This window comes from Anticarsia gemmatalis, chromosome 1 (genome assembly GCF_050436995.1).
Source record: "Anticarsia gemmatalis isolate Benzon Research Colony breed Stoneville strain chromosome 1, ilAntGemm2 primary, whole genome shotgun sequence".
Lineage (NCBI taxonomy): Eukaryota > Metazoa > Arthropoda > Insecta > Lepidoptera > Erebidae > Anticarsia > Anticarsia gemmatalis.
This window is the reverse complement of record NC_134745.1, coordinates 7,384,113-7,500,104: the sequence shown is the minus strand read 5'-3', so window position 1 is coordinate 7,500,104 and position 115,992 is coordinate 7,384,113. Positions and strand designations below refer to the sequence as shown.

The 115,992-nt window shown below is 34.5% G+C and overlaps 7 protein-coding genes, 1 long non-coding RNA gene and 4 other non-coding genes across 12 annotated transcripts; 7 read left to right on the top strand and 5 right to left on the bottom strand.

Moving 5' to 3' along the window:
* The first annotated feature begins 7,198 nt into the window (after nt 1-7,198).
* LOC142973785 (circadian clock-controlled protein daywake-like) lies at nt 7,199-19,115 on the top strand. Its single transcript, XM_076115790.1, has 6 exons — nt 7,199-7,386; nt 10,827-10,996; nt 14,203-14,273; nt 17,172-17,311; nt 18,045-18,194; nt 18,507-19,115. Exons 1-6 carry the CDS (start codon nt 7,317-7,319, stop codon nt 18,662-18,664), a joined length of 759 nt encoding a protein of 252 aa, XP_075971905.1. The 5' UTR covers nt 7,199-7,316; the 3' UTR covers nt 18,665-19,115.
* Nucleotides 19,116-19,728: 613 nt separating this feature from the next.
* Nucleotides 19,729-22,916, top strand: PIG-U (phosphatidylinositol glycan anchor biosynthesis class U). Its single transcript, XM_076115779.1, has 3 exons — nt 19,729-20,581; nt 21,133-21,404; nt 21,779-22,916. The coding sequence occupies exons 1-3, from the start codon at nt 19,818-19,820 to the stop codon at nt 22,030-22,032; spliced, it is 1,290 nt and encodes a 429-aa protein (XP_075971894.1). The 5' UTR covers nt 19,729-19,817; the 3' UTR covers nt 22,033-22,916.
* A 90-nt stretch (nt 22,917-23,006) lies between these two features.
* Nucleotides 23,007-35,146, top strand: LOC142973766 (uncharacterized). The gene is made up of 12 exons (XM_076115766.1): nt 23,007-23,161; nt 23,289-23,463; nt 23,879-24,169; nt 25,260-25,546; nt 25,915-26,100; nt 26,517-26,807; nt 29,143-29,260; nt 30,087-30,226; nt 32,719-33,008; nt 33,453-33,665; nt 34,079-34,268; nt 34,984-35,146. The coding sequence occupies exons 1-12, from the start codon at nt 23,125-23,127 to the stop codon at nt 35,133-35,135; spliced, it is 2,370 nt and encodes a 789-aa protein (XP_075971881.1). The 5' UTR covers nt 23,007-23,124; the 3' UTR covers nt 35,136-35,146.
* TRNAT-AGU (transfer RNA threonine (anticodon AGU)) lies at nt 34,356-34,429 on the bottom strand. The gene has a single exon. It is a non-coding gene; the product is annotated as a tRNA-Thr (tRNA).
* Nucleotides 35,147-35,164: 18 nt separating the features above from the next.
* On the bottom strand, nt 35,165-35,237 carry TRNAR-CCU (transfer RNA arginine (anticodon CCU)). The gene has a single exon. It is a non-coding gene; the product is annotated as a tRNA-Arg (tRNA).
* Nucleotides 35,238-36,006: 769 nt separating this feature from the next.
* Nucleotides 36,007-36,078, top strand: TRNAW-CCA (transfer RNA tryptophan (anticodon CCA)). The gene has a single exon. It is a non-coding gene; the product is annotated as a tRNA-Trp (tRNA).
* A 17,034-nt stretch (nt 36,079-53,112) lies between these two features.
* On the bottom strand, nt 53,113-89,192 carry Roc2 (Regulator of cullins 2). Its single transcript, XM_076115720.1, has 2 exons — nt 88,945-89,192; nt 53,113-53,350 (listed from the first exon to the last, which is right to left on the bottom strand). Exons 1-2 carry the CDS (start codon nt 89,096-89,098, stop codon nt 53,169-53,171), a joined length of 336 nt encoding a protein of 111 aa, XP_075971835.1. The 5' UTR covers nt 89,099-89,192; the 3' UTR covers nt 53,113-53,168.
* LOC142983177 (uncharacterized) lies at nt 63,801-64,753 on the top strand. The gene is made up of 3 exons (XR_012960039.1): nt 63,801-63,908; nt 64,325-64,442; nt 64,683-64,753. It is a non-coding gene; the product is annotated as an uncharacterized LOC142983177 (long non-coding RNA).
* On the top strand, nt 72,115-78,585 carry LOC142973758 (facilitated trehalose transporter Tret1-like). Its single transcript, XM_076115755.1, has 4 exons — nt 72,115-72,597; nt 75,310-75,768; nt 76,486-76,608; nt 77,146-78,585. The coding sequence occupies exons 1-4, from the start codon at nt 72,523-72,525 to the stop codon at nt 78,397-78,399; spliced, it is 1,911 nt and encodes a 636-aa protein (XP_075971870.1). The 5' UTR covers nt 72,115-72,522; the 3' UTR covers nt 78,400-78,585.
* Nucleotides 82,770-88,037, top strand: LOC142973748 (facilitated trehalose transporter Tret1-like). The gene is made up of 3 exons (XM_076115743.1): nt 82,770-82,964; nt 85,741-85,860; nt 85,946-88,037. Exons 1-3 carry the CDS (start codon nt 82,881-82,883, stop codon nt 87,212-87,214), a joined length of 1,473 nt encoding a protein of 490 aa, XP_075971858.1. The 5' UTR covers nt 82,770-82,880; the 3' UTR covers nt 87,215-88,037.
* A 947-nt stretch (nt 89,193-90,139) lies between the features above and the next one.
* LOC142973741 (uncharacterized) lies at nt 90,140-103,310 on the bottom strand. Its single transcript, XM_076115730.1, has 13 exons — nt 103,126-103,310; nt 99,405-99,648; nt 98,943-99,114; nt 94,469-94,617; nt 93,894-94,189; nt 93,328-93,587; nt 92,730-92,928; nt 92,160-92,429; nt 91,743-91,937; nt 91,299-91,454; nt 90,838-91,063; nt 90,523-90,713; nt 90,140-90,294 (listed from the first exon to the last, which is right to left on the bottom strand). The coding sequence occupies exons 2-13, from the start codon at nt 99,638-99,640 to the stop codon at nt 90,152-90,154; spliced, it is 2,493 nt and encodes an 830-aa protein (XP_075971845.1). The 5' UTR covers nt 99,641-99,648; nt 103,126-103,310; the 3' UTR covers nt 90,140-90,151.
* Nucleotides 103,311-103,925: 615 nt separating this feature from the next.
* On the bottom strand, nt 103,926-104,007 carry TRNAS-GCU (transfer RNA serine (anticodon GCU)). Its single transcript has one exon. It is a non-coding gene; the product is annotated as a tRNA-Ser (tRNA).
* Between the last annotated feature and the right edge of the window lie 11,985 nt (nt 104,008-115,992).

Sequence of the window (115,992 nt, the reverse complement as noted above, 5' to 3'; positions counted from 1 at the left end):
ATTTCAAACATGTTTTACAAGCTTACTTTTACAAATGCTCTTAAATGTCGTTTGAATAGGCTTGCATAGGCAATCATATTTTGCACGTTATGATGATTTAATCAATTTTGAACTAAATGTCAGGCTAAGTTTTTATAGAGTCCATTAGTGTTCTTACAAAACTTTAAGATAAAACAACTGTCGTATTACGCATTTATCCTTTAAGAAGGAACCCAAAGAGGATAACGTAACACACCATCCCTCAAGCTTTTAGTACAGTTTTCCTGTTTACGATTTTGATGTATGTGATCTGATAATTTGATTCGTACGAACATACGCATAGTTAACGATACACAAACGTTAAGTGCTTCAAACCACAACAGGCATTAACAAAAAAGACCTTTTGAAAAAGAAGGATCTTTTAATCTCACGTCAACTGTTTGCTATAGGCAATTTATAGGATATGCACACCAAACACTGACAGGTGATTTGCATTTCGATATCCTAAACGGAGCAAAAAATAACTTAAAAGCAGTAATTTAATTTGGTAGCGATTTCTTTAAAATATATTGTGGGTATTGATTAGGCTGCACCATTCATCACTTCAACTGATTTGAATTTTTGAAGCGAACGTGTAAATGTTTTAGTATTTTTGGTTTTTATGTTAAATGATAATATATTTGTCTAGATCACAGCTACAAGGACGGAATATCGATACAAATCACGCATCGTGAGCTGAACAAGCACAAAGATTAGATTTAAGCGCGTACGATATTAGGCGTCATTAATCTTTAAATGTCCCGTTATGTCAAGTCAGTCAAGTCGTAGATCAGTATCTGTTGGTGCTGTGCAAAAATTTAATACGGTCTTACCACTACTTACATTTTATACATTGTTGAGTGCGTGGGCCACAGGTTTTATGTTATGGTACATCGTGAGGTTCCAAAACAAGGGAATTATAATATTTACTCACGTCGTCCACGATCGTATGTAGAGGTGACAATGGACAGGTGACTCACAAATATGTCGGTGTAGTGACTTTGTGCTGATGCGAACGACTTGTTTATTGATCAGCGTATTCAAAGCCTCAATTTTCGCAAAGCTCAATCTGAACCGGGCTTTTGAAATCTTGCAACTCGTTCAAACCTTGTACCTAAATATGTTGTGGCTAGATTGTCATTGCATAATAAGAAGAGATAGTTAATTGCAATCTAAAAAAAGCAGCTCAAAGGATTGATCTGATTAATGTAGAGTTCAAATTAGTAAAGAACAATATCACAGTAAAATATATATTCAGGAAATGTTGTGATATCGAAGATGGTGATAGAAAATGAAATACAAATTAAAAAGCATACGAAGTCAAACAATTTAATCAATTCCGAGTCTTAGTATATTAGCAAGATTCTCTATTTGCAATAATTCAACTGAATGTTAGGAATTAATTCTAAGATTCAATTTAGTCACAAACGTTCAGTCTTGTTAGCGCGTATAGGTAAAACATATAAATTGTCATTCGAAAACATCTGTCGACAAACTGTTATGTAGTTTTGCAAATTAATTAGAGAGGTATATAGAATTATTTATTGTTAATGTTATTGATGTTTTTAATACAAGAAAAGAATTGAATTTAGAGAATTCATTTCGAGTTTTGCTTAATTTCTGATATAAGCAATAACTTAGTACCTGTTGACATATTTAAAAGTAGTAAATACCAAGAAATTTGTTCAATTCTTGTATATCGTAATTAAAGGCAAATAAGCGTTTATTATTTTTGTCAGAACAAACTCTCCGCCTCTCTACAATTACTCTCTGGCTAGTCTACGCCAGGTTCTGAAAACCGCAGACTGTGTGCAAGTATGATATAGGACGAATTTTATATAAAGATGTTTTGAACAGGGATCGTCAACCTTCGCAAAAGAAAATAATCGAGCGCCATCAATATAATGAGCGATAATTACCATGCTGTATGTAGCATGTATTAGGTAGTGTAAGTCACATCTTATAATGTTCCATTAATTTATGTACAGTGAGCATCAACCGTTATACATATTATGAACATCTAGAGCACCATGTTAAAATAGACAGACATTTATTGCATATTATAAATCGCCGAGCTATGAAAAACCATTGCTTGCCAAATAGGAGATTTTTTCAATAGCTCTAATGTTGTTATGTATTCTAATTTGAATTTGAATAGCTTTTTCTGTTATTTATTAATGTCGTTATATACTGTTAAGGTGACTGGTAACTTTTAAAAAATGCTATGTTGACGATAAATGGATTCTGTTATTGTCCTAAAAACAGACAGTCTAAGCTTTATACTTAAGGCAAATACTAGTATGACTAAGGAACGTCTAATAAATATTTAAAATACTCAGCAGTGTAAATGTTGATTGTTTTCATAACTCGTCCTTGACAAGGACAGGGAATGTAGTCTCTGTATGTAAAGACTTCAACGAACCTCGCCGCAAGCCCCCGTTTTTGTAGAGCTTAATTTAAAAATGCTACAAAAAAAGCTACATAAATTACTATGTATAAAAATGCGAGCGGACATGAAGCTCGCACACAGAAGCGCTCTTAAATAATGCGAATACGATCTTAATGTCATCTTATATGACTACCTGGCCTCTCTGATATAGTTTATACAACTGCGTCTCTGTACTGCAATAAAAGGTTGAAATATGTGTGCTATTTAACCAACTGTGACAAATTGACGAGCATTAATAATTATAAAAGCTTCCTCATTAGGGTCAGATTTATAAATAATACTATACTTTTGTTGTTTGGTATTCAACTGGTAAAATGGGTGGTCGGAAACCGTTAACGCAACCTTTAACTATGATATCACTTGAGTCTAAGTAGGCTGCTAGATTATAATCACCACAATGCTATTTGTCAACTATTATGATAGCAAATAAAAATGAATTATACCTACCTAGTTACCTACAGTTAAATATCTTTCGCACGCAGCTTTGCCTCTGTCGTGAAACCTTTATACTTTTCTGTAGAAATCTTTATATTCGTAATCGATGTTTTAACTGTACATTGTTTCAAAATTGGTAGAAACTGTATCAGAAACAATAGACTTTTTATTGTAATAGCGCGCATTTCAGATGAATAATTACAACTTATTAAAAAAACAGATTTTTTTAGGATCTAATTAGGTACTATCTGGATTTCACGATTTTCCGATTCCTCCTCGGTTCTTGATTATGGTTACCCTTCGATTTATCCGCTAAAATATAAGACCTTACAGCTTCATTATGCTAGGCGTCTGTTTCGTTCCGTATTCGGTGTTAAAGCTTTATGTGTTTGGATAAACATCCTTTGTATTGAATGTGTTCATTGTGGCCGTTACAGTAGAGCCGGTCTGATAGACTTGTCACGCTACACTGACTAGTTCTACTTCAAAGTACTTTGACAGTATTTGAGACTAGCGCGGTAGGTTTCATAAATGTCAGATATATGGCGCAGGACCGATTGAAAACAATAGACGGATATAATAGAAGTTATGTACAAAGCAGATAATGATAAATTTAATTGTTAAAATTGTTGTAAATAAACATAGAGTAAGAATGGTAAATATCTTAAAAAGGGAATAGACCGATGTAGGTATTCTAGTAGGGCTGGTTAGGTAACCAAAAGAAGAAATAAAAAAAGGTATGCTAAGAACATAGGGATAAGCTTATGAAGAAATGTTGATGTCCCGAAACCCGTAAAATCAGTATTTTTTGTTAGTCTTAACGTTATAGTAATTTCACTTAAGTACTTATCGTTTGAAGTGTAGCTTTCGTAGGGTCTAAAATCAAGTCTTGGATCTCTTGACCTGAATGATCTGTAAAAACTTAACTTGGCGAAATGTAAGTAGATCATTATGCCCATTCTCTCACTTTTAAAAGGTAGCAGGAAAAGCCTACTACCTTTTAAAAGTGAGAGAATGATTAATTCGTTCTCTTTGTTCATACATTTTACGTTAGGTACAATTTGTATTACACAAACTTTTAAAAAATGAATTCCTAAGTTGAATATCCTATATGACATGTTCAGTAACACAAATAATGGTGTGTTTCTTCCATATGGGCAAAGGGTATGAACCCACCATCGGGACGACAACCTTAACCAATATTTTATTAACACGATTGACAAATTTTCACGTAATTATGCAAATGATGTTGAGATTTAAACTGGTCTGACCGTAATTACGTTTTATTATCTTAACTTGATGTGGCACTAACTGAAATAATAAAATTGTTTTATTTATTGTATCTCTTTTGAAAGAAGATATACGTAAATCATTATAGTAAATGTAGACCACACACTTGACTGCCTTCGTGGCGCATTGGTTTGGGTCACCACGCCGCTACCATTGCATCGAGAGCTTGTGGGTTCGATTCCCACACGGGACAATTATTTGTGCGATCCACAAATAATTGTTTCGGGTCTGGTTGTGCTTTGTGTCCGTTATTTGTATGTTTGTAAGTCCCCGCGACACAAGAGTTTAGTGCGGGAGTTGTCTTTTTAAAACAACATGCGTGAAAAGGCCTGAATGTAAGTTCATCAAGAGAATTTTGTCTAAAACGAAAATAAACATCGCGACGGCAACTGTTTGCTATAGACTATTTTCTGTTAACAATAACCTACTTTTCACTAATGCAGTCAACTACAGTTTTATTTTCTAGACTAGATAATCCTGTTTTTTTAAATGAGAGTTGTTGCCTAAAATCTGAAACATTAGTTAATCCTATCCTTTACTAAAGATTCCTAATTGAAGACGACCAAATGTTATTAGCGCTTGACGAAAATGATGGTCCTATTACACAGTCACTTAGATTTCCTTATATTCTTGATTCAACTTCTGCATCTAATTTAAAGTTGAAAAAGCATGTCTGTACTTATACTTGAATGTTTCAAGATGAAAGCGCCTACTCTACATATGTTTGAAAAGAGCAAGATGCTGTTTTGCCTCTTTCATTTCAAAAGGCGCCGTTCGTTTACAAACTTCGTTTCAATTGAACATATTCAAGGTTTTCAGTTTTTAAAATGGTATACACATAATCATAATAATAATCATTTTATTGTGTAACACAACAAAGGTAATTAAATAATATTAATGAAACATAATATACGTTGTTAAAAAACAAGATTTAAAAGATTAACATACATAGTTGGTTAAATTTTGGTATTAGATATGTATCAGAAGTGCTTGAGTACGTATTGCTGCCCAAAAAATAGTTTATTGTGTAGTCGCGTATATTTTACTTCATAAAGATTGGTTATTTATTTTTAAAACTCCTTATTCTTTTGAAGTATTTCAACAGTAAAGTTTACGGTTTTGAAGTAGAAAATCCTTGCTCTTGGGATTATGAAATAGCTAAATTATTAAAAATTTAAATTATCTTTAATGTAGAGTGTTTTCTTAAAATACAGCTGAGAAACTTCCCGTAGTTTAGTACAATAGCAGTCCGGAGTTTGGTTACGTCCCCGGTATATGGCAACAGGCTGGCCCCCAATTGCATGGGATTAACTTTAAAAAAAAAACATTCATAAATAAATATATCTAATCAACTTTGTAAAAAGAATGCATATAATTATAAATTAATAACAGTAGCCTTAACTGCTAGTAATTTAAGAGATGCTTAGATAAAGGATAAATAACTTGAAGGAATTACACGGCGCTGTAATTAAAATCTTAGCTACGGTCTTACACTATGTCACGTTTTACTTTTTATGTTTTGTTGGTTCACGTATTGTATTCTGAATAAATGTGTTGTTCACACAAATTATAAAAATAATAATAAATATTTTGGTAGTTACGTAGATACCTATTGTTTAAAGCACCTAGAGTCTAGACGTCATTATCATAATAATGTCTGAGTAAACTAAATGTTCCTAAACTTGTAGGTACCTCGTAAAAAGTTCATCTAAAATAATGGTGCTATAAAATATATTTTTATTACTAATTTTGAAAATCAAATCTGTTGCCTACAGTCTGAAACATTATATTAGGCACTCATTTGGACCCAAAGAAAATATGAGCTTGTGATGTTACGATGCTGTATTTTTGTTATTGTGTTTTTAATTTTTCATAAAGTGTAGCTTATTTGAGTCAAATCAGCTACACTATTGGGTACCTAAAATTAAGGTTTTTCTACAGAACGTCTGAAGATAACTTTTAACTTATTTCTTAGCCCTGGTTTCACTACTTCTGACTAAGTGTCGGTTAGTTAGTTAGGTGGATTTATGACAATTGTTATTATACTTATGTTTTCTGTCACTTTATCTATTGGATAAGTCATGCGACAATTTTGCCTAAGTCGTTAATGTGGCTCTAAATCGTTTCCTTGATTATGAAGTATACGACATATGTACATTATACGTATTTATTTAGGTATTGTTCCTATGATTTAATATCAAAATGTCGGTTGTTCACCCACACAATGCTAACCGAAACATATAAAAACAAAAAAGTAGGTCATATTCGCATATTTTGCCTTGTGAGATGATCAGGGACATACGGATTATAAGCGTTAATCGATGCTTTGATGTGAGGTTGAGAAGTGCCAAATACCTCTCTACGTCACATCAAACGATGTCACGCGAAAATATATATCATCCATATTTCAAATACGTTGTGGAGATGCATTCTGTTCTCTATTATACACGTAGAAAACTTTAAGCCCGATTTCGCCTCTTCTGAATTAGTATCCGTTAATGTAGTTATCTAGTAGATTTTTGATATTTTTTACGCATTTCCTGTCTTTTTCTATAGGATAAATGGATTTCTCGATACCTATCCTGATGTAGCAGTGAAGAAAGCTTTAAATCAGGAAGTCTACGAATGTTTGGGAACATCGGATCATTATTATTCCGAATGATATCGTAGACCTTCACATTGTAACATCATTGACATAATCACCCCTCAAGGCGATACTTAATCTGTTCTACCATTAACTTTAAGTGAATTAAATATTAGTTTTAATAGCTGAAGTTGCTCTTGTATCATTGGAGAACAAAAGATGATCTCATCATCTAAATGCCAGTTTAAGTTTATATAATGAAAATTGATATTAATTTGTTATATCGAATATCGATAAGATAACTGTAGTATGTATTACCTAACGAGATTATGTATTCAAAAAAACCAGTATTGACATTGAAGGCTAGGCTGCGTTTTATGCAATCGGAGCTGACGGTTTGGCGGGCGGCTTGAGCGAGCCGTGAGCGCAGCACCGGTGCGAAACTTCCAAACGATGCCACAACTTAGGCCGTAGTGCTTGTCTCTACGTATCACGTTATTTGTATATTTACTTATTGTATTTTCCAAAAATATTTACACCATGTTTCTTTTTAAAAATTTACCAATTTTGTTGATCGTGCTCAGTGGTTGTTATGGTGCTGTTGACATACGTAAGTGTTTAAGTATATTAATTGTAGTGTTATTTGTTATTATTTAAGATATTTGTTAATGTTTACTGTAAAGATATATTTTAGAAATTGTGTTATTGTGTTGAAATTTACGTTTCAAAATGAAACCCGCTTTCGACAAATTATTACGTCATTTACACGCGTAACTTTTTGAAAAATTCAAATTTGTAAATCGGTTTTGAGAATACTTCCAATATTACTAAGTTATTAAAAACATTGTTATCATTTACCTGTTTGTATCATAATAATGCAAAATTAAATAAATATTATACAAGAAGTAGCCATATGATATTACAAATATTACATACGAAATCAATGATAACACATTCCAAGGTTCTCCAACTCTTCTTGACCCCTGAACCTGTTTCCTAGAGTCTCATAAAATTTGAATAAAATGTTTATAGTCCCTTTAGTAATAAACGTGTGGAAATAAAGCCTTACACATTTTTTTTGTTTTCAATTAACATGTTCGTAAAGCCTTCCACTCACTAATTGCAGATGTCAAGGGCTGTCCACTGGTTAAACGTGAACACAATAAAAACGACATGTAGGGCCTGTTCCGCCTCTTACATGTACATATTACGTGGTAGTCACTGGTAGTCAGCTTATCCGATGGACAAATAACAGAAAAAAATAAATAATGTCCTTTAATGAACCTTAAGGCTTTAATTCTCATTTAGTTTCTTTTAAAGTTTGTAGTTTAAAAATATAGGATTCTATAAAATTCTTCTCATTGTATACAGTTAACATGATACAGCACGAAACAAGGAGCTACGCTCGGATTTATTTGTTACACTGTAAACCAGTTAATCTGTGAAAAGTTTCACTTGTTGAATTTTCTATTGTTCATTGTTATCAAAACCTGTAGTAGGGGATTTCCCTGATTTAGAGATAATAGAGTTAACTTAGCCGGTTTTATGTGAAAACTCGTTTGTAATGCCTCTAATTCATACATACATACATAATATCACCTTTTTCCCATGGGGGTAGCCAAAGACCAAAGAACGCCACTTGGTAGGATCCTAACAAGCTACCCTTGCCTGATTCACATCTATACATCTTGTCATATAGGACCTAATTGTCTCTATTTCTATTCATACAAAATAATTGAAAATTCTCAAATTATTATTCTACATGCTCTACTGAATTCACCTGTCTTATGTTTGACGTGGGCTTTGACATGATATTGTAATACATAAACATTGTTCGAGAAACCGTGTGTTACTTACGTAAAATGTAGTTTTTGTCATGTTTCTACGATATCTACGTATTGTCGTAATAACAGTAGGAAGTCGGGATTGTATGTACGGTTTAATTACTCGAAAAGAGATATAATTTAGATGTTGTTATCGTGTTACTTAATTATTTTGTTGACAACTACTCATTCACTTGAATTCTTAGTACCTACTTACTATGCTCAGTTGCTCACCTATGTATTAGGAATCCGCAGCATTTATTTGTTCTATTATTATAATCTATACTATATACTATAATAATATTATAAAGCTGAAGAGTTTGTTTGTTTGTTTGGTTGTTTGTTTGAACGCGCTAATCTCAGGAACTACGGGTCCGATTTGGAAAATTCTCTTTCAGTGTTAGGTAGCTCATTTACCGAGGAAGGTTATAGGCTACATATCATCACGCTACGACCAATAGGAGTAGAGCAGCAATAAAAAATGTTACAAAAACGGGGAAAATTTTGATTCATTTTCTCTTATGTGACGCAAGCGAAGTTGCGCGGGTCAGCTAGTAATTTATAAACTTAAGCATTATTATTAAGGGCCTAATCAAGGATGACCTAGCAGAAGTTATCAGTGGTATTTTTCTTTTTGAAATTGTATTAATAGCGGCTTAGAAATTACCTTCTACTAGCACTCAGGAATAAGTAGATTTAAAATAACCTAAATATGTCTATAAGTTTTGTTTGTATCTTCTTGGTCATGACCAAAGTTGTTGGTTCTTCTTTGTCCATTTTCTTGATTCTAATGAAACTCTACAATTTGTTTCTTGAAATTCTTGGGTTCTACATGTGGAGAATAAATAAGAATAAATAATATTACGATCGAAAAAGAACACACTACAACTACACTATTTTATATATCAGGAAGTTGAAACAAGTTAACCTATATGAAATGTTAATAAGATAAACATTAAATGTTTGTACATCGAGAAATTAAAATTGTTTGCCTTCAAACCAATAGGCCAGTTAGTTTAAGACACTATATTTTTGTTAAAAATTATCATGATAGTACAATACACAATATGTACATAATAAGTATAACAATCAGTATACCAATAATATAACCAAGCTCAGAACAGATACTCGTGCTCATCACACAAATATATTATTTCATAACTTTTAAATAAAAACGCCTCAATGCTTCATAATGAAAACCGTCATGCCTCGTTAAATCTCATTATAAGAAGCGCAATATTATATTATCTCAACAATATGTCAATAGTGTCATGTAATAAAATAATCTGAATTGTGAGTGCGTCAAATAAAAGAAAGTTGTTGAAAGTAATACTTAATCAGGCTGCAGATTTCTTTTTTATAAACACAAAATGCGTTTCTCTAATTAATTAAATCTTTGACATATTACATTTTAGCGACAGGCTGGACCAACAAGAATGTCAGCTTCAAAATGTGATCGTGCAACAGCATAATTTTAAAAGCTGTTCTTTGTTGATTCTTGCTGCATCAGATTCTCTTTTTAATTCATAATTCGATGTATTGGAATAGACGCTACGGTTATGCTTTAAGTTTTTTATTCCATTATTGTCCAACTGCTAGGCAAGGGTCTACTCCCAAATTGAGGGAGGAGATAAGCCTTGAGCTTCAGGTTTGATACTTCAATTACAATAAAAAATGGCCTAGATGATTAGTTTAATTGACTTTTCAGCACTTATCGCGCCTACTTAACTTTATTTGTTTAATGGTAATGAAAAGACGAATTAACCTACAAAACCTTCAAAGCTCTTCCGCTATATTTTTTACTATTATTCGGTACTCAAGCGAGGAACATTATATTATACTCATTTAACGTCGGTATTCTAGTTACGTAAAACTCGGAAATGGGCGTGAACATCATACTTATAAACTAGATACTCGGGTTAATCGTACCGACAAAATCTTTCTAGTGTTTGTTATGCATTTCGTAACAATAGAGATGTTCATGTTATCGTACCATAAAACACAGCATTTACGCTAACTGATTTAGGAAACAAATTATTTTTTATATAATGCGAGAGGCCAGTTAAGCATTGGGTATTTATTTTCCAGAATGTGATATTAGTATACCTAAGTCTGAAATAACTATTTATAGTAGGCAAATATTTGCTTAGCAGTTAAACACACATTTTCTCATTGTATTTAATAATAATGATTTGCATAAGATGTATACTGTAAAATTTTCTTGCAGAAAAATATTTGAAAGTATGCGACAGAAATGCACTGGACTTAAACGACTGCATGGTGGATGCCGTTCGAAAGGGGATCAAGGCTATGGTTCCTGGAATCCCAGATTTAGGGGTACCTCCCATAGACCCGTACATTCAGAAAGACTTCAAAGTGGACTACAAAAACAACCAGGTAAGAATCTAGATGAATTTTATTACTTACCGAAAAGTTAGGTCTGTTTCTACAACAATGTAAATAAGAGAAGTTATATTGACAAGCGAATTTTCCAAAATATGCAGGTTATTTCGGCAGAAATAATAGTTTATCATAATTAAGAAGCGAATTCTACATAACATTTTGTTTCGTTAATTATTATTGAGCCGGTAAATATAATGGCAGACAGAAGACTTATATCTTTTAATATTTCTCTCTCCGTTTTTTTGTATTCAAGGGTACCTCTCCCTTCTTGTCGGTGGAGCCTAATTTAAGTATCTATTGCGTTAAAGTATACCTACGCAAGAATTTTACATAATTTGAGTCAATATTATCGATGCAGAAAAAACAGTTGCAACAGAGTGATGAAAATATTTTTATTATAATTTGGTTTACACGAAACAGTAACCCCCAGTACCGAACGGCATTAACCAGACGATAAGGTAAAATAAAATAAATAAGCTCAACTGGTTTAAAAGGTAGTTTTGATACCCAACAGCGAATGTTCATGCTCACTGACTTAATTGTCAAGCTATATTCAGCTATGAATATCTAACAATTTACATATTTTTACATGGTTAACAGATAATAATACTAATAACGGGCTACTTTAGCCAAGAAAAAGACTTTGTTTTGAGTCAATTTACACATTCGTAATCTCGATAGTTCTCGATAAAAGTTTTTTATCCAACTTACTAAAGTAGTTATGAATAAAAAAGAAATTAAATATGCAAAACAAACATTCAAAAGCAAAAAATAAACTGGTTTTGGCGAGCTTTCGTTTTTTCTTGAAGTTGTTAATTTTGACTTTTGAAATAAGGACCCCACACAAAAAAGCCGTCCAATCTTTTTGCCTTATAAATTATAAATTATTTTAAAAGCTGCGACTTCATTTGCCGTCTAAATACATTGTCGAACTTTAAAAGCTTAAAAGTTAGTTTAGAAGTTTAAAAAACGGTACTTGAAATTAGAAACCACGAAACGGACCTAAGAAGGCTACCTACATACTATATTTTATAAGAATAGTTATAAGTATGTGTAAAAAGCTGTGTATATTACGTTATAAATACGTTTATTTTGCTGCACAAAACGCATTAAACAGGAAATAATATCTTTAATGAATAGTGGGTATACTTAATTAGCATTTTAAATATTAATGAACATATAACCTGTTTCTGATAGAGCATTCAAAAATATCTAGACTTGGCATTATACAATGAGGATGTAGAGATATAAAAAAGAGAGTAATTAAACATTTTAAACAACATTTTCATGATTCCTTTAATTTGAATGGCATTGAACTTTGTTATAATAACAAACAAACAATTCAGGAATCGCTAAAACGTCGCAATTATTTCATTGTTTTATTTTATTCTCCATATTATTTTAAAAGTTTAATTTAAAATGAAAATGGATTTTTTTTAGTTAATAACGGATTTTTTTTTTTAATAAAACATTATTATGCATACAATTAAAACTAGGTACCGTGTTAAAGAGAACAAAGGTTTTCTCAAAAACAAGTATATGCCATTATCCTTGGCAATAAAAAATAGTCAAGGCCACAACGTTCTTTTTTTGGTCAGTTTTATAAATAAACTGACTTGATTAAAGTTTAAGGTTGATGATATAGTATAAAACGACTTTTTTGTCTATGGCAAATTCTAGTTCTTTTTTTTAATGGAAATAAATATTTGTTGAATATGAAGACACAGAACAATTTCATAGATAACTCAAACCATTACCTAGGTTCACAAAACTGTATAAAAAATTAGCTACCTACGGCTAGAACAGGGTTACTTTTAAAATGGAAATAAATGGGCATGTGCATGGTCAATTAATCAAATTAATCAAAACATAAAAACATAATTTTAGGGATGCTTTATTTGTTTACTTTACTAGTGAGAATAGAAACCATTCTGGTTATTTCCATAGAAGAACATATTGTGAAAAAATTCTAGAAATTCTCGACTGTAATCAGTTTTCCGAAGACCGCACCGTACTCTAGTAACTTTCCATCATAGTTTATTCAATAGATTAATTAAGTAATAGAAAAAGTAGTTAAACCGTTTATTGTTCGGTATTCAATAGATTAATTTATAGAAAAGTAATTAGACTGTTTATTGTTCCGGGTCATGAAATTCGTTAGTTTTATAACCAATTAACTCCTAATTATTTAATGTTTTATAGAAAAGTCAGCGTAATATCTGAACAGTCAGTAGGTACCATAAAAAGGAGGTCACACTCAATTTTATTGGACGCTTGAGCAAAGGTAATTAATAGGTAGGTATGTTATGCTTTGCTGCTGTAGTTACAACAGTTAAGCTTATTGCCAAGGTTGGAATCTTAAAGCTATTGATTTTAAATAATTTTTGCCCAATATCATAAACGTTAATCAGTTAAATAACGCTCTAGTCGCTAGCCTTAACTTTTAATAATTACTCTCTGTGACTAATATATCTCACACACAGAGAATGTAATTATATTTTTAGGGCAAGTAGACCCGCATCAAGTACTAGGTACATTCCTTAATTACGACTGTATTTGCAAACAAAAATCCTGAATTCTTCTATAAAACAGCTAAGCCATTGTTACTCTAGTTACACTAGCGAATCATTACCTAGGTCAAGGAGTTATTCTAGCGCTGTTTCCTCATAAGGCATAGCTAACAAGACCTTATTCAGATACCTAATCACCTTTAAAGTCAACAATAATTAGCTAGCCGTTATGTAAGGATGCAAATTAATTATATGAATGCTTGGAAAATGGCTCTACATAACTACATATGCTGAATAACTATTCATTAGTTATTTACTATAAGTAACAATTAATCTTGGACGTTTCTGTTTGTAAACCTGACTCCGGTAATTAATGATAGGTCTTTATAAAACTGAGAAAGGAAAAAACAATGTACCTACTTACTACTCGCCATACGCAGCATCGCTAGGTTATGAACTTATGATGTTAGACGCGATAAACGGTAAGGCTGCTTTTCCACCAGTGATGTCCTATACGGCTATGCGTCGGGGATGTAATAGCTAGGCTGTTTCGACCGTTTGCTTAGACTGTTTCTACTGATACCTTACCTATGTAAGATGTAATGGTATGCGGTATGTAGCGGCGCGAGTAATATGTGTTATGAAGATGCAAAGCTGCCTTATCTGATTATTTGACTTCTTGTATTTCAGATCGCCGCAAAACTGTCTATGAGGAATATCAATGTCCAAGGCATGAATGAGGCTTCCGTTCATGACGCCAGGTAACTATCAAATAACTTAGTTTTAATTAACCTATATTTTGTAACTTCTGGCTATAAACTTCTTCTCCAGTCTTTTGTGGATCGATTAGTATAATCAAATTCATTTTTAGTATAACGTTTTTGCTACTTCCTTCGCGTAGATTTTAGTTCAATAATTTTCCGGATTTCACAATAGTTTCTATTGCTGCTCCTATTAATCATGACATGGAGCCTTAATAGCCTACAGCCTTCTTCAATGATTGTACTATTCAACAGAAAAATATTTTTGAACTGGAACTGGTAGTCCATGACATAAGTGTTTTCAAACAAGCAAGCAACCGCAATGCCTGATATTATTAGTATCGATTAAAAGTTAATTTGATTTAACTGACATACAGTACCTATCTATTAGTTACATTAAACAAATGAAAGAGAAGTTTTAACGGTAGGTATCATGTTGTCGTAGTTGATTAAGGAAAATGAAATCCCATTTGATGTTCATTCACAAGGGCAATCCGACATTGATTGTAAATTATGCAAGCGCCTTGAATTCCGTGGTATATTCCTATCTATAATTATGCAAATTTCTCAGTGTAACCAAACTGTATCCAGAAAGATAGGTAATAGATATAACGCGCCCAACGCTTTAAGCATTGCGCAAAGAGCTCCCTTGTTGGTTTACTTCCATATCTTCTGTACTGCCAATGGAAAAATATAGAATTAAGTCACATAAAAACCTTAGATCAGAAGTTCTGTAGTTCTGACCAAAAAAAAGTCAAGTCCTGTTTTTTATTGTAAACAGTTCTCGATTGACATTCTGTTCGCAGCTTTAATGGAAACAATAAAATTAACATGCGTTGTTTACTTAATATGTACAAAACTCATGCGTGTTTTGCTTTAATAAGTGGCTAGAATGACTTAATAGGCAAATTTAAGGCACCCACCCGTGTCCTTGCGGGTAAACTGTAGTCCAACAACATAGTAGAGAGAATGCAAGTTTCCTGATTGACATATGTACACAACATGCAGAATTGGAACATCAGTAATTTAGGCTTATTTATGCAGCTGACGGTGGCCGGTCTAATACAGTTACTTTATTTTGGAAATACACCGAGCTAGGTATTTATAATCTGGACAAAGTGGTGCATGCCAAGGCTCTCTCCTAACTTGTCAGATTATAACGCTAAAATCGTGTAATTTCATTCAGTCTTGTGTAGAATGTATTTATACTCTTAGGGAAAACCTCGGGTCTTTAATGTATCACGTTACTAATTACCCTGGTATATGTAGGTACCTAACTAGCTCCGATTAATCAAGCTAATCTTAAACACTTACATTTAATACGTGTCAAGACGTCATGGATAAATAATTGTTGTTTATTTCTAATTATAAGATGAATTGCATTCATACTTGTAGCATATTGCAATGTAGGTCAGTACAAGGTAATCGAGTCCCTAATTGCATCGGCATGATACAATCATACAAATATTACGAAGGTACTCGTTACTTACTTGAACTTAATGAGGAAAATAGCAGTATAAGACAGTATGTTAGTTACCTCTTTTGTCAAAAATGTCAACAGATATAATCATTTGGTAATTTTTTCGCTGAAACCTAAAGACTTTTCCCAAGACCTAATTTTTTTAAACTTTACTGTCCCACTGCTGGGCAAGGGTCTCCTCCCAAACGAGGTTAGCCTTGAGTCCACCACGCTGGCCAAGTGTGAGATGGGGCCAACCAGTTTGGCTCGGTTGGACCTAACTTAAACTAAGGTTTCTTTATTTGGCATTATTGTTATTTACGCTAATCTCAGGCGAAGAACTTCACAATTGATTATATTCGACTTAAATTCAGGTCCGCGGTTGCCGGGTAGGAACTTCTCGTGAAAATCGTTCTAACTTGCTGGATTGACTAATTTAACTTAAAACCTCTTTGAATTGCTATATTTTTAAGCAGCTTTAAAATGATTTCAAAAGATTCCAAGACGTGAACTTTTTGATAGCACTTAGTTTTAATTAATGGTTTTAATTACTGAGATACAATTGCATTGTTTCGAATTATTATGATTTTTATGTTAATATGTATTCAGGAAATGAAAAGTTTTTATGCTACATTTTCAAAATTCTGTTTTTCTGCAAAGTCATTCAAAATAATTAGGAGTTCAAAAGTTTCTAAAATCTATTTTTTTATAACAAATCAGGTAACTTACTTGATATCAGATAATCACAGGCATGTATCTATGAGGAATTATTATAATTTATTAGTATCTAAATTATTACGCAACACTTTGAATAATATTAATTGATCATGCGTTTTTATACCACTAAGTAAGTAAACATGTTTGATATATTGCCACATGTCCGAGTATAGAAAATAAACACGTAACTATTTATAACGATATCTAGAATTTAATTCATTACCTACCCTAATTGTAATTATTTTATCGTCAATCATCATCAACATAAAAATGTTCACATTCTTACATTCTTAATACCGTCAAGGTTGATAAACTTGATGGTATTAAATAAATAAATATTATTGGACAACTCACACACGGTCATTTGATTCCAAACTAAGCAGAGCTTGTACTATGGTAACCAAGTAACTGATAAACATACTTATATACTTCTAAATACATACTTATATAGATACATTAACACCCAGGCTCAGAACAAATACTCGTGCTCATCACACAAAGATTTGTCCCGGGTGGGATTCGAACCCACCACACGCGGCGCTGCGGTTATTCGGCGAGGTGAACGCTTAAACCACTGCGCCACCGTGCAGTTGAATGTTTAAGAATGTTTCTTGGAAAAAGATGGCCTAACTGCTAAGACTATACTGCCTAAATGGAACTGCCTATATGCTGATGGGGAAATACACAGTTATAATTAGTAATGCTTTAAAAAATAATTTCAGAGTGCGAGCAGACGATGACAAATTCCACCTAGAAGTCGATTTATCCACACCACAGGTGATTGTGTCAGCAGAATACTACGGAGAGGGACAGTTTAATGCACTCAAGATTGTAGCTGAAGGAACATTTAACACGACTATGAGTAAGTACTCAGTACCTTCTAGATCAAATGTAATTGCGTGACAACTTACATATGTAATTATTTTAAACAGACCAATCAACTTAATTTCAGATTCCACACAAATGATTACGCAACATTGTATCTATTTTTACAAGCTTTTTATTACTCTATTATATCAATAAAAAATCTCAAATTACATAATTCCTAAGATTAAATGGACATCCGTTTACGAATGTTAACGCCTCAAAGGAATAAAAACTATAATTATTTTAAATAACCGATAGTTACTTGAGTAGTATGAGTGTTGTGTAATTTGATTGACGTCACAAGCTGGCAAGATACGTAATAACTATGAATTAAGCTAAACTCTCGAGTAAAGTGGAGGCCATGCTGAGAAGGAAGGGAAACTAACCTACTCTCATGATGCTTTACCTTAGTATTTAGCACGTATTGTTAATAGGACTGTTTGATCTGCCACGTTAACTCAACTAGGTACTTATGTAGAGTTAGAAAGTTTCGCGCTTATGAATTGGCGACCGCTGATTGACGTTTAGCCGTCAACGAGAGGTTTAGTGCCAAAGTGGGGCGATGCCTGCTACAAAAAGTACCTATAGCTTTTTTATAAAAAGAATATCGGTTTGTTTAAGTACCTACGTGTATGATCTTAAGTCAGCGATGACGACGACAGTCGCTTTGTCCGTTCGTTTCATAGTAGATAATGTCAGTGATATCCTAATGCAATGTTATTTTTCAGCTGACTTGGTATTCACATGGAAGTTGGACGGTATTCCAGTAAAGAACGGTTCAGACACATTCATTCGCATCAAAGAGTTCTACATGAGACCTGATGTTGGAAACATGTACACTTATTTCGCAAATGACAACCTCGAATCCAAGGAATTAAGTAAGTTATATATTTTTTTAACACAATTGACTGACTCCAGGGTGTAACTCACACGGTTTCGAAGAGACTTACAGCAGAAAGTCAGCTAATGGTAAAAAAAATCAAATGTGCGAAATCGTTTGATACTTCTTTTCTCTTTGAGTACTACTGCTTGGTACTGAACTATAAGTTTGCATTTTATTCCTCTTTAGTCTCAAGGCAAGATTTTCTACCGAGTACGATATCTTATTTACATTATTGCTGCTACGAGCATATCTGCATGTTGTAAATTTTCTTAACGTTAACTAATCGTATTCGTTTTTTTTTTCACAGCCGACTTAGGCACGAGGTTCGCGAATGATAACTGGAGAACATTGTACAGAGAATTCCTACCCTACGCTCAAGCTAACTGGAATAAAATTGGCGTCAAAATTGCCAACAAGATTTTCTTAAAAGTTCCTTACGACCAATTGTTCCCTTCTTCATCGTAGTTTTATAATTAAAATAATTTTATTGTGTATATACCTATTGGTTTTCTGTGATACCTAACATAATTTATATTAGGTATAGGTGTATGTATGGAGCATTTTTATACTTATTTCTTACAATTATAAATATTTGTGTTTAAACTAAGTGCGTCGAGAAAAACCTTTGTGATGTGAAAACAATTGTATCTTACTGCCTACTTTACATGTGAGGCCTTTCATGCAAGTGAATAAAGTCTTTTGTCTTTGTACATTGTGCCGCGCAATAACGGTTAGGATGATACCTAAATATAAGTTTTAAGAAATAAATAATGTTGTTTTTAAGCAAATTAAACCATTTCAGTAGAATTTTTAATAGGTATTTTAAAGTAAGTGTCATAAGTTACCAACTTATTTTACATCATTAAGTCGTCTAGATTCTTAAGTGATTGTGTTGAATAAATTTTATTATATTCTTTATATTGTTTTAATCTAATAATGAGCATAAGTGCTTTGGTAATTTGGTGAGCACTATTTCCCAATCCTACATAAACCAAAACTGCAAAGAACAGAGACGTTCATTTCAAAATATTCATTGGCCGCTCGTCGGGCCCTCTTTTTTATTGTGCCGTGCTGCATACATTTCGAAGGACGTGAGTACGTAAATTAAGAAAGGATCTACAACTAAATAGGTTATACACAGTTCTTATGAAGTCGGATCACTGCCATGATAGCCGTAATGAGGATTCAGTGCAAAATTCATGAATAATGAAATACCTACTTTATGCTTAGATTGTCTTTTTAAGGGATTTATTAGTCATTTATTTAGATCGAGATAACAACGATAAACAAAACAAAACAAAGTTTTTAAAAGAGAAGCTTTTTTCTAGGTTTTATTAAATTTGTTTATGGATTACTTTAATCAGCGGCAATGCATAAAATTTCATAAAGTTCTGAGCTGAACAAAAGTTTTTTATGTATAAAATATACCATTAATGGACGAAAAGTATATGGAACGCGATTTACTATCTCTTTCACACTCCATGAAATCTGTGTCTTGTTGTCTTGCTGTCATTTATGTCATCGTTGAACAATTAACAAATGTCACTTTAAAATATTTATCTACGATATTTCGAATTTTGTAGTGTTACTCCCTAAAGTTAAATGCAATTGTATTAAAATGGGTGTTGTATTAAAATACTTGGTAGCCGGCTTAGTGAGATACTGGCTAATCCATTTGGATTATTGGCAAACAATAGCTAACAGAGTCGAAATAGCTACACCGTTGAACTCATGGAAGAGGTTAATGGAAGGCATTTATTTATATGATCACAACATAAATCCCTATGAAGGGGATTCTTTTCACGAGTCACCCATAATGTTGATAGTATTCCACTACCTGACGAAGAAAGCGCCTTTTATATTACCACTGTTATTCACTTTACTGGACCTGTTGACTGCTCATCTTCTGTATAAAACTTCCAAGGCTTTTATACGAATTTTCAAAGAATCACAAGAGGCAATTTTGCCGGATGTGGCTGAAGAATCAAAAACAATGTTATTAAACAATGCTCAATTGACAGAAGCTTCTGAATATGTATTATCAGTGTATTTGTTCAATCCATACTCAGTTTTAAATTGTGCTGGTATGACGACTACAGTTGTTCAAAATTTATTAGTAGCTACGGCTTTGTGGGGAGCTTCTAATGGACAAAGGATAGTGGCATGTGTGTTCATAGCACTTGCTACACACCAGGCATTGTACCCGCTACTGCTTATAGTACCGATCTCCATACTTCTAGCTGATGTCAACAAAGGTTGCAACAAATGCTCATATATTAGAACATTACTTGTTTTTGTTCTGAGCTGGGGATTTCTAATTTACCTATCTGCATACATTATGGATGGATCTTACAAATATGTGTACAATACTTATGGATTTATGTGAGTATAACTTATTGTGATTAGAATATACCAACTTGTATACCTTTCTTTTGTTCCCTTCCTTACATGTTTAAAATGCTTGAATTTGAATTTGCTATGCATGCTTGAAGTAGTCAAATATTATGTACTTAGGGGTTCATGTATCTTTAAATTGCTGGTTATCAGAGCAGTACCTAAATATTTAACATTTGTACATAAATTTACTCACAAGAATATTAAAAAAGTACACTGAAATTATTGATTGTATACCTTATCATAGGCGTGGGGGACGTGCTAGTAGTTCCACTTCAACCACCATAATTCTTTTGTATCACACCTTCCCATCCACACTCACTCCTACACATATGATGCTCCATTAGTAGTATCCTATAATCTTCTGGTCATTTGTATATCACACAAATTTCTGAGTTTGTCCAGTACTGGGGAAGGCACAGAAATTTATACCAAGTGATTTATATATATCAAAGATGCCATACTTACTACTATAAATCATAAGTATTCTCTTCAGTTGCAGAATTTATTTTTTAATTAGCCCATCATTTCTGTTTCAGATTGACAGTTCCAGACCTGAAACCAAACATTGGACTGTTCTGGTATTTCTTCACGGAAATGTTTGAACACTTCAGACTTCTGTTTGTCTGCGCGTTCCAGATCAATGCATTAGCACTATATGTAGTGCCCCTTACATTGCGGTTCAAGAAAGAGCCCGTGTTACTAGCTACAGTACTTATTGCTCTCTCTACTATATTCAGATCGTACCCCTGTATTGGTGATGTGGGTTTCTATCTGGCATTACTACCAATGTGGAAACATTTGTTTTCATGTAAGTATCTAATGACAACTGTTACTTATTACACTGGATATCTGGTAGTTACTAAATGAAATTGATCTTAGAAAAAGTTTTGCAAATAAAATTAGTTCTCCTTTATTTAACTTTATTTGCAAACTTTTACTTTTATAAGCAATATTACCTTTTATTACATTACTTGCTAAGGTGAAATCAAATATGAATCAAATATGAATGGAATAGCCCCTGATAAAACTATTAGAGCAAGTTTTTGTTCCTCATTTAATATGTAAATCTGTGTTTTGCTGAAATTGTTAGTACTGAGAGACTTAGATTATAATTTGAACATTTAATTTTATTGATATCATTGTCATCAATCTATACTATAAATATTTTTCTATCTTTTCCAGTTATGCAACAAAAATTCATAGTTGCCTGTGCATTCATCATTACCTCGGCTCTTGGACCAACTGTGTGGCACTTGTGGATTTACTCCGGATCAGCTAATGCCAACTTCTTCTTTGGAGTTACCCTCTCATTCGCCACGGCACAAATCTTCCTCATCACTGACCTACTATTTGCTTACATCAAGAGAGAATTTACTCTTAAACACGGATCGTCACGACAAGTCGAAGGGAAACCAGCCAAACTAGTTCTACGATAATATTTTACGTTGTGATATTATATTTGTTAGTATAACATGTGAATAAACTGCATTTAATTTCCATAGTGGCGATTGAATAATTAAAATGTGACTAACTATTTTATGTTTATATCAACTATTATTGAATGTCTGTTACTTCAAGTATTAGTCAATTGTTGAACAATTTATTTAAAATGATGTAAGACTTAATCATAAAAACAGTCACCAGACATAAGGACTTAAATAATGTAATCTAGCATTCCTACAGAATATAATATAGATGGTGGATGAAGGTTGACTGATTTATATGATTTAGTTCTTACTTCAATATTCCTATGAAATACACTAGAACAAACATTTTGTATGCTAAGATTAGTCTGTATATTTAAATTAAACTAGAGATTATATGACTGCATAGTATTATACAATTTTAACGCCAAGAGGAAATGAAAAGGCATTTTTTTGTTCGAAGGGCGCGTTTATTGTAGTATGAATTACCACGATTTTCAGTTGCGCGGTAAACTGAGTTACTACGAGTCCACTTTTATGATGCGCTTTGTTAATACATGATTGCATTTCGATAAATGTGCCCTGAAATGAGTTCTTTAGTTTTGAATTTGTATATTTGGTTGTACTAGCTAGTATTGTATAAACATCACAAATATGTTTTAATGGTTTTAACTTCTTTTTTAATTATAACATCTAATCGATACGATTTTAACCCTTCCTATAGTCCTCGTGCATTTGTCATGAAGTCATGTCTTTTGTACAGGACTGAACATATAAATATGAATTTATTTTATCTACACCTTAATTTTATACCAAATAATGTAATTGAATTTAATTATTAAAGTCTAGATTAATAATGTACAGATGGATCGTCAATAAAAGGTAAATTATTTTTATATATTTTTTATTAATTTATTAGGGAACGCTCCCAGCAATTAGTATGACGTTATCTTTGAAACAACGGTATCTAGCAACTTGCTTTTGCAATGATTCATTATCACTATCTTATCATTCCACTGTGATCTATATTGTAGCGTTCGCGTACTACAACACGCATTGTGTTGTCGAAATATTATTGTTTTATAAATTATGTGAATTTTAAATATGAAGAAACTCGTATTATATTTGATACTAATTAGCTGTAAGTATTTAAATGACCGTTAAAAATATGTGAATGTGGTTCATGCCGCTCCTTAATTTATTAATAAATTTATCGTGTTTTATCAATTATAATCGAAAAGTTCAGTGTCATTTTTAATGTTGTGTAGTTGCAAAATGTGCGTTGGTACCGAGTATACCGGCTCACTTGAGGGATTGCTACCGGACTTCTGTGGCGGACCTGCGAGCACCAAGGAGGATGGATGTGTTCCTATCTCTGTTGAGGAAGTTAGAAATTAGTAATCAACTCGACATGAGATTGTTTAGCACTGCTTTATTAAGGAGGTATGATATAGTAATCAGTACGACTGTAGTGAGTAAAGTGTTCGTTGGTAATTATCATGTTCAAAATATAACAGTTCATCAGTAGGTATATATTATTATAGTAAAATTAGTAAACAAAATAAAAGTTGTTTAGTAAATAAATAGATTTACAAGTAGTGTAATTAGATTATTTATATAATTGGAATTCAACCATGTCCTAAATTAAAAAAAAATATAATATCTATTTTATAAGTAAGTACCTTTTAAAGTAGTCTATATCTGTAATGCAGATAACTTAAATATAACATTAATTAAAAAGTACATTACTATTAATTAAATTAAGTACAGTAGCGCCATCTATGAAAGAAATGTAAACATTTGATTAAGTACTTCTATAGTAGTTTAGTCAGATACTTAGATTTATTTAACTCCACAGCTTACGTCTAGATGGCATTGAACAATCATCAGCGAATGCCGTTGAAACAGAATTCATACTACCGTACAGAGCTTCAAGTTTTCAATTCCATAAGTATAAGCTTCTTATGGATATATTTCTGCCAAGTCAAGATCTTATTACTGTGGATGAGAGCCTGCCGATTGATGAGAAGTGTCTTCTACATAGAATGATTAGTTCGACTGTTAGACAATGGGAAAGAGGTGATGAGAATGTTGTATGCCCTGTGTCGGCACAACAGTCGCAAAATATGCTCACTCAGAGTAGCGATAGGTAAGTTAAAAACTCATTGTTACGAACAAGAAGAAAGTCAGAATCTGTTTTAGTATGTCAAATGGTTTTTTTTAAACAGTGTTTCTAAGTACCCGATACCCGTATTTTAATATAAGTCTTATTGTATATGGTTTTAAACAACACTAACCGTTGCTGTTACAAAGTTCTGGTTTCGATACCTAAACTTGGAGTACAAAACACAAAGTAACTGTTTTATTGAGGTATAAAACTATTTTCTAGGAAACTTATGGCCATGTGGCTATGTAACTTCTTCAGAAAACACTATATCACGGCTTAAAAACTCAGTAGCTGGTGCTGATCAGGAGTTCCACACCAGTAGTTTTGTATATTGCCCGATAGATGGCAATAGTAAAGTTTTTCCATAATATTTGAGCGCCTTCACAAACACTTGCCAAAACATTAGGATAACAACTATGACGTCATTACACTATTTATTTATTCCATTGAATACATAAGTACGTATTCTTACAATAATAATCTTAATGTTACCTACAGTTGTTAATTAGTTGTATTTAATAGTAAACAGTTGATTTTTTTATCGAATGACGTCATAGTGATGTGCGGGGTTAATTAACCACTTGCGTAGTTGAGGTCAGTCACTTCGGTAGTATGGCGCCCTTATCTGCGAAGAGGTATCTACGTGAACATTGCGTCCATTTATATCAGGAGGGGGTTCCTGAATGTGGTCGGTAGATGTCTATAGAATCCCTTGCTTGCTCCAAGTACAAGATACAGCTAGAATATTAAGATGGTGCTTATCACTCCAATACAAATGATAACCAATCCCATTTTAACAAAACGGTCAGGACCATTTGAAATATTGTATACTCCATAAACATTGTGTGCCTACCTATAGTGGTGGAATCCCGTTGGAGAGGCTTGAGACTTACAGAATACTAGAAAGTTTTTAATCCTTCCAGCTAATGTTAGAAGTAGGTTTGCATTGGTAGCGCAATTTTTTGAAATTAATATCTACCAGTTCATCGCTACACCTAGCCACTATTTTCAATATCTCATGTACTCCCTGTAATCAAACACAATACTTTCACCCCAATTATTCGAATTTCAGGATAAACAGCAGATGTCCTATCGAAGACGGTGTGATCCAAACAAACTGGGGTACCATATCACCAGGGACGCTAGTAGCTGCCATCGCCTCCTCTCTCGAATCTCAGCAAGTGTCGGTCACAGAGATACTGAACGCGAACATTTACAATGAAGATATCGCTGAGCCACTGATGGTGTCGGCTAAACAAGAGTGGTTTGATGATATTGAGACGTTGAGCCCAAGGCCAGTGCAGCAGAGGGAGACTGATGTTCCTGAGATTAGTAATATTTGGGTTGCGACGTTAGCTGGTATGCAAGTTTACTATTAATAATTAATTCATTATAATTATGTTACTTTGTCTTGGGTACCGAATAGGCTGTATACCTTCCTAAGAGTGTTTTAGTGTAGGTGTGTTTTAGTGGGAGTAAGTAGTAGGAGTGTTTTAGTGTTTATATTAATTACCAAAAGACGTGAAGGTACCCAGAATCTTTTTTTGTAATAAGGCGTAAAAAAATGATGCAGAATTTGAACTTCGCAAAGATCTCCAAACCATAATAGGAATAAGCCTTTAATATGAAAAATAATAATTAATAAATTTTATACAACATATAACTAAAGAATATAGCCTTACTTGAAGACCCTAATTAATGCTTTATTCAAATATTTGTATTTCTAGGTGACTTAGCCGAAGTGATAGTGAATCAAGGGCCGCGGGTAGGTTCAGTATCACAAAACATGGCCATCGGCAGCAGTAACAGATGGAACGACACTCTACTCCCGAGGGAACACTACATCTTCCCACAGAACAGCTCGGTCATAGACTGGCATTTCACTGACGCTGAGATACTGGCCGGCATTGACGGTGAGCACCTCATTTTTCTATTACTTGGCTAGTATTAGTCCACGTTCTCCGAAATGGTGTTAAGATGTAGACTCCATCGCATGTGTTAAGCGTTTACTAGGCTTTCCTTTGCTTCAATTCTAAAGGCTGAGAAAAGGGTATGCCATTATGAATGGCATAGTTTTGTGATTTCGATTCCTGTACCGTATAAATTGAATAATTTCTGTACAATCCTCTTTTGGTGAAGATATTACTTGTGATTATAAAATCTCTAGCTTTGCATTCTATCGCTTATTAATCTCAATCGTAGAGGGACAGTTCACCATATGAGGCACCTACTTATACCTTAAAGGTGATCAATTAATAAAACTTTTTGTTACCAAATTCTGATAGAATGAAAACTGTAATTAACCTATAACTTTTAATGCATATTTCAGGTCTTATCCTAGCCAAGCACATACCAACATGGGTGGCACAAAGAAGAACGCTACGACTCTCTCAAATAATAGACATGTACTATTCAAACGACGGCGTTTCCTTCGACCCCTCAATAAAAGCTTGTAACCGTCGGATTTTATTCAACAATATGTTCAACAGTTCAGATTTGTTCACTGAAGCTTCAAGATTCGCGTATGTGTTGTCTTTGAGGCAAATCACTGTGTATGTCGGAGTTGAAGAGATGGAGAGGATCACGAATGCTGCTGTTACCGCCTTTGTTAATTATCTACGTAAGTATAAGTAGTTTTAATAATGACAGCACTGGTTAAGGTGGTCACCTTGTTATGACCTTGCTCTCATACTTTATGATGATCTTGTGACCCAATTGCATATACTTGTACTTTACTTTACCTTTAATTTGTCTCAATTACAAGCATTTAGATGATCCATAAATCCTTATTTTGTGACTAACTTACGCTTATATAGTTATCGTTTAATGTTAAGCTTGAAAGTAATGGAATCCTGCACTTTACTTTTGATTACTTGACGTTTCAGCATTCAGACAGTAGACTACAATCAATGTGTAGTGTATTAATTCCCGTAGGTCTATACTTAATCTTATTAATAGATTACAAATTAGTAATTATTTTGATCCTAATAGGCAAAACATTATGTTTGTTGTTTTGTATGTTTGTCAAAGAAACATAATAAAAGGTTCCAATAGGATCCATGAATGTAATTAATGGCCATAGCTTTTAAATTATGATATTAATATGTTTGGTCTAAGCCTCCAAGCGCCTGTAAAAAACAACATGTTCAAATTCAATGGAGATATTTTAAGAAAATTTTCCTCTAATTAGGAACCATAGGGATTATTTTATTACCAACTAATTAGGAATATTTGTGGCAATTAATCACCTAGGTACTATTATTCTTAAATAATGACGTATTTATGTAATACGACCAAAGGTACTACTATTTTTGTATATTCTTGACTAAAATATATGAGTTTCTATAATTTTCCTATTACAATGTTATAATACTTAACACACGTTCTTATAAGGGCATTGGTAAATTAGTTTTCGTCTCACACTAATTTGATAATTCATCTCTTATATAATAGCCCATTTAAGTCAAGTATGCGGTAGACCTATGTTATAATTTTAAACCGTATCTAAAGTTATATAATAGGGACGATGATCGATATTCAGTTTACTGAATTATATAACAAAATATGAAAAGAAGTACTACTATTGTGAAAATTGAAATGAAAAATTCTGAAACGATATTTTGGTTTAGGCGCATTAGGGCTAATTCTCATTATGGCAACCGACTCGCTAATAGACTACTTCTCATTATGGCCACTTCTCATTTTGGCTACTTCTGAATACGGCTACTTCTCACTTGGGCTACTTCTCAATAGGGCAACTTCTCACTTGGGCTACTTCTCGTTAGGGCTACTTTTGTTCATTGAAATAAATACTGTCTTTATGTACCTACATATAAACATGTTTATACATTCATAAGAGATTAATGACATTATTTTAAGAATAAATCAACATTAATTGAACCAATGTAATAGGTAAGTATACAATGTTATAAGTATTACTTCTTGTAATTACTTTAGTCTGGTTTGAAACTGGTTTGAAAAGGTATAAAAAAGTACTTACGAAACTAAAACATGGTCAAATAACAGTTCTTACATTTTTAAAGAAAATGACTTATTACCAGCTTCTTACATAAAGGAATCTACTGATTGTTAATTATTGTGTTGATTTATGCTTCTATAAATATATACCTAATTAATATTGTTTGTTGATTATTGTGTGGATTTATGTTGATTTTATTGAAATTCAAGTAATTAAAAGAAGTGACACCTAGTAATGTTTACATATCCTTTAACTATTGATTTGTGTATGTTATAAATAAATGTTAGTTTCAAACCAGACTAAAGTAATTACAAGAAGTAATCTTATAACATTGTATACTTACCAATTACATTGGTTCAATTAATGTTGATTTATTCTTATAATAATGACATTAATCTCTTATGAATGAATAAACATGTTATATTATATGTACATAAAGACAGCATTTATTTCAATAAACATTCCCCAATTTTGAGAAGTAGCCCTAACGAGAAGTAGCCCTAACGAGAAGTAGCCCAAGTGAGAAGTTGCCCTATTGAGAAGTAGCCCAAGTGAGAAGTTGCCCTATTGAGAAGTAGCCCAAGTGAGAAGTTGCCCTATTGAGAAGTAGCCCAAGTGAGAAGTAGCCCTAATGAGAAGTAGCCCAAGTGAGAAGTAGCCGTATTCAGAAGTAGCCAAAATGAGAAGTGGCCATAATGAGAAGTAGTCCATTAGCGAGTCGGTTGCCATAATGAGAATTAGCCCTAATGCGCCTAAACCGATATTTTGCCCATGGTCCTCATTACTCAGTATTCAATGGTTGACACCGAACCGTCTGAAAGTATTACATCATATAAAGCTATTCAGTTTACACACAAATATACTTTACTACAATTTAAATTGACTACTTATATGCTTCACTTTCTTCTAGTAAATAAATTTTAATTAAAAAAGCCATATTTTCTTATTCTAATTCTGTTTTTATTTTGTTTTCCAGCAAACGTACTAAGACGGAACCACCATGATTGCCAAGTGAGCAATAGCGTACCAGTTATAGATTTAATAGTCGCCACCGACGGGTCATGGAAAGGGTACGACGTCGAAGAATTCATGTCGTGAGTATTAAATGCTACACAAGGCCACACATTATATCATTATGCATACTTGTATGAAGATTACTAAAAAAATCACCAGGAAATCTTACTGAAACGACCTTGTATCACCAGTATGCAAATTAAGAAAACAATCACTGGTATTATCAAATGGTTTAGTTTTGTTATTATAAAATGTCGTCAACTATTTTGGTTTTTGCTTTTGGACTTTGATTTAGAATGTGCCAATTTTCTATTAAAGTTATAGTAGTAGTTATAGCAACTATAAAATACATAAAAAATGCCAAATGATTGTTTGTGAGAATTTATTTACCTATATTTTGATTTAGGATGTGAATGAAGTGCTTATTCCTGCCAAAATTGCGCAGTTTTAACTAACACTGAAAACATTCTTAAGTTTACAATGTCAGTTAAATTGGAGGAAAAAGGAAATAAACTTGGGTTATCTGCGATAAAGAGACCAGAAGTTTAATTCGGTCAACAAACTACTGAGCTAATGAAATTTAAACGTTAATTAACTATGCACAAACTGAACTACTGTATCTATTTCCTTATACGCACACGTGCACAGATGTGTACGTAGTGTACGTACAATGACGTACATACATGAAAAAATAATGCAACAACAAAGACATTAGGAATTAAAAGAAAACAACACATTATAGGAAGTAGGTAAAATAGAATGCGCAATGTGAACCTCTTTTTTCAATAATAAGAAAACAAAATATAAACTACATTTTAAATTTCGTTGTTCTTTTATTATATTCTTTGAATAAAGAACTGCTTAAAAAAGTTTACTGTGTGGTTTGAAATTGTTTTTTTTTTGTAGGTGGCTAGGAGGAGCCCTAGAAGTGAATCTACAACGCAGTACAATATCGCTTCTGCATGGAAATACTGGACAATGGATCGCACCTCCCTCGAACAATCTTACTACTATGTATTCTCATATTAAGAACTTCACTGATCAATGTAAGTATGAGTGATGATTTCGATATTTTATCACAAAAAATATATTTGTACTCACACTACAAAGTAGAGCATATTATGCCATCTATTTGCAGATTAAGACTTCGATTGCTATCAGACTAATGATGTATTTCGAAATAATACTGCAGTAAGCAAACCCGAGTATTTAACATTTTAATTTTACTTCCGACTTCTTTTGACCCTCTCAAATAGTCTCTCTAGTGAAAAAGGCACTAACCCACTTAGTACCTTTATTATAAAGAATAAAATAAAATCATGGGCTCAAGGCCTAACCCCTTCTTCGTTCAAGAACAGACCCTTGATCAGCTATGGGACAACCTTTGTTAAAAAAAATAAAGGATACAAATGACTAACTAATCTAAACTAATATTTTAAAGCTGAAGAGTTTGTTCGTTTGTTTGAACGCGCTAATCTCAGGAATTACTGGTCCGAATTGAATCAAATCTTTCAGTGTTAGATAGCCCATTTATCGAGGAAGGCTATAGGCTATATATATATCATCACGCTACGACCAATAGGAGCAAAGTAACAGTAAAAAAAATTACAAAAACGGTGAAAATTGTGACCCATTCTCTCTTATGGGACGCAAGCGAAGTTGCGCGAGTCAGCTTGTTTAATATATTCAGTACTCTACTTCCTTATATCTATGTACGAGAAAGGAGGAAAATATACCGTAAAACTTAACTAAATTATTCGTTTCGAATTACTGCAAAAAAACTGAAGCGTTTCTATTTATAGTCGCGATAATCATGCGTGTAGACTTGCTCCGATGGCATATAAAGTAGGTAACCCTTTTAAAAATATAGAGTAAGTAAACAAAACTGATAAGATATAATGTACAGCAGTGCGTACGATTTTGGTATTATTATCAAAAGCAAAAAGATTTATCATAATTTTAAATAGCATTTTCGATCATGCGATTTGCACACAATTTAAGTTAGTCATTTTCTTAAGACCGGGAAGGCCTTATGTCGCCCTAATTATGTTAGTTATTATTTTGACACTTTAAATTGTACTTTGATCTCACATTTTTTCAGTTATTCTTAATATGGGTTTAACAACAAACTTATCTGTAACTATATATGAGTATTACCATTAATTTTCTATATCTTCGTGTAATTTTCAGATACAATTATATTTTATTCAAATTGGCTACCAAGTCTATGTTAGTTCTATTCATGTCCTAAAATTGATTTGATCGCTCTATTAGCTTGTTTCAAAAATTAAAAAATATTATTCACATAAAAAATAACTATTTCGCAATAATTAAATTTCTAAAAAAGCCTAATTAGCTCCTATTCGCCAAGGCCTTTTATTTTGATTGTCTAACAAAAACTTAACAGCCTTAAATAGCTACGTAAACTGTTTTTATATTTCTTCCTGCTTCTAAAACTGCACAAACAATGTTCTAAGCGTTTAATCTGATTAGATAAAAACCTGTTATATTCGGTCCCGTGAAATCAATGCCCACACAGTAAAAATGCTGCCGTTGTACGACTGTTCCCAATAAACTATCTCGAGATAAAGATAGGCCTATCTCCGCCTATCTTAATAGAGATAACTTTACCTAGGTACCCCAGTTGCTACCAGTCAAATTAGCAAAACTATGAATTGTTACATGCACTTTTTGGAATAAAAATACTCTTATGATATGCTTATGTGGGTTTTATAGCACATTGGATCAAGTATTTTTTTTTAACTCGTGACTGTCCCAATGCTGGGCACGGGTCTCCTCCAAAAAGAGGAAGGGATTTGGCTTTGACTCTGCCACGCTGGCCAAGTGACGGTTGGGAGCTTGTATCTATAACCAATGCTATTACCATGGTATTGCTTTTCCTATTCCTACAAAATAAAGAAAATATGAAATAAAGATGTAATAGTCTGAATGATTATTAAAGACACGTGTCCAGTGCGACAAGGACGGCACTATTTACCTATGTGTTGTCCCTCATTATCACCATGATAATTTTAACGCACTTTAAGCCCTGGCCTAGATTTGCCTTGTGTGTTTATGCGATTTAAGATATTTAGCGCTCTTTTTATTCTTAGAGGAGGATCGTGCCCAAATATTTACTGTTACCGTAGCAGGTAGCAGTAAATATTCAAATATCAAATTTTGATTTACTTACCTAATTTGACTTTAACTTCATAATAGCATACAATGTATCCTTGATGACTTGTTGCCATGAAATAAATTAAGACAGCCTCACTAGTCTGTATACGACTGCTGACCTCCATGAAGTCTCGGGTTCGATTTCCAAGTCGAGCAAAGTGCAATTAGACTTCTTTTCTATAAGAATATTCTCAATAGTTGGATAGATAGGCTCGCTATCTATTACGTAGGACTATATTTGAAAATGGCGTTTACGCGAAAGTATTTCCATGTAGGAAATACTTCCTTAGCCTAGCCTTCATTTTTATAACTAACCAAGTACAAAAAAGAAAAATAAGTAATTATTTCGTTTTATTCCTAGGGCCAAATCGCCTGAACTTGCCAAGAGTGATGTCCACAATACTCCAGCATTCCTTGAACAGCTCGTTAATAGATATAGCGAACAATGCTAGCGGAGGAGCAAGCACAGTGGTCCTCATAATAAGTCCTAGTGATAGACCTTCGGCTACAGAAATTGACCGCGCAAGAGAACTTATGAGCTCATTAAGAACAACGTATTTTGATGTCTACTTCACTTATGTCGCAGAAGACTTGTCCGATTTCCAAAATATTAATAACGAGTACTTGGATTATTCTGAATTGTTTTTAAGAGTAAGTATGTTCTTATTTTTCTGTGTTATCTTCGTCACTAAACTATCGGAGAAGTGTAAACACACGTCATGTTTTGCAGTTACGAATTCTGAGAAAACAGGTTACTTACCTTTTTGTTTAAACAAAAGCAAAAGCTTGGGTTTTTACTTATAAAATTGTTAAGTTTACTAAATAATTCATGAATAGTTTCGTCATTGATTGTTTTTAATTGGAGAGTCCAATTTACGCACTAAATTAGTTGACATTTGTTTATTACATACATTTAAAATTACGTAAATAGAGGTTGATTATTTATGCAATTTATAGACAAAATTTACAGTTTAAATACAAATACAATGCTAATGGCATTGCTAGGGTAAATTTTGAAAAATGTTTTTATTCCAATAAAATAAAGTAGGTGAGTAAAATAAATAAAAATAGGTGTAATAAATGGTTTTATTTCAGACAGCGTCATCAAGCGTGCAAGATGTGATAGATTCCGTAGACCTATATTTAGTGAAAAGCAACATACCAATGAGGCTAATAGGAGCCCAGTGTCCTTTCAATGGCACTGAGTTTCCGCAAATCGAGTTTGAAGACTTCGTACTACCAGATAGACCTACTTATTACAGAATACACCCGTTCTATTTGAGGCAACAACCTTTGGTACAAGTTCAGGTAAACAACTGCGCATACACGAAAATACTTGCATTGTTTTTCGACTAATTAAAGTTGAATCCTTCATTAATGCGCCCTTACGTCTGTGTAAATTTATACTACCTATTTCATATCCTCATTTTCATAAAACCTAGTTTTTAAAACGACATGCTTAAGGATAGTTTTATAGCAAGAGTTCTTCTCTCCGTTCATTTGAAAGGACTAAAGTACAAAACTGCGTTTTTTGCCCTATCCTTCGTGGAAGACATTGCCGCGAAATTAAACCATTGTTCGGACTCAACGCTATTGTTTTTTGTTTTGCTATTTTTTGTTGTGTTGGTACATGGTTTTAAATTAGACTCCATTTATGAAAAAGGGTTCATGGAGCGCCATTGGGAGGTTAGTAATTTTAATAATATTTATATTTTTTCTAGTTCCGTAATAGTGGACAAGGAGAATTGTTGGTGTGCATGTGGCGAGGAGCTGAAGCATCTCACAGCTGCCAAACTATCGCAGAACGAGGAATTCACATCTTTAACATGACCACTCCATGCCCATCACCAGACTTCTGTCCTCCAGCGCATTTTACGGCAACAGCGATGTCCAGTAATAATATGTGTGCAAGTAAGTTTCGAAAAATACTATTCAGTCAGTTCAGCAAAAATTGTAAATAAAAATTACAAAATTCAAAAAATTCTGCTCACTATAGCTAGGCCCCGGGGGGATTCGAACCCCCGATCTCCTGTTTACTAGACAGGCGCTTTAACCAACTAAGCCACGGCGCCGTTGAGTGTGTAGTCGAAATTACAGTTCAAGTAACACGACTAATAATATAAGTGTGTCGCCATCTTATCTCTTATTACCACACGCATACAGTTACACGAATAATATTGTTACTTATTTAACATTCATGGAAAAGATAACGTTGATATCATTCTTGATTATCGCAAAGGAATTCGTAGCGATACTTCATAAAATACCATCAGACATCAAGTGTTCTGTTTATTCAAACAAAACTAGTTTTAATAAAAGCGAAAGTAAAGAATAATGTCGTATATAAGCTTATAGGAAATCGTTAGAAGGGTCCCTTGTGTTCTAAGCTTGCGGCACGGTACCCTCTGTGTAAAGTTTTAAGGGGTCGCACAAGGCCCCATTTTGAACATTGATTATGAGAAGTTTAAACGTACCATGAGAGTTTTTATAGTATAATTACGATTCTATAAATATAGCGTTAAAAAGTACGCTGACATCGATACCTAATGATTGACGTATTTCTGATACTGTTTTTATAACCTTTTAGTAATGTTGCAAATAATAAAACCATTTATGTGTTGTACAGATAACGACTGTCGGCTCCCGCACCAAGTCGGCTATTACATCACACACAACGGCCTGCGATGCTTACCGCTACGAGGACACGCCGCAACTCTACAATTTAAATGGCTTCTCATCGTTGTCTCCATGTTTATTTTACAAATAAAAAATATTTAAAATTTCAAAAATTGAAATATTCAATACTCTACCCCTGGTGGGACTCGAACCCACAATCCCCGGCTTAGGAGGCCGATGCCTTATCCATTAGGCCACAGGGGCTTGAGATATCTCGTGAAAATTATTGCTCATATTGAATGTAGATGACTTTTGCATAAAATTTCTGTGTAATTTCTGTTTTTCTTTTCTAAAATGTGTTTACTGATTCGTTTATACATAATATTGTACGTTGCATATAGGATTTTTCTGTGTTTCGTAAAGCGAATTCTTTGTCTGAAAACAGCAATTAAACTATCAAAAAATACTTTTTTTTCTTATGTAAACAGGTAAACATAGGCAAAAAACTACAAAAGAGATTTTCAGATTTACAACAACGATGATTTGTTTTATTATATTCTCTAAATCGAATAAAAATTTTAATTTTGAGTAACCAAACCTTTGTTCTATTTGAAGGAAAGATAAATAACGCCCTCTGTTGAAACAGTATATGTAACTTGTTGTATGCGCCAAGCGACGTAGCTTTGTTAGTATAACATAGATGTCGCTTTCACCGGTCTAGAAAATAAATGTTAAGAATATTATTATGTTTTTTATAACCCAGCTTGGTTTTTAAAGTGAGGCGAATGTTATTTCTAGTTATTAAATGATTTACCTGTAATCGTATTGCTATGCTTTTAATGTTAACGACATTTGAAAACAATATTATTCTACGCTACAACCTTTAAATTGAATTAGCATTGTTTCATTCACATAAATATTTAAATATTTTAAATTTTAATTTTCTTCGCGTTTTTCACATTTTTCAATATTTCAGGTACTGTATAGATAACACATCGATATTATGTTATACTGTTTGAGATATGTTGTCATCGACTCCGTGGCGCAACGGTAGCGCGTCTGACTCCAGATCAGAAGGTTGCGTGTTCAAATCACGTCGGGGTCAAAGTTCCTTTTTGCGAACATATTTTATCAATTCTTTTTATAATTTTTCCTAGAATATTTAGTGAAAGGTTTAGATCAGATAGAAGGAATATTATTTGTTCAATAATTTGTGTCATTGAACCCAGCATCGCTTCCACCATTTCAGAAGTTTTGAATGTGAATTCTGATGCTTATTGCCTTTAAGTATTGATAAAATATTAGCACAATATGTTAACAAGTACAAGAAGTTTCTCGTGGGCAATTTATTCCGCCTATAGCCGGTCTTTACACGATGTGTCGTGCCTGATTAGTTTATTCAATCTCTTAGCAAGCACATGACAAAACATTTTGTACTGTGTAAATTAAAACGCGACGCCGCAGTGCTGAAAGCAAATAGGTACCTACTAGGGAATGCAATCCCGACTCGAGATCGTCAACTCGAGATCCCTCGCGATCAGAAATATCAATCCCGCGGGATCCCGAGATTTTCGGGATCCCGTCCAGTTAGTAAAAATAATACGATTAAAACGGCTTGTTTAATGTAATATGTGTGTGATAGTGTGGTGAATGCAATAAATTATTATTTGAAAGAAAATAAAAGCCTTTATTTTTGAATATTACTAACAACGTAATATAATTAACAGGTGTAATAACATGAACATAATCAAAAAGTAGGTGTAGCTTCAGGAGATCAAAATAAAAAGTAATCACATGGCATTTTGAAAGTAGCCTCTTAAAATACAAAGTGTATCAATAGTACGAGCTTCTATTCAGCATCTTAAGTCTATTGCAATGTAGCCAGCTGCTGAAAATGCCCTCTCCGACAATCCCGAACGGGATCTCGTCATATTATGCTTCGGGATTGATCCCGAAAAAATACACGGGATCTCGCGAGATCGGGATCCCGCGAGATCGGGATTGCATTCACTAGTACCTACCTATCTAAAAACAGCTCAAAATTATCTTATTATTACAGAATTTTAGTTAGAACTTATTAATGACGGCTACATAGGTATAATATTCAATATTCCTTTGCCCCCTTACGCACTAGCGGTTAACCGCGGGAGCGGCTAGCCGCGCGGTTATCTATACTAATATTATAAAGCTGAAGAGTTTGTTTGTTTGTTTGATTGATTGTTTGTTTGTTTGTTTGTTTGTTTGTTTGTTTGTTTGTTTGTTTGTTTGAACGCGCTAATCTCAGGAACTACTGGTCCGATTTGAAAAATTCCTTCAGTGTTAGATAGCCCATTTATCGAGGAAGGCTTTAAGCTATATATCATCACGCTACGACCAATAGGAGCAGAGCAGCAGTAAAAAATGTTACAAAAACGGGTAAATTTTTGACCCATTCTCTCTTATGTGCCGCAAGCGAAGTTGCGCGGGTCAGCTAGTAGTTTAATATACAACCGCCTGTGAACCGCAACATAACCGCCAACAATTTTGTCAGGCAACTGTAACCGCGCGGCTAGCCGCTCCCGCGGTTAACCGCTAGTGCGTAAGGGGGCTTAGTATTTTATTCTTTGTACAAGTGTATTGACTTGCAGCAATTAATTAATTAAATGTATGTTTAGGTGCACGTTTCCTTTATGTAAATAGATACACTACACAAAACGTAAAATTATATATGTACCTATGTGTATTTATGAAAGGTGGGTAAGTAAATAATTTTCAACAATTAATTCTTAAAAATTGTTCATGAATGAAAGAAAGATAGAGAGAAATGAACTAGCCGGAAAAAGTGAAGCATTTCATCCATTGTCAGTCATTGGTAGTACCTATTAACTGCTAATATAACTTGTATTGTTGTTAAGTGTTTACTAAAGGAAACCCCGCAAGGTTACGAATATTTTAAAATAATTGCGAGGTAAAAGTTTTGCTTGACTGAATGATAATATGGTTTTTACTGAAGTCGATTTTACGGATCATTTTCAGCGTGAAATTTTAAACTATTGGTATTTTCCTCATTCATCTTTCAATGTAAGTTTTGATATCTAAATGAAAAAATCTTCAAGGCCCATTGAACGGCAAATGTATAGGCGATTTAAATAATGAGTCACACCAGCACATCAAAATATGACTATTAAACATACTGCATTTAATTTGTGTACTTATGCTGATAATAATAGTTTTTGTTTTATCAAAATCGGGTCAAAATTACCGAAGTTACAGCGTTATAAAGTTTCACTGCTTTTTTAAATTTGCGTTGCTTCGCGCGCTATGCGCTGACGTCACGTCGTGACAGACACGCTTGTTCGACTGCGGGTGATGCGGAGTTTTGATTTGAAAAGTGATTTGCATTTGATATTTAAAGAGTCTGTGTATGTGTATGTGTTATAAATTTAATCATCGTGTTTTTTGTAAAATAAGCCTCCACTAAGATATCCTCGATCTCGATCGCCACGCACACAATCATCAACTAGACCCAGGTAAAGAAAGTTGAACTCGTATACTACTAATAATATTTTTGTGTGTAGTTAACAATAAAATTGAAAGTTTGTTACATTACAAATTACAAATAATGAGTGTTACGTACCTACCAAGTGTAAATTTAGGAAACATAGTTTTAAAATAATATTATAAAAAAAATTTGTCACCCCTGCCTCTGACTTCAGTCAGGTTGATGGCTATCATATGAACGCAAGAATCTACTCTGTAGGTAGTCTTATATGATTGGGTGTGTAATGAGAACTTTTAATTAAACTAACATTTTAATTTTGATATTATTAGATTTAATAAACATGGGTTATTTTTTCAAAACAAAAAACCAACGCCAACTCAACCGCCGCGCTCGGCTCGCCGCCGCCTGTGAAGTCATTGAACTGCTCATTAAATAGTATCAACTGTTTAGTAGAAGTTCATTGCTAGGTAGGTATGAACATGATATGGCATCTTGATCTTGAGAAAGTGTTCAAAAGGCAATAAACTTTTATCTATACTAATATTATAAAGCTGAAGAGTTTGTTTGTTTGTTTGAACGCGCTAATCTCGGGAACTACTGGTCCGATTTGAAAAATTCTTTCAGTGTTAGATAGCCCATTTATCGAGGAAGGCTATATATCATCACGCTACGACCAATAGGAGCAGAGTACCAGTGAAAAATGTTACAAAAACGGTAAAAATTATGGTTCTCTTATGTGACGCAAGCGAAGTTGCGCGGGTCAGCTAGTTAGTTATATTTAACATTTGCGCTTGACAGTATCTGAACCGGGCTTTAAGTTTTAGATTAGGTGTCTTTTGCAAAAACATAAAACAGTTTACATGGTACAGAAAAAAACAATTTTTGGGGTGTTTTTTCACTGGAGTTAGTACACATAGGAACAATACAATATTTTCTAACCATTTTGTTTGCCCACTATAAGCAAAACAAGTTATTTAAAGCGAAACCGCGAGAGCGCAACGAGCCTATGTACGTATCGGCAAGTACTGACGAAAAAGCAGTGTCGCGAGATGACGTCACACGTCCGTGCGGCCGCTTCGCCGGAGTTTGGCGCGAAGGCCATACTTTGACGTTTAATATCTCGGTCATTTTTGAAGATACGAAAAAAATAAAAACAGTTTTTTTATCCTTGAAGTACCTAGTTTTTAAATATGCTCATAATAAAAATCATTGGTGTGACTCATTATAGGTAGGTGGGTGTACATACTCTATGTACTTTATGCATACTTATATAAAATAGAATAGGTACCTACATACTTTCAAAAGCGGGAGTGGCTTTTACGTCACAATACCGGTTATTGCAGAACTCAAGGTTCAAATCGAAAAAACCTGACGAATACTTTTTATCGATTTTTAATAAACATTAATTGAACATCTCAAAGTTCAGTCTGTTTTATAGCCGTGTTTCGACTTTAGACTAAACTGGAATTCTTGATTCCTTGTTTACTATACTTTGCTATGGCAATGACCAGTGGCGGTCGCTATTGCATTTTAAATTTTACTGCATTGAGTTAAATATCTTATTGTAACAGCAAGTGCAGTGGTTAGAGACGTTTTGTAAAGTTAGCGGTCGAAGCGGTCAGGTGACTGGCTTTCGTGACGAGTTGCGCCTTTTCAAATGAATCGCGTTCACGCTCTAGGGTTAGCAAATGCAATTCTAATGTGGCTTTTCAAGGTACTAGACAACATACGCTAAGAAAAAGTTTTTTAACGTTGTGGGATAAGATTTTAATATTATAGGCTTACTTCTACGATATTGGCCATTAACAGGGACACAGCTTACAGAATGTTATTTCTTTCCTCATGTTTAGCCGATATCCTTAATCATAAAGCGGGAATTTGGTTGAGGTAAACCATTATCGCATATTCACATCCTTGTTAGTTAGGGCTGAGTCGGTTGCCTCAATTAAATATTCGAGCTCGCTACAATAGCTGATAACCCTATCGCTACTACACCACTAACGAATTTCCTTGTGTGTGTAACTGCATAAATATTTCCACTTACTTGTATGTACACGACACGCCTTCCAATCGTCGATGTGTGCGTGCCTGAAGGTTTGTTTGTGTTCAGCTTCGAGGCCATAAAGTGATTGGCTCATTCGAAGTAAAAATATTTTTTATCAGCCGTCATACACGTTCGCTTAGTTAACATTTATTAGCTGGGGTTTCGGCTAGTTCACCTCATTGTGTCACGTTTTATTTTCAGCCGTGTAGTCATACCCCTTGGAACTGTAGGAACTAAAATTTCCATTTCCTATAAACCATGGGTCAAAGGAAAGTCACTGTAAATCAAGCTGGTATGGTGACCTATAAGGATGTTTTTTTCGTACGCTTGGCACGACTGACATTTCAGTTGTTTTTTTAACCTTCAGTGCGGCGAATGCACGAGGTTTTCGAAGAACTAATGACGTCGGCCAATGTTCAACGTCTGTTAATAAATCTTCGTTGGTGTCTATTAAGTTTTTCTGAACCTTTACATACAATTGACCCTCATTCCCGGCATTCTGTGTGCGTGATCACTGTCACATCTGTCATCACAATGGGAACTACATCGGTAATTTATAGTAAACAAATCAATAAATGTCGCCGAATTATTGACCAGAAAAATATTAATATTTCAACTCGTGTTATAAAGTAGGTACCTAATTACACTATTAGTTATTATATACATAATTAGGTATATAAATTTAACTCTACCGGAGTGTCAAGGTTTCTGATAACAGAAACAATAGTAGGAGTGTGTAATATATATAGTTGTATAGGTACCTACCTATACAATACCTGCCTACACTATATTTATTCATTATGAAATAATAAATAATAATAGGTATGTCATATGAGGAAAAATAAATTATTTCTAATATTTAAAATATTACATCCGTTACATCAAAAATGCTGGTTAAATTCGTACATTGTTTGTATCAGCGGCATATATTTTAGGACATGTGTAAGTGCAAATCAAACAATGACACAATGAGCAAACACTGAGCTGAAACAGCGTTACCTGATAGCCTTCATCTAAGCATAAAATCACGATTACGAAGCGAATCTGTCCGCTACATGCAAAAAAAAATTGAAAACTCAACAAATTTAACAATGTAATTTTACAGTATATTTTTATATTAGCACGAGTTGTTTATAAATAGAAAATCAGGTGATGGTGATCAGGCGATGTGGTCGTACACACATTCCTTAAGAAGTAAGGCGATCTGCATATCTTCACGTGGGGTATAACAATAGAATCTAAATTAATTTATACGCTGCAAAATAGATGCATGTTAATCTTGTAAGCGAGCCTCAAAATTAAATGAGTAGAGTCATCATTATAGAGATTTCTTTTTAGTATGTTTCATTACATTGCTAGTTCTTTATCATGATTGTCGTCATTATTTGCACAGAACACACCTACATTTAGATAATAATACATACAGGATGTCAGATAACAAGGCCCGTGGCACCTTTTTTGCAGACTAATAAACGCCTAAGTTACAGCGCATAACGATATCATTAGGCTTACCTATCATGAATAACATATTATATGATACTATCAGTAATATGTTCGAAAAGTACATTAGAAAGCTATTACTGAGTTATCTGATATCAATGATAAAAGTACAAGGACATATTATTGAGCCACACCCACATGTTTTGCATCAGCTACACCTACGAATGACATCCATTAATTAAATCATGTGAAACGTGACTAACTCTTGTCAATTTGCCAGCATTATGAAAAACATCTGTTGTTTTTTCAAAGTAATGATAAACGTGTGCTACAAAGCCTGCCGTATGCTAATCAACCTAACTTTCAGCAGTCTAACATGTTTTCTTGAAAACTGACATCATTAGCTCTACATTGTTAGCGTCGACTATGAAACGCTGTAATGACCTCAACGTCTGTAAAGGATATTACAATAATGTTTTCATAAAACAATGCTTTGCATTCTTTACATTTCCAGACATTGTTCACGAGTTGGCAGGTGGTACGTATTCTGTCATTTTCATAACAAATGTAGTATAGCGTCGAAGCCATGGTCACGAGCTGCGCCTGCGTGACAGATAGCGAGTGACGTTCGGGGGCTTGGTTGAGCCAGCCAATCAGGAGCTGCCAGCGGCACCGCCGCATGCGTCAGAAACATAAAATACTATATTTCTTTCCTCTGTGATATCAGCCAAATATATTGAAATCGTACAATCAACTCGTGTGTGGGTAGATGTACTAGTATAATAATTGTAGCGTCCAATTTCGTAACGGATGAGATAACTAGGCGATATGACATGCTCGCTAGGTAAAACTAGCCGTGATAATATCTTGTAAAGGTATAATGATAGGGTATTAACATTAGTTAAGGATGAATGACACATACATTATCGTGATTAAAGTCCACTACACGATAAGTTTTGAACTAGCTAGAGTGACTCCCCAATAAAGCGATTACGACTGATATTAGCACACGTTCAAAAATATATTGCTAAAACAGCTGATGCAACAGTAGATTGAATTGTGTTAGTGAATTCGCACAAGGCGCCGGAGGTTTGCGCATACCGACGTTGTACATGTATGTAGGTAGGTATTTCATATGGGTTGCGTGTCGTTGCACGCGTGCGCTCGCGCCGGAGCCACACCTCCGCACAATAATACATGCTCGGTACAACGTACAACAGTTTCTTAGAACAGAATCAATGAACTCTGCACTTGGCATTTTCGGTTTAGCGAATGAATATTCAGTGGGCAATTGCAGAAATGAATTTGCTAAAATGTGTAAGTATTTACCCATATCGCAAAGATGGAGCATGTGTAATGCAAAGTAAAAATTATTGGCGACCCAGAAAGTAAATGTAAATTAGAAAGATATCCGAACAATAGAATTGTTGTTCTCTGTTGTATAATTCAACATTCTTTATGTCTGCATACATAAAGAGATTTGATGATGTCTGCATACATGAATATCATAAAGAGATTTCTGCTTGAATTACCTGTGCAAAGTCACCATAAGTCTGGCGCGATATGACATCAGCAAGTCGTTGATAACTGGACATTGGCAGCAACATAAGACTGAAGAATACTTACGTAGCCTATGTAGAGCTGCCAAATTTTAACCACCTTAAGACAGTGTAATATAAAGTCAACATAGGTATCTAGTCTCTTTTAAATTCTTGAAAACAAAAATGTTGTGTATTTTCCTCAAAATTCTTTAAAAAAATATTCCGTATAATTTGCGGTTTTATGTCATGTACTAAGTATAAATTTCATCGTAATCCTTGCCTTAGTTATGTTTACTATGTCATCATTGAGTGCAAATGTGGATTTCCTCATAATGTTTTTCTATGCCTTATTTAGTTAGGGGAAAAACGCACATACGTAGGTACTTAGAGTACACACCCACCTAGTAGTTTACTATCGGTTTTCAATTAACAATAAGTAATTAAAGACGTTTAGTACGTAATAAAAATTCCTTTCGTACTTCTTGTCATCAATTTACCTCTATCTTACGCACAGAATATCTTTCAATAACAAGAATCTTGAACTAATTTTATTTGTCTCTACATTATGATACTACGAATATAGAAAAATAGTAGATTTAATTATTCCTTATGCCAAAGATATTACACTGTTCTTTTGTCTCATAAATGGAAGCCGGGAAAATATAATTGGCTCTGATTTTTGTCGAGGACTTTGCTTTGATATGCCGAAGTTTATCATTGCTCTATATAAGTCATGGAGTTTAACGCAAAAAGGAAGATTTAAGAGTGTTTTAATTCACTTAACAATGACTAATGAGCCACTTAAAGCAAAAAAATACTCTACAAATTGCTGGTAAAATCACCGTGTTACATTGTAAAAAGAAACATAGTAAGTAGCTATACCTAACGATGTCAAATCGGACATCGCACAGACAACTGTCTTGATTGAAATAATTGCTGTTGATCAAGAGCGGAATTTTCCGTTTGCCTTTAAAATGGTATAAATCGCTTGTTACTTGAAATTCACCATCAAGGATAGATTGATCGATTTGTGATGAACATAACGGTACTGTGAATCTTTATGTTGACCAAGTTTATTGACGGTGTGACGCACGTACCCACTGAAAACTTATTTTTAGTAAAGTAAGTGTGAAGAATTTCGTACGTAAGTACTACAGAATTCTGATTGATGCTAATTTCAATAAAGTACCGTAGTTTTTTGCTGATAATAAGATCCAATAAAAGGTTTAAATATTATATTAGTAGAATGGAATCGATAGCAGGACAACTTACTGCGCGTAATAACTTTTTGATCAATGGACAAAGGTTTTGTTTTTGTTATATTTGTGCAAACAATTAGTGATGAACCAAACCAAAACAATCAAGGAACTAAAAAAAATGTGTATTTCTATATAGTAGATTTTCTTCTTCGTAGTTTAATTTAATATAAGGCACGAGACCTGAGTTTGAATATCCATATCTGAAATCTTTATTTTGTACAGAGTTACATCAGTCTCTACATTTGAGAATAAATACTTACGAAACATACGTTTTCAGGTAATTTTATGTCCTGACAATAAATTCCAACGCGTACTTACTTAAACCTTTTATTACTTACTTCCATTATAGCTGTCCATAAAACATTGTTACAACACTTCTTTGAAATGGCTTATTGGCATGTAGGAGGCAAATAGCAAGGAACTTAAAAGTTCAGGATATGGCCATTACGTCACAAAAAAAAACATTTTTCTAGCTCTCGGCCCGCGGCTTTTCCAGCGTCCTCATCCTCTCTTAGTAGTCCTCTACGCTTCCTAGGGAATACTTCATATCAAATTTCAAGTTCCTAAGCGCAGTACTTAGTTTCGGCTGTGTGTTGTCCATCAGCCAGTCATTCAACCACTCAATTACGGAAGAGTATAAATATTGATAGTATAAGATACCATTATTTATAATTTTTCCGAGAACCTACGGTTTTTACCTATCTCTGGATATTGAAAAGTTAAAATTCACAAGGAAACGCAAACCGGAATTTTCTTCTAACAGCATAATTAAAGACGCGTTCGCTATAATCGTTTCGAAGTAGGTATGCATGCCTTCTTTTGGACTTTAACTAGATTCTAATCAAAATATGTAATTAATTACAGGATTTCCACAGCAAGTCATCGTTATTATACCAAATGTGCGTTAGGTAAATCTACTAATTAAAGAATGTGGCAACGCGCAATTTATGCATTAGGTTTGTAATTCAGGCTTGAGTCTCGTATTTTACTTACAGCTGAATTTGCCGACTTTAAGACAACCGTAAACACTTACCTTATTTCTGTGAGTGGTCCAACAATGTTCTTACAGATTGTACTTTTTTTATCACACTCAGGAACTCTTTCCGAGCAGGAAAATAAATTTTAATGAATCGAATGGAACCTAAACACCTAAGTCGTCGACAGCCGACATTCCATTAGTTGGCGCCTACAGTGTTGGTCATTGATAGGATTTCGTATTACTCATAAACGTTTCAGATGAAAACGCAGTGATCAGTGGTTGTGGCAATAATATGCAACTTTATAGAAACTGGTACTGCCTTACAGTTCGCTGGTTGGTACTGGTTTCTACGAGATACTTCTAATGAGAGTGCTGACCAATTATCCCTCGATTAAGATCTCATCGCACTTAGTCCCAGACTTTCGCTAATTAATGGCAATTAGTGCCAAAGCTGGCATGTAGTGTTAAACCCTTAAAGGAAAGTTGTAATAAACATTGCGAAACATCTGAATTCTGAAGTAAGAGCTAATAAATTGTAAAATTATAAGTATGATAATTAAATAACTATAGGAACGTGAATAATACGTCTGATGTGTCTGTACCGAACTTCGGTGAAATGTTGACGTTGAAAAATATTTCCCTTTCCCACCAATGGTCTCGAGTTCTCGAACGACCGTCGAATTTTCTCGATCGAGGTTTCATGTTGTAGTGAATGCTTGCCTCGTATGTACACATCGATGCTCTTAGGCGTTTTGTTTCATAAACATCGTTCGTTATCCATTGGCATCGAATGGAAAGTTACCGACGGTGCCGCCGATCCCCACAGTGACATTACTGTTCATATTGCTTGACATATTGAAATATAACACGCATCTTAGTGCTTTTCCAAGAATATAATGAACAGCGATAAGCTAGATTGCCTCTCAGGTTCATTGAATAATATCTTGTTTCTATGAAAGATAATCATTGTCAATCATCGATCAATTCTTATATAATTTTATCTAGGAATATTTTCTACTCAGTTGGCAACCTAGATAAAATCATATCATAAACGATACATTGTTAACTTCAAGCATAAATCATTACCAACACAAAAATAAGTGATACTTACTTACCTCTACATACTATAATTATAAATGAAGTCATGAAATGACGAAAATATTGACCAACACCGCTATTACGAGTGCAATTGCACTAGAACAAAAGTAAGCATTAAGAGCCAGTAACATTAGGTAATATTATTGTTTGTTGTTGAGGCATTTTCCTAAACAGGTCATTTCACTTCTGAAACATCGGCATTTCAAGTTATTACATCAGCCAGGTACAAACAACGTTTATCAAAATACGACGACACTGCTTGTTATATTGTAGAGCTATTTAGATACTTTGAAGTGCACTAGCACTTATGACTGTTTAATTATTAAGATTTATATCAATGAGCTCATGAATGGCCTTCGTTATAGCTAATTTATCGTTATCATCTTCACCTGACGCAACGTTTATGTATCACGGTCCAAGGTTGTCTATAGTTCACTCACTGCAATGAAAGTCTGTAGCGATTATAGTTAGCGCTGGCGGCCTCTGATTGGCTCTCCGCGGAGGCCTGGCCGGGTGTGGCGAAACGTGTCGAGTTTAACCTGTGTTCTCGGCTTACAAAATACATCTAGAGTTTGAATACAAGCTGAATAATATCAAAAAATACGGTTCATGAATATAAGATATTGTTTTCCTTGTCACGGCTACTTGGGCTTGTCACCATGCGGTACTGCTGAAGCACGTTATGTTTGCATTTTTTGTGTCTCGTGTATAAATTGGCTGAATAGATTGTAAACAAACGAATAAACGCTAAACAATTTTGATTATTACAGCGAGGTCGTTTAATGTGAAGTCATTATTAAAAACTAGGAAGTTATCGCTTGGTTATTCTCAACTTTTTACAAACGTTTTTCAGGGTCTGACCACACCCAATGTTCGTTGGTCAAGTGCCCATCGAAGGCACGGCAAGAATTATTATCTGTGACACGTGCAACTTTTTGTAGTGTTCACTGTATTTATTTAAACAAGTTTGTGTGACCTTTAATTTTAAAATTAGAGTTGATAAGCTTATTCACAAACAAGGTATTTATCGCTAGGTCTCGACTGAAGTAAATCGTTTATTAGCATTATGGGTATCAGTGATAATTCGCGTAATGATACTGGGATAATTCACTACGTTTTAGCAAGTTAATGTACTAAACTGCAGTACTTTGGGCGCTTATGATTATGATTGTTAGGTAAACGTGACCACTTCATCGTTCACGCTATTATAATTATCTATAGCCCTTGTGATATGTTATGCTAATGTGCTTAAAAGCTACTTAATCACAGATAATACTATCCTATGTACCTACTTGGTGGAAAGAGCACGGCGCACTAGTCTACATAGAAAATTCAACAAAAGATATGAAAATTTGTTTCTGTTTAGACGGCCTGCTTAACACCATTCATTCTGACGGGAGACCCGTGCCCAACAGTAAGTCAGACAAGAACTGTGACTTTCGATGGAAAGCAGAATTTCCATCATATGGCACAAGAACAGTCCCTTGCAGTACATTTACCCAAAACTGATCTCCTACTGTTCAAGCATAACCTTAAATGACACACAGGACTTAATACTGAAAGCCGGTTTTCATTGAACGATGTAGCAAATGTACAAGTCTTGCCGGCAGCTTGCAATTGCATAGTGTAGGTGTATTTTGTACCAACATCTCGTAGGAAGACAATTATTCTAATAGTAGTAATATAAAAATCTAGAGCGAGGTGATTTAAGACGTTTATTATTGGTATTCAATGTTTATTGCAGAGTGCGGTGTGCACCCTGTCGAGCTGGTTTGAAACAGTAACCAGTTTTAAAATGTAGCTTCTTTTTATGAAAGAAACATACAATAAATGCATTTTAGCCTGGGCTTAATGTATAATAGCATGAATATTATAATGTAACTAGCTTTTGCCCGCGACTTCGTCCGCGTGGCTTGTGACTTAGGACATAATTTTCATCCCCTATTTTATCCCCTTGGGACTAGAATTGATCAACGTCCTTTCTTAGCGGATGCCTACGTCATGAAATCTACTTGCATTTCAGCCCGGTCCGTCCAGTGACTATGTCAGTCAGTCACCTTTGATTATTATACAAATAGAAGATAGATAGACGTAGGTACCTACATTTAGACATAATCGCACAACCCAAATTATTGATCTGTGATAAATAATGTCACGCAATATATTTTCTAAATCTGAAATCAGGCCCTATCATAGTATGCGTAATTTATTACACCATCCGATGACTAATATTTATATAAATTGTTTTTTGACTGTATTATCTAATCTTTATATCTTATTTATTCACGGTGATTCGAAGTAAATAATCTTGATCATGTTACGTTATAGTCTTATCAACGACACACCTACCTCTTGCAATGTATTTGTTTCGCGCGAATTCATTAAAGCGAAATCGACGAGATCGACGAAAAAGCGCAAATTCATTAAAGTTCTTTAACAAATACAAAGTAGATATTATTATGTGCTTATCAGGGTTACTATGCATTTTTAGGAATTAATTTAATTAATTATCTTAGTTATCAATCTATATTTGGAACGTGAGGTAGGGCAAACCTTATATTCAGAAAAACGGCCTGTCAGAATGGAGAGTATCTATTATCTACTTATTTTTACCATACCTTACTTTTACGAATTTCTAATTCGCGTATTACAGTTTATAAATATCAAGTTTTATGACCTATACTAACGTTTATTTTTAGAAAATTGCATAACATGATTCTGGTAATTCGCCAACCTAACCCACATAATATGCCGACTATGCCAAATAGTATCATTTGGCATAACATTTAAATTCTAACGCTGCAGAGAATTTTGTTTGACATTCATTGATAGATACAAAGCACACCAAAATCCGGTTCTTGTATACCAATCAAGTTTGGCATTTCATTAATTCAATCCTTTCAACTTAATAAGACACGATCTACATAATTTATTTACGATATAATATAGGCCGGTAGCGCATTAGGTCACTAGATCTGTCACATTCCATGTTTTAATTATGTTTCAGCCGGGTAGAGTGTCACCTAATGAGGGTAGTTGAACAAAATAGTTGAAGCACTTGCTATTGTTTTGTTTCTTGCTCGATTTCAACACAAAAATCTTCAAGTAATGTCACCTTACCAATGTTTTGACTTTATCCCGTCAAGTAGAGTGGGCACTACATGTATTTTCCTCCTCTCATCTCTATCAGTCGTCAATACTTTCTTTACCCCTTTGATGGCCAATAACGGCCATGTCCTCACATCATTCACACAATCTATCCTTCGTTTTTGGGTCTAAGTAATGCCACCTTATATGAAAAATACCGATAAGTACATAGTTTAAGGCCTACATCAGTCATATGTGCTGTTTGTACGTTACTGATGTCACGTATGCTTTTTACAAGTCTTTATTTGCACATATACATTCATGCATAGGCAATCTGCTTTTGTTGTAAAAGTTTTCAAACAAAGCAAATGGGTTTTTGCTTTTCTCGGAACACTAAAGTAGAAAACGGTACTTTGTTTGTCAAAAGAACGTAGAGCTTCTAAGTAGAGCTAATTAAATGCAGGGTAAAAAAAAGTTTTTCCATTTACACTCGCTAGTTGGGGATCTTGAAAAAAATGTTGAAACGTCTAGTCATAAATTACTTAGGTCGTTTAGCAAATTTTCAGCTAATATGTACGAGTGTAGAGCAAGAAATTGTATTGAAAGCTGTAATAAATTCGTTAAGTCATGTTTTAAAATTGTGTACAATTTTTTTTACGAAGATTAATGTAATTTAGTATCCTGTCTTGAGCGTAGGTATAATGTCGTCGAGGAAGACTGATAACCGTCTAGAGGTCGACCAGGTGTCATCGAACAGCCATGAAACAGACTGAATATGAGAGGAATATACCTATACTCTATAGCCTGTAGGTAGCTGAACTATTCAATGTTGTTTCATACAACAAACGCTGCAAGTCTTAGGTCAAGTTGCGGCGGAAAGATCAGGTCACTATCGATGAATGTGCGTCGCCTACAAAATTATTCAATGTTTCAAGTGATTGTTATTGATTTGACATTGGCGCTGTCGATCATTGTGATGAATTGCTACGCAGTAGGAGGGTACTTATAATGTTCATTTACTGTTAAATACGTGCGAATATACGACGTGGGCACGGCGGCACTTTGACGTCATTCATTCTTCTTCAGATGACATCTGCATGAGATTTGTTTTACATAACGCTTTTTATCAGGAAACCTTTGTAGTAAGACAATAAGATTATGGTTCACAAATACAATAACCTTTTGAACTAATATGGAACCGTTACGTCTGGATCTGTAATCATATTATTGTGCATCTGTAAATGTCTGTAATTCTGCAAACTAGACTCACCATCTTCAAAAATGTAAGCAGGTACATACTAGTTAGTCATCGTTCTCTAGTTAAACTTATCATTTGCCTATTTCGAAAGATCGGATGGAATAATATTAATGTTGCATTATAAAAATAATAATTTCTTTTTGCAACTGATTCTTCAGATAAAATGACAAGAAGAATAATAGAATATCCTTAGAATTATAGTCTTAGTCTTATTTCTCGTTCTGACAAAGATATTGCGCATCATGATTTAGACCACTCCATTATTATCCTATAGTGGCAATTTGTGGCGACCTTTAACTAAGAAAATATAATAGAAAAGGCGCCATAAAACTAAGTTATAATTATAAAGTTAATTATGCGGTTGACGTGCAATGGAGAAGGCTGTATGTAGGTTTTCAAACGTCAATAAAAATAATGTAAACGGGAAGTGTTTATTTGTTCACAACGTGACGTTGATTAACTATGTTTGACTTCCTCGATTTATTGCAGCCATCAGTAATCCATTTAGTTGAGAGGCTTGATATTCAATAATACAGTCCATCATATTGTCATGGACTGTATTATTGCATGGGTGGGAAATGGCGAAATCTTTATAGCGAGAGAGGGATATTTTATTCTAAAAAAATGTTTCTTAAGAGGTTGTTCACACTCTCTTACATCCTGCAATCAGTAACTGTAAAGATTTTGTTTGATACCTGCAAATTTACAACGCTTCAGAGCTAAATTGCGTTTCAACTTTGGACATAATTCAGAAACCGCAAACAAAAAACTAGCAATCTCATATTTTCTTCTATTCGAATGGTTCAAAAAACTTTAACTCATGCTGATGATAAAGATTTTTTATGATCTAGTAACAAAAAATAGAATATATCAAGACTGGAAAAGGAAGCAAGTTTTGTATTTTAGAAGGTAAACAGGTACTTGTTTGTTAGAAGCTTATGCTTCAGGCTCCACCCAAAAAAGTTTTTTTTCGGGTTGTTGTTTAATTTTGCCCAGTAAATTTCCTTGTCAATTTGTCATTCAATAAAAAACCTGATTCTGAAAAACCCACATTAGAATGGCCGATTGCTCTTTAAAACCGCATTCTGTATTATTAACTTGTTTAGCTAGAAATAAATGTTTTCATAGAAGTTCTTATTCCACACAAGACTTTAAGTGGCTTCTCTATTCTATCAAGATAAAATTTGCTTTACAGAAATTCTCGTTTGATATTATTCAAATGTTTCTTAAGTACCAAGACCAATTGTCTTAGTAACTTCAGTAAGTTACTAAGACAATTGGTCTCTATCCTAAACCTGGTACACTTTTGTTTACACTAACGTGATTTACTACGCGAAACATGAACAGATGGATTTGTAATAAGATTGAATCAAGCAAAATAAGTGTAATGAGGTGATCCATCAAATCAAAATATCGAACGATGTTGTTTGACTTACAGATAGGCCAATATAATAAGTATGATTCAATTGATTGCAGGATAATGCCAATACACGTGTCAAACATCGTTATCTTTGTGTAGGCATATTATTTCAAAATTATTTTTTATCCATTCCGGAATCATTAAGAAAAATGTGATGGACGTTGTTGGGATGTTTTGGAGATGACAAAGTTCCTGGTCAGATTTTTTTTCTTTTATCCTTTATATGGCATTACGCTGAATTTTGGAAACAAGTTTTAATAATAAAATTAATAGTGCCACGTGGATATTAGAACGTGATTCCTGTTTAAGATTAATACGCTTATCCAATTATTTTAATGCGTTGTCAATAATTATCAAGATGCCGATAAAATCTAGGATAAGATTGGAGTTGGGTAATAGAACGGCCGGTTTTCCACTTGCAAAATAACCTAGCGATCTGACTTGTAGAAAAACTATCAAACCACTACCTACCTTTAAGGTAACTTTATACACTAAAAATGATGACGAGTAAGGTATCAAAATAAAAGTCCAGTTTGCGTTGATTGAGAAGCCCCTGTACCTTTATTTAACTCTTCTTCACGTGTAATCCTACTTGCCCATTCGTTGTATAGACCACTCTTGCTGGCAGAGTGGGCACCGATTATTTTGCTTCACCCAAAGAGACATGCAGCAGAAATGGAAGCTGTGGTTACATTCACCCCACACGACCACGCAGTCTTGCTTGCCGTAGGAATCCTTCTTGCTCTCACCTTGGCATCGCAGACAAGCATCTGTTGACAAAGAGATAAGATTAAAGTTATATTTTTATATCAAACGATATTTATAAACAGATTGTCGACAAAATTAATTAAGATAGATTGAGTTATGTGTATAATATAAAAGTGAAATAGTCTAGACTTTAGGACAATAGTGCATTTACACCGTCTAGATTTAATCCATCGTCAAGATAAGCGCTAGTAAGAAAATAAACAAGAGCAGCGAAAATTTTGTAAACTACTACTTTCGAATAGCGCACATTCGGGTGATAGCTTAATCTCAAACATTTTCAAGTATTGTTAGAAGAGGTGAGAGGTATCGCGTGACAGCGGAATAGTTTTGAGTGGGATGATCTTTTCCGCGATTCTCTACCACTTTCGACTACCGACAACCGGCTAGCTATCGAAAAATGTTGTATGACAGTCAGTTCAGCGCCTCTAGCGGACGTCGTAGAAACTATTTTGGCATTCAATTTTAAACGTCAAACTCTCGATACTAGGTGATTCCAATTGTAGAGAATCGTACCTGTTGTCTATAAATTACACTGTGGCTCAGTCTTCAAACAGTATAATTTTGAATTTAAATATGTGTAAATGAAATGCACGTTAGTTACATAACGATTATCGCAAATAAAATGATCAATGCTATTACGTAAAGCCTTATTGCACTGCATTAATAAGAACATAGGTTATGAATTGATAGCGTACCACGCAAAGCTCAGTATAATTGGTTATATAATGGTCTGAGACAAGCAAGTAATTAACATTGTAAACGCCAGCATTAGTACAATCAGTTACAAAAGTCGCTTAACAAATAGAACTTTACGATGCCCTGTTTGAAATATGCATGTTATTCCTTCAAGAAAACAATCGAGACACTTTGAAATGATAATTGTGACCAATTTTAGCGAGTTAAAACCGTAATGATAAGTAGTTTTTGAACTATTGAGTTGTTCAGAGATTTTTGTTGTTAACTGTACGTGACCGTGGATGTACGTCACATAAACCATTATGTATTATTTTTTCAGCCCTTGGCTTATTTACAGAGCAGACGATGACTGTGGAATTTAAACAAAATTATGCCGTAATTATACTAATAATAATGGAAATATTTAATAACATAATGCACGCGACATTCTCTATTTTTTTACACACTTTAACTGGTTTTTCTCCAAACGTGAAGGCCGTGTGGAATATTTATTATTATTAATTCCACGATGTCAATTTGCAATGCGTCGTTCAGTAGCGCAATTCTCTAATACTATCGACTATAGACAACTGGTTATCTACGAAAATGTGATCAGCGCTTCTAGCGGGAGTCATAGGAACTATTTTTGCAGTACATTTTAAATGTCTAACTTTCGCCACTCAATAGTACTTCCTGGTCGTAGAGAATCGCGCTACAGGTGGGTGTCGATAAAGATTTCTAGGGTACCTTACTGTTGCGGAACAAAAGGATCAGGTATTAGAATACTTTATGAAAGAATATGATATGATCTCTATTTCTATTTCGAAAGAGAACATTTGTAATTCAATTGACTTGTGAATTACGCAAGGTTTAGTAAAGTAGGGTATTTAAAAAAATAGCATTGTTTGTTACAAAAAAGTTTCCGTATAGAATATAACAGCTTGATTCTAGTAATACAATTGTACATTTAATTCTGAAATACAAATTTATTTGTCTTTGTTTCAATTCGTTCGCACGGAAATGTAATAACTTTCCTACTTTCTAAGAAATAAAGATTAGAAGCAGTATTTATTATACAATAGAATACGGGAATTAAGTTGAACACGCATTTTATCTGAAAATTACAGACGTTACGGCGCAGGTTACACTAGCCGTGGTCGTTAATTCCCGTATTCTTTTATAATATATGTACCTACATAAGTACATACTATACATGCAATGCGAAAGTTTAAGTTATAGCAAGATTACAGAGCATTACCCTGAATAAAATGCATGTACATAGACATTAAAATCATGAATAAATAAATGCATTTGACGCCGGACCTAGTTTGATTAAACTTTGGCGTCATCCATTTTTTACGACTACAATTCAATGCTGTGAAGTCATTATACCTATGTACTCTTTGTTCATATAAATTGGTTCCTAGTCCAGCAAGATATTTAAGTTGGCGGAGAAATTGTTATTTTTTACGAATATGAAGGCCCTTACGACGTATGCGGCAAGAATAAGTGTATTAGCACAAAAGTAAATGACTTATTTTTTGGTTGTAGGAACTCAAGCGGCAGTAGCTCATAGGCTGATAGGTAAAGCCTTTTTGGCTTCCCTTTTTTCAAGCTTTATAGCGTCTACAAGATTGGTTAGGTATTTATTAGGTATACAACCCACATTGTAAAGAGAAATTAATTTAATTACCATCAATTGAATGGGATATTTGCAGTAAATATTAAATGTGATAAAGGTATTATTATATTATATAGGTGTTGTGACGGTAGGCTGGGAGCAAACAAGGAGATCACGTTGTGAGGAACCACGAGACATCGCCGTGCAGCCGTGCAGCCGTGGTGTGATGATGTTTATCACAAGTAATTACAACTAACTGATGTTTGCGTGATCTTATAGAACTATGTAACTTCTTTGCCTGACTACTTTGTATAAGATATGTATATCTTTAAATCATCCAATTTACTTCTATCTACTATCGAGTACGGACCTCCCCTTCTTATAATCCTACGCCAGTCTCACCAATCGCAGCTCTCAACAAATATGTTACGTAACTGGACAATCGTGCTAAAAGCTCTCAGATACTATGTAAAGCTGAGTCTCAGATACTATGTAGAGCTACATTAATTGTTTGTTTGAACGCCATAATCTCAGGAATCACCAGCCCAACTTGCACTCAGAATTTACCTGCAATAAAGTGCTTTTATCGACCTCTGTACTTTTTGTTAAAACAAGCATACTGTATAGTGTCATGCTATTCATTTGGTATTAAAGGTTTATAATTAGACATATCGAATTCCGCCACGATTTTATTTATAGTTCGTGAATTTGTTGATACAGGAATTGCGTCAATTCGTCATTGACTACGGATGTACTAAATCTTTCATCGATTAACGACAAGTAAGAGTTTATTATAGATTTTACTACACATTTTTTTAATTCTGCTATTGCGATCAGAATATGTGATCAAAAAAGATAATACCTATAATATGTCAAAATACAGAATTATAGAAAAAGTGGTATCATTTACGATGTAGTTTGAATAATATTTAATTTATATTCTATTCGCGAAACTGCATTAACAAGTATTGGTAATACATAATGTATGTGATGTTAAATAAATATGAAATCTAATGTTTCCATTACGTAGATATTTTACATAAACGATTCATACGGTACATAAAAGTGAATGTAGGCCCTGCATAAAATTATAGATGGAACAAATTACAGTTTTTTCAGACATCTGAAGTGTTAGGTAAAAGTACTTGAAAAAAATATTTCTTGTTTAAGCATTAAGGTTTTTTTGCCTTGCAGTTTATGAAATATCGACATTTAAATTCCGATTCTAATAATATGATATTTACATAATCTGTGGTTGACCAAAGTCCTAGTGATCGTTACATGCAAAAACGTTGGGATTTTTATTACCTCCGTCTATGTGACTTTGATTATTGCATGACAACCAAAGTAGGCCTATAAAAAGCGTTCACATTTGAATCTAGAATAGATAATATAAACGTATTTTATAATTTTATTCAGTTTTGTTTCCTTTTTTATCGGCTGATGATTCGATCCTTACTGGCAGATTCAAAGTTAGCCAGAATCGATACAGGAATTTTCTATTCGTACGTAGTATAGTACGTATATTTTGAGCAGAAATACCCAGTAGTCACAGCACCTTCTATGCAGCCAATCATGTAAAAGGATAGCAATTGATTTAAAGTAATTCTGAAGGATACACAAACAACAGATGGGAGGTGTGTACGCACTCACAATGCACTTAATTCAGATCAATAAATCGCAATGTACATGACACCGCCCCCAATCAAGCTCAATCACGGCAAAGACGCAGACGCACGTTTTACTCGATTTGCGATATTGACCTCTATGTACCTCATTCACAAACAAATAAACAATCTGTCGTGCATTGTCAATAAAAACAATATGTGAACTTAAGTATTCAGAGGTTGAAAATAAAATTAGGCAAAGAAAATAAAAAGAAACTTAATTTTCTGAACACGATCTAAAAGTCGTCTGAAGGTTCTGGTGTATTTCTGTTGAAGTCATTGACTTTAAGGACCTATGCTGAAACAAAATGCTGTTTTTATTAATTACTGAACTGTAATCAAGGGCAGGTGTAGGTATACGTTTAGTTTAAGACATTTTTTTGTGTATCGAAGACAGTTTTGTAGGTCACTTGTCTTAGCAGAATTTTTTTTTACCCAATATTGTCCAACTGCTGGGCAAGGGTCTCCTCCCAAACGAGGTGGAGAGGTTAGCAGAATACAGGTTTATAATTCTACTAAAGCGTCTTGCTGATTTCGTTCCATCCGAAAGTTTCTGGATACAATTAGTAAAGGATCAACCAGTTTAACTTAGACAGAACTACTTTGTTTATTGCCTCATCCAATGCAGTTACTCCGCCATAAAAGTTCATCATTTTAGGACCAACTAATATCGCTAGGCCAAATTTATTAAGACCGGCATTCATTATGTTTTGTTATTCAGGCCAAGTACGTAACCCATCTAAATGGTTAAGCTTTACAATCGAATGACATGTAATAAGACGCCATTGTTGTTTATTTAACCACGTGTTTAGTCTAATCTAGGCTAATCTGAAATAAGCTGACCTGATCTAATTCAAATATTATAAACACTCTGTTATTCCTTAGGCTTTATCTGTTTACCCGGAAATGTATATACTGTTGACAGAATAAAGACAAATGTGGTCAAACTATCACTACGAAGAATAAACTTCCTATTGATTTTTGTTCGATAATGTGTTGAAGACTTCATTTTAGGGCAAATGAATGATATCAGCGCTCGTTTGGAAACGTCCAAATATGTACCTATACTTGATAACCAATTACTGGAAATAAAGGTACAGTTTAAACAATGCCCACATTATTGGTGCATGATCGGTACGTGACGCAAAGTGCGAAGACACCAATTTGTATAATGGTGTTAATTTATACCTCGACGCAAACCAATAAGAGTTCTTTAAACAGTAAATTTTGTGAATAGTGACAATCACAGTGAGTACTGCACCAAATATTCTTTGAGAGGAAATGACAGTAGATATTGGAATCGCTGCATCATCGCATAAAATATGAGGAGCTGGTTATTCCAAGAATAGGACTGATGGCATGTGATATGATTTTACAACTTTAGGCTATGAGGTAATAGCCTAACACTATAAGTCTAATTACGTTGACGTCATTTATTACCCACTAGCTGACCCGCGCAACTTCGCTTGCGTCACATATTACGCCATGTTTTTGTAACACTTTTTACTGTTACCTACTCTGCTCCTATTGGTCGTAGCGTGATGATATAAAATATCCTTTTTTTTCACGAAAAATATTCTCAAAATTATTTATATCTCTTAGTATAACGAAGTCGCGCTAAGACATATCCGCCATTAAAACAGTTGCCATGGCAACGTAATTTTGTTAATTCAATGTCATTATAATATTGATATTTCGCGACTTCGTTGAATTTTCTGAATTTTCCCGGGAAATGCGTCATTTTCCCGGGATAAAAAGTAGCCTATGTCCTTTCTCGGGTATCAAAATATCTCCATACCAAATTTCATGCAAATTGGTTCAGTAGTTTTGACGTGATTGAGTAGCAGACAGACAGACAGACAGACAGACAGACACAGACAGACAGACAGACAGAGTTACTTTCGCATTTATAATATTAGTATGGACTAACAGAATAGTAACGTTTGCATGTTGCTTTGGTCTTTTCAGGTCTAGAATATGGCCGACAAAAAAGAGATGTTTACCCATTTTTTTAAATGGAATTGTTAGGTGCGAATCCAGCTAGTATTGTTAGCCTTCCCGTACAGGACGAAGAAAGGACACTCAAGATCTGATAGAAACGGTACAAAATATCACGAAACCTTACGTAATTGTCCAAATTTTGGCTTGGTAACAAGAATATGTCTGTAAGAAAAGAATATTCAACGGTAATACAAATAAATTAACATGCCAATTGGTATTATAGCTAGGTAAGTATCAAGATAATAGCAAATATTGTCTGAAGGACGCCATGTTTGAATTCATATGCATATTTGCACAGCATGCGTAGTTATTGTATTGTCGTTCAATAAAAAACTTCACAGTTGGTATGAAAGAAAAAGAACAAACATGAACAATTTTATTGAAGTTCTTTGATCGTACTTTTAATATTAGCTTTGACTTTGATAGGTTCTAGTGTGGATACAGATATCTCGATATTTAATAAGATGCTACTTTTTCATATGTTTGCGTGTTTGAAGAGCTTGTATAAAAATGACGAAATATGTATGTTTTGAATTACTTGTCGCATATATCCCATTAATTATTTTTTTTTATTTTATTTTTTAAAAGACAACTCCCGCACTAAGAATTGCTCTTGTGTCGCGGGGACTTTTACAAACATACAAACAACGGACACAAAGCACAACCAGACCCGAAGCAATTATTTGTGGATCGCACAAATAATTGCTCCGTGTGGGAATCGAACCCACGACCTCCCGTTGCAGTGGTATCAGCGTGGCGACCTAAACCACTGCGCCACGGTGGCAGTCAAAAAATTATTTTAAAGTTTGTGCAGTTTTACATAAAGTAGATGCTAAAAGGGAATCATTTTGACGATTTGCAGACTCCCGGTAAAAAGTTGTGCTCTAATAATGTTATCAAGCAATAGAAACATCGACCCTAAGCTTAATAACGCATAACGTTCGTTCATATTAAGCAAATAGTTATTTTTAAAACGTAGAGTAGCTGCAATAATGGGAAAATTTTGCTTCAACTTCCTACGCTGATATCCGCATGATAGTATTTGTAAATCAATAAACATTATACGGCAAGTTTTGCTTTACATTGTTTATGTTTGTCATTAGCATTAGCACGTGGAGTAGCTTTTACGACCTCATTATCTACGAACAATAGCATAATTATATAAACAAAACAGTGATCACTTCGTTACTTAGTGCATTTTAAACGGTTAATTTTACATATAGCCCGTTATTTATTGCATTACTTAGGTAAAGAGTAATGTCAACGGGTCTTTTAACCGACATTTGTAATTTTTATAAATTTTGTAATGAGGTAGTCATAATATTAAAGTCATCTGGTGTATCTCACTAAAAAAAAATGTGTTTTGTTCATTTTAACATTAAAATGCTAAAATTACACTAAGTACCTAAGAACATAATTATGTATTATTTTATTAACTGTATAAGAAGTCATCATTTTGTTACAAATAGGACATCTAAGGCAGATTTTATGTCAGTTTGACTATGCTAATGTACTTGTAGCTAACAAACAGCTGCAAGACGCTCATTACACTAATGCTCATTAAATACTTTGTCTATAATTCCTTATTGCATTATTAAAGCTTACTTTATCTTAATATACTTAGCGCTTTACTGCCTTCTTTGAAGAGATAATTATATTTGCAAATTAGTAACTTATTCGTTTCTGTTTTGATTGACAATTCTAATTAGTTGTTTGCGAAAATGTGTCTAAAACTAGCTATTCTTCGCCAATTTTCACTTAACAATAGCCACGCTAACAACGCTAATATTGGTTAATTACGTATTTAAGCAAATTTTCATGTCGGGTGCAGCAATAAATTCGTTATGTCCACTTACATTGTAACTGAAAATCTGAAATTATATTTTGCTGCTAATCGGATCACCACGAACGAAATTTTAAGTTCTTTTTGTTTAAAACAACAGTGAAACATACTCTTTCGGTTAGATACGTCAAAAGGTGCAAATGTGAATGCTATCACGTGTAAGGAAAATAATTGTTCAAAGAGTCGTGATCCTGATAACAATTACTATCACGTGTAGTGATTCATTTACGTCTTCGATTGGATTCATATAACACTCCATATGAAACGTAATAAGTTTTATTACTAGTATTATTACAATGGATCAATTGATAATCGTAACACGTCTATATTTAGATCGAATTATTCACTACCAAATAAACTCATGATATTGGAGATCGAAGATACTATTTCAAAAGGATCGTCAATGGTAACTTTAGATTTGGTTTATTCGAGAACATTCGTTGGCTGAGATATGCGTGTGATTTATTACGGACTCACGTCTGCGTACACACGCGGTGATTGCTCCCTGAAAGTCCTGCTCTTTCATCTCAACGCTAAATAAATCTACGTTTAAAAATATCTCCTATACGTCTCGAAAATTACGGGTACATTTATTTTATTCCTGTCAACTACGACGAAGGCTTACACCTCAATTTCACCATTTTATCCGATAGAGATAATATAAATTGGATTGTGGTAAAAATAACTTTTATCAACTAATCTATGCTTTTAGAGTCCCTTATCCTAAGTACAAACAAAATAGGTTTGTTTTCCATCATATTCGAGTTTTAATAAAGGTATTTCAGCACGCAATCTAGCGTATTCATGGAAATTTCGCACGTCAGTTTTAATTTCAGGTTATCAAAATATTATTTTTAATCGTTATAGTGGTGAGGTTGCGAAAGGAAATGCGCAATGTGTCGTAAAATATTTGGAGATTGTTTATTGCAAATGAAATCACCTGTAAAAAAAACAGTTAACCTTTAAAACCTTAGTTTAAAGATTCTAATAGGAACTCTACAACGTGATAATGAATATGGACTTTGAACTCTTACTACATGGACTTCGATTTACAAGAAAAATATACGCTAACCTTTATCATTCCGTGTCGAATCCACATGATTTAGTGTAGTGACGTAAGTATGTTTAGAACTAAAGTCAACGTGACTGACTAAACCCACCATTATAAATGCAAAAGATGGATTAAAGGATGGATGTACTTACTTATTTTATGTTTGACCCGCAGATAGTTTATAACCTGGATAAAGGATTGTCTGAAAAAAGTAAATCCTATTTTTTTTCTGGCAATCTTTCTACGCGGGCGTGTTCACGAATAGAAGTTATATGATGCATATTCATTGGTTTATATTTCTACATATTCCCTATAACTGAATGGAGAATGTTAACAAATTTGGATTATTAGCTCTCCATATTCTCTGTTAAAAATAAAAAATACTAGTGAAAGAATTACTTTGATACGTCAATTAGTTTCCGATTAATAAGTAAAACAAGTTGTAACCGCGCGAATCGGTGTGACGTCATTGTACATTACGCTAAGTCTGGCTCACATAGTCTTTTTTAATAATATTTACTATTATTACACTTTAAATGTAATAAGCAGACGAAAATACAACAAAATACTGCGTAAGCTATTACATCTACGGCTGTAGACTTGATATTAAGCGGGACGCGGCCCGCGCGGCATGGTGTACTATGACGTCACGCTGTTAGCGGGACTCGATATTTTTTGAAACTTTGAATGCTTGTTAAATCAAAACTACTTGGTATTTTTGACTAAAACAAAAACTAGTTTTCATGTACATGTACAGGCTTTACTGAGTCAAAATTTCAAGCGATTTGGCATACCTAGTAACATTCTCCATTATGGTAAATCCGAACAAAGTCCTGTAAACAACGCGAACGTGTATTTCATATCTACAGGGAAAATGAGTTAGTGCATATGAGCATAGGGTTTTAGCACTTAAACTATCAACAGGTAAGCATTGCCAACTTTAATTCTAGACTATTTTCTAGAAATTAAAGCCAGCCTTTTACATTTGTTGTTTAAAACTTCTTACTATTTACTTTCTTCGCAGTTCCATTTTAATTAATTTAAGTAACTACTTAAAAATTCGTGAAAAAGATTACTGACGTCAATGAAAGTAGAGTATTGTAACGAATACATAATAAAGTGGCTGTAATATCTAGGTACAATTTACAAGTACGAAGCTATAGGTATAGAAAAGGCGCTTCACTCTTTCATACATTCACCAACTACGTGTATCGCTAGATTGTTCCTGTGTGAGTGAATGACGTGTGTGAATTACAAAACGTTTAAAATGTGTGGGTAGAACACGCGTGTGTGGTAACAATCATTCAGGCACAGTAGCGACCGCAAACCTTTGGTAAAACAATCTCACAAAACGTTGCAATTAATTTTATAAAAATAACAATTTATTTTTATTTCAATATTAATAAAGATAAAAGAACATTAATAATACCAATAATTCTTTAAAATATATTGATTGAAGCTTATTCGTTTTCATTTATAAGTCTTTCAGAGACATGCAAACTCCTAATAAAAAGTGAAAAATGTTGGCAACAACTGTCATTATGCGAGCGTTGCACGTTGGTTCGCGCATTTTTCATACAGTACTTTTCCATCAGTTCCTTGGCGCATACACTGAGGTCGCTGCAGGCCACAGCCTCTCGGACGCAGGAGTCGATAACATTTTGTGTGTGTGCACGCAATACACAATTATGAAAGGAAAAACGTATGTACAAGAAAATGGGTTATATTTCAAATTTAAAGACGTATGGATGAGTAACATCGAGTCGATAGATAATAAGTTTCGCAACTAACGCGATCACGTATCAAGTCCCGTTAGATTTGCTACGATCTTTATTCGGAACCGACAAATATAGTTGGCCTACTCTCGGTTACAGAACTGAATTTAAATTATCATAGAATTTGTTTACGTTTTTTGGAACACAAGCACGAGACAGCAGAATAAGACATACCTAATGTCTTATTCTGCCTATGTATTTTGCAGGTACCTGTCCAATTGTTTTTATATCTCAACTTACTTTGTAGTTAGAGTTCCTGATATCGCAATACTTTAATATCCATATAAATTATTTATCATTTATTTCTCATGTTTGTCGGTTCCTGGAACTTCTTCCGTCTCAGTGAGAAGTAATTTATGTTTTAAGAAAAATATCTCAATGCAAGAGATGACATCGAGAAATATTAAGTACCGAGGTGTCACTTATCGAACCTTACAAAAGGTGCATTTCAAAAAGGATAAGTAAGTATAATTTATAAGCATTTGAATTTCATGCTGCTGTATAAATTATCATGAACAAATCTCCCGCACGTAACATAACAATTTGCATTGAAAATCTTTTTAACACTTTACTGTGAATTGTAATAAAAAAAAATGGTTTCAAGTATTTTTTTTGGAAACTGTTTATCTTTTTACCCAAAAGGGCTGTAGAAGACGAATGAGTAGGTATGAAACATTAAACACTGATTAATGAACAAACAGATGGACGAAAGCTCATGGCTGATGACGCACAACACTGAAGACTGCTGACTGCAAACACGTATACACACGTAATACCCACTATTATATGTACATCGTTATACAATACTCATTTATGCACACGCAGATTTCAAGAATCAATAGTGATTTATTATTTAATTGCTTTTGCTGGTAATGGTTCAATAAAGTAATAAGGTCATCCTTTACAATATAACTTCACTTACCCCCGGTTTCTGAGGTACATTTAGCGGTAGTTTATTCAATAGCGTTAAAACTCATATAGAAAAAACACTATTGAATAGATAAACTACCGCTAAATGTACTCAGGAACCAGGAGTTATTCCTATTATATTAATCTGTGGATTTATGCTATCACTCTCTCTGCCTACTTTGACTGATTCGATTAGCTTTTTTTATGAAAGCGAAATAGACCGACAATCGGGGTTTCTGTTGGGCAGACTATGGGAACAAGGCGTGATATTATGAATGTATGTTTAATATTAATGGATATGATTTTAACTGTTGTGTAATAGACCATAGATGACTTTGCAATAACAAGGTTAAAAGTATTTCAAGGTTTACATTCGAGTATCCATAACTTATAAAACCTGTCATGCGAAAAGTTACCGCGAACATTTGCATACATATTCAAATTGGTTTGATGCTTGAGAAACACAAGGTCGGAAGGTTAGGAGCAAAGATCAAAAGTACCAAAAATGCAAATACAAAAACACAAAGAAAGAGAGAAAGACTTTTCCCTCCTGCGGATAGCAAAAAGTGGTTATTTTGACATTTTCCTTATACATTTTATGACGATATTTTTTTAATCATAGGGTGCACCCCTGAAATGAATAACAGAACTGTTAAATAGAAGGTATTCTTGAGAAACCGCTGAAATCGTAACATGTATTCGAATCTTAAGAATAGGTTCCTTTTTAGGGTTCTTTGTCTCTAATTCCACTGGTCCTAAGTCACAGAGAGAACAAGTTATGTATAAAACAGCATATCATCTATCATTCAAAATTGATGTCTCAAGCATAAAGCTGAAGAAATATTGACAGGAACAGATCAAAGTCAAATAAAGTCAAAGTCAAATATGCTTTATTTCATAAACTTTTACAAGTATTTGAAATCGTCAAAATATTTTTATCTACCACTATACTATCTGATCAAATAGTATACGCCATATGCTAAATCAATTCGTTCTCAATAGTCATTAAATATCCGTACCTACAGCGAGACCACAGTAATAAACAAAGGTTAGAGAAATGTGTTACAGTAGGTACAGAAGGGTTTAATCAATGCTTGTATGGTAATCAGCATTCCGGTCGTTGGCGCCACCTTCAGCCGAGTTCGTGCGCTGATCGATGCAACTCATTACTGTAAGGCATACATTTCTCTTCACATTTGCATCATGTGAAATGATTTAGATGGAGTGCTGTCCCACTAATAGCCTAGATATCTCCTCCTAGAGTGACGGAGAGGTAAGGTATTGAGCTCGCCGCGCTGGCCAAGTTCGGGCTAGGTACTTAGAATACTCTTTATCAAATATCGTCATTGCATTTCTTTTGACAAAATGGCCAAAAAGCTTGCCGCAAAAGCCGCTTAGTAACAAAATGGTATTCAGCACATTTCTGCCAAAACCATCAGGAATAACAGGCTCTTTCTTACGTGTATTTGTCAAACTTTGAAATAGGCCTGTACAAAGTATACGATTCTACAAAGCTACGTCATTACTATAGAAACGATAATTGAAAAAGCACTTCGGTTCTTTTCGCGAAGCCGGTTTACGTCAGTGTATTTTCCGGTACTTAATACGGTCGGACCCCAAAAAAACGTCCAAAGTCCAAATTTTGTGTGAAAAACACACTTTGACGTTATTTGAACAAACTAAACAATGTTCTTGAAAGATTGTTCCGGATTTTAACTATCAATTTTCTAATATTCTTAATTTTTATTTGATCCCTGCATCGACATAAATTATTTCGTTCACGAAAGGGCAAAACGCATTGTTCGTATTATAAATGCTGTACAATTATCATCATTATCTATGAACAAGAGACCACACACGTCAAGACAACTTGTCTCTCCAGCGTGTTAGTGGCGAACAATGGGCTACAATAATATATTCTATTGACATATTACGGATACTCGTGGCTAGATTAGAAAAGGTTTAAGGCTTAGACAGAACAATTAATCACATAAGTATACCTCTAAAGATTTTCCCATTGTCAAACTAAAGTTCTTCAAGAGGAATGCCATAATTATATCGGCAAAGGCACTTCAATCGCTGATTAAATGCAAAATGTTCTATTTATAATGCACAGTTAACTGTGAATAAAACATTATTTTAATGAGTATTGATAATATCAAGTAGGCTTGACTCAATTTCCTTAGCTAGTTATACTTAAGTATGCAATATTGCAGTTCTTCTTGTTGCTAAGGGAAATTAAACTCTATATTTTGTTCTAATTTTGAGAAAATGTAGAGAAGATTACATACGAAAACAACTTATTTGATAAGCCCAGTAGCGTGCAACGTTAAACATGAACCATGCAGGAACTACGCAAATAGAACTGTAGTATTTTCTTTATTTAGCTCTGCGGTGCACGGCGTTGAGGAATTCAAAGTCAAATCTAGAATCGCGTAGGACTATCGCTGGAACGATCTACATAGCATATATAATACAACTCGTGTGGGAATTAATGCAGACACCACTGCGCCATACTGTTCTACAATTATTGTTTAAACTATGCACATAATAATACGATGCGACATACAGCCACGCGATGCCTCATAAGAATATTTAATAGACTAAAGGTATTGTACAAAACGCATCACGCACTAAGCTTGCTACTCAAGGGTCAGTACTGTGCATTTGTTTACAATAAACTTAATATGTGCATTATAATGACTTTGCATACAATAGAGCAGATTAGCGATTTTCCGGTCAATTCTACTAAAATCTTATCTCGTCATGCCTATGTTCACCATGATAAGTTGCAAGACGCATTGATAAAATAAGTTCTTCGGGAGAATAAAATATTTTAAGTATTGTGTATGACAAGATTTACAAGGTTTCCTTGAATGAAGGAAAATAATATATTATTAATACATTGAGGATGGTCAGGGTCGACGTTAACGCTACATGTCATGTCATAATGTAATATTATCTCTGGTAAATTGATGGTATTGTTGTTTATGCATTAACGTTGTATGTTACTCGTTATTTCACAGGTAATAACTATACGTCAATAAGTTTTTCATTTACATCTGTTTAAAGATATTTCTGACTTTACCAACACCAAATAATAAAATTAACGATTAACAAAAATTTATAAAATTCCTTTGAATGTTCTCGGGAAATCGCTTAACGTGGTAAGAACTATGACAAAGGAAGTTACAAAATTATAAATATGATGCCGATGTTAGTATTTGATGGCGAAAAGTTTGATTACTTCTTAATCATTTAACATGTACTTTACTAGCTAGGAAACCGTTACTTAAATAAATTACTTTTGGGGTTAGTCTGCTGAGCTTTTAAAACTAAAGATCCACATATTCCACCAGATTGTGCACACAGCTGAAATGATTGGCAACGATATACTCTGAATCAAAACAAATAATCTATATTTATTATACTAAATAGTGATCTTAAGATGTACTATGTAGCCAGACGGGGGTGTGTTCAGTTTGACCTGAGTAACCCCGCATCTGCGCCAAGGTCGGCCGTCTGCCCACTTCTACGTGTTCTGCGGACACACAAACGACTCATTCACTACAGGTTATATAACGAACTCAAGTAAAACACCGGCTTCGTTTTCATATAATGAATCTTTGTATTATAATAAATCATGTGATAAAGCATCTATTCATATTTTATTCGACGTTTCCTTTCATATTCTCGGTTCTAGATGTGTCTTTGATTATGTTTTTACGTTTTTCATGCACAATGTGTACTAAAACAAAAATATTGTATAATAAATATTATATTGTCGTTTTTTTTGTAATCAGTAGATGCATTTGTACTCAATATGCACTTGAACTTGATGTATGACAACACTATGGTAAATTAAAACCGTGAAGATTATATTATTTCTAATCAAAATCAATTAAACAATATAAAATGTTAACAACGGTTAACTTCCATAGATCAAGGTGAGATAAAAACTCTATGCAATTTAAACGTATAATTGCATTTCCACGTAAACAGTAGTTTAGTTTCAATAATTAAATAGCCGGCTAAATCTAGAAGGACTATCGACCGCCCCACATACTTTGCTATCGACCGGTAGAAACTTCTACACTAAAATACTCATTGCGGCTAACGGTGCACGGTGGCACTATTGTATTTTTTAATAACATGCAAAAATGCACCTTTATGATACGGCAAAATTCCGTTAACTTAACCGTCGCCCATCATACAAACATACGTCTTTTCCCTCACGTATTTGCTACACTTAGCTTTATATATTTAAGGAAATATTATCATGGATTATCCCTAAACAGTGATGTAAAATGAGGTTTTACCAAAAATGCATCTAAATGTCGCAACATCCCCCTGCATGGAAACTTTTAATCGTAATTTTATCTAGATTTAACGATGATAAGATAAAACACTTCCACATGGATGAGACGCGTGATGTATTTGACTGCATATATTATATACGAATTATTGCTATCTCTTATCGTATCGTCTAGGAAAGGTACAGTAATTTTCACAACGTTGCCATATTAATATTGACGTAATAAATAAACTGCATCAAGCGATACTAGTCTCAATGTCTTGGTAATATCGATTCGTATGTCAATGCTGAGTAAACTTGAAACTGCGATCGATATAGCGTGTACGCGATCGCCCCATGAATGCACATGCGACGAAAAGCGGTGAGGAACGTTCGAGAAATTCATCTGTCCTGGGGCTCGCCGTCGCCGGTGCCTCGTGGAATATTCCACAGACATTTTTGATTCCGTGACGTGTGCGTACGGTGCGTGCCCTGTGAACACTGTAAGTTTACACAAGTGCGTCTGTGTGTCAGCAGTATCGCGACGGGCCTTCGAGAATCAGTGACGTAACTTTGACCAAAATATTGTAACTTTGTACAACTGACTAGCAATAAAATTGCTGATGTAAATAAGGAAAATTGGTAAAGTGTAATGTAATGGAAAATAGTGTACCTGATGCACCATATTACTTAAATAATATCAATCGCAATTAGTATTAATGAATCACAATTTATTTACAGGTTGTTTATAGCTTTGCGTTTAAATCCGAAGCCTATATGGATGATGTAAGAGTTTAAGAGGAACATTGGTAGAGTCACGTCCACATTATATTTTCGGTGCGGATCGCCGCGTATGCGGGACGGTGTGACGTATGATTGTATGACGCGAAAGCTTTTGCTTTGTGTGCGTAAAGGGGCGGGACCCGGTGAACTTTTGGGAGAACCGAGACAGACAGCCAGAGGACACCCAAACATTGTGCTTGGGTACTGAGAGTGTACTCTGAGCGCACGTGACACCTTCCACGCGTGCACTCAACAACAGATGTTCGCAATATGTAGAGTTAATTGCAAAACAATTTTACATAGATCAATTAAAGGCGTGTCATGGAAATTCATAAGTGTTAAAAATTGTAACTACCTAGTATTGTAATATACATGAACATATTTAAACTGCATATAGATTTGATCCGATAATTTTTTGGTACATTTTCCTTGTATTGCAACATTTTTAAGTTTCCGTATAGAAAATAATGCTGATATTTGAAATCGATTTCACACCCTATTTATTTTCATTAATCTTGTAAGTACATAAGTTAGTTATAATATTAAAATAATATCTTCATGTTTGTTGGTTTCATTTCTCCTGAAAGACAGTAACAGACGGGGAAAACTTAAAATTTAACCTAAATAAAATTGATAAGCGTGTAATAAAACGTAATCTTGGAAATGCGCTGAATCACACCGAGACGCGTCATCATTTGGGGCTGTTTATCAAACATGTCCCGCAGACTTATCAGGTTTAATCAAGCGAGTCAAAATGCGACGGACAAACAGTTGGACTACGTGACGTCGGCGACCCGCCTACAATTGTTCGACACCGACACTACAATACACTTGGTATCACACCGCAAAACCGCAGTCGGCCAAACTGGCGACCAGCTCTTATTCCAACAGCTATTATTGGAAATACCTATACAGGTATCTGCAATAAGACACACCCGCCAAATATTTCCACTAAAAGGAAAAAAAAACTTCGTCGTTTTTTTCCTTTTGTGATAAGTATGTAAATATATTTAACGATAGCTATAAAACGTGCCCAAACGCAACGAAATACTATTAATTGAAATTTTAGGAGGAATTATGCAATAGAATATGTTGAAATTAGCGAATTCTCCATAGATTATACCTTTGGACTCACTACACGGTATATAGCGATAACATTAAAAAACTGTCTGTGACGCTCATGAAATAGTAAGTAGATTTGGTTTTCAGGAATTCTGCAAGATGCTTGTCAAGATTCAACAGTGCGAATAGTAAACATACTCTACCAAGGTAAGGTGTGGAATCGCCTCGTGGGACACACCCCCAAACGTAACGGGCTAAGCAAAGGCAAGCGAGGTTGACTACGGGATCCGGCCAGGCCCCCGCTTGAAGCCGGTAGCGTCGACTGCTCCGACCGGTTATCGCATGGTAACTAACAAATCGGACCCAAGCTACTTTATATCAAAATGCACATAAACGATGAATTTCACTTTATAATTGATAGGTATATTTTCTTTGTTAGTCTCTAAATCACGTCATAATGATTTTCAAATGGCGGATAATCGATCAATGAAATCTGATCGATGAAATGTATAAAAAAATATGATGAAATTTTGTAGAACCCTATTTTTTTTTCTATTTGGTTCAGTTATAATAGTAGTAGGTAATTAATGTTAGGAGGTAGAGTGAAGTAGAGTCCTTATTATCTCTACTCCAATTTCAGTGGTATTTCCTTTAAGCCGCGGATGTAAATTAACATATGAATGAATTAATAAATTATTATGTTAAAGTTAATATACTATAGAATAAATTTGCAATGAAAAGGGCACAGAATAAAATAATCTGTACTTCTAATACTAAATTATATGTTTTGTTAAAGCGAAGTTACGCACCAGAATATTGTTTTTTCATTAGCACAGATCATACGAGTGTCGTGTACTTTCGTAAACTGGCTATTGAAATTCTAACAAACTATACAAATATTCAAAGTAATTCAGTTGCAAACAGTCGATATAGCCTTAGTGTGTGTGCACTGAACATACGTCTACGTGAACACCGGCGCACACATGCACGTGCACGCACACACAGAGAGAGGCGCGCGGCGCGCGGGGGGTGGTGGCGCCGCCACCGGCAACCTTCCTATATAAAACACTGCGCTGCCATCTGCAAGTTTCAATAGATAACTCGATCGCTGAAGAATTCGGTTCGCGTTGCCAACATTTAATCTTGTGCAGAATTGTAAAAATCGAGTGTTGTGCACACTTGACTATTTTAGCGGGAAATACAAAGTTTGACAAGTTTAGTGAACTATAAACAAAATAAGTAAAACTTTTATGAGCAATATAATTGTGTCAAATAATAACTGTGTGCCATACTGTTCGTGATTTAGAGCCTAGGCAGTGGGCTACATCCTCTAGTATTTAGAGTGATGTGTACTGTTTACCGGCAACATCTCGAACCTGGAGTTTAAAGAACAATCACAGTATACTGTTATACAACGTGTTATATTTCATAGACATTATCATTTCGACGTCCCTTGATTAGTTTACAATCATTGTCTAAGTGAAAGCGGCAAGATGAGTTTCAATAAAAACAACCCCAATGCTGTGGGGAAAATCATGGGATACCTCCGGCAGCTCTCCACCGAAATGGTAAGTGGATATTTACATTAGTTAAATTTAATTTAACACACCAATTGATAATTGACCATTAAAAAAACCCTTCTATTATGTTTTAAAATTACCTTAGTGAACGTTTAGGGATCACTTAAATAACTTGAAGTGTCGCAATGAGCGAGAGTTCGTAGAAAGCTCTGGAAAGGTTTTAAACGGAGCCGCGTACAACCAGCTGACACAGTCTGTCGCGGTCGATGCTGCCGGTTGCCTAGCAACCGTTAGAGACACTACTTAACAAGTGGTTTAAGGGACGATATGAAATGAATTTCTGTTAAACCTATATTTTTGTTAAAACATATTAGAAAGTCTTTAAATAGATGATCGGATGTGAAAGAATGCAAGTTACAAAGACACGTCGAAAACGCACGCAGCGCCGGTTTTGCTACCGGCGATCACGGTCGTATTGAATCAAGACGGCCTTGCAATGCCAGACGCAATAGTACATATAGATGACACTTTAGGGTTAATATCAAACTTTTTTTATTAAATACAACCATCACGACCTTTCCTAATTAAATGACTATTTTGTTTGCGTTGTGTCAACTTTTCAAACTAATGCACGTGCTCTATCAAAACATTAAAGTTTATCGGCCGAATTAATTCTAAATTTCCATTACACGGTCATGTTAGTTACACTTGGAGGACATAATTGACGTTAGACTCGAGTTTGATCATAAATTTTATTTTGCAATATTCGTGGCACACTTCAAATCAAACTAGCGACATCAACGCGCAGTGAAGTGGTAGAGCCGCCTTTCATTTAATTTTAGCCTAGCGCGTGGTTAAAAGCTTCACAGTATAACCAATAGATGGCGCTTGAAATTGTTATAAATTTAATCTACGCCAACTATGTGGCGCCACTAGTACCTACTAGTAGCTTTGCATTTAATTAGAATCCAATAACTTTACGAAAAGAATGACATAAAAAGTTGAAAAAAAAGAACTCACTTATCGAAATACAAAATGTTAAGGATGAATAATTATGATTATTCTGTTTGTAAAGCTTAACCGGCACTTAGCCAGTAGATTTCCTTAATTGTAGAGCAGCATCACAAATCATCTAGGGAGTATTTGTTTTTTATTTTGTTATCCATGATTGCTAAAGATTTAAAGATGTATTAACTTTTTATTTACTCATTCAGCTCTGACGTCATCGATAGGAAGAAAGAGTTATGGAAAACCAATAGGGTCGTAAAGTTAGGACAAACAAATGGCAAACCCACTCTACCGTACTTTTCTATTTTCAGACCACAAATAATTTGTATTTGAAACTTTTTAGTTAGAATTACCAATCAAAGAGTTCCGATATGAATGATAAACGTCACTCAATTATCCCGAATATCTCTACCAGTTCAAAATTCAAGGCAATGATTATCTTAATTAGCTTCTATCGATGATAGATATCTAATAGCAAGAAATTTAATTAGGATTTCTATAGTTAATATGGTGAGCGGTATGGGATGCACGCGCATTCATTATCACTCCAGCTGATTTGAAGAAAATAAACAAACATCACACTGGCCTGAGCGTGGCCTACGGTAAACTTATCATAGCAGACACGTGACCGACCCCGTGAACCTTGACATTTACGTCAATCACGTCAAACTACCGCTTGTGATCTAAGACAATGTTTAATAAACTCACATAGATTGAAATAATTCATCTAAATTAATAAATCATTGTTTAAAACAGTTTAATAAAAAAGCACTAACAGTAGCAGTTTCCACAAATGAGATGTAACTGGAAATTATCATAGATAAAATTCTAGGACATAACAAACGTCAAGGTTTTAAGAATAAAAACATTGGATCTGACTCACTCGTGAATATTAATCAATTCAAGAAAATTAAATAAATTAATAAATATATTGAGCAAGGCTGAGATATTGGATGCATATGATGTTTAAGTTGAGATGTTTATAACATGAACTTAAAAGCCAAAAAACCACGGAAATGGAAATGTTATGACACATTTGTTGATACTAAATCTGAGGTACTTTGTATTCCCTTAAAAGACGAACGATATAATATATTTAATTAGATACAAACATATAATCTATAATAAACATATAATATATAATATATATTTTTATTAATCTTTTTCCAATATGAGTAGGTAGATTTAATCTAATCTTCAATAATAGACATCAGTCAAAATGGTTAGTACAGAATATACAAATACGGATCACCAATTACAGGTAGCTATGATACGCAAAGGAAGTGTTTATAAAATGTTTTATAAACATCATTATAGTTAATGGACAATCGAACGATAACCCCTCTACCATCAAGTGAGGCCAGTAGTGGCTTCTTTTAAACAGTGGCTCGAGCGTTATGACGATAATGATCTTAAAACTTTAAGATCCTTTATAAAGATGTGTCAGTCACAGGACTCGATGTGCGAAGCGGGTCATGACACCTACTACGCATATTGCTAGCTTATCAAAACATGCAGCGGCCATATGATAAGTAGTGGTCAATAATAAGCAATTTGTTTTCTTGATCTGACCTCCTACATTAGATAGCGGATATAATAAAATGGGGTATGTTTGCGGATGATAGTCCAGTAATGTTTAGTGAAGCTGAGTGTTCAGTCAATTATATAATTGGTGTGTTATTATTTTAAAATAATTTAGCATAATGGGATTTGAGTAAACAAAAACTATAACAATCGATTGTATCATTACAGGGTGGGAGCGAACAGAGTCGTCGCGGCCAGGGCGACGAGGAGAGATTGTACAGGTCACGTGGACCGAAGTACAGTAGAGTACCATCGAAGCCGACGCTTTCAGCGTCCACGACCAGCACCTCCCTTGCAACAACTTGTGGTTCGCAGGGAACTCTCGTACCAAATTACGCAACGATCCCTGAGCACGTTTCTACTGAAAGCAGCAGTGAAGACGAACAGGATTCCTTCGAGAATACTCGCAGACATTTCCAGCAACTACGTCAGATCAGTCTCGGGAACGAATTCAAGTACAAAATGGAGATGGAATTCAAGGGTGCTAAGGAGGAGAATTTGAGAAATTCAATTCCCTACGTAAAACAAATAAGCTCGGATGGAACCAAAGTGACACAAGACTTCACAATCAATGGGGAAGCTCCACCGTACATGCCGACGACTCAGCGGCTTTATCTGTGGACACAAGTAAGTACCTTTCTCCATTCTAGAAATAACTTCAGATGAGAAAACCATTATTGCAAATAAATAATAGTGGAAAATCACGGATAGTTCGGAGATTCGTAGAAGTTTTTATTTACAAATATTCCTTCTTGCGCGTAATAAAATCGCCGCTTTTGATAAGAATTGAATCAATAGGAAATGGAAATAATAGCCTGATATTTCTTTTGTGTTATTGAAGAACAACTCATTCAATAGCCGACACCCGAGAACGATACTTGAAACAAAATTAAATATTGGCATTCAGCTCCGATGATAATTAAAAAGTATTCTCCTTCTGACTTGATATGTAATTCTATATACACATATAGAAAGGCAGTAAGTTTTATTTTTGTTTACATAAAGCGAAGTAAAACTTTATAGTGTGTGCTTGCCTCGCGATATGTATTAAGTAGGTACACAGTTCTAGTAAACTTGGAAAACTGTGTGTATTTTATAATACATATGTAGATATAAGAACGTACATAATATAAGCCGGCCGCCCACGGAACTTCATAGTTTTCTGGATAAAGTTCGCGTGAAAACGTGCATCGGAAAAATAGTCTGATTGTGTCCAGTGATAAAAAAGTTCTATTGACGCTTGTGATAATGCCAACTGTGGTGTCTCCGCAGGTGCCCTCCAAATAAATCACTTTAGTGAGTTTTGTCAAACATTTTGTTAAACTGTATGTTTTCTCTTTTTAGCTTTTGGCCGCATTTGCAGTATCGATGGGATCGTTGATCGTCGGTTTCAGTTCTGGCTACACTTCACCTGCATTGGATAACATGAATGGAACGATTCACGGAAACGAAATAAGCAAAGAAGAGGTAAGTTTCAACTGCTAATATTTCAAGAAAGTATTTTCATACGAAGAATATGTAGAGGCAATTTGATAATATTTTAGTAAACCCTTTTTTAAGTGATATTTGTTGATTCGTACCAAATGAACTAAATTTAAACAAGTGTATTAATACGCTGTAAATGTATTAACGACTAGCTGACCCGCGCAACTTCGCTTGCGTCACATAAGAGAGAATGGTTAAAATTTCAACATTTTTCTTTGCTACTCCGCTCCTATCGGTCGTAGCGTGATGATATATAGCCTATAACCTTCCTCGATAAATGGGCTATCTAACAGTGAAAGAATTTTTCAAATCGGACCAGTAGTTCCTGAGATTAGCGCGTTCAAACAAACAAACAAACAAACAAACAAACAAACAAACAAACAAACAAACAAACAAACAAACTCTTCAGCTTTATAATATTAAGTATAGATTTTATTAGGTTTGAATCGTTTATTGTGTTTCAAAACAATGAAAATGTTACAAAATCATTATATAATAACCAATTTTCATCTTCTACAGATCACTTGGATTGGAGGTCTTATGCCTTTAGCAGCATTGGTCGGCGGCGTAGCTGGTGGCCCACTGATTGAATGTATTGGAAGAAAATGGACTATAATAGGGATGGCATTTCCATTCTTTCTCGGATGGATACTAATAGCTGCTGCTACTAATGTTTTGATGGTATTCGCTGGACGTGTCTTCTGCGGAGTCTGCGTAGGAGTCGTATCCCTGGCTTTCCCTGTCTACCTCGGAGAAACATTGCAACCTGAAGTTAGAGGCGCGTTTGGATTATTACCTACTGCTTTTGGTAACACTGGAATCCTGTTGGCATTTTTCGTCGGTAGCTACCTTGATTGGTCAAAACTTGCATACTTTGGAGCTGCCCTACCAGTACCCTACTTCTTCCTAATGCTTTTGACTCCCGAAACTCCACGCTGGCTGGTTTCAAAAGGACGCCCTGACGATGCTCGTAAAGCCCTGCAATGGCTCAGAGGAAAAAGGGCGAATGTTGACAAAGAGATGAAAGACCTGACCCGTTCCCAAGCCGATTCTGATAAAGCTGGAGGAAACGCTTTAAGACAACTGTTCACACGCAAATACATGCCTTCGGTGCTCATCTCACTTGGATTGATGTTGTTCCAACAGTTGAGTGGAATAAACGCCATCATTTTCTACGCCGCATCGATCTTCAAAATGTCCGGAAGCAGTGTGGATGAAAACTTATCTAGTATCATTATTGGAGTAGTCAATTTTGTGTCCACATTCATCGCAACAGCTATAATTGACCGGTTAGGTCGCAAAATGTTACTGTACATTTCCTCTGTTTCCATGATAACTACACTCGTCTCTTTGGGAGCTTATTTCTATATAAAGGATTCGGGTGTTGACGTGACTGCCTACGGATGGTTGCCGCTAGCTTGCTTAGTTATTTACGTACTTGGATTTTCTATTGGCTTTGGACCCATTCCATGGCTCATGTTGGGCGAAATTTTGCCATCAAAGATCCGTGGTACCGCTGCATCTTTAGCAACTGGTTTCAATTGGACTTGCACTTTTATTGTCACTAAAACTTTCCACAATATTATTGATGCTATTCATATGTCCGGCACGGTGTGGTTGTTTGCCATTATTTGTTTATTCGGATTGTTCTTTGTTATCTTCTTTGTGCCGGAAACTCGCGGTAAAAGTTTAGAGGAGATTGAAAGAAAATTAACGGGTGGTTCACGCAGAGTGCGAAACCTAAGCAGCAAGCAAATACCAAATGGGTGCTAATAGAGTACGTTAACTAGGAATAATTAACATTCCAAAATATTCTAGAAATGTCTGTGTTATAGAATGGAAATAAGCAAGTGATGTAAAATAGGCAATGCATTGAATATCAGTGCTGGTTGAAGACTGATTGGGAATGTAGCCATAAGTTATTTTGTTATAGATGTAAATATAGGAAATTAGAATGTTGCTTTTAAATGTCTATGAACAGTTCCTTTAGATGTAAAATAGTAGTTTAGAGCACAGTTGGATGTCAGCTATTATGTATTTTAGTTCCTCGATAGTCAAATAATTGGATCTGTTTTAGACAATTCACTCATAGTTATAGCTGTTGTAAAATAGTTTTATGAAAGAACAATTTCACTTAATAGAATAATGTAATCAATTGTACAGTAATGTCCGTAGATCTGGTTAAAAAGCTAGATGTCTGTAGTGTAATCTTAGTATCGATCATGACAAATCTGTATAAGTACTTTAGTAACCAAATAATTTTATTTTAAGGTACCTTTGTAAATTGATCTTCCGTTACACAATAATGTGACGACTTCGTATATTATGGAGTCAATATTTATTTGAAGATATTTTTAATACAAAATCATTTATACTAAAAACCTCGTTTCATTTTATTGCCCATCGCTAGTGTATCCAGACATAATACAACAATTGCAACAGAACCCATATTACGTTATTACGTCTCCAGACGAAGTAAATTAATTAATCATAATGAGGTAATAAATAGCTAGTAAACTGATAACAATGTTTTTATAAACTGGAAGTGAAACGTGAGTAGTTCTGAGGAATATAAACAAGGATAAAGTTAATTAAAGATAGTTACGGGGTAAAATCCATCCCTTCAGAGCTATAAAGAATTTACTAGAATTTCGATAACTAAGCCATCAATGAAGCTTTGCCTAGTGCGTGGTCAAATCAATTGTGACAATTTATCATACATTTATGTACAGTTTTAAGCAAAAAATTGAATGTATTCCTACTATTCCAAGAGTAGGAATACTCTAGATTGCTGTATAGTAAGTAAGTTGTCAATCAAGTAAATTGTGTCGGAAGCTCAATGTCACAAGAGTCACTGTCATTCATAGTTAAAACAACACATCACTGAATGTTATTCAAATGATAAATTATAATTATGTCTAATCTATCACCACTATTATTAGCCAATATTATTTATTTACAGAGCTTCTTATCTGATTTGATTATAACCAGTTACTAGCCCGCTTATATAATAAATAAAATCACTACTTACTCTTAATTGGTAATTTGAATTATTTAAAATTCGATATACTAAGATAAATAAAATTATGTACGTACTTCGACGATTTGGGACAGTACTATAATGCCGATCCTGTTACGCAGTGACATATGAAAACTTAAAATTGTTTTCCTGACCCTACATAAAGTTGGCTACGTAATCTGCATATTCACTTTTATCAGATGCTAAAATGCAAGAAATCATTCAAGATTAAAAAAATACGCTGATATAATGCTATTCATGCCCTGAAACTTTAAACCATTTTATTCATTAGGCCCTTGTCTTACCGCTTGGGACTCTTTCTATCAGTTCGTATGATATGATAAATATTTTTTTTTATTCCCACGTGTTACTCAAAAGTGGATACAGTTACAGGAACTTTTTGAGTAATCGAGGAAACGTTTTTGGTATGAAACTGAAGACGAAGGTTTGGTGAAAAGTGGAAATGAGTGGATAATTCCTTAATACCACCCATATTATGATATAACCAATTAAAATTGTTTAATAACTTCATCGTACAACATTTCCAAACCCAAACTATTTCAAATATAGTAATATCCGTTCAAATCAAAACAAACAACGATGTTTTGTTTATAATAAGGTTACCTGTGTCCTTTTATAGCTTAACAATGACGTTGACACGAACATGTGGAACACATGTTTCGTTCGATTAGATCTATAAACTGTTTATTGTTTCTTACTAGCCTGACAGATCCGTAAACAACGAATGTTCGTAGAAACTACGTGCCTTACAGTACTAGTAAAAGGTGGGACTGGTAGGGACCCTAGAGAAGTTGTCTTTTCTTCCTTTTTAAATATAAATGCCAATTCATAAAGTCAACTACGCGATTACTTAAGAAAAACCTGCATATCGAGCTTTAACTGAATGTTATTATCGCGAAAGCGAACGATATGATTAAAACGAGAGCAAACTGTTGCATCGCTAAGAAATACACTTTTGTAAACTACGGAACTGTAGGTGAAATGATGCATTTGAACTTTTTTAAACACAATATTTACCTAATAAGGAATTAAAATACAGTCGGTACAATTTGTCAGTATTTAAAAAATCACAATCTGATGTTTTTCTTGTCAGGACGAGTAATCACAACTCTATTTTTTTAATACGTCACTAAACTAAACTATTATTTGAATGAAACACAATGTCTTGTGAGAATAATTCAAACAAGTTTGATTACAATGATCGTATTCAATTCTAGTGGGAATTGAAATAGCTGTTTAACAAGGGTATAATGAAATCATCGTGTTAGTATAAACGATATGAACAATACTCATAGCTAGTTAAACTTATTGATTGGTAAACGAACTGGCAGGATAAAAACGACGTCTGGCGCAGTGGTCGCATTACTCGTATTGTGGACAATCATGGTCACTGGTTTAGTTCTCACAAATAAATTTTATTTGTTTATTCTTAAGTTAATATTTATTTCTTCTTTGTCAATTTACTTGTTCAGATGCTCAAGATACTATGTAATTTTGTACTTTTTCTGGAATATTTTTTTATATTTTTTATTGATATTTGTTATGATCCAAAAAACCTCCTATCGACATTAAGTAAGAAGGCTAATTAAAAAAAAAGTTCACTATCGGATTTATAACTCACAAAGTGAGGATTTGCATGCTTCCACAGCTATTATCTCTTCCGAACCATAGGCTCTGATTTGACAAGAATTTTCGGCAAATATACCATAACCGTAATACGTGTATTACAATGAGACCAATATATTTCTATAACGTTTAAATAGATCGTTATAGGCCATCTATTGAGTGGCAAAAGGTACGAAAATAATTTTAATTGTTTTTATGCAGGACAGACAATACACTAATCTATACTAATATTATAAAGCTGAAGAGTTTGTTTGTTTGTTTGTTTGAACGCGCTAATCTCAGGAACTACTGGTCCTATTTTAAAAAATCTTTCAGTGTTAGATAGCCCATTTATCGAGGAAGGCTATAGGCTATATATATATCATCACGCTACGACCAATAGGAGCAGATGACAGTAAAAAAAGTAACAAAAACGGGGAAAATTATGACGCATTCTCTCTTATGTGACGCAAGCGAAGTTGCGCGGGTCAGCTAGTTTATTATAAAGGTGATGTTGTTATATCATAGCAAGTTACTATGCAAAATGAGTAAAATTAGAAACGAAGTCCAACTAAAAACTGTTCTTAGTTAATTAAAAGAAATAGTATTTTATTACATTATTACTTTTAATAATTTTGTGTTGTACATTTCCTAAAAACTACAGATGATAATGAATCGACAATTATTACGCAAGTTAATTATATTGAATATCCTTTACTTCAACTTGGCTCGTCACGCTATGTGATCACTTTTTGCAAATCTAAGGATAAAATACGATCCTTAAAGAATTAACAAAAAGTTTCATAAAAACCTAATTATTTTGGACTTTAACGTTCATAGACGTACCGCAGAAAAACAAAATGAAAATCATTGCGGTAAGCTCCGTTTTCCCAAATATGACGTATCTATTCAAATAATTACATAATGAGTCTCATTTCATTGTGAGGTGTGTACTAGTAATATGATTTAACATTATAAAGAAATAACAATGAATTCCCAGACGATTATTTACTACGCAGACCATTCTGATAAGGATAGTAATACGATGTTCTTCTGCACTACTTCTATACTGCATTTTGTTTACAAGTCCCAAATCGGCGACTGTTTTATAATGGAAATATTTTAATACCGAAACGCAAATAAATTTTTGATTATAGCTGATATGAATATGTCGTTTAGTTTCTGATATTAAATGTTCATAAAAAGGTACAGAAATAATATCCCGGCCTACGAGATGAGATAGTGGTTGAAAAATTACCAATTTTGATTGGAAGTTACTTAACAATTCATTCGGTTTGCAAAATGGTAGGTACGTATTGCTTTGATCTTTGGATCTCAGTCTGTTACAGGACAATTATGATTGATTTCAGGCATGACTACATTATAGAAACATTTACGGCGCAATTTTAGGTTTGAAGACACTGTTTTGAATCGCACAGCCTCGATGCCCAATCACTTTGGTCAATCAATTTGTGCCCATATAAATCGCAGCGAGAGCGAGACATATTCATTTCTTCAGTAACTTAAGACGAGTACACATTCAGTGTCGTGGTGGAATTCAGAATAGTGTGAAGTGTTTTTGTATGAACGGTTCAAACAAATAATCAAAATGAAGATCCTTATGAGAGCAGATACGCATTACAGCATACAATATACCAGTGAAAGTGAAAAGCCAAAATACACATTTTCACAGGTGGGCAATTAAGAAAATTATTCTTTTCATACTACATTATTATTAAAGTATGACAATAATATATCCAAATATTAAATTGAAAGTTCAATAAACTGTGTAAATATGACATAACTATTACAGTGCAAATATATTACGGTTTTGTCATTGTTAACTACTCGTACTAAAACATGGAGCCACCAATTGGCGGGTTAATTAATCTTAATCTGTGCTACTTGGTTAATATTCCACTCACTTTTGTTCCCTTGGTAATAGCACGATTTTTATTATGATTATTACGTCCTTCTTCATAACTGGATCGGTAAAGTGGATCTATTAAATATACACGTACAAAATTGAATCGAAGACGCTTGAGGGTCATCCCTCTCTCATTTGTTTTAATTTTCATGTGACTTTGCCTATTGTTTCCTTACGGCCAGTTTTTTTCATCAAAACATTCAAAGGAGATCGGCAGATTTCGTACAGCTTAAAGTTTGTGTTCTTTCGTAACAGAATTTGTACCACTTATTAAGGGGACTAAGTCACTTATTTTTATTTAGGAGTATTATTTTTAGAAGTACGGATTAATTAGAAAGTATTTGTTTATTTAAATAATAATTTTTGGTCCATGGCTTATATTTGTTGACAACTAAAGAAAAAGAAAATCTCATGAGATGTCACTTTTCGTCTGACGTCTACGCATCCGCCAATTTGCTGTTGTTTTGAATTGTGGTTTTGACAGCATCTGAGCAATTTAGCGAACTATCGGGGCTTCTAAAAATGGACATAACTTTTACCTCCCAACTTTTAAAAATATAAGAATTTTAAAATAAGCTTGTCTATCATATTAGCTACCAATTAAAACAAAAAGTAAACCTAAACATGACATTTTATAAGCTGTACGAATTCTTCATATAAACCTGCCGTTCGCCTTTGTCGAACAAAATTGACGGTAATTTTTGCATTACTTACACTTTGGCTGTTACTTTTGATGAAGAAACTGGCCGTTCGTTGTACATAAGTACAAGTAATAAGGAGTCTTTGTAAATCTTTCACCGTAGGTCATGCATTGATAATGGGTTACACGGTTCATTACGTTATCGACGTGCAATGAATTTAACATTAATAAAATCAATCAGGAATCTGTGACCATAGCAAAAACGTGAAAACAAGTTACAATAACTCGTGACATTCCTCGTGCTTCATTTCGTGGTTGTTCTACAACTTACTCCAACTAAAAAATGCAATATTTTCAAGCAATGCGTGTTAAGTTTAAACTGTTATCCATTAGATAGTTCTTTAAAATCGAAAGACTGCGCCGTTATTTTGATGGTGGTCTTCGTAATAGTACTAACCGTAACTAAGTTACCCATCATTCAATTTTTCACTAGATTTTAGTTAAGTACTACAATTTGTTCACCATTAATTAAGGAACCTTGTTACTTCATTTAACTATTGATACTATTTAAGTTCTATCTTATAAGCAGAACATGGTAAGCTTAGATTTATTCTTCACTATGAGTTACACAAACAAGTAGCAATATCTATACTAATAACATAGTGCTAAAACGTTTTTTGTTTGAACGCGCTAATCTCGGGAACAACTGGTCCAAATTATTTTTTTGTATTGAAGAGTCCATTTATTGAGGAATTCTTTACAACATTACGCTAGCACTAAAAATGGTAGAGCAGTTATGAAAAATGTTGTGAAAACGGGAATCCTGAAGTCAACACTAATGAAGTCGCGGGAGTCCGCTATTTATAATAATATATTAAACGAAACAATTTCCTTTCAGCTTTATGTACAATATTATTAAATTATTGGAACACTTTTTAGGCTCTTCGAGCTTTACAAGTTTGGGCTAATTAATTAACTTTAGAATCGTTTATTCCTAGGTGTTTATCGAAAAAAGAGATCTCATTTCTAGTTTTACCAGATTGTGATGAAGTTGCGATTTAAGGCGTTTTTTAAAGGTCTCCTTTCAAAATCAAAATCAATTATTTCTTTGTTTAGGTCACATTTGACTCCTATGATAGCCATTACAATTTATTATATAAATACTAATATTATAAAGCTGAAGAGTTTGTTTGTTTGTTTGAACGCGCTAATCTCGGGAACTACTGGTCCGATTTGTAAAATTCTTTCAGTGTTAGATAGCCCATTTATCGAGGAAGGCTATAGGCTATATATCATCACGCTACGACCAATAGGAGCAGAGTACCAGTGAAAAATGTTACAAAAACGGGGAAAATTATGATTCTCTTATGTGACGCAAGCGAAGTTGCGCGGGTCAGCTAGTATAATCTAAAACTGGATGGGAAAGGGGTAAAGCCTTATTAGAAGAGCTAGCAAAAAGCTCACGGTCACTGTTCTCAATCGCCAAAAGATTTACAATGTGGTTGATAAATAGTCATTTTCTTCGTAATTTTGTCGAAGATTTCAATAAGATAGGCTTTACAAGCAATTGTTTACTTCCTAATGTTACATCATTTGATATTTTTGCATAATAACATTTCGTGCAAGATCATAAAATATGCGGAAAATACAAAACATTATTACAATCGTCAATTTACTGACAACATGTGTAAGTGGTCCCAATCAGAGTCAATGATTGCTTAAATGAATAGTAGGCGGTTTGCGTGGCGTCGCGACTCGCACACGCCTCCTTGCAAATAACGTCATGCCACTTCCATTGAAATTAATGAAACGAAAACCATACGAAACAATTACAGTTTATCAATACTATTATGCTACTTAAACAAATTGTACCACAATGTTATTGTAATTATTCTATTATAGGTACTGGCGGCCGTCGCAGTGTCAATGGGCTCTATGATCATCGGTTTTTCTTCGGCTTATACGTCTCCGGCTCTGGTTACCATGAAGAACAGTACTGACATAACAGTTACCGATGAAGAGGTAACATTATTTCTGTTGTCATTAATGTGATATTACCTAAACGATCGATACTTAGAAAGTAACATTGCGGTTTCTACATTTACAGGGCAGCTGGATTGGAAGTTTGATGCCTTTGGCGGCTCTTGCTGGTGGCGTTATAGGCGGACCGCTAGTTGACTACATAGGCCGGCGAAGAACGATCCTTTTCATCGCACCTCCATTCTTCCTTGGTTGGATACTGATAGCTACAGCAAGAGTAGTCCATCTGGTGCTAACTGGACGAGTTATATGCGGTCTATGCGTCGGAGTCGGGTCACTTGCCTTTCCAGTGTATCTTGGCGAAACCATTCAACCAGAAGTTCGCGGCACTCTCGGACTCTTTCCCACTGCTATTGGAAATATCGGAATATTAGTCTGTTATGTAGCAGGTAAATACCTCAACTGGTATCAACTTGCATATCTAGGGGCAGCGCTACCTATTCCTTTCTTTATTTTGACGTTGATGATCCCCGAAACTCCCCGTTGGTACATATCACGCGGACGTAATGAAGAAGCCCGAAAAGCACTACAATGGCTTCGGGGTAAGAATACCAAAATTGACAACGAAATACGTGATATTGCTTTGTCCGATGCGGAAATAGGCAATGACGACATTAATTTAAGAGAACTTTTTAGCATCAAGTATATGCGTTCCATATTAATTTGTTTAGGATTAATGACATTCCAGCAACTATCGGGAATAAACGCCGTGATTTTTTATACCGTAGAGATATTCGATATGTCAGGCAGTTCGATTGACGAAAATTTATCAACTATCATTGTGGGATTCGTAAACTTTGCCTCAACTTTCGTCGCTACGGCACTGATTGACTGTTCTGGGCGTAAAGTACTTCTGTACATATCTTCAGTAATAATGACTATCACGCTAATCATATTGGGATCATTCTTTTACGTAAAACTAGATCTGAAATACGATGTTTCATCTCTTGGGTGGTTACCCTTGGCGTGTATAATGATATACTTGTTGGGCTTCTCTTTGGCATTCGGGCCGATCCCGTGGTTGATGATGGGGGAAATATTACCGGCAAAGATCAGAGGTGGAGCCGCCTCCTTAGTAACAGCATTTAACTGGTTATGTACGTTCATAGTGACTAAAACTTTCCACAACATCATTGACGGTATAGGCAAAGCAGGCACGTTTTGGTTGTTCGGATGCATTTGCTTTGTAGGAATATTCTTCATTGTTATTTTCGTACCAGAAACAAGGGGAAAGAGTCTCGAACAGATTGAAAATAAGCTTACTGGCAGAGCTAGTACTAGAACTCGCCGAATGAGTTCTATTGCAAATATCAAACCATTGCCCAGTGGTTGTTAAGAAATTGTTACTTAAATAATTGGTTGTGATGTTTCCTATTGATGTATCATTCGTGTTATTTCTATTGGCTTATTTTATATCAATCAATTAATATCAAAGTCAAACATATCTAAACTCGAATAATATTATAGTAACTGTATTATCTTTATTATTTAACTTGTAATTGTTTTCAATGTATTCAAAACCATTTTAATTGAACTATACCTAGGTCCTACCTCAAAGTAAGATTATCTTTTCAAAATTGTTATCAAATCAATCAGCCGCGTCTTTCTTTCAATTATGTTGTAATCGACTTCCAGTCTCACTGAATGTAGCTATATATCAGTATTTCATATGGAGCTATTGTCTATCGAACCTCCATTACCCATTAGGTTATAACTCGATACCCATTAGTGAGACTGGCTGTCAGAATTTCAAGTTTTTAACTACTGGTAACAACTGTCAAAGATCTTTGAAAATAACAGCTGGGACCCACAATTTAATGTGCCTTCCGAAAAATTTAAATATGTTCTCACATACTAAAATAAAAACATAATTATAGTTTAGCGCTATAGCTTCTAGAATTTAGACACTAAGATGTAGCTAGTGATACCAGACAATTACTTACATAGAATATAAGTTCATGTAAATAGAAATGTAGTACATTATATCTTTAATTTATTGTTAAATAAATCAAAAGTATTATGACAAAATACATTATAAGATAGCATTATTATGAAACAATTTTTGTTTAAGTCAAAATAATATTTATTCTGTATTTTATATTCTTATTTGAAATATGTTTACAGAATTATAAAATATTCATTAAAGTTATATAAAGAAATATGAGTGTAGTGTTAATTCTCACAAAAAGGCCAAACAATGAGGGATTATAAACATAATAAACATTGAAGTTAATTAACACACAACTTTACGTCAGACATAATGATTAAATCTATTTATATAAAGACGAAAGAGCATTTGTATGTTAATATATTTACTGAAATCTAACATTAAGTCTTGGGATGACGTTTTTTATTCTTTTAAATAAAGATTCCAACAATGTTTTTTACTTAGAATACACAAAAGCAAAAATTCAGTAGTCATATAACTGTATATTATAACTAGTACATGCAACCAGCCTAAATGTATCTGGTTGCAAAGTGTGTTTTTCATCCAGAACTTGCAAATGCTTAGCTTATAAAAAAATAGATTTAAAAAATATGAACATCTACCCAAATACAAAATTTCTTCTTTACATAAGAGGCAAATGTTCTAATATCTGAAGTTCTCTATTATTAATGGGTTGTAAAACCAGTGTTTTACGATAATAATTTGAATATCCGACAATAACACTAAGAAATAACACAGAAAATACATTCCCAATCAAACAGTATCCATTGTTACAGTCTAGTATCTACCAGTAACATTGCTATAATATTGCCACCTTATTTAACAATATGCTACAAGCTCTACAATACAATAAAACTGAAGTATATTACATTGACATCACATATTATATTAGTTTCAAATTTGATTTGATTCGAAGTCTCAGCTGTTAGGATTGATTCTTGACTGAATAACTTTGAAGATGTTTGTGTGAAATCTAAATCTAAGTTTTTGTCCATTTGACAAGCAGGAAAGTGCATTGTGATTATAGTCGATGAGGCCATCGACCTCGTAGGGTGTTGGACGTATTAAGAAGGTAGGTATGAAAACTTTAGTATATGTCAAACAATGAAGAAACTTACCCATAACTTGAACGCGGCAAATAGCACAAGTATCACATTCTACATCCCAGCTCCACATGGCGACGGCATTCCACTTCTTCAATGTGAACATTTTGTCTGGCTTCTGCCCATCATTGTCACCACGATCCATTCCATCATAGTCTTCTCCAGACATTTTGGGACACAATTATTAAAAACACGAATTTTCTTCAATTTTACACTTTGTTTATTTACTCGAAGGGAATTTCAGTTTATAAGGACTGTTTTGCCAGTCTTATGTCAGATTAACATAATTTTTAAGCTAACACTAAATGTAATAGTGAAGAATTTTCGTTGTCATGAAATAATAAATATATACCATCATAAACACTCTTCAAACAAAATTTTCAGTAAGACTGGTATCATCAGGATTTAGTTTTCCGTAGGTGAATTATTTATATTCTTCTCCCTGATTAGATAATTTGAGACTTTGTAAACGATTTACTAATGTCATTGAAATGTCAATCGTAGTAATGTCACGATGAGAACGTTCCATTGTACGAAGTGAATCGTTAATTGCGTATTAGTTGTTGATCATTGATTTCAATACCATTATGAGTAACGGATTCTAGTTTTACTAACTTCCGTTAACTACGTTACGCGGTATTAAGGTAAACCAAACTTCGTAGAAACTGATCATTTGCATGACTACAGCTGTGATAATTTATTTTTGTATGCAATATCTTATCACATTCTTGCATAAGTAATATTGGGTGAAGCACGTAATGAAAGAGTTGATTTTCGTAAATTATCCTGTTTATTTATAAAAAGAAACAAAAATACATTCTGTTCATAATAATATATTATATTATCTAAAGAAAACTCTGTACCTAACAACTTACGTATAATTTAAATTCCATTATAAAACTTAACATAACACGTCACTTGATTAAACTGAAAATTATTCAATACGGCGACATTTTTCTTAGAAAATAATTATTATATTTATGACACATTGTACAACCCTGTATAGGTAAGTACCTAATTATTTTAACACTAGATACATATTTAAATTCAATCCTACATGTATGGTTTGTGTTCATTTAAGTTTAATGTTGTCATAATTTCGGGTTCAGTACTAACATGATTAAACATTTACAGCTATTTGTCATTAGTTTCACAGAAAACTACAATTAAATGTATACTAATAAAAATCGGTAGGTTTATTTTGGTGACACTTATTGCAAAATTACAGTGTACCATTCAATGTTAAATACAAGGCGGTTAATACGAATAGGAAGCTGGCTGTGATGGAGCTGGCTCCGCTGAAACATCCAAACTCTTCAATTTGAACTTGATATCTGATGTTGTATGGGAATCTGCAGTTAGCGTCTGAAAAATTATTGAGATAGGTCAAGACAGAAAATAACAGTTTAACTTTATGGATGTCTTAGTAGTGGGTAGGTATTTCAAGCTCTGCTCGAAGGCAACTGAGAGGCATATTTTTTTACGTTTACTGGAGAGAGCCCAGAATATTTAATTTTACATGGATCCGCTACTATTTTTAAACCACAATCTTTTTTTTCTGACCACATTATATTATTGATTAATTCAAATTACCTGTGCAAATGGCGCTGGCTCCCGCACTCAATGCAGTATCGGACTGAACGGAAACATACAGTGAAGGACAAGAGTTGATAGTCCAGTAATCGTCGCAGAAGTTCTGCAAGCTTATCTCTACATTGCCGGTGGATGCCAACCTTTGGCATGTAATCGCGTTTGCGTCCAGACCCACCTCCGTAATATTTTGCCTAGAAAAAATAAAAAGTTTGTATATGTACCACATGTTTACGAAAATATCGACTTTCTTTGGCATATTAGAAATGATTTGCTCAAAGAAATGTAACAGCATACTTCATTTAGTTTATTATTTACCTTGGTTGAGTAACAACTCGAGAGTGACAAATAATGAGACCGCCAGTACCGCTAGCACTGCGAGATATCCTAAGTCTCCTGTTGTTGTTGTTCTCGTAGAAGTAGTTAGGGTGAACTGAATAGAAGTTAATGTAACCAGGTTCTACGTAATCGTCGAATTGCCTTGTGCCAGAAGAACCGGCTGTGAACGTTGCACCACAAAGAGGGTTGACGACCCTTCTTCCAGCTGAAAATAAAAGTTGGTTTTAAATTTGTTTTCCTGTACTTACTTGCTGTTAAACCACACTGTGACTAACTGTGTGTAAAGGTCTTTGTTTGCAGTGCATACACACTGAAGCAAAAGATGGGACTCGAAATATCGAATCTACTCTTCGGCCGCTAGACCGACATTTTTACTCAAAGGGATTTTATTGGCCGCTAAGCAATGTTTATGTGGAAAAATTGTTAGGTATTCAACTTACTGGTTTGTATGCGCGATAGTATAGGTCCCATGACGATCTCCACATTAGTTCCAGCAGTGGACAGAGATATTGTCAAAATGTCGTTGTGCATATCACGTACCAAATTCCACAAGTTGTCAAATTGATTTGTGGATGACGCAAACAGGATTCTCAGGTCTGTGGAAAATGAGATAAATTGGTAAAGTGAGTAACTTGATATTATACTGCTAATACCTTTGGCTCCTTCACAAGAAAGAAGTACTTAGGTTACTTGTTGACACGCTCTAACAGAAGTCGAAAGTATACAAGTATCATACAAGAAAATGAAAGGCAAATCTTAGTTACTACACAAAATTTTTAATACAAAGTTAGAGCCCATCGACATGGAGGTAGTGACAAGAGCCCTAGTGATAAGAGAATGGCTCTTAAATCTTTAGAAATACAGACAGAATACTGTTACCCTACCAGGCACGGTTTCGTTGAGCATTCTAGCTTGCTGCCATACTTGGTCGTTGTTCGTCACAGTGCCAGAATTGATCATGTACAACAACACAGTGGAATTGCCACCGACGTAGTTCGACGCGCTCTCAATCTGAAGCCTCTGCTGCATCATTTCTCTGATGTTTGTCAAACTTGTTTGAAGGTTAACTCCAGTAAGCACTGTAAGGACAAATTTTAAAAGAATCATTATCGCTGGACATGAACATTGTCACCATATGCATTCCGCAGTATACACTAGCATATGGATCAAATGATAAGATATACGTATGATACATCCACAATAACATTTTGATGACGATGGATGCGTTTGTACGGAACATACAAATAATTAAATTGATTGTATGTTTAAAAACTCTACTAAAACTTTTTCTAGAAACTTACTAGAAGCGTGTCTCGCCGCAGTGTATTCAGCATGGAAATCAGCACTGGAGAAGGTGGTGTTTATAACTATGCTTCCATCAAAAGCACTGAGTAGAGTGATACTGGAGCCGAACTTGCTGACTTCGATAGAGTCCATCAAGTAAGATATAGCCGGGTAAATAGCGGTGTATTGCCACGAAGAGTCCAGGACCACGAAAAGGTTGGTCTTCAGACGGAAGTCACTTGCCGTAGTTAGAGTTGTGACGCAGTTCATGTCATTCAGGTTGCTTGCTAAATTTAAAGATGAAAATAGTTACTATTTTAACAATATAATTATAGATGATAAATAATGTACAAAATAAATACATTATATTAAGTGGGGAAAAAGTCTTTTCGCATTATAGTATGTATGAACTTGTAATAAAATCTTTTCTCTACACAAAAAAGCTCGATATTTGGGTACCTCACGAACTCCCTGGAAGAGACCTAATGAACCGTGTATTCATTTGTGATTCTTGAAGCCAAAGAGATTTTATTACAAGTTCATACATTATTGAAGATAAGCGTACCTACTACTTTAGAAAAACTTACATAGATAAGATTGGAAATTGGTAACAGCACTGTTTACAAGAGTGTCTAAGCCTCCGATGAGGGTTCCACGAAGAGGCAGGTTAGTGTCCAAAGCTGCCGCGAACGCCAGAGTTTCACTGACCAAGTTCTCATTAGTCAAGAATGATTGGCTCAATGTGCGACGATTACATGCTCTCAATTGAGGATCGAAGGCACCGTTCTAAAATGAAAAACAAATATTTATTATAATGCTGTAAATTACATCAATATGATATACTGCTGCTATCTTTTTCTTTGTTACGTGGGAAGTCATTTTGATTTAGTAATGATGGACAATCTAGAAGATTTAACGTATTCTTCTACGTAATTAGCGTGTCTCATGTTTAACTGTGCAGATTTATAGCTCTATGGAAAGAAATTACGCAACAAATTATTTAATATTTAGGAAACTCACAACCCGTGACTGAACCTCTAGATTAACAACAATAATAATTAAGAAAATATTAAATTAGGATACAGACCGCCTGTATTTTTGCCTAATAATAAGACGTAATACTGGTCCTTTAGAGCAAAGTAATGAATAAAAAATAATTATGAATAAAGCAATTCGATTGCGTACCACTGGAGAATAGTACATGTCCAAAAGCGTTGATAGCTTCAATGAACTGGAAGTTGACAAAAGCGAAGAAATTGAAGATCCAAGAACGAAGCCATCGATGTCTCCGCGAATTTCAGGGTCAGTCATTTCAACATTCAGTCTGTTGTGCAACATGAAGTATCTTGTAGCTTGAGTACTGTTCCAGTTACCCGCTGTGCCGATGGAGATTGATGTGCTTCCTCTATCAGTACCTTGGATAAGAACGGCTTCGGCCAAGTCACCTGGACAAAACAAAGCAAGAATTTAAGGGCGATTATTATTTTATCGCCGTTCTTAAAACACGGTCCGGTTTTACTACTTCTGGATAAGTATCGGTTAGTACCTAATGTAGTTCGGATTTACATACATAGTTGCTTAAGTTAATTGCTATCATTTTATGTATGGGTATAGTATTTTAGGTATGGTATGGTATGTATGTAGGTATGGTATGTAGGTTTGGTATTTTATGCATAGGATAGGTTATACGACATTTAACCATAACTTTAATTATCATAAGAGAAGAACTAAAAAGATAAGGATCTACTTACCAGCAAGTGTAGCAGGATAAATAGAATTGACAGTCTGCTGAACATTCCTGTAGTTAAGAGTGGAGTCCCTCACTAGCTGAAGAACTGGTACTTGTTGAGGAGAAGCTCCGGCGGCGATACCAGCGATGAGGTTACCAGCCGACACTGCGCCCCAGTCAGTGTACACCACACCGTCTAATAAGGGACATGTGCTTTCAGGAGATGTTTGGCGAGCAGACTTGCTGCCACCGAAATCGCTGTATTCGACCTCGTCGTTAGGATCGTAGTTCCTCATTGCACCCCTTCGGCCGGTTCTCCTGAAAAATTAAAAACATTTTTATGTTGTTTTAACTGAAAATGTAGAAGATACATATTGCTTGTCGAGTTATAGTTTAAGCTAATCAAACGATAGCGACAATATTATTTACTGCACTAATATAAGCCCAATTAAGTCCAACAAGGCGACCGAAATCGTATTAAACTCTTTGGTTTTACTTGTATTAGGTTTGCTATAGATAAAAGATGCATAAAATAAAGTAGAATAATAAACTTTTTTAACAATCGTCTAACAAACATGCATTTCTTTAATTACTTACATTGGCTTTACAATTTCAACGTCTTCAGAAATGGAGCGGCCTGAGCGTGCGGTTCTTAGTGCCCGGTATTGAGACAGCTGGTTGCAACTGCTTTCATCTCCACGTACCCTCATGTCGACCGTAGTGGACAGCATGTGATGAAGTGTGCACTGTAATTGTAAAAGAAAAGTTAACGATTGTGTAATTAGCAAACATAATTGAGTGCATCATCCGCCTCCATACAGGATACCGTGTGAGTGTGAGTTCGTCTCTTTAGACCAGTGGTTCCCTGCCAGTTGTCCGCGGACCACCAGTGGTCCGTGGAAGTCAAATTTGTGGTCCACGAAACATTTAAAAATTTAAAATTTTCAGGATGATTATTACACTTTATCTATACTTATAATAAATCTGTAGAGAGGTCAATTCTGTACATTGAATATATTTAAAAAAAAATCAATGGGGGATGTTTAGTAACGGATACTGATACCGAATCTGCAATTTATAATTTTCTTTTCTGTCTGTCTGTCTGTCTGTCTGTCCTCCGTCTGTATGTGTCACTATCACGTAAAAACTACCGGATAGAATGCACTGAAATTTGGTATATCCATAGAATAAGTAGTGGAGCAAGTTTTAAGATACTTTTTACCTCATAAAATTGTTTAATTTTCTAGAAAATTGCAAATATGTAGTAAAAATCGTACACAGGTAACATAAAAATATAGGCGATAATTTTGGCATTATTCTTAAGCGTCGCTGTGGCGTATTGGTTTATTGTTCCGTCAACAATCATTTTGGTGTGCGATCGAACCTCATCGGAGACAGTACTTTTTGTGACTGTTTTACGTTTCAAAGTACTTTTTAAACATTTTCTATGGATTTTGTTAAGATTTTTGTGGAAATTGATATAAATTCATAATTAAATTCAAAAAATTTCATAGTGCATTATTTTATTTGGGATCAAATCTCATCGGATACAATGACTTTTTGTGACTGCTTTACGATTCAAAATACTTTTTTAGCATTTTTTAAACATTTTGGGTAGATTTTTGTATAATTTAATATTAATTTTATTTCATAGTGCATTATTTCATATGAACCTGAGTTTACATATAGGTACACATCATAGATGGCGTTGCAATCAATAATTTTACAACATGCACCAACCTTATTGGTTTTTGTTTTATTTTTTTTTTAATTTAGGTAATGTCAATCAAAATTTTTATGCATTATGTATCATTATGACGGGATGATAGGTAAAATTAAATTATCTACAATGTCTTATGAATATAAAATTATGGTTAACGCGGCGCTCGCGCCGGCCGTATCATCGTAGATCCCTACATGATTTCGCGAGGGAAGAACTTTAGCGCGGTTCCATACGCGTACGCTACATAGCAGGTAGGTACGCGGGCGCCGACAGGAACATGAGAGAAGACGGGTACGGACAGAAGATTAGGTCAAAACGAAAAGTTTTTAAAGCATTTGCATGTAGGTAGGTATAATATTTTGAAAGTATCTAGGTCTAAGTGAGCTGCAACGAATGCAACAGCACGACATTCACGCGAGCGGAGCCGCACGGGTCAGCTAGTTTTTAATATACTAACATAGTGGTCCCTGCTAACAACAGTAATATACCTAAAAGTGGTCCCTGACTAGGAAAAGGTTGGAAACCACTGCTTTAGCCTCCTGCCTACATTTGTACTACAAATAGGACATAAGACCGGATAAATTTCAAAAAAATATTTTGCCGCTTTTTAAACTGGTAGTTCCAAAACATTTAGATGGTGACATCTATCGAATATCTAGGTTACTAAATATAGGTAAATGTCAATGAGTCACACCAGCACATCAAAATATGACTATTAAACATACTGCATTTAATTTGTGTACTTATGCTGATAATAATAGTTTTTGTTTTATCAAAATCGGATCAAAATTACCGAAGTTACAGCGTTATAAAGTTTCACTGCTTTTTTAAATTTGCGTTGCTTCGCGCGCTATGCGCTGACGTCACGACGCAACAGACATGCTTGTTCGACTGCGGGTGATGCGGAGTTTTGATTTGAAAAGTGATTTGCATTTAATATTTAAAGAGTCTGAGTATGTGTATGTGTTATAAATTTAATCATCGTGTTTTTTGTAAAATAAGATATCCTCGATCTCGATCGCCACGCACACAATCATCAACTAGACCCAGGTAAAGAAAGTTGAACTCGTATACTACTAATAATATTTTTGTGTGTAGTTAACAATAAAATTGAAAGTTTGTTAGAACTGGCATTACAAATAATGAGTGTTACGTACCTACCAAGTGTAGATTTGGAAAACATAGTTTTAAAATAATATTATAAAAAAAAAAGTTGTCACCCCTGCCTCTGACTTTAGTCAGGTTGATGGCTATCATATGAACGCATGAATCTACTCTGTAGGTAGGTAGTCTTATATGATTGGGTGTGTAATGAGAACTTTTAAACTAACATTTTAATTTTGATATTATAAGATTTAATAAACATGGGTTCTTTTTTCAAAACAAAAAACCAACGCCAACTCAACCGCCGCGCTCGGCTCGCCGCCGCCTGTGAGGTCATTGAACTGCTTATTAAATAGTATCAACTGTTAGGTAAAAGTTCATTGCTAGGTATGTATGAACATGATATGGCATCTTGATCTTGAGGAAGTGTTCAAAAGGCAATAAACTTCTATTTAACATTTGCGCTTGACAGTATCTGAACCGGGCTTTAAGTTTTAGATTAGGTGTCTTTTGCAAAAATATAAAACAGTTTACATGGTACAGAAAAAAACAATTTTTGGGGTGTTTTTTCACTGGAGTTAGTACACATAGGAACAATACAATATTTTCTAACCATTTTGTTTGTCCCCTATAAGCAAAACAAATTATTTAAAGCGAAACCGCGAGAGCACAACGAGCCTATGTAGGTATCGGCAAGTACTGACGAAATAGCAGTGTTGTGAGATGACGTCACACGTCCGTGCGGCCGCTTCGCCGGAGTTTAGCGCGAAGGCCATACTTTGACGTTTAATATCTCGGTCATTTTTGAAGATACGAAAAAAATAAAAACAGATTTTTTATCCTTGAAGTACCTAGTTTTTAAATATGCTCATAACAAAAATCATTGGTGTGACTCATTGCCGTGTGGTTCCCTTTTTGCGTAATGGCGACAGAAGATGGACGTGTGCCGGTGCGTGCATGCAGGGATAAGTTAATCGATTTGAATCATATTGAAATGTTGGTTCTGATTGGATATTATGCTATTATTAATAAATTAAGACTATAAAATGATGATTTGCATTGGTAGTTTGATATAATTTTATAAAATATTCAATACACCATGATTTTTTGTTTTATGTCCTTTGCAGAGGACAAATGTAGACAATAAAAGTTTTAGTACTTAGACTTCTGATGTACTTTATACAGTACGTAAGTACATATTTCAACATATTTGTGGCTATTATATGACAATGCCATAGCTTTTTGACCTTGCCGGGGTAAATGCATGCCTGCATCATCGCATTTTTTAGGTTGAAAAGGGTAAACATAAGAGTTATGTCATGCAGCTGCGCAAATATAAGTTGGATTTAGCTTATTTCGGATGATGAAGGAAGAGATGACGACTATGAGGAGGACGATGAGTACGAGGAAATAGAGTCTAAGCACAAGAGGGAGAGAGCAAGCCGTCCAAAAGCTGCTGCACATTTACCCGATCATGGAGCAAAACAGTCGCGATGTAGAAGAGTGAATGTCATAAAAAAACACTGTATTTAGCAAAATATGTGCGGATATTTTTGTTTTACGCCAAACAAGAATAGTTTTTTTCGATTTCCACCAAAAAATAGAGTAGTTTATAGGTATAGGTATTAATGAAACTTGATTGATCCCTTAATTATGTTCCTAATTAACGACTGATTGGTTCTCAAGAATTGTTGAAGATGAGAAAAGTTTAGTTTTGATAGTTTTGTCTGAATGAAGATTTCCTTTTGTTTTATTTTTAACTTTGTGAGACGGACATATAATTCTGACTATTAAAACAATGTTTAATTTGTGTTATATTCCTTTCCAAAACCCATTGTTTACCTTAAAACTAGTCTATGTCCTACACAAATCACATAGTAATATAGTCACTTTGTCCTACATAAAGGACATAGTGAAAAACCGATTTTCCCGATGAAGGATTTTTTAAACTATTTTTCCTGTGTATCATATCCTATTGTCAACACAATACTAAAATTTCAACAGCATATTCCAAAAAAAGGGACCCTGGTAGGCAGGAGGTTAGACACACACCTCCAAGTTATCAAAGTCAGGTAAAGTATTATAATAAAAATATATCATATGCAGTCACGATAATGGAAATTCTACACTCGGAGACTTTTCTTGCTCTTGTTCTTCTTGTACTTAGCTGCCCAGGTGATCAAAATGGTGGTCCCTGGACGAGTAGCTCCGACAAATTAAAATATATTTAAATATGCTACCCACCTTTAACACGGATGAAAGAGTATCATTGGATAAAGTTGCTAAGTTACTAGGAATCAGCCTTGTCAGCAATAGTCTGTGACGGTGGAACGAGTGGAAAGTAGGAGCGAAGGGAAGCACGGACGATGACACCGTGCTCTCTGGCTGATGGAACTCGATACCATCTTGACGATACCTAGAAAAAAAGATTTAGTGAATAAAAATAATGATTGACTACCAACCAGCGTCCTTTTGAATAGTTTAACTTGAATTAACGTGGGATAAAACTCCGATATTATCGTAAACTTCTCTTATAACTCTACAAAGTGAGCAACAAAAGTCTATTAATTTTCCTAAAATTATTTAAACGCCTTTAAAATTAAAACGCTTTTAAATTTTCGCTTTTTTAATTTTACTAGGAAATGCGACTTCATAATCGAATGTTACTAGTTATGCTATTATCATAAAAGTTTTATAATATCTTACGTGTGAAGAAGAACAGCGGAGAGCTGCCTCAAGTCCATATTTACATTAGGATTGTCCTCAATCTTCCTGATGATGTCTATGAGGACTTGTATCGTGACTGGTGGCAAGTTATTTCTGTTCACCAAGGTTGTATCGCTGTAGCATTCACTGAGCTCACTGGCTACTCTCGTCTGTGCCGTCTGCTGGGCCTGGGTGCAACCCACGATGGTTACCAAGAGAATTGGTAACCAATACATTTTGGTGTCTGGAAATAAAGTAACAACAGAGGTTAAGACACTTACGTACTTTGTGCGATCGAAGAAATGCTTTGATTAGAATTGTTCTGTGAAACTTTGTGTGGCCGAAAAAGTAATTTGAATCTTAGTTCGCTTAATTAAATACTTAGTTGTGTGCAGTGAAAATCGTACTTATAAAAAGTACATAGGCAGTAGGCACTCAGTTTCTAGCGTTTCTGCATAGTTCTATAGTGTTTTGGTGTATTTATTCACTGATTTTATTTAGATAGTCATGATATAATTTTTTTGGCATTCAGTGCAGCATTTATTTATAGATTTCATAGAGGCTTAAAGTATTTGTTACGAAAGTTTAGATAAAGAATGTCCATCAAATGATATGAGTCATACCTATTTCATATTTGTGCTTGTTCGAAAAGATTGAGTGCAAATAGCAAAAGTATCATATAATTTTCCACCATTTGCCTTCTAGTAAGGTTCCAAATATTTTGTAATTGTGTAAGACAAAGTTGTAAGTCACGTGACTGTCTTACGATTCCTGATTACTTATCTTTGTAGGTGGCTGAAGGTCAAAAAATTGTTTGTGTACAGATTACACTGAACAGTCCTTTACAAAGAGGTTGTAATTCTTGTGGAATTATCTTGCTTGGATATTGTTTTGGTATTAATTTCAGTACCTGAGTATGAAAAGCAAAGATCTCAACTTAGGAAAGACCATTTGTTTATACAAACATTAAACAAACAGGCTGACTAATTCCTAACACTTAAAAATGTACCCAAAATGAATGTACATAAAATAATTATAACATTAATTCTCTACGCCGTGTGTTTGTTCGCCATAAACCCAAAATCTACTGGACCGATTATCACACGGTTTTCACCAATAACTTGGGCGATTATAAAAGAAGGTCGGGTAAATCCGGGGCAGACTGCTAGTTTTACAATAACTTCAAAATGTCTGTATTTTTAAAGATATGATAAGTGTTCACTAGTTTCACTGGTACCTAACTTTGACATTATAGATAACTGCAATTTAGGCCACTTATTAAATCGTTATTCGATAATATTCCACATGGCATTAATACTGTACTGGCTAGTACGTTTTTGTTCTAGATACCATAAGCGTTTGATATGATAAAAATATCGATGACGAACTCTACATAGTATGCACGATATTTTACTTTATCAATGATTATAGGGAGCGGTCGAGGAAATAAGAATCCTGGTTGAATTCTTTACTAATGTTTTCTATTGTATGATGAGTCATGAAAACTCTTTACAACCGGATATATTATATTCATTGTTTGAGAACTTTATGATTCTAGGAAGTAGATAAAAATTATGACTTAATCATTGTTTATTACCTATGTCTTTTTTGATAATTAATTAGAAATAGCGTTAATTATAATTTATACATAAAATTAATACTTTAACCTCTTGGTTTTGATTTTCCGTTGAATATAGTCTGTAACGAAAAATCTGGCAGCTCTGGCTTTAGTTTAGAGAGCAGCCAAATAACTAAGAGGCATAAACGGAACTCTCTCTATAAGCTGTTCGTAGATTGCCCTAGAACAATGACTACTGGTGCAATGAGGAGACAAGAACTATGGTTCCCATAGATTGTTAGCGATCGAGAGAATCATAATATATGGGTGTTCTATTGGCAGCTCACGAATACGGACTTTTCAGCGAAAGCCCTTATCATTTTCCGATAATAATAGTAGTATCTAATGGAATAACCATTCTCTACTAGGTATTTAAACTTGACTAAGCCATTTAATTAAAATATGGTCACATGATTCTAGGAATTTGCACTTAAAATCGTTGATTCAAGTGTTGCATGAAACATAGGTATATATTTCATAACAATAGTTCAATTATAATTGGTACTGTTTTAACAGTAGATTTTACGTTATTTCTTTTAGAATCTTACCAGTATAACTATGATAGACTCTGCCTGGATAGACTACCTAATTTAAAGACCCATCAAAAACGAAGCTTTGTAGATTTTGGTAACGCACGTTAGAATGCAACATCATTTCAGTGTAGCATAGCTTAAATCTTTTTTTACAGCACAATAGAGCGTTTATTGCTTCGATTTTGTATAATAATACCAGTTTAATTCAACTTTAATTTATCAAATTAACTAAATATAAAAAGTAAGTAACAGAATGCTTAATTTTTCATATCTCTAAGGGCTTCAGTGACTTCAGTTGCTTCTTACTAGTAGCTGTTCTACCGCTAAATAGTTACGACACCAAGATTAACTTGTACAAGTTTCTGATCTTAATCTCATAAGCGTGGAGCTGTTCTTAGGTTTTACTATCCTCGGTGAATTAGCTTGGGACCTGTAGCATGAAGTAGACTGCATCCTTGTACCTGTTATTAGAATCTTAGGTATACGTACAAAGCTAGATGTATGAATCTATAGAATTTGTGTTTACAACCTAACCATGTTTAGCTTTGGGACATTTTTCAGACTAGCTGCACTACACAGGACTTATAATACCTTATTTGTACAAAAAATCCTAGAAAATAGTTGGCAATTAAGGTTCATGCTAGCTGATCAATAAATGGTTTCTAGAGGTAAACTTTTTCAAATGAGGTTGCACCTAAATGTGGAATTATTGTCCCTAGCTAAAGTCGGATAAAGGTTGACATTGCACACGAAAATAGAAGCAGAAGTTCTGCAAGTATTCAGATAGCCATCTACATAAGTACAGCCGTATAAAATAGTCGTGAAATACGACAAAATGATAGACGTAGTATAAACTAGACACATAAGTATCAGAATATGCAATCGAAATTAGAAGGTTGCCCAATTGTAGGTATACATGTTTGCTTGCTCTACTTTTGATAAGGACAGCTATATTGTAGATTGTACGTACATTATTTCCATGAATCACGTATGTATTATGTTGTTAAGTGGATTACATTCACGAGTATTTACACGTTAGTTGCGGAAACAGTTACTTGAATAGGCACATACCATAACTCTGTATGTGACTAGATATTGCTACATTCGTATGAATCATAGATCCGTTCATAAAAGAGAATTAGCATTTCTATTTCTCTTTTCTAAAATCACCTCACCGTGTATCTTATTGTGAGTATTATTACACAATAAGGGCCATTCAATAAAAAAGCGATGTTACAGAATCCATGCAAGGGGAACTCTCCCTGTTTCATAAAAGTCCCTTTCGCCAATTGATTGTTGATGGATTTGGGGTGGCCAAAAGTACTTACTAATGCATCATATTGATTTTATCTTAAGCTAATAATCTGATTACATCACCACCGTAAAATATGAGTTAAAGCAATTCTTTATCGAAATCGATTAGCACTACAAAACATACTATCGAAACCTTGAGCTGAAATTAAAAGTTTCCATTCAGAAAGAAAGTTTTAAAACAGTTATCCATCCTTTAAAGCTCTCTTAAACTTGATAAAATGTATGTCCAACATAGTCAATATAAAAACATACTTACATTCGAGAAAAATCACGTTATCAAATCAAAACACAGCACAACCCACAGAAAGTACTCAATTAAACAATTATCACCATATCCAAACAAGCCCTTAGTACTGGCACAATTTTTTACAACACTACACAGGAAGGGCACAAACTGTCCTAGTGTCTGTAAAGTCACGCCCAACACTAGCGAACTAAAATAAAGGGTGCCAGGTACGTGATAAGATAATGAAAACAGGTCTAGATAAATTTGTAACAAATGATAGCCGTACGACGGTGATATCTGTTTTCGCTAGCGATTACAAAGATAACGCCTGATTATAGTACAACTTGCACATACTGATCCAATGAATCCGATTCCTTTGAATAAGGATTTAATGAGTAACAGGATCTTGTAAAAGCAAGTTCCTGGATTAAGTATCAAACTATTTACCACATAGAAATATGTCTACTGAAACAATACCTACTAATTAATATGTGGATTTCGCAGATGATGGTTCTAGTAAAAATATTATTATGGTGGAAATTGTGAATCTAAAGGGATAAATAAAGATTATGTTGAAGCATTGCCATTGGCGTAGAGTTCGGACACAAGGATGTATAAAATTTAAAAAATATATTTCTTAGTAAAATAATGATTAAAGTACTTGCTCCTGACAGTACCTACGTATTTTCTGTATTTACGCTTGTACTAAAAATTATAAAAATCTTAACTAAAAACTAAACGTAACAATTTCCATAATATTTTGGAGTATTCATTTCTAGTGCGCAAAACAAGATGATGGTTTTGTTAACATTAACGTCATCAAAAAGATCCGACGAGGATGGGATTCGAACCCACGCGTGCAGAGCACATTGGATTAGCAGTCCAACGCCTTAACCACTCGGCCACCTCGTCGCTTGAACAAGGGGGCAAATTTAAGGATCGTTTTCCAACAATTATCATGTAACTATAACGTTAAATAAATTCTTCGCGTGGAACTAACCGTAACCTCTAATGAATTTAACTAGGTGTGTGAAATTAAACCAGCTTTATTATTTTGTTGACAACGAACAAAATGGGGATAGTACAAATTATTTGGTTTTAGCGCCATCTATACAATAAAATAAAAACTAATGACAATTAATGTTTCAACCCATAACTTACTTCATTATTATTAAAACTATAACTGTTGTAGTAACCGTGAAAACTCTCTTAGCACAGCAGAAACTTAAAATTTTCTCACTACGCTATTAGTTTGTTGAATATATATGTTAAATGCAAATTATTTTTTTATAAAACGATTTAAGCGACATCTCTATGACTTTAGAGCAACTATAACCAAAACACCTGGGAGCACCATCAAGTTTATTATTCAAAATCGATCATAGATGGCGCTACTATACTTTTTACGGATTTTAGCATTGCTTTGTTTAAATGATGAAGCGCCTTTTTAGCAAGAACTATCTTTATGCTTAGTAACCTATCATTGCCAAAAGCGAAAGTTCTTTAAGAATTAACAATAATTTACTACTGTTATACGTAATATTGTAAGTGCATCATAATAATAAATACAAACCTGTAAATAATATGAAAACAGCTGGCACTGCTATTTAGCCGCTTTATTGTTCTACACAATTAAACAAATAAGTAAAGGTTTCAATTCCCTTGTAATTTATCTGGCCCAGAACATTTGAGATACATGTTAGCACGGGGGAATACATCGGGATGCACGACCTCCAGGGTCAAATGGAGAGTTGAGAGGGACGCGTTGCCTAGCAACCGATCAGACCTATCGGCCTCCCTCCATTCATAAACGGCGCAGGCCCAAAATAGCTACAAACAATAATAACTGTAATAGCGATGCCAATTTCAGATATTATGGATGAATGATGTAAACGAATGAATTCATAAATTACAAGGAAACGTTTATGAACGGATAAAAGAGAGACAATTAAATTAAACTCAATAACTTCTTAAAATAATTATGTAATATAGTGCTTCCATATATCAATGACTTATTTATTGAATGCACGTTCAGTCTTTGTTTTCGACGACCTCATCATATTGCACCAAAACTCATAAAGGCAAACAAATTCATTCAACGTGCCGACAATTTAATTGGCGATTTAAGTGAAGAGCTTTGCAGCAGTCGCTGCGGTGTCGAACACATCGGCCGATCCGTTTGATTTTATTAATTAAGCTGCGATATAAGGCTATGTCTAGACAAGCTCATTTGGATTGCTTTGCTGCACATTACATTGATTTGTGCGACCGAGCGTCTCGACTCCGCAGGGACTTATATGGGAATAGGGTTTTATGTGAACGTATCATTGTTGTATTGAATTGCATTTCCAATATCGTCTCTTCAATTCCCTTGTTCGCATGAACTGGCTGTGTGCACGTGAATCAAATACGTGTATCGATACGTTTGCGGTATCTAGATGTATCTACTCTAAAATACATGTTCGTACAAATAGAGGTATCCACTATCCTGTTGCAGGTAGCGCTATGAAAGCTTTAGAATTTCGAATCTCTCGTGTCTATTTCTCCGAGGAAGGTAAATAGTAAATGTACGTTTGAATGAGAGAATGGCAAATGTGCAGTTTGTTTGCTTCAGAACATCGTATGAAAACAATTTGTTAAATGTACGTCGTACAACTTACATGTGCCGCAACGGAATGGATTTAGCTAGAAAACTGATTTGTTCGGTGGAAGACTGACTAGATACATATACATATGTAGGAAGGAATTATTTATTTTGTAAGTATGATTATTACTAAATTGTTACGAATCAATCATATGGAATATGTACCTAATAAATAGAGATTGAAAATCCCAAATTGACACACAAAAGCCAGCACACGAGCCCATCACCCGGCTTTACAAAGGAAAGGGACAGCAGGTAATAAAAATATTTTTATGAAGGGTTCATTGCGGGGATTGTTTGATCTACTTTGTTCGGCTAGGAGTCTCAAATGGTCGTAGTGTGGGATGCATGACCGCTATTCAACTTACTGCACGAACCTCTCCACGCCTCAGAAAACACGTTAAGCCATGGGGGCCAATTTACCATGCGAATACCTTCGACAATCTTCATTCTGTTCGTCGCTTCAATCGTATGTTTAGCTTGAAAAGAGGTAACAACTGCTATTAAATAAATTAGCCATTTTCACAAAGTGCACGAGTATATTTTGTCTTATATCCATGTGGGGGTAAGTAACAGTTACTGACTACACTACAGTCATTGCTTTTCTTAGATGTGTAAAATAATTAGTTTAATAGTATATTTATTGCGTACAAAAATCTTTTTTGCATTTTTTATTAATTAAACATTACTATGCCTACTTTGTAGAAAATCTCAATGTCCCAATTTCTTAAAGTTTTATATTTCTTCCATTAGGTAATAGATATTTTCAAAACAAATGGTGGCTTCGTATTTTATTGTATGTCACAGAACAGCGTACTTACAATGCGTCCGTATAAGTTAGGTTCACTAAACGTTGGTGCATGTGGCATTACATTGTGGGGTACTTTAGCAGCACTAAAGAGGATTGGAGACGTGCTTCCCTTCCACGACACCGGCTCGACGGCAGTCACGCGCTGACTTTAACTTCACTAAGGAAAATACGTACTTGCAAGCGTATAATCAGACACACACGTGGAAATTCACTTGATAATATATATTTTGTGTATCTTGGACTTTAGTTTACTTTCAGAGTAAGATAGGTAATATTTCAGAGTGGGATAGTTTTTGGTCTTACACTATGATTCGCAAATTAGTGTTGCATATCTTCAAGAACCGATTACGTGTGAAAATATTTTTTCTCATTACTTTAGAGGTACATCGCTCACATAAAGCTCCTAAAAGTCATTGATGTAAGTCTTAGATTTTGAACCTTTTAAACTACGTGCATTTAAGCTTTTGCTCATATAACCACTACTGAACTATCGCTACTGTAAACATTCTAATATCCATTTCCTTTTATTGTTCAAACTTTTAATTTACAAACATTCTTCGAAGTTTTCATTACAGTCCATTGTTTAATGTAAAAGGTCAAACAAAATATCTTACAGTGCAGCAACTGAATCAACAATTTATAGCAAAAGTTTATGGGTTCATAAAATGAACAAACAAAACTGAAAGTTTATTGCACGTTTCGGCTGGGCTATTGTCTCTCCGCACCGTAAGCACTATTCAGATGCATTTTATGGTTTATAACAACCTGTATATACGTATGAGTAGATGTTATGGAACTTATTTGGACAAACATAGGTATAGGATATGTAAATTTTCTGTGGAAATCTTTTTTAAGACAGAAACGATGCTGAATATGTAAAAAATTGGGTTCAGTCGTGTCGATATCGTCGATGTGTACAGAAATCAAATTAATTATTTAAAAATGTTTCTACTATAAATGGGTGTGAATTAGTCAACCCTTTTTTATATGTAGCTGCAAGTAAGTATTCTTCACATTTTGATTCCAATTGAATTAAAATCCAAATTCTTTAGTACTTACAAGTTACGCAAAACAAGTCAAAATTAAATCCACGTCTGCTAATACAACGAGCTATTTGTTTTCATCTTTATGGATATATTTCAATGAAGTCATAAAAATGTCGAGACTTAAGTTGCCAATGGCCGGGTTTACAGCAAGACATCGAAAGGTCTTCAGAGTCGGTGAATTTCATGGGATTAAGGTTGCGGGCTCTTATTTCAATCGATTTAATACTTCGTCTGAATCGCATTTTCTTTTGCTAAAGGAAAATTGCTAGAATGTTGTCTGATAACTTTTGCCTTTTTTATATCTATAAAATGGAATGGTTGTTTCAGCTATTCCACAATTTATTTCATCTGTCCTCTTTTTTACTACTCCATTTTGTATAACAAGATGATGGAGAGGGTTTTAAAAATATTCCAAAGCTTAATGCGACTGCGACGTTTCAATTTTAGTAACTGTATTAACTTTTTAAACATAAATTGTTGCGTAATATAAATGTACCTTTCAGGTAACTTTATGAATGTGAAACGCTATTGTTAACATTTATGTAATAAAGGTTTTGAAATAGTCGTTAAGTTAATATTATGCGAGATAGATCTATTACATAAGATCGGTAACTTGTGAGATTATCCTCTTAACGAAGCCTTACATATTCACAAAAACTATTGTTAAGAAGTGATATATCGTCACCTGCGTCGTGCCTACTTTATCGACCTTATTATAGGGGAAGTACTCTTTGATCGGGAAAGGTAAGCCCTTCTAATATTATATTTGAAAAGTACAACACACCACACTATGGCGCGGTCTGCTTGAAAGATTATCCACTTTCACGAGATGGATTTTATCCCCACCTTCCCGTCAAGGTATAAAACGTATTTCCTTTTCCTTAACCAGCAATTTCTCTGCACCTTATTTTATTATTTTGTTTATACCTATTCTTAGGGCTTCTTAAAGTACCGACTAAACCGAATGGACCATCGATTTATCTTTTCTTCTTGTTACTCTTTTTGTTACGTTTGATTGGTGTTATTATTAGATTACTCGATTATTACGTGTACTTTAATTGATCGTTCTCTTTGTTCTACAAGATAATGTGTTACTGACGACACTTTTTAAGCAAAGTTCCATTTTTGTATTACCAAATAAGCCCAAAAATATTAGGATATGATATTATTATATGATAATACATACACAATGCTCGTATGAAATACCTAAGTAGAGCTTTTGATAACAGAAATCGCTGCACAATAGTTTCAATGTGAATTGTCCCCAACTTTATGACAATGTAAATTAGATAGCGTTTTGTGTATTATTCCGGGTTTCTATCCAAGCACAGAAGCAAAAGGCTACACACAGACTCGTCGGAAGCTATTCAATCTAGCAGGCAAATTGTGTGTGGAAGGGGCGGAAATGTGCGGTGTAGCGAGGAATGGAGGGAGTGCGGTGGCCGAGGACCGCAGGACCGCAGGACGCCGTCTCCACCGTGGCCGGCGCTCACCACTCTACAAACGTTCCGTATACCACCGCACCGTTAACTTCGGTGAGCAAAAAACACCACAACAAATCGCTACTCTCGCTAATCACGGATAGATCTCTACAACCTATCTTATCTTTCTAACCTTTTGAATATCGGTTATTTAGAGATTATGCGTTCCAAAATACGTGAATTGATCCGTATTTGAACTTTACGTTATTTTTAAAACTTAAAAATATCATTTTATTAATAAAAACGAGCGTTCGGATGCGCTGCTCGGAAGTGCTTGCTACATTTAATCACGTGCACGATTTTGTTTAACGATTTCACGGTTCACTTCACCAGCAAATGAACATCAAAGCTTTAGCATATTAATACGTAAATATATGATTTAATAGGAACCTATAGATATATAGATTAATCCAAATTGAACATACTTGCATCCAATTTATATTACTCCTATTGAAAAGTATAAATATGGCATTTCATGATTAATGTTGTGGAAAATCTATGAAAATCCAGTAAATTATTTAATTAATGGCACAAAAAATAACATTCTGTTTGGTACATGTAAATACAAAAAGCAAATAATAGCTACGTATGTAGCGGCTCATATTGTTACAATTTCAACGCCCGCAAAAGCTAATCTTTCCCGAATTACCTTGTAAGAGACGTAGGTGTATATAACCTGCGAATATATTTTAACGTCGCCAAAAAAAATGTATGACGAACACGCAAAATGTAAAAGGCTCGCCGCATCATATCGGAACGGATACAGTCGTTAACAACCTGTGTGCGCGATATTACACGTCTGTCAACCCCTCCATATCTACCTGAAAAAAATAGCACGAAACAAAGGCTGTTTCATATTATTTAACGAAGCGAATTCAAAAGCGCGTTCAGACGAAACACTCGAAATAGTAATTACATAAGGTAAGCTTCCTTATCTGGTCTTATTCAATAGGTTAATTAATTGCAGTTCCCTCTGAACTTATCTAATTACGGGTCGGGCAGCTGCAAGTTTATTTCCGCATGAACTCGCCAGCATCCACTACTCTTTCGCCAATTACCCACCTACTTACTTTGTGTCTGCCCTTCTTCCTGCGTTCTCCCCGCCTTTGCTCAGATAAGAGCAATGAGATTCTGCAAAGAAAGTGCAGGTGGCCGACAATAGACGTTACCCGCCAGCGGTTTTTTAATATCGCCTTTGAATTTTATTTACTAGCTACATTCTGTAGTTTAACGAGGAATTGTTAAGTAATTGCGAACGGCTCCTTTCATTAGCAAGCTTCGGGTATATTAATGCGCTTTACTGCTGCACGTTCGTGCATTGCAGCGATTTTGGACTTTTGTAATTAGTCTCTAGTAAAGTTTAAAAATGTATATCAAAATTATTTCAAACCATTAAACATTTTCATAATTCAATTTTTTGCTCATGAATACAAGAATGGAAGGAAAAAAAGATTTTTCATTTCAAAATAAAGGAAAAGCCTTGCACTGTTTCATGGAACTTAAGCAGCGAAGGCTTTTCAGCTCTGATAAAAATATAAAGTGATGTTTCTTAGAGGAAAATAGGTCATCCCGCGGGAAATTCCAAAATAACCCATCGAAGTAGGAAAATGTAGAGATACGAAAACACATGTAAATTGCATGTACATAATAGAATCGGAAGGAGGCTCGTCGTTCACGAGAAACACTTGTAAGCGTCATAATATTGTTATCCACTACAAGTTTATTGACAGCGATTGCTCTATAAGCGCTTTAATAAACTTATATTGGAAAATGTTCGCATTATCATGAAGTTGAACATTTTCCAATTTCCGGAGCATGAAATATTATGAATACTTCGTCTCTTGCACTGAAGGCATACTTGAAACAGGAAATAAGTCGTCGACTGTCTACTTCGGACCAATAAAATAATGTTCCACTGGCGTCGGCATGTATTTTCATATATCTTTTTACATTGCCGATAGAACAAGTAGCAAGGTTGTATTTCTGGATAACAGGAAGTGGAACAATTCATATTTTATGGACACCGATACAATCAGGTCATACTATTTTTAGAAATGTTTCAGATCGTTCCTACTGAGAGTTAACTTGTTTAACTGTTAGCTTCAAAAAGTTAATTAGTCAAATCATTTCACTTCTTTTTTACAACATAGTTATTTACCAAACAAAGTAATTTGAATCTCGACTCTCTAGATGCCGTTGAACTTAAGGTCACTCCAAATCCATAATTAATAGAAAAAGGGGCTCATTAATTAATTACCATCAGTCCGGAGCCCAGCAAATCGCATTTTCTAGTACGTTAATAAATTAATTGTACGTCGTGGTGCGGATTAGCTCTCCCGACGCTTCGCCGACGTGTGAACGTTTTTCTTATTATTTCTCCCGGGATACTTGGCAACTATTAATCTTGTTTAATGCGAGAATGTACTTGTACTTAATTTGCACATTCCGTTAATGTAACTTGTCTGAAAGCAATACCTCTCTCTAGTACAAATTGTATCTACTCTATCAAGTTAGTTTTGATAGTGTTCGTACTTGTATCTGCACTGAAAAGGGAATTCTAAAGGCTTTTTATCCATTGGCCGCTTTGCGAATTGAAAGTAATAGTAACGAGATTAGCCTATCTCGTTACTATTACTGTAAGTCTAGTTTTATATAGTTTGTTTAACAAGTGAAAGATACTGAAAAGAAAAATACAATCTGAGCATGACTGATCATAGACTTAGAATGCGCAGAATAGGCAATTAAAACAACAATTATCTAGGTATCTTAGCATTAACCCCGAGCAGTTAAAACATCCGTACATTACTCTTCCACAAATCATTAAAACACCAGACTTCAAACGAAAGTGATTCCAATAAATAAATGCTAAAGAAAATATAAATAGAGTACCTCTTCAGAGGCCATTTCCCTCTAGCAAACCTCTAGTCTAGACAGGGGGCCGTCAGAATCCTTTTCGCTGTAGGTGAAACCTTGTTTCTGCACTATCAATAAACGGTGCAACGCCAGCTCTGTTTACGATGAGATATTTGTCTTAAGAAAACAATATAGCTATAAAGACAGTCTTTGCTTATAAGAAGTTTTACTTTGACTTATTTATAAATGTTGGATAAACTATTCGGCCAATACTTTACAAACAACTGTCAACATTCCATTTCAGTAGCTCAATTCTATAATACTATCGAATACCGACAACCGACTGTCATCGAGAAATTTTGTATGAAAATCTGATCAGCGCCGTATTAACTTTTTTGCAGTACATTCTAAATGTCAAAATTTCGATAGCTAGCCGGTTGTCGGTAGTCGATAGTAGTAGAGAATCGAGCTACAGTACTCGTGGAACCGGCAATTAATGCACCAAAATGCTCTAAGTCCTTATTTCCATGATACATTTGTAACCGACTTCAAATCAATTCGTTGGTAACTTTTGTTACGCAGTTCAATCATCTTTGCTCGCCTCAGATCACCACACCACAGACTGATATTGCAATCGCACATCGGTAATCCGATTTAAAGCTTACAGCCGACTCTATTCTTCAGTATGTCAAAACTCTTTATATCAAGAGCCACTATTGTCGAATAAGCTACCTACCTGTATTGTACTTCAACAGAAAATGAAATTTAAAAAACAATTCCTCGAACAAAGAATTGTGCTTTAAACTTTTCAATCTCAATGAAAATATCGCATTGAATTGATGTCTGTAATAGAAATATCAATATTTTCTTCTTGTTATTAAATCTAAGTATTTACGTAAACAGAATATGAATATCGAAATCATATTTTGGTTAATAAGTTTAGGCAGGTAGGTTGTACTTACTTCTATAAAAATGATTTCCGACATATCAAACCTAAAATCATTTCAGGTAATTCCAATAAATGAACCGTGAAAGAGTAATAATACAAAAGAATGGCTTACATTACGCCCTTACTTACTTCCCCGTACGTAAAGCTTAAAAACCTTTTTGTAGTATTAATAGATCGCGTGCATCACGCATCGGGTACACACAACGACATAATTATTTGAACACTAGGTATAACGTAACATTGTTGAATAATAAATGTCAACCACGGCTAACTCTACGAATCAAATGAGTTAGTGCACATATTGCACATGCTAAGAAGCTTGCAGGGAATTCTGTCTGAGAGGCAGTCTAAGCTTTAGTTTATTCTGTACCTGCTTATCATACAAATACTTTTTGCATTTAACCAAGTCAATAACTGAAAATGTATGGAAGTGAATGAAGTCTAAGCGAGAGCTTCAAGGGAAGTTTGTAAATATTGTACTCTGCCTACTCCTATGAGAAAAGGCGTGACATTATTTATGTTAAAGACAATCAAGTGTGCTTTCTGGCTTTTCCGACTTATATCTAAAAAAGTTTTCAATCTTTCTTAATGTACCTCCGTGGTTAAATGGCAAAATCATAGCCAAGATACGAGGCAAGACTTCACTTTATAAACGATATTTAAAAGGAAACATCTAACAATTTAGTTTTTAAAAGAAAATTGTTCCAAGTCTGGCGAACGCGATGCATTAATGAGTGAGGGGCGACCTCATCACCAGGGCCTCAGTTTTAATATAGCACGAGTTTGAACACGTCTTTCACTAGTCGTAGATGAAAGAGGTGGCTTACATTGAAGACCTTTTTGGCGTTGAATGTACGTCACGTATAAGCTTTATTAAGTGAAATAAAAGCCACACCGGTCAAGGCTGCCGTAAATGTGAATACCGGTGCGTAAATAGAGAAGACAATGTACCCGATAATGGAAAGCCTACGCTTCACTGATTCCCTCCTGTAATCAATTTCCAGAAACGTTTTTACATGACGTATCGAATTATTGCCACGCTCCTCTTTGGTTTTTTATCGTAAATCAAATACGAGATTTCTATTTCACGTTTTCCAACTCGTAACCTATTTAAAAAATCAATTGTTCTTGCAACATTTGCAGTGTCAATGTACTCATACAGTGTCCTCTAGTAAATATTATTAAATCTGTATGGATAAGCTCTGAGAGAAAATTTATGAAAACGTAAGCCCAGGTCATATTTGGGTCAATGAAGAGTTCAATCTCCGAGCGGTGAACGTGTTTCAATAACCCAAGTTCTTTAAAGAGTACATTTATAAAAAAGGTTTTTTTATGAATATTAGTCAGAGCTTATCACGTCTGAGTAATAAACAAACATATTAAAGATATGCGACATACAATGGTGGGATGTAGTTATGTGGTTATGCAAAGGTGGTCGACCCTTAAGGATTGAACAACCTTACGACATTGGCGCGTAGTCGGAGAGTGTCGACCTGTCGGCCTAGGACTTTGTCCGCCTCGGTCGTCCTCCCGACGCGACTACTATCACCAAATGTCTGGGGTTTTCACAGAATTCTCGATATTTTAAGTTTTGCTACTTTAATATACCCAGTAGGTATAGACAATTTTAGAATTACCCTCGGCTACTGTTTGGATTAAATGTACTATGTTGGTGTTACACCCAACTGTTTTCAGATATGGCACCTAGGTAAGTTATTTTAGAAACAATAATCCTAACTTAATTTTAGGAATTTTTACCATAACTGTTAATTTTATTTTGGAATGTATTGCAAACATTGACATACAGGCGCACCGGCAGGTTTTTATTCCATAATATTACCTAGAGCTTTGAATTGGACTTTATGAATTCCTGTTAGTTTAAAAATGTTTGGTTTTATAGCACGAACCATTAATTACTATAAAATCCTCAATTTATTCCCGTCATAAATGGAAACCGCCGCGTCGCCCGCCCATAGCGGGGCGACGACAAGGGCGCGCGACCAACCGCTGCATCAAATCATTCGGCATTTTCTCTCACTACAGCCTCATTACTATGCCAAACTTCACGCCAACTTTTCAACGATATAAGATATGAACTTCGTTCATATAGATATACTATATAGATATTTTATTTATATTAAGCCAGTGGTAATGAAATCCAAAGTTCTAGTTCTAGTCTGGAGTTTTGAACTTGCTACGGTCAATAACATCGATTGTACTTGAATCTACGATATTTACCAAAACATCTTTCAATCTCTCGGGATCGCTACCAATAAAGGTTAGATGTAGTTTAGTAGTAAACCTAAAAGAAATTTTCGACAAGACGTACAAAGATACGTGTTAAAGTTACGACGTAGAGGACCATAAAATATATCCTAGTGGACTCCAGAGATACTACGACGAGAATACGCCAAAAATACGTACACAACGTTATATAAACAATCCACATATGATTGATATTTATTGCTGTAAGCCTACAAATGGTGTCTGCTAATCTCCAAAAACACAATTGCCGCGTAGGTGAGGGAGAAACGCAATATATTTCGCGTACGGAAACCTTACATCTCAAACGATAATTTAAATACTTTCTGAGCTCATAGGTACGCGAAGTGAGCAAATTAAGGGAATGTATGTTTTGTATTACGGGAGGGAAATTGAATCCTAGGGGAGTCGACTGCAGCCGACGTCTTTTTTCAAGTTCATTTCTGCGTACATTTCCTACTCATTTCATTTTTTATAACTAATGGCGTACGGAACAAAAGTTAAAAATCAACCAGCCAATTACCCACTGTGCGTAGCTTTTTTAGTTTTCAGTCTAGAAAATCTACGACAGACTGATGTAATCACTACGATCTACAGAACAAAAGCAATTCATTACCAAAATGAAAATCACGGCAGCGTTCATTCAAATTGTTCAGTTCATCGACCTCTTTCATTTATACTCGTAAACATTTCCTTGTGTTAGTTACGCACACCCTTCCTTATGGGGGCGAAAATAGTCATAAAAACAGAGACAATTTTTTTTCGCTCGGTGTCAGGCGAGACGACAGACTCTCGGTTGAGCGAGGTGTGCTAGCCCGGGGCCTTTGATAACTCATGAAAAATTCAAGTGC

Excerpts from the sequence above, each read along its gene's own strand:
- PIG-U (XM_076115779.1), top strand. The coding sequence starts at position 19,818 with ATGGGTGTTGTATTAAAATACTTGGTAGCCGGCTTAGTGAGATACTGG. Across the intron at positions 20,582-21,132 it reads TACAATACTTATGGATTTAT|ATTGACAGTTCCAGACCTGA; the intron begins GTGAGTATAACT and ends TTTCTGTTTCAG. Across the intron at positions 21,405-21,778 it reads GTGGAAACATTTGTTTTCAT|TTATGCAACAAAAATTCATA; the intron begins GTAAGTATCTAA and ends TATCTTTTCCAG.
- LOC142973748 (XM_076115743.1), top strand. The coding sequence starts at position 82,881 with ATGAAGATCCTTATGAGAGCAGATACGCATTACAGCATACAATATACC. Across the intron at positions 82,965-85,740 it reads CAAAATACACATTTTCACAG|GTACTGGCGGCCGTCGCAGT; the intron begins GTGGGCAATTAA and ends ATTCTATTATAG. Across the intron at positions 85,861-85,945 it reads TAACAGTTACCGATGAAGAG|GGCAGCTGGATTGGAAGTTT; the intron begins GTAACATTATTT and ends CTACATTTACAG.
- LOC142973785 (XM_076115790.1), top strand. The coding sequence starts at position 7,317 with ATGTTTCTTTTTAAAAATTTACCAATTTTGTTGATCGTGCTCAGTGGT. Across the intron at positions 17,312-18,044 it reads AACATTTAACACGACTATGA|CTGACTTGGTATTCACATGG; the intron begins GTAAGTACTCAG and ends GTTATTTTTCAG. Across the intron at positions 18,195-18,506 it reads CCTCGAATCCAAGGAATTAA|CCGACTTAGGCACGAGGTTC; the intron begins GTAAGTTATATA and ends TTTTTTTCACAG.
- LOC142973741 (XM_076115730.1), bottom strand. The coding sequence starts at position 99,640 with ATGTATTGGTTACCAATTCTCTTGGTAACCATCGTGGGTTGCACCCAG. Across the intron at positions 93,588-93,893 it reads TTATCCTGCTACACTTGCTG|GTGACTTGGCCGAAGCCGTT; the intron begins GTAAGTAGATCC and ends TGTTTTGTCCAG. Across the intron at positions 91,455-91,742 it reads GCTCAACGAAACCGTGCCTG|ACCTGAGAATCCTGTTTGCG; the intron begins GTAGGGTAACAG and ends CATTTTCCACAG.
- LOC142973758 (XM_076115755.1), top strand. The coding sequence starts at position 72,523 with ATGAGTTTCAATAAAAACAACCCCAATGCTGTGGGGAAAATCATGGGA. Across the intron at positions 72,598-75,309 it reads GGCAGCTCTCCACCGAAATG|GGTGGGAGCGAACAGAGTCG; the intron begins GTAAGTGGATAT and ends GTATCATTACAG. Across the intron at positions 75,769-76,485 it reads GGCTTTATCTGTGGACACAA|CTTTTGGCCGCATTTGCAGT; the intron begins GTAAGTACCTTT and ends TTCTCTTTTTAG.
- LOC142973766 (XM_076115766.1), top strand. The coding sequence starts at position 23,125 with ATGAAGAAACTCGTATTATATTTGATACTAATTAGCT. Across the intron at positions 29,261-30,086 it reads GACGTCGAAGAATTCATGTC|GTGGCTAGGAGGAGCCCTAG; the intron begins GTGAGTATTAAA and ends TTTTTTTTGTAG. Across the intron at positions 33,666-34,078 it reads AACCTTTGGTACAAGTTCAG|TTCCGTAATAGTGGACAAGG; the intron begins GTAAACAACTGC and ends TATTTTTTCTAG.
- Roc2 (XM_076115720.1), bottom strand. The coding sequence starts at position 89,098 with ATGTCTGGAGAAGACTATGATGGAATGGATCGTGGTGACAATGATGGG. Across the intron at positions 53,351-88,944 it reads TTGCCGCGTTCAAGTTATGG|ATGCTTGTCTGCGATGCCAA; the intron begins GTAAGTTTCTTC and ends CTTTGTCAACAG.